This window comes from Thermobia domestica, chromosome 1 (genome assembly GCF_964235325.1).
Source record: "Thermobia domestica chromosome 1, izTheDome1.hap1.1, whole genome shotgun sequence".
In the NCBI taxonomy this organism is placed as follows: domain Eukaryota; kingdom Metazoa; phylum Arthropoda; class Insecta; order Zygentoma; family Lepismatidae; genus Thermobia; species Thermobia domestica.
Genome location: NC_137454.1, coordinates 164447758 through 164591936, shown reverse-complemented (window position 1 = coordinate 164591936; position 144179 = coordinate 164447758). Strand labels below are relative to the sequence as shown.

At 36.0% G+C, this 144179-nt stretch overlaps 1 protein-coding gene across 2 annotated transcripts; it reads left to right on the top strand.

Moving 5' to 3' along the window:
• The first annotated feature begins 38131 nt into the window (after nucleotides 1-38131).
• eRF1 (eukaryotic release factor 1) lies at nucleotides 38132-119611 on the top strand. Of its 2 annotated transcripts, XM_081765728.1 has the most exons (10): nucleotides 38132-38576; nucleotides 67123-67298; nucleotides 69141-69268; nucleotides 87706-87856; nucleotides 88316-88506; nucleotides 91148-91277; nucleotides 96108-96328; nucleotides 99650-99797; nucleotides 103564-103679; nucleotides 117737-119611. In XM_081765728.1, the coding sequence occupies exons 1-9, from the start codon at nucleotides 38476-38478 to the stop codon at nucleotides 103641-103643; spliced, it is 1326 nt and encodes a 441-aa protein (XP_081621854.1). In that variant the 5' UTR covers nucleotides 38132-38475; the 3' UTR covers nucleotides 103644-103679; nucleotides 117737-119611. The 2 variants fall into 2 exon arrangements, with proteins under 2 accessions (XP_081621854.1, XP_081621845.1); XM_081765719.1 differs by lacking the exon at nucleotides 103564-103679 and having other exon boundaries at nucleotides 38134-38576.
• Nucleotides 119612-144179: the final 24568 nt, after the last annotated feature.

The window sequence follows — 144179 nt, the reverse complement described above, 5'->3', positions numbered from 1 at the left end:
TACCACTAAACAGGGGTATGCATTTACTTGAATTTTATCGCTCCAAGCTACATCAGAATCTGTCTTTGAATAGGAACGACACTTTTTTTCTCTCTTTCCCGGCGCAGCCTCAGGTTCACTTGAAACAGAGTTACTATCTTGTTCACTCCCGAATACGCCACTGAGCACAGAATAATCAATGTCATTACTATTCATTACTAACTCATAACCGTCTGAGTCGGAGTCATTCATCAGTTCTGCAATTTCATTATCCCTAAAAATTTTGTCTCTTCTTTTTGTAATACCACCGCTCGTAAAGGAATATCCATATATATATATAATCAAAAGCCACGACATATACTAAGGAAAATATAAATGCCTATTCGTCCGTCTCATTGCAATGAACCCATATGGTGTGAGTGCATGTCTAAGTTTTTGACGCCTACGAACCGAAGGGAAGTGTTGAAGACGTAATCAGTGCAACGTGATTAGACCCAAATACAGCCCTCGTCACCTACTCATTGCTTTGGTTTTTTTTTTTTTTTCGTTGAAAGAAAACAAAGGACCCATTCTGTGTTATTGTACATTCGGCAGGGGAATTGATCGCAGAACTTAAGTGAACGCCTGATTGCCAAGGATACATTTCTTTTTAACCTTTAACATGTTCGTAAGCTGGAAAGTGTGTATACTGATACAGGATCTTGAGGTAGAAATGGAGCCATTGTTAATAAGTATACAGAAAGATAACAGGAGCAGCGATGAGTCAACAAACCCATTACGAAAGTGAATGAAGTAAATAGATGAGTTTTCGGATGTTTTACTTCAACGTTTTATTTCGATTAAATTGAGATGTGTAATGCATTATTATTATTTTTATGATGTTGTGAAAGGTTATAATAAATACTTTTTCCTATTACATTCTTATGAAGTAAGCTTCGCGCTACAAACTTCCTGAACGCGACAACACTGCACGACAGCGTTGCCGCACTTCCACTTACTGTATGCTGTTTCTTCAAATAAGCGCGGGGAATTTAAAGATTGGGCTGCAACATGGCTCACCGCTTAACGCAGAGAAAATGTTGAAGTAAAAAAAAATTAAAAAAAATAAATACTCTACCAACTAAACCTTTTTATGTTAATAGTTTCAAATATTTGGAACACTAGACTTCCAAATTTTCGAACAGTGTTTTGTACGTTTCCCTAACTACCATGGTAAAGGAGATCAGAGCGTCGTACATTTGTTTTAATTACACAAAAAGTATCAAGTGATGAAAATTGAACATTTCACAACTTACAGTTAATGGATGCATCTACATGTTGTGCATAGGAAATTATTTCACGTGATCTCTTTTCTGAGATATAGTCCTCTAAACATTGATCTACCAAAAAAGTACGAAAAAATACGCACTTTTTCATTAATTTTTATTTTTTTCTCACTACATAGTACAGAGAAAATTTTTATGTCTTAAGTATTGAAAAGACAACATTTCAGCAATTCCAACGAGGTACGACAATGCAATATAAGTTTTGACTGAACGTTACGGCAGCACCACGAAGTCAGGGGCCTATCTTTATGAAATGGATAGTAGTACAAGTTTTAGCAGTATAGCAGGGTCGACTAAAGTTCTTACGTGTGGTGCTAGAAAAAAAAAGTAAAAAGAAAAAAATATACGTGCAGTTAAAAGGCCCAGTCTTAAGTTGACCACTTTTTCGCATGATTTGGCCGAATAACTGCGGAACTGAAATACAGATGACGTCATTTTTTCGAGACCTCCGATGGAAGTTTACTTTTTTTTCCAAGGCTGAAGACATGTCTTTTCATCAGTTGTCGAAATCAAAAGCAAGAAATTTAAGATTTATAACATTAGAATATTGCATAAAATCGTAGAAGAAATTCAGCGTATGTTATACTTTTCTCAAAGTGTAAAAGGTATTAACTCTCTAGTTATACTTTCGTAACTGTTCCAATGAGGGTACCGAAATATTTCTGGGACTAATCAGTACTCATGTGTGATCATTGAAGAAAATGAAATGGTGTTGACAATGTTGCGTTGACTAATCTCTGATCATTATTATAGTTTATTAATTTATTTTGTTCTTCTGTTTTCCTGTTAGTTGTGTCATTGTATAGTGTATCCGAAAAGCAATGTGTCACAATACAGAAATCTCCAAAAGTGTTTTTATACATATTTTGTGTTTGGAAGACGGGAATGTAAAGAGTATGTACCTAGGTAATGTCTTATTCCCATCAAGAGAATGATCAAATATCAAAGGACTATTGACTGTTACCAATCATCGATAATCAGCGGCAGTGATGTGGAAAGTATTTATTTTTGTTTTTATAGTGCATTGTTTATAAACAATAATTAATCTTCATTTATTAGTCGGTTATCAATTAAATCGGATAAGACTAAAAACATTCAACCTGTTCTCATTATTCTACTCTGTATATTTGTTATTCTCTTCATAAACATTAATGCATCAACACTTTTTCTTCGCATGAGAGATGTAACTGACTAAAATAAATAATGCTGATTAATAATTTTTTCTTTCATATAGCATGCTGTACTACTATTTTATAATTTTTAATAAAGATTTAAAAAAAAAAAACTCCCATAAACTCCATCTACTCTACCCAAATTATCTTCTCATCTAGGCTACTTTTCAACGACAACGGCTGTCCATCGAGTCTAAATACCCTCTTCTATTTTCAAACTTCATTGGTTAGCAGATGATTAAGATCTGTTAAGTCGTGCGTAAAACTGAAAGCAAACAATGAAACATTACGAGCTAAGTCAAGACTAAGCACACGATCTTAGCAACTGGAGCAAAAGGTACATGTACCGTAATCCTCCGATGATAAAGCTTAAGTCCTAACAAATACACTCATTAGCATAGAGTTATAAAATAACACTAGAGGCACAATTGGCGCTGCAAGCTCGTTTCTCTTTTAACCACACTGGTGTATGGCAAAAGCGCGTTTGTATCGCATTGTTTGTTACGAATGAATGACGTTTGTTTGAAGGAAGAAAATTTCTGTTTCTTGTGCACTTTATCGCTGTATAGGCCTATAGTAATTTAAAAGAAAAAGTTGTACATTATTTCACGCTTAAGTTACACTTATCTTTACGTGTCGCAAAATTATTTATCTGCAAAAGTATTTTAATGTGTCGTGGTCCACTTACTCTTTTTCGAAATGCAGAGACCTTGCTCAATTGCCTCAAAAGTTAAAGTTCGTATGACTTTAATCATATATGAGAGAGATTTTTAATTTTCTAAAAATTTCAAAGCAATTAGTGATACCTATTTACTGAAAATTAGTAACAGCCAAAGACATATACAGGGGTAAATCCTGTGAGCTTGGACTCCCGAAATCCCATTTCTTTTCATTTTTGATTTTTCTTTTGTTCTTCTTTTTTGTAAATTTAGTCTAATTTCAGAGGTAATTTTACAAATTTTAATATAAGTTATTTTTATATCGAATTTGGACCTCCCGAAAAGCTTTGGACTTCCTCAAATAAATTCCTGTGTACTATCCTGGTAACAGTAGCCACATTAGACAAGAAGTGTAAGAAATGCCACAAGTTGAATGTATGGTTACAGAAAGGAATAAATATGTTTAAAACAATTATCATTGTTTATTATTAATTAAAGCATTGAGTGCATTTTTTTCATATTCACACATTACAAAGAAATTGAAACCATTATATGACACACTTTTATGCTACATTTTAATCTTTGTTGTCATTTTCAATTTTTCTGCAGTTGATCTAGTTAAAATCAAGAATTAACACAAGGTTTTATTAAAGTAATACAAGAATATAATATGCCTACGCATTAATCATGCTGCATAAAATAATAGGCAATAAAATATGCATTAAACAGCGTATTTTATGCATGCATTTTCAATTAATTGATTGATTAGACTTCAACTTTCTTTTCAGCTCCGAGGCCATATGAGACGGGATCACGTTACAGTGGAATCTAAACAACTCCTTGGATTTGTACTTTAGACAAGCACTCCACCAGGGATCAAAGTCGCATCCAAACGCAGAGCTACCTCGTGGCTTTTTAGCATAAACGTCTTTGGCGCGGGAGACTCGGATTAGATTTCTGGTAAGAGCTCATGGTTCGAATCCCACGTTAAACTGTAGATCTACGTTTCATACAGTTTGCTACTGACTCAGACGCTATACTCAATACATTATCCACCTGACCTCAAAGTTAAATATATCAAAGTGTCATGAGTGTCTTAATGCATTGTTATATCTTATGAAACGTTTTCAGTGCATTAATTCTTGATTTTACTAAAGTAACCTGTCACTGGAGACAAAAGTGTATTTATAGATTAGTTTGATGTCTGTCAACAATAATGATCTCGACATTAATCTCTTTCAAGTGAAAATGTAACTGTGGAACCTTATGTAACAAATTTGAGCCAAGTCTGTGAATTGTTACTCTGCTTTTAAATGCGTTTCCGCCGCTTTAGTTCTATAGTAATCATATATTTTTATTATATTTGAGTTACTGAAATCCTAACTTTGTGTAAGCATCTTATGGCTATTCTCTTGTCATTTGATTAGAAATTTCGAATATTTGTTTTTTTTTTCTTCTTCGCCTACGTTCTTCAAAAACACAATAAATTAAGTATATTATTTTTTTTTCATTCTTCACTTTGCTGTGTTTTTTAATTTATCTCTTAGTATTGAAATTTTTTGACATTATCAATTACTTCATTTTCTTATTTTTAATGTCCAAACTGTACAATTTATTCTTTGTGTCATTCAATTCATCAATGTGTGTGTGTGTGTTTTTTTTCTTTTTCATCTGTCTCAAGCTGCATTTCGATCATTAAAGACTCATTTCCATCCTTAGTAGTTTTCGCTTGCTACCTTCCTATTTTCATCGGATTTGCCTCTACATTCTCCATAAGATTCCTCTTGCAATCCCCATATCTTTGTCGATTTCCCTCTTCAATTTGCGGTTCAACTTCCTATATACGTGTATTACAGTGCAATTATGTTCCCTTACTTTCCCTTCTCTAATTTTCCAAAATTCCTTCAATAACTCATGCTTTTTAGTTGTGCTCGCTCCCATTACTATAGTTACTAGTAGTTCAGTACTTTTTCCGCATAAGTACTTTCAGTCTTCATCAATTTCCTCTCCTGCACGATTTTTTTGGGGGGGATGCGTCCACCCTGTGCCCCCACCAGAGTCGCTTGTGGCCAGAGACGACAGTAGCAAAATTTCCTGGACGGGGTGGGTGGGTTGATAACTGGAATAAACTCTTTTCGTTCTATTGGTTGGTGAAATCAGTAGATCTAGGTCAAGCTTCATAACTCATTCTTTACTGACACTCATGCTTTGCTCACAGTAAATAAACTCTGGAAAACCTACAAGACCACATGTGTACTATAGCTGTAACGAAGAATGCTGCAATGGAAACTGTGATGTCCGTGCAATGGTTCATACCAGCACGGACACAACCACGAGAAGGGTCCATCGGGTCCAGATTCCCCCCAAACGTCTAATTTGGTATAGATTTGTATATTTTTATTTAAAAAAAGTAGCAGAGAAATGATTGATATAGCCTAAAGATTTGATGTTTCACGTCATTTCTACTCTTCCTTTTCTTATAAAAGCAATCTACTTAACAATTATTGACTTCTCATCTTTGCGGGTGCAGAATAACACCCCACTTCAATACTATTTAGACGTAGTGTCTTGTAGTATTGGACTTCTACAAATTTCGATCCTTTCCAACAAGAAATTCTGGGTGCACGCCTCATACCAGTAGCCACCACCTCGAATATGATCAATGATGGCGGAGTGTAATCGCTTAGGTAAGCAACAGCTTCAGGCTGTTCGGATGGAAACAGATCAACTTCCGTAGGCTAACTTCTTGATTTCTAGGGCTGCCTACGATATAAAAGTTCGAGCTGTATCGTCTCAAAAAAGTGACGTGAAAGTGATGTATTGTCTCGAAACGTTTATGTATTTCTATTAGAACAGTCTGCCTCTTCTATTTGTCGCAAGAAAAGTCTGTCTCGTCTCATCTCGTGGGCTACCTTAGTGTTCTGTAGGTCAGACATAAGATTAAATTAAACGTACAGCTAAATTACGAGGGATGACCATTTAAGACGTTCTACTACATACAATATACAAGTGAATGACGATCACTGGCGGCCCTAGAGTTCTACAAGAAGGAAGTCATTTCAGCAATGACGGTGAGACTGGTTTTTCACCTCCCTCGTCCACCCGCCGCAAAATTATCTTCTGGCTTTGGGATCTCCAGTCATATTTTACTTTGAATATATTAAATTCTGATATTAGATACAAATATTGCAGGAAAAAATTGTCGTTCCATAAACATATGTCTAATGTATATGTCTTACATACAGAGTTATTTAACTTAACTTTACACACTTTATTAATCACAAAGAATTCAAGTTATTCAAGAAGTAAAAAAAGCAAACTGATGTTATCAACATTACTCAACCTATTTCTTCAATTGAATTTTGTCAATCGATTCTGTAAATGAAATAAAATTTATAGTTTCACATCCCATGGTACTACTACCCTTTAAGGTGAAGGAGACAGATGAATTAACGAAAGTAAATTATTAAATAATCAGTAATATGAGAATGTAGGAGGAAACTGGAGAGCCTTGAGAAAACCCACGGACACGATATTGTCCGTCACAAACTAGCGTGGGCGGGGATTAAAATAGGGGCTCCTTGTACCAGAGATGAGTGCTTTACCACTCAGGGCTTTACCGGCTCATCCATATAGATAATCTAGGCGGCTGCCTAGGGTGGAAACATTTAGGGGTGGAATGACAGGATTTTTTTTTTTAACGTGTGGCTTATCAACATTAGCCAAAACGTACGTGCGACATCGCTCTATACATTTAGAAAGAGGGAGATAATAAAAAGTGGAATCACTCGAACTCGATTACTGCTCACCTATATGAAGCGAGGGAATATCTATCTGGCTATAGTATGTTTCCGTATTCCCACTGTTCATTCTATGACTAAAGAAGATCTGCTTTATCTGAATATCCAGACTCCGGATGCTCGCAGAAATGTCACTTACCTAAAATTTCTACATAAGGTATTCAATGGCGAAATTAAACTACAGCTAATTTTAGAGCTTTTCTGTAATATCTTCAAAATTGATAAAAACATTCGAAAAGCAGAAACGTAGTGAACCAGACAATATGATTTTGCATGTGATACCGTTATCACAACTCATCTGTCTGCTTTCGGTATGCCGCTATTAACAGAACCCGCAAAAAATGCTTAATCTATCGACAGTTGCAAATCGAAAACAGACAAATGAGTTGTGATAACGGTATCACATGCAAAATCATATTGTCTAGTTCACTACGTTTCTGCTCTTCGGATATTTTTGTTTTGAGGATATTACAGAAAAACTAAAATTAGCGGTAGTTTAATTTCGCTGTAGTGAAGAGAAGACCTTTGAGATTTAGAGACCCTTTCAGAAACAATGTTCCGGGGGCCATACTTAGTATTCCGGGGTACACTGCTGGTATTATTATATTATAGACGTATTATTTTGGTGTCCTCCGGGGGTGCACTCTCAGAGTTCCGGGGGAGCAGTGCCCCCCAAGAGAATTGGCGTGGGTCAATCAAAACTTGACCCACGACCCACCGTGACCCACTCTGACCCACCACCCACGGTGACCCTCTCTTACCCACCACCCACCATGAACCACTCTCATCTACTGTGACCTATTCTGACTCACCAAAATCCATGGTCATCAACTCTGAACACGATCCATGGCCTCTTCTGTACTGACTAAAGAGTTTACACTTGTAATAAAACATGACTGTGAAATTGTCACTAATCGGAGTTTGAATTTCTAGTTATAGTCCAGTCCCTGTTCATAAGACCCGTAGGAATTTTGAGGTGGACTAAGTTTCTCTTCAGATCCAAGTAAGACACGTCTCAGTGATGGAAAAAATCTTGGGTGATAATCTGGCAACCCGGGCATAAGTTGGCAAATTGGATATTCAATATGGCGGCCATGCGAAAATGCCATATTTACCTAAAACATGAATATCTCATCATTAAATGAAGCTAGAAACTTCATTCTTGTACCGAATTCAAGATAATGAACACTGTAATCAAGAAACATTCGTAACGTCGAAACATAGTGCCGCCATTCTTAAATATGGCGGCAGGTTTTTCGAAATTTCGATTTTTTCGTACACTATTATCATTTATTCAAAGATAACTACGAAACTATAAGAGATACCATAAACATACCTGAAATAAACGGGATAGAGCATAATAAGAGCTTTCCAACGGTACCAATATATTTTCTCTATTTTTAAATTTGACGGAGTTATTGAAATTTTAGTAGCTCAAGGTGTTTGGCTTCAGATTAAGTTAAGAAAGGTTAAGCGCTAAAGCAAAACTATCCATGATTTTTGTGCACAAGTTTTAATGCTGATAAATTACTCTAAGATCTTACAGTGAGATTTCTAGGTAAAAGTGCAAATGGTTAATAATAATAATAATAATAATAATAATAATAATAATAATAATAATAATAATAATAATAATAATAATAATAATAATAATCAGTGGCGTATTTAGGGGGGTGGCTTACGGGCTTAAGCCCCCCCCAAAAATCCTACTTAGTATAGTAAAGTAAATGAAATATCTTGCAGAATTTTCACATTTCCAGGCAAAGCCCCCCCTGAAAGTTAGCAAAGCCCCTCCCGAAACAAAATCGTAAATACGCCACTGATAATAATAATAAATCGTGGTTGCTAAAATAATAATTCAACCATTTCAGTAGAAAAAAGCAATATTAAAAGTGATATGAAGTTAGTACACTAATACAAATAATAATAAAAGCACCATATTTATAATATAACAAAGCTTTATGAAATTACTTGGTTTTGGTTTTCTTACAATCCTGTGATGAAATATTTTGATCGGTCTTGTTGAGGGCAACTAATTAAATGTTATTAATAAGTTCGTTGCATATTTTGTCTACATGGATTGAGTTACAGTTCGTAACGTTACCGATTATTACAAATCATTTTGCACTTACAGAAGGTCGTACACTCTGTAAAGAAAAAATAGCGACACTTCCTCGGAAATGGTTTTTGCAACATACTTTAATCAATATTTTTTTTTACATGAATTCCTGATAATATTATAATGCATATTCCTAATGAGCAGTTCATTCTTAATACTTGCGCTAGAGTTTCAGGTTTTTGACATGAATTTAATTAATTTATATGCATATATAAGTAGCTATGTGTGTTTTGAGCAAAATCGTTTATAGGAAGAGTTATACATAAAACTGAAAAAGATCAACAACAACAGCAGAAAACAAGAAATGGAATTTCTTAAGGGTAAGACATATTGTGTGCAAACATCTGGAAGTACGATACACCGAACTAGTATTTTGTATGTGCACCATGGGCTTTCCGCACTGCAGCGAAACATCGGAGCCCTTTGGTAACAAAGCTACTCCAAAATGTAACCTCGATATCAGGAAATAACACCCGGATTATCTGTTCCTTGAATTCCATTCTATTTGAGATACTTGTCTATTGAATCTTCCACTCATATTCATCCACAAATTTTCAACTGGATTCGTGTCGGGTGAGTTTGTAGGTCACATGAGTCTCTAAATAGTCATATTCTTGAACTACGTATTAACGGTCTTCGCTCGGTGACATGAAGCATTATCGTCCTGGGAAGGAAGTAGTCCAAATTTTCTTCAGAAAAGTCATCTTTAGCTGTTGTAAGAACTTTACGTACCAGAATTTGAAGATATTTTCGTGCATCAAACGATCCTTCACATATATCCGTCGTTCTGACGTCTTTAACGGTGAACCATGTCCATACCATCACTCAGTAACTGAATATTTGCATCTCTTAAACAAAATCCTTGTCAAGTTCCTTGCTTGTTCGTATCCACAGCTTCACACCACCATCGTTTCCCAGTATTCTAAACTTATTTTCAACGAAGAAAACAAAGTGCTTTCAGTAGTCATAAGTCCAAGTTGCATATCGACTCATAAAACTAAATGTTGAAGTCCTCTGTGTTTTTTTGTAGTTTCGACTTTCTACGCGGTTTCTTCTTTGTAATATCCTCTTCGTACAGTCAAGACAATACTGTTGTTTGAGTAACTGCACTTCCAAGATCATGTCAAACTACAGAAGCGATTTGTGGGGAAATCACTCCTTAAATCTGCGGTGCTATTGATTTCATTTGGCAATCTGCTCTGGGTGATGCTTTCTTTTTTCTTTCACACTGTTGACGAAGGGACGATTTGTTATTCTGTTTCCACTTGTGAATTACTCTTCCTGCCGTAGAATGATGGATTTTCAGTATTCCATCTATTTCTTTAGAGATTTGCCTTAGCTGCGCAAAGCAAGAATTATTTCTTGTTCACATGGCATCAAGTCACATTTCTCACCCATCTTCTTTGTTTACAATCCACATGTAGCAACAATATCACACACAAACAACGATGCACAACAACAATTTTGCCACTTGACACTGTCCAAACAATGAGAAAGCAAAGAACAATCATAAAATGCTATTTACCTCAGCCTACACATCACAAATGGAATGCAGAATTCTCACTACAATAATTTACGAGACGCACTCAGTGCCATCTATCGAAAATATTATTGATCCAAAAACAATTGGCAAGCGATGTCGTATACCACAGGTGTCACACATAACGCAAATGAACTATCCCACTCTTCATTTCCTTTTATTCCTCTTCTAACGGGCTGCAACTATGGTTTTCTGTGTAAGTTAGCTTGAGAGTTGAGGTGTCGCTATTTTTTCTTTACAACTAACATTTTTTTTAGGCATTTGCATCGTCTTGTAGAACAGCTCTTGCAAGAACATGTTCGAATAACATCTTCTGGTAGCTCATTAATGCTGTATCCGGTGTGAGCGATGAATCATCTGCATTGTATGTCCATCCAAAATCCGTTGGATCTAATGGTTCTTCTGCGCTTAACACTGTAGAATACGAATATACTATGTAAAAGGATCTTTTCAGATGACTCTGTAATGACGAACTGGTGCAAGGTAATTCCTGTAAGCTATGAAGACTACTTTGATTCATAATTTCAAATCGGAGAGTGTCAAATGTCTTAGATCTTGAGCCTGATTTTACAACCGTGACCAAATATTCTTCAGCAAGTTTCAAGCACTCAGCACTTGGAGGAAGACTTCGTCCAAATTTGCACAGATACTTTTCCGGTTCTGCTTAAGAGCGGATATTTTGTTATCTATCTTACTGGTAACATCAGACCCTGTAAGAAAGTGTGCTGCAAGAAGGGCATCTGTTGCTGCACCTATTTCGTTGACAAGTGTGTGAATTGGTATAATATCGGATCTCGATTTTCGCATCCATAATTCTGAAAGTCCATTTTCAAGTAGGATCTTGTAAAAATGAATCAGTAAAACAAACACATCTGTGTCATTTGAGAGCACTACAACGCGTTGCATCCCATGCTTAACCGCATGGAAAACGTGAGGGATAATGCGTATGTCAGCCTCCTCAACAGCTACTTTGAGAGTTCCTGATATTTCCGTGAATCTCTTATCTTTGATTGATACAGCTGGAGTAGGACCACCGTCAAGCAAGACGCCACTGAGAATAGTTTCCCAATCTCGATTTATTGTAACTGTCTTCAAAAGTTCAGCCAGAGCAGCCTGAATCAAAACTTTGTTCTCAGATGATGCCCAAAATCTGTCCATCTGTACAGGAAGTGTTGTGGTAGTACTTATTGATGTCAATGGTAGTGGCTGTACAGAAGATCTTCTTTCCCTCTCAGCACTTTTGATTGATGTTGGAAGATAGCTATCAAACACATAGTCGACACGGCTGAATTTGCAGGCATTATTTACAATGGTGTCAAGTGATGTGAACAAGTCTTTAAATGTGACATTTCCTTTAACTTTCAGTCTTCGAAACTGGTTCATTACATCAACTACAACACAAGTTTCGAGAGGATCATTTTTCTGGAAATTTATGGCCGTGGTATCTAATCTTTTTATCAAAATATTCATAAGCTGAGACTTTGAGGGTTTCGTAGTGGCGCCGTTCTCATCTAGTAAGGGTGAAGGTGAAATATCATAACTAAGAATTTCTGCCATCGACAATCCTCTCTCCTTGGCAATTTCTACTTTTCTTTGAACCAGTAATTGATCCTTAATAACGCTTCTCACAGTTTTCTTTTTCATCTGCATGCTAGGTTGTGTTATACTTCGAAATGTGGGAAGATTTTGTCTGTGAATGAGTGCCATCAGTGATTTCGAGCAAGATATAAACCTTTCCTGTCGGAATGTGGCAAAAGCTTCTTCGGCAGTCATCAAAAATTGTAAAAGTTTCTTAGCACTCGATTCCGGGACACACTCATTGCTTAGAAGGTTGTGAAGCTTCACTTCGCCATTCACAATATATGGATTTTTCTGCTCTCAATGTACTGGAACATGTTTTGGATGCTTTCTTCCATTTTATTTCTGAGCCTTCCCGTTAATTCATGATGCTTTTTTTTAACTCATAATCACACGGTATAACATTAAGAACAGACTGAAATGTTTTTCGTATGAGCAGTACTTTATGATAAGCGAGCTCCCATTCTGCAATATATTCCTTTCTTTTTGTTTGGCCAATAATCCCTCCAACTGATTTTTGAGAACGATTTATTGTCTGTTCGAGAGCCATGTCAATATCCACAGCGTTAAATTTTCCACTTGTCCTTCGTACAACAAAATGTCCTTGTTTGAACTTGTTATATATTTCAGGATGGCGTGTTTCAAGATTCAGCATTTGCTCAAAGAATAGTGAACCCCATCTCAAATGGTTTATTCTGTCAAATACCTGAAAAACTGGAAGGATATCTTTTAGTGTTTGAAGATAGAGACTCCAATTACCTTCTCTGTCAGCTCTTATGAGGTTCTTTAAAAGACTTATTAGATGTAAGAAAACCTCAAGGAATTGACACTGCTCAGACATCCTCATCTGCTCTTCAGTGAAAACATTTAAGGCTTCCAAAACTTCCTGTGATGCTGCAATCAGCTCTTTAAACTTTGCTTGCGCATCTTCTGTTGTTGAGTGATTCATAGCAGTAAGAACTTCTGCAACTCTTGTAGATAACTGATAATCATCGTCAGAAGTATGCAAAAATGCTTTCCACTTTAATCTCTCCACAACTTCTGCTAACATTAACATTCCTTTGAGTGACCTTACATAATTACTCCCTTGAAGAACACTTTCAGCAACTTTAACACCAAACACGTGATTTTCGATGAGAACATTTTCTAATCCACTCCCATTTATGTACTTACCAATACAAGAAAGTAAAATTTTGGTCATATGGAAAGATCCCAAGAGCAGCACTAAGTTTGGAAATTCATTTGAAACTAACTGAATTTCTGCTGCAATATGAAAAACGCCGTCATCACATGAAATTGGCAGAGTTGGTAGATCGAGAACTGAAAGCAAGCTTTGAAAGTTTTTCATACATGAATATACAGTATCATAAGATGTTACTGGATAAGGCAAAATAGGGAGAAAACCAACTTGTTGTAGTGGAACATCAGCTTCTGAAATAGCATGAATTCCAGACCATGTCAATGTTTTTTTTGTTTGTCAATCCTCCAACAGCTTGCAACATACTTGTCACTACCTCTTCTTTCTTGATCTCATCACACGGCAAAGTGTAAGCATCTTCAATGATTTTAAGATCCTGTGGAATGTTCAGCGGTGTTGATGGTTTCTTGTCATCTCTAATTTGTTGGCATGGTAAAAGGACACCAGTTCGTTTTCTGAGTTTGTTAAGAGCTACTTCAGATAGTGGTGGCTTACTTGGATTTACACTTGGAGTTTTCTGGAATAATACCATAACAGTATCATGCGTACCCTGTAGACCGGAAAGGTTTGCCTCTTCGTGGTCAAAGTTATCCATAGCACCTACAGTAAAGTTACTACTAAGAAAATTACTTGGAAGTGCAAGGTTCTGTGAGCATGCCATCATAGTGTATTGTGCAAGATTATGACGAGATTCCATAACTTCATTATAGCTGACTGATAACCCAGCTTTATTGAATAATGTTATCAGCTGTTTGCTCTTACATTTTTCATGAATTGAATGGCCAGTCATTAAATGCAAAGGGGTTTTCCTTTTTCCCTTATGAACATTATAAAACATTATCTGGAAAAGGACTTTAACTCAATTTGTTATAGGAGTTTCTCTTCTATCGTTGTTGTCTTCAATTTCACTGCATTCTGCTTCTTCTTCGTCTGAGCTCATAAATGCTTGACTGTTATCATTGATGTGAGAAAACAGTGTCAATTTATCCACGTTGAATACATGAGAGAAAAAGTCAATTAGCGGTTGGGGAATAGGTGTTGTCTTCCATGATTTTTCTAGTTGATTCGCATCTCCAAATTCATTGTCTAGGTTGAAGTCTGTTTCCAGAAGTGATTTTCTAATTAGCTTTCCAGCCTCTCCGACAGAAGAAACAGAACGTAGTTTGTCAGCTATTTCATCAATAGTGAGGTTTGATGAATAAACAAGTTGGGACTGGTTTCTTTGTGGTGGTTGGCAAAATTGAATAGTATCGCCAAATATATTTTTCATGTATAGTTTGACCTCTTTGTTAGTAATTAAATTCTCTCCAGCCTGCTTGTTGACATAATCACGAATCTCAGAAAGGGTTAGGCCATAGCCATTATTTAGAATGTTCTGAAAAAGTAGTCGACTATCCTCTATTAACTGACTTTTTTTGGGGAGGATTGATTCTCTTTTTGTTGACTTTGCTTTTTATATTTTTGAAGGTACGCTTCCAAACAAAGTTTGTGGTAGTATAAATCTGCTCCAAATACAGCGGATTGATCTTCAAGATCACAAGTTCTCGTGTACACGTCATCTTGGAAGTACAAAGTTGCTGCAAGGAATAATTTAGCACGATTCGTTTCACTTATTCGATATTTTTCTTTGATATTATTGTGTTTCAAATTTCCACAAATAATACATGGAAGACTGGCAGAAACCACCTTAGGAGATGGAGGGTTACGAGACAGTATGTCCCTTCTTAATCTTTTATATCTTGATGTTGACGAATCTTCCATGACGTCTTCCTTTGGTTCTACTTGCAGATTGGCTTCGTTCTCTCGCTTCTTCTTCAGCAAACGATTTTTATGAGTATAGTTTTTGTAACACTCATTTGAACAACGATATTTGAACTCAAAATCTCGTCCAAGGACACTGATTCGCTGGAAGGTCTCATCTTGCCATATTTCAGCTCCATCCAAGACTTTTTGTCTTTCTTCTATTGTAGTTGTGGTTTTCTCTTTATTCTTATGATTTTGGCATATGATGCATTTGGAACCATCCACTTCTGTTCGGCTTCCGCTTCCACGGCCTAATTGTAGGCCAACATGATGTTCATCATCATTCATTTCAATAAATGGGTCAGCTGAGTACTGAAAAAAAAAAGAAACAAAATGTCAATGCCTACATTTAACGTGTAGGTGGGTTAAACACTTCAATATTACACCAAAATCACGCGTTTAAAAATTATTTTGGTAGGTGAAAATTCAAGGAATATTTTAATTAAGATGCGGATTTAATTTCAATAATGTCCCGTATTGAATAGTGATAAAATTATTAAAGAAGTTCCTTAGTTAGTAATATAAACCAAGATTTTGCAACACTGCTTGTTGCAAACATTGAGACAAAGGCTTTGGAGTAAGAACAACAATCGTCCATGTAATCAAAACGAAACTTGATTAGGGCCTACTTTCATTTGAAAAACTTATTTCTTTTACAACACGCAGAAAATATATCAAAAAAGCCATTCCACTGACTTAAATAAACTACCTGTTCCACTCGAAATTTATAGATTTAAACCCACTATTTACACACATTTAGCAGATAAACACTCTTTGCACTATCATCCTCGTGTAAACATTACTCACCAATGTTTGCAACCCTAAGGACAAAATGTTACTAACTTTTACACAGCATCATTTTGTGAGAGTTCATAATATTACGAACCTTCGCCCCCCCACACACACACACAGATTCGAAACCACAGGAGGGTTGAAATGGATTTTTCCCCCACTTGAGGTCACGAAAAGTAAAATTTACTTAAATTCCCTTTACTTCCATTTGAAAAGTAACTTTTTCCCCTCATTTCTCCGCACATTTCGCACCCTGCACACACACACACACCTTAAAATGTTATATACTAACGTAAACCCCATTCATTACTACCAAACCAGTGTTACTTCCAACGAAACCATAAATTTTAAAAGGGCGTGTCAAAAAAAAAACGAACAATGTTCTTACCTTTTTGAGGTGATTTTAGTTTAGCATCCCTTTTCAGCAGCGAGGCTATATGAGACGTGGACCTACTGATCAATGTGGAATCCGAACCACATGAGCTCCCGCCGGAATCGAACCCGGATCTCCCACGCCAAAGGCGCGTACGCTAACCGCTTAGCCACGAGGGAGCTCTCTTACATTTTTGAATCTGAACTACAAAAATGGTGTCTCGCAATGTATATGGAGGTTACAGTAGATCTTAGTCGTACTTTTCTGGCACAGTCTACATAAAAATAAGGCGATGCCTATTTTTAATTATTACTTTGGATGAAAATCATGAGGAGATTGGCTTCACCTTACTAAATTTAATCTGAAGCCAAACACCTTGAGCTACTAAAATTTCAATAACTCCGTCAAATTTAAAGATAGAGAAAATATATTGGTACCGTTGGAAAGCTCTCATTATGCTCTATCCCGTTTATTTCAGGTATGTTTATGGTATCTCTTATAGTTTCGTAGTTATCTTTGAATAAATGATAATAGTGTACGAAAAAAATCGAAATTTCGAAAAACCTGCCGCCATATTTAAAAATGGCGGCACTATGTTTCGACGTTACGAATATTTCTTGATTACAGTGTTCATTATCTTGAATTCGGTACAAGAATGAAGTTTCTAGCTTCATTTAATGATGAGATATTCATGTTTTAGGTAAATATGGCATTTTCGCATGGCCGCCATATTGAATATCCAATTTGCCAACTTATGCCCGGGTTGCCAGATTATCACCCAAGATTTTTTCCATCACTGAGACGTGTCTTACTTGGATCTGAAGAGAAACTTAGTCCACCTCAAAATTCCTACGGGTCTTATGGACAGGGTCTGTATTATTAATCGCTCAAGCACCGCTCTGTCAGAATAACGGTGGATCTGATCTTTATGATATAAAATGGTAAAGTGTTTGTCAGTGAGGAAATTGAAACAGTTCGAGGTGAGGGGAAATTAGTGTGTGCGTAAAATATACTTGCACTAAGAGAGTATTCTTGTAAGTGTTAATTTCTCAACGCATTCCAAAAGAAACTTCTATTCGTAGGAAAATACCCTTGTACAATATGGAAAAGGTTATGGTTTCTCAGTTCACAGTATTTTTCTCACAAAAGACTTGAAAAATCAGTTTTTTTTATAGTATATAAAGGTGCTCGGGTACCCTATGTGAGAGCATCTCCATAAAGTTTGCTCATAGTTGTAATTTGTGTAATCACTAAACACCACGTTAAATTTAAGTTACAAATATGCATAATTGCAATTATTATGAATATTTATTCAAAATAGTTTATCTAAAGCAAAGAAGAGACTTACTAAAAAATAGGTACAAAGTTGAATAGCACAAATAAGCCATTAGTAATACAAGTAGGCCTATACATTTTCTATATCTCGTAATTTTCCACTTTAAAACAAACCTGAAATCGGGTTTATTTCCTGTTGGTAACTTTTTCGTGGTAAATCATCCGCAGCGGAATGATGTCCATCCTTCAGCCAAGAAATAAATAGCTCGTCTACTTTGAGCTTGTCTAGCGGTGGGCCTTTAACATTGATGAACAACAAGTTAGACAATGTTTGAGCATTTAGTCTATTTCTAATATCAGTCATCTGTAAATTCATAAGGGGAAATCCCCGTTCGCACTCTGTCGTGGAAATTGATAATACTTCTACCCGATTTCTGCAACTCCTCATCGGCAATCTGCTTGTTAGACTTAAGTCTGATAATGATTTTTCTTGGTCAGTTTTGAAATACTCAGCAAGAAGTATCATCTCTCTATCAGCATACAACATCTTTTCCATATCAACCATGTCAGTTGGCAATGCCGACTCATGGAGAACAGAAACTTCATCTACCACGCCTTCGATAGGGAATCTTGTGAATAAATTATCAATTAAAGCGTGATAAACTGAAGATTTCTTATTTGTTTATAAATTTAATTTTTGTAATTACACATGAAGGTTTGATGCCATTACGAAGTTCCCTCTCCCGTATAGAAAGCGAAAGAGAACGTGGTTCCTGGAAAGTGTTCAGAGGTGAATGGGAATTTCTCTCCTTCTTCTCCTTCAATTACCACACTGCTGTTTGCCATGTGCCAAATTACGATGAATTTCAATTAAATTATCATAGTATAATTATTTCCTTATCAATACTTTTCAGTGGAAAAAAGAATGAAATTTGAAAGTTCCAAATCAAGGTAAGTAGACCAACGTAAAGGGAAAAAAGTGTAAAATTTTCCATATAATTATGCGTACAATCCAAACTTAAAATTTCCGTGTAATTAAGCTTACAGTACAAATTTTATGCCTATTTTAGTCACAAGTTTTTAGGTTGATTACCCTGTGCTGTAAGCGCTCCATATAATAGACATAGCTTCAGCAATTATTATAGTAGAAAGCAATGGATATATGAAGCCAAGCACTGTAATTTTTTGTTTCTGATTTTTCTGTAATTTTTTGTTTCTGATTTTTTTTCTTAAATAACATCGATCGTTTTCGATCATTTTTACGAACCAACTCACTACCAATTTTCTATATATAGAAAGTGTCCCCCTCCATAAAGGAGAATTTAAAAATATGCTAGGACACATTCTGTTTATTTTCGATCAAGAGTTAATACACTGAATTTCAGCTCAGTAAGTATAACGGCTTGCGAGGTACTAATTTTTTTTTTCGCAAAAATTCGGATCCTCACTACCTCCTTAGGATATTATGCATTATAATAAAAGCAATACAACATCCTAATTTGGATTAAGGCCTAACTACATACCAAAAGTATTTTAGTTTGACTTTGCAATTTGACCGTGATGATCAGGCACACATAGTTACATTCAATTTTTTATATAATAATTTATATATTACAGTGATTCAAAAATGTGTTTTTTCCAGTGGTTAGCTCCTCTAAAAACTCACAGATCTCGAAAGCCAAGTAGTAGTATAAGTCTTATTGTTATTATTACAATTAAAAATATCAATATCCAAAAGTCCTGAAGTTCTTTTTTCACTTGGTTAGATATACTCACCTCAGGTAAGTAGACAGAAACAAGTAGAAAAGGAAGGGAAATGAAGGTCTTGAAAGTAAAACGAAGACAAATTTACCAGTCTTCAGAAGATACTGTCTACAATGCAGTGAGCAGAGATGGTCAGTAGATCATACTGAGTCGGTGGGTCGCAATGGGTCATGGTGGGTGGTGGATCGCAGTGGGTAACGGTGGGTGGTGGGTCGCAGTGGGTCACGGTGGGTGGTGGGTCACATGTCGTTGACCCACGACCCACTGACCCACTCAGAAAACTTGACCCACTCCATCTCTGCCCCCAAAAAACAGTCTGAAAGAAACACTGATCTGAAGCCGTACTTCAAGAATTATCGCTTCACATTCCTGCCCGTATAGCACCAAATACCCACCTCTTCTGCCCTAGACTGTCGATTATTCAAAGGTCTTTGTTTCACAAAGCACCATTTATATAATTAGATAACAACTGAAGTGGACATTTTTAAAGCTACTCAGCTTTTGAGAGAATAATTATACAAATTTAAAATAACTACAAATGAATTAAGAAACTTCATCTTTCCTTTGTCTTAACCACTTTTGTTTTATATTTACAATTGACATCGACGTGGTTTATAATGCATTACAATAAAACTTTAATTTCCTGTTGCCCTGTGGTTATATCAGTAAAATTTGATTCCAAATGACATAAAATAAATGCAATAAAAGTATATATTTTTTAAATAATTGACTTATAGCTTACTTATTAATACCATAGAGAAAGACATTGGGAGTAAGTTTTATTTTATTTTATGCTTAAACAAATGGTTAATGTGATGATGTGGGGAAAATGTCAGGGGTGACAAGGCTTCACTTTGGTTTGGGTTGGGGCGAGAAGGAGATTATGGGAGCGCAGACATGTTTTTGCCTAGGTTATAAAATATCCTAGAGCCTCCCCTGTTACCACTGAGCCACTGTGCCCTCCATCTCATTCGGTTACATATCCATTAACATACCATGCCTAAGTATGTAATTTGAAACAGATATAAAAACTAAAGTGAAAAATTAACTAGTTTCGTTTATAGAGACGAATGCATAATTCATTCAACATTCATTCTCAGTACTAAGACATAGACCGACTGTTTACGTAGACTCTGAAAGACACATTTTCCTGTCGAGAATCGAACCTAGTATCCTATGTGGAAGACGTGTTTACAAGCCATATACGCACAAGGAAGTTTCAAAATATGCATGAAATTCTGCAAATGTACCGGGTAAAGAATTTACGGACGTCCCGTGAGTGTTGTTTACCTTAAACCTATCCTACATGAGGTGGCAAAGTGTAACTCTTACATATTTACGTGTAACTTCGGATATGTGCTTTCATAGTAAGATTTTAAAGGAAAATCAACTTAAAATGTAGTTAAAGAATATTCATTCGTTTTCTAAACGCTTGCAAAAAAAAAAGTTACGTAAATATATATCAAATATTATTAAATTAGTAATTGTAAAATACACTAAGAAAGTATTCTTATTTTTTCCTTCATAATTTGAATATGGGCGTTGCAAATATACAATAATTCGAAATTACAGCGGCGGCTGGTACTATATGTTGCATGGTTGTGCAACCGGATATATTTTTTTAATATTAAAGATATTTTTAAGCATTAAAGTAGTGTATCAGTAAAAAATAAATATTTGCTTTTGAGCGCAAAACAGTATTGATGCATTTCTTTTAAAAAAATCAATTAAAAAACTGAAAGAAAAAGAGAGATACATTTCCAGTTGCAGCGAACGTTGCAACTGGAAGCAGTCACATTGAGCGTATGGCAGCGAGCTCTTCCATCGCTGCTATCCTCCCGCATTGCCCTCTTCTAGTTGCTCCTTCGTCCGCAATTGGTATATAGTCAGCTTCTGTAGTAGTTACGAATTCCTCCGCTTGGCAGCGCTTGACTCAATTGATAGAGTGAGTGAGATATAGACGCTTGGAAGCAGTATTTCTTCCAGACATGTTTTTGGGGAGCACTGCCAACCCGGAACTCTGGGAGTGTCCCCGGAGGAGACCAAAATAATATATATATGATATAATAATAAATAGAATAGTACCAGCAGTGCCCCCCGGATTTTTTTTCTGAAAGAACGATTGCTTGGAAGAGAGAAGTTATTCACAAAACAGAAACTCGCAAAGAACAAATACGTGTCGGGTGGTAGCAGGGGCGGATCCAGGCTGAATGTTTGGGGGAAACGGTCGTTCGAAGTAAATAGATTTAATTTTACATTTGTAATACGAAGGTGAAAATTATTGGGATAGATTTCATTTTTAAAATAAAAAAATATCCTATTCTGTGGTGGTGGGGGGGAGCATCAAGTCTCGAAGAAGAAAATGTCTTACCACTGGTCTAATTCCTACCTCTGTGTCTTTTGTGCACATGATCCCATGTTCGATTTTCGGTGGAGAGCATAAAAATTAATCTCAAATCATTCACTTTCAATACTCATTTGTCTTCTTTAGCGTAAATTGATGGAATGTTAAACTATTATTATTATTATTATTATTATTATTATTATTATTATTATTATTATTATTATTATTATTATTATTATTAATTTTCGAAGGAAACAATCTTAGATTTCACGCTTGTTTATAGAACAGCAGACAAAACTACGTAGTTACTGAAAATTGACTTTTTGTCCCTTATATTCATACAAAGAGGTCTTATCAAACTCTTGCAGTGACTTGGATTTAGAAGTAAATGCAGAGAAAACTAAATACATAGAAGTGCGTCGGAACTGTATTACGGCAAATAATGGATGCGTTAATATATTAAATAACACTTTTGATAAAGTGGATAGTTTCAAATATCTTGGATCAATATTAACAGACAAAAATCATATTCACGAAGAAATTAAATGTCGATTAAAAGCAGGGAATTAGTGTTATTAATCAGTTCAAAATCTCGTGTCGTCGCGAATTCTGTCGAGGAATTTGAAGCTTAAAATATATAAAACGATAATCATGCCTGCTGTGCTGTATGGTTGCGAAACATGGTCGCTTACTCTGAGACTGAAAGTATTTGAGAACAAGATCCTAATATTCGGACCCAAGAGGAAGGGAATGGGAAATGGCTAGTGATGAGCAAATGCAAGACCAAGACCCTTGTACTGGAACCCTTGGTCTTGGTCTTGGTCTTGGTCTTGCACACCCAGTCTTGGTCTTGGTCTTGGTCTTGCATGCAAGAGTCTTGCAAGTCTTGCATTTAAGAAATCTCAAACTTTTCATAGGTAAATTTTACTATGCATATAAGGGATAATAAACTCTACAATGCGCCAGTAGTAACGGAAATACAATGCATGTTTCTAAATGTAATATAGTTTAACTTTGTATGACCTTTCCTTTTTTAATGGGTGCCCACGCTTCACTACTTCTAAGATATGCCTAAATCACAACGTTTCGTAATCTGTTTATATTTTTAACAGATTCAACACTCCACTGGTTCCCAAACTGGGGAGGCTACCCCTGAGACGCATGAAAGAAAATCAAGACGGCACAGATTATTGAAATACCTTGAATTGCAAAATTATTTTTACACTCTAAAGGAGTCAGATTTTTCTTTTCAACCACGATCAGCTCATCCTTATATTAATCAAACTTCCAATTAAATATTGAGATTTTGTTTTATTGATTCCAATGGGGCAGAAACATTGAGATTACGCAAAAGTGATTAAAAAATTGCAGGCTTTCGATACATGGGCATGAAGAAAAAAGGAGAGAATTAGCTGTGTTGAACGGACAACGAGAAGGTGTTAAAAAATTAGCTGTAGAGAAAAAAGAAGAATTTTAGATATTGTTAAGAGGAGGAAGAGGAACTAGTTAGGATATTGGCTGAGGAGGAACTGTATACTGAGGGACGTGGTAGAGGGTATTGTGGAAGGAAAGAGAGGGAGGGAGCGAATGAGACAAGTTGAAGGAAGGTATTAAAACAGAAAATTGCTACCTCAAGACGAAGAGACTAGCTGAGGACCACCGAATGTCGAAGCTTCTCAGTAGCTGCAAGTAACCTGCCAATAAGGCAGAATAGCTATTATGAAGATGATGATATATTTAGCAATATTGACTAAAAAAGAGAGAGAGAGAAAATGAAAATAATAATTATTATAATCAAACCTCTTAATATTTTAGAATAATTTCAGTGAAAACTGAAAACGATTCAACTGTCTATGTCTTTTGTGTAAATTCAATCTATATAAATACTTTTGACCTGTATTGGAAATACAAATAACGGCATCAAACTCCAAGTTATTTGAAGTATCACTTGTTAATATTGATTACTAGCATCAATTACCCACTTCGTTGAGTTAAACTTAATAATAATAATAATAATAATAATAATAATAATAATAATAATAATAATAATAATAATAATAATAATAATAATAATAATAATAATAATAATAATATAGTTCGTTAATCAGTCACTTGTTATATTAGTAAAGCGCTCTCTGATATCGGTCATTTTCGATTACTTTTATATTTCTCTCTCCTCCTCCTCCCCAAGTTGCGGAGGTGAATTTGAATTTAAACCGCATCAGAAGTGTCACTGTTCGTCTCACAGACCCCAAAAACTAAGGATTCATCACTAATATCAGACATTTTCAATAAACTTATATATCTCCTTCACCCCCATGTTGCGAGGTACGGCATCGGAAGTGTCATTGTTCATCTCAATGACCTCGAAAACTATTGATAATGGTACTTTTGATAATTTTATATATCTTGTTCCTCCCCCAAGTTGTGGTGCTGAATTTGCATTTAAACGGGATCGGAAGTATCACTGTTCACCTTAGCGACACCGAAAACTATGGATTCGACACTAATATTTGGTCATTTTTGATCATTAGTATGTATCTCCCTCTCCGCAAGTTACGAGACTGAATTTGGTTACTGAAACGCTATCGGAAGTGTCAGTATTCAACTCAGCGAACTGTAAAACTATGGATTCAACAATAATATTTATCATTTTCGATCGTTTTTATAAATATCTTCTCTTCCTTCCGCCAAGCTACAGGGCTGAACTTGGATTTAAATAGCATCGGAAGTGTCACTGTTTATCTCAGCGACCCCTAAAACTATAGACTCCATTTTAATATCGGTCATTTTCGATCATTTTTAAATATCTTTCATTCCCCCTCCTCTAAACTTCACCATCAAAGTGATATGACAGAAACCACCTCAGGTCCGATCCTCATCTATGTTGAAAATGAAATCGAGTTCGGTCGGGTGGTTCAAGAGTTATTAAATTTTATTTATTTTTGTATATTTTCCATCCCCATCTCCTACCGTCAAAGTTATTTGATAAAAAAACACCCCAAGTCAGAACCTCATCTATGTTGAAAATTTGATCAAGATTGGTCAGGTGTTTCAAAAGTTATTAAGTTTCATTTATTTTATATATATATATATATATATATATATATATATATATATATATATATATATATATATATATATATATATATATATATATATATATCCCCCTCCCTTCCTCCTCCCCTAGGTTCTACCATCAAAGTGAAACAAACTAAAAAAAAAACTTTCCAGGACCGAACCTCATACATGTTAAAAATTTGATTGAGATCGGTTCAAGAATTATTAAGTCACAAACTTTATTTTTATTCATATTGATTTTTGTACATCTCCTCTCCTCCTCCTCCCCTGCATTGCTCCGTCAAAGTGAACTGACAGATAACATTCCAAGCTTGAACCTCATCTATGTTAAAAATTTGATTGAGATTGGTCGTTTGGTTCAAGAGTTATTAAGTTTTATTTATTATTTGATAACTCCCTCTTTTCCCTCCCCTAAGTTTTACCGTCAAAGTGAAATGATGTAAACACTCCCAGGCCCAAACCTCATCTATGTTGAAAATTTGATCGAGGTCGGTCGGCTGGTTCAAGAGATTAGGATTCACAAAAATAGTCACTTTCAATTTTATAATATAGGTAAATTTATTGTAATATAATGTTATATTGTTCAATCCTCGGTGTGCCGTATACTTAAGGAGGCTAAAAGTTATATTAACAAACAATTATTCAATGTATAAGCATCCGTCCATGAAATCAAACTTGCGGTCACATGCACTAAGTTTTTTGTCAATGTCATGAAAATGTTATTTCGATGTTAGTTTTAAGAGCACGCATTAAAAATTTCCAACGAATGCTTGAGTCTCGGAGCCAAGGCCATACCAATGTAGTTGATACCTATGGTGTACGGTATTACCGATGTTCAATACTACATTTCTCTTTAGTTTTGGAAGAAGAACACCACTAATACGCTTTGAAATGAAATGAAGTATCTACTTTAACGTTCCACGATTGTGCACCAAGGGTAAGGGAGACAGTGATAATGAGAAATGACTGAAATGGTGGAATATAGAAAGTAGGAGGGAACGAAAAAATACCGAGAAAACCCACGCAGACTGTGTTTGTCCACCAAACAAGCTCACATGGTGCGAGATGACACCTGTGTGGCTTGAAAACGAGTAATATCTACAGAAAACGCGAACAACCAATTGAGAAAACGACATACTGTTGCTATAAGCTACAGGATCAGATCGACTCACACGGTTTGCATAAACTACTGGGAACACATTCACTCCAGCAGCATTTTTACCAAAGCCAAGAAATCCATCCCCTTCTTTTTTATATTATATATATATATATATATATATATATATATATATATATATATATATATATATATATATATATATAATAAAGTAGTGCCGGCACTTGTGCAAGACTCTTGCGCAAGTCTTGGTCTTGGTCTTGGTGTTGCAGGTATCGTCTTGGTCTTGGTCTTGCACCCCTTTGTCTTGGTCTTGGTCTTGCATCGGGATTCCTGGTCTTGGTCTTGGTCTTGGTCTTGCATGCAAGACTCTTGCAAAAACTGAAAGACCAAGAGGAACTACATAATTTATACGGTTTACCAAACATTGCTAGGGTCACCAAGTTTAGGAGGCTTAGGTGGGCAGGTCATGTAGCTAGGATGGAAGAAAGTAGAAATGCTTTCAAAGTCTTGACTGGAAAACCAAACGGAAGACGACCATTAGTTAGACCTAGGTGCAGATGGGAGGACAATATTAAGATGGATCTCACAGAAATAGGAATACAAAGTAGAAACTGGGCCCAGTTGGCTAAGGGTAGAAGTCAGTGAAGAGTTTTTGTGAACGCGGCATTGAACCTCCGGGTTCCATAGGCCATAGAGTTAGTTAAGTTAAATTCATACAAAGAAATGCTAACAAAATGCATATTGTCGGAGGAGATAGGTGTTTCTGTACCCTAAAGAAAATAAAGCGGAAAATGTTTGCAGCAGTGATGCTTTCTGTTTAGAAAAATTTGGCGAGCAGCATTTCAGATTTCAATGAAGTCATAGAAAAATTTGAAGTTCGAAAAGGACGAAGAAAGACCTTCCATTTTAAAATAATGCATAGTTTACTTAATTAAATAATTTTGTTTAACTGCGTGCATGAATATATGCAATTTTCTTGCTTATTTTCTTCTTTTTGGGTTAACGATATAATTCATGATTTACAGCACATGCTATATATTCGATTTATCTCTTGTTCAATAGCACGAACGTAGAAGTTTTGTATATAAATAGTGTTTAAACGTACATTAATAGTGGTTGTTTGAAAAGAAGGAAGTACCTTATATATTAAATAAATGTTAGAAAATACACTTTAATCAATAAATATACAAATAGAGCTTAAAAGACTTTCCTCTTCATATTTCGTGAATATTTTTTGGATAAGACCCAAGAATGCTGGGGTAGGGGAACACTAGCTCGTAACCACATACCTGTGATATTGCAACATTGCAACCGGTGCTTCTACAGTTCACGAACCGCTACTGCGAAATTCTACTGTGGATTCTTCTCGTCTTTAATACGAATCATTCTTTTTTCTTGTGTGTGTGCATGTGTGTACGAGAAGTGGAACAAATCCATCCCACATCACTCAGGTTGAGTGTATCAGCACAGCCACAGAGTTTACGCTTCGTCCATTTCCTCTTCTTCCGTGGTCCTATATGTTGGCAAAAACGGACTTATTTTCTCAGCCACGAAAAATATTTGATTATGTTGTAGGTTCTACGTAAGGGCAGGCGTTTAAAGGATTAGTCGATCGCTAGAAAGAGACAAGCCAGAACACGAGAATAGAGAGTAGCATTAAGCATCGCGACTAACACAATGTTCTCAAATCTCTTATAGATATCAATTAGTGTTACATATTCCATACTAAAATAACTATTTCTTCTTCGGCCGTTCTTCACTCCTATACATGAATAAATGCCCAATTTTTTTCATAATTGGGAAGGCACGTGACTTTGTGATTACATTATAGATCCGCCTCTGATGACGATTATAAATTGACAAAATGACAGACAAACAAAAGAGTAGTTCTGTAATAAAACTAATGGAAAAACTACATGAAGCATGACCATAATTAGAACACAGTCGTATGCGAGAAGGAAGTTCTATATCTGAACCCTGTTTGCAAATTTTATTTAAAAGACAAATACAATTAAATATTAAAATTCCTAGATTATATCCTTTATAAGTCAGCGAAAGCGATAATTTGTAGACAGAAACTAGTTCTAAAATATTGGCTGGTTTAAAAGTTTGCAAGAAACTGTAATTGGATAGTGCACGCATATGTCGAGTGGAAAATACTGAATGATCATTGTGGGTGGGGAAAAGGATATGAACAACTTTGAGTAACCATCGCGCTTTCCCGACCTCACATGAGTAGACTTTTGCCTGTGGGATTACCGGAAGGCCAGTAGTTCCTAAATGGTGTTTCGCGATACACCGATGTGTCCACGAAGACCTATAAAGTGCCGAGCTGTGATCGAGGGTACACGGCGGTACACGGCGTATACCCTTTGCTTAATCGTAGTTATTAGAATGTACCTCCTGCTTCAAAGCGTATACTACTTTCTACTTTTGTTTCATATATATTTATTTATTTAATTGGGCCATGACTCTAATGATAACCCGGCGTCGGGATGTGGCGCCTCCATTACCCACTTTTTCGAAACTGCAGTCAGCCTGGTTTTCCAGGTTGGGGGTTGTGCCGGGCCGATCACCCGGCATATAAAAACATGGGATCGAGAACAGTAGAAAGATAAGCCTCGTATGTGGACCGCTCCTTTTGGATGCCAACCTTGCTATGGCCTGTTTATGATAAATGGATTTGTTGTTTAGGCCGCATGGACGCATTTAAGAGCCATGGGACGGAGGAGTGAAGCGAATGGAATGGATCGAATGGTGTCGTGACTGGTTGGTGGGAGTCTTTGGAAGTGGTGATTTAAGTAAGAAGTATCATCAAGAAGATAGCATGAAATGCTTTCAGACTATAAAACAATCATGCATCCTTTATATTTTAATTGAATTAATACATGCGTTTTCATTTTTAAAAAATGCCTTCTATGTATTTTATGACAATGATAGGTGATCACTAGACTTCGGATTTTTGCATATTCGCATGTTTTTTTTTTTCCTGATGTGATATCGATATGCTCTTTAAACAGAAACCCGTTTCAGGTGTTTTGGGGTAAAACAGCAGAGTTTTATAGTGCATATATTTGCATATTTCGGAGGTTAGTGCATGTTTATGTCGTTACTGCATATAAATGCATATCTAAAGGAACGATCAAATTGATAATTTTTAACGTCTAACAACTTTCCTCATAAATAGAATTTCAAGTTTCTAATATAAATTAGACTCAAGATCTTAAAATTGTTGATTGTTGTCGGTTTGAATATCATCCAAGGTCATGTGAAAGGGGAATAACAAAAGCGTAAGTAATTCATCCTCTCGGCAATGATGTATGACTGTCACATTTTTGGAAGAAGATATAAATAACGGTGTCAAATCCCTACAACAAAATTTCCATGTCATCATTCATCTCAGAAGTTAAAGTTGCTACTGTTGCGTGTGTGTGTGTGTGAGAGAGGATTTGAAATTGTGTGGTCTTTTGGCAGTATAAGAATGCCAAAAGAAAAATCTGGGTCCATGTAGTTGTAGTGCGACATCTTCAAATTCGAACTTTAACTAGCTCAGAATTTTGTCCAATTTTTGTTCACCCAAGAAAGAAATTTGCACCATTCAAATAAACGAGAGAGGATCATTTCAAAATTGGTCCTCATCGATTACCTGTAGTATGGCATCTTAAAACTTGAATTTTAACTATCTCAGAATTTTGTCCAATTTTTTGTCCACCTAAGAAAAAATTTGTACCATCCAAATAAACGAGGGAAGACCGTTTCAAAATTTCGGCCACACGATCCTGTAAATTTGGTCTATACTTTTCGTCTTATTTTGGTGTCAAAATTACCTCCCAAACGTTGTCGATGTTGTTTTGAAACACCCTGTATACACTAGCGGATCCAGAAGGATCGTTTGGGGGGGGGCGGTTTGCTTCCTGAAAGATGATCGTACCCTCATGGTGATCAGAATTTTTCTTTTGCAAGAATCGGATGCTTATGAATGCGGGACTGGAGGGGGGGGGGGGTGCAAACCTGATTCCCAGTTTCCATTTTGGTACCCGAATTTGTAAGTTTTCTTAAATGAAAGTATATTCTGTCTCTAGATTTAAATTAAATACGCACTTTCGTTTCGGAGGCATGGCGGTGTCATGATTCACTAGTCACCGAACTGTATCAATGCGCTGTCTTGCACAGTACTTGCACAAAAGAAAATACTGTATTGACGATGGGATTCATTTTAACGAAAGAGTGTACAATTTGCTCTAATCATTTATATTTTGAATAACAATTGTGGGACAACAGATGAAAAAAAAAGAGACTCGGTCTGCGCAAATATAGATAACAAAAATATACATGAATAAAGAATAATACAAAATGTCAACAAATAACAAAAGACATGATGATATTTCTATGTAAATTTCTTGGTATAAAATACTACAATAATTAATTATAAAGTGATGTTTAAAAGTATATGGCACACATTGTTCCAACTGGGCAAAAATATAGGGGAGCAATCTTTACATATTGCTTTCATTTATGTTTATGTTAGATATAATTCAGCAAATTAAAAATTGAAAAAAAAAAAAATCAAACTGAACTCCAAGGATGCTTAGTGGTTCCGTGATTATTACCCATGGTAGTGATTGCCGAAACGTGAATTTCGTGGCTTTCTCCGGAAATAAGAATGTTATGGGGTTTTGCCTTAAAAGAACTAGCCTGCATACTTAAGGGCACAAATCGAATACAGGAAAATGAAATGGATACACTTCCTAATACGTAATACTAATCTTCAATGCATTTAAACCTTGTACTGTACTACTAACAGTAACTCAGAGCGACGGCTTGAAGTTAAACTACAGCAGTAACATATAAAGAAATGAATTTTGGATATAATCCTATATAAATATAAAATATTGAAGGTACTCCTTAACCATATAAATCACTACGAAGGCAAATGCACAATTTATTCAATAAAATATTGCAAATAATGTAATAACAAAAATATCAATGCTAAACTTTCTCTTACGCGAACTCAACAGAAATTTTGTCAGATCATCTAGCACGAAATGTGTATAAATTTCACATGAATTAAAATATGAATTACAATTATATAGAATCACAATATAAGCCATTATAATGATAAATAGTAAAAAAAAAAAAAAAAAAAAAAAGAGTGAACGAAACAAGATCTGAAATGTAAAACCAAAGTGATGTTTTCGTTCATTACTGCACACAAACTATATTTCCTTTAACATTCCGACTGGCGATATTATTTGACAATATCAGATATTTGAAAAAAAATCAAATTCAAATTTAATTTTGAAAAATTCTCACCTTTAAACGAAATCATTAATGGAGAATAAAGTACAAAAACAAACTTGTTGTTTTTCTTTAATCTCAGATATAATAAGGTTTGATCTAATGGCTAACTTGCTTGCCTTTGGTGCGAGTGATCCCGGGTTCGATTCCCGGTGAGTTTACAGTTGAACGAAAAAAGTGGTTCGGATTCCACTATAATCAGTAGGTCCACGTCTCTATTAGCCGTTCTGGCACAACCGTGGGACGTTAAACAAACAAATATCATATGTATTGTTTATTAAAAATATAATATAGTCTATATACTGGTACACATTTTTTACGATTGTTGTTGTGCCCTTTTGTTTCAGTTAAATATTTTAAAAAATACAATTTCAAAAACTTTTTCGAGTTCGTTCATTTTTCTTGATTTTGTTTGCGATTCAGATACATAGGAGGAGTTCAACGTTATAGATTCATACTCATGATTTTTGGGAAATACTCACGAATTGAAAATAATTACGGGCCAAAACCACAGCCTTAGTCACCTTGCAATCCATCTCTGTGAAAGTTACAACACAAACTCAAATCTACGTCCTTTCTTGTTCCTGGCAAATCTGTCGATGACACGAACGTAATCTACGTTTGTCTCGGTGCGTATATAGTAGTGCCAGGCCGCTAAGTCGATCTGCATCCATCCGGGATCGTAGCCATGTCTTTAGCCTTTTTAGTGTTGAAAATGTTCTTTCGGATGATGCTCTGTATACGGTATTTTGCCCGAATACACCACTATTGCAGTAGTATAATTGAGTATGTAAAGAAAAAAAGCATTAGACCAGGCTAGGACTAGGAAATTTGCTCTATTAGGTAATTTCTTAAATGCAGTTCTTAGAAACATAGTATAATATAATCTATGCTTACAACAACAATAAAATTATATTATACTAACCTTCGCCTAGGTAGAGCTTCGCTCACAGATAATTTGCTCTACATACGGCCTCGCACGATATGTATAGCAAATGCCCCTGCGTGCTATTGTGACACAATATTGCGTTGTTCCTTTCGTCTCATTTAGAATATAGAATTGAACTATCATATAGAATATAGATTTCAGCTATCATTTCAATAATGTAGAATTGGATTGAGCTAAAACTCTATTACGAAATCCAAACACCTCGAAAGGCATTTTAGTGAATTACCCGCACCTCTTTTTCTTCCCTTCTACGTTAAGTGGCTAAAACGCTCAAATACATGTTTAATTATTTTAAATGAAAAATTAAACTACCTACTTTCATGTCTCTACTGTAAGGGATCACGAGATATGGGCATTTAATAATAATAATAATAATAATAATAATAATAATAATAATAATAATAATAATAATAATAATAATAATAATAATAATAATAATAATAATAATAATTTTCATCCCTTTTCTTTCCTTCTAGGTAAAATATCAAAAACGCTGAAATACGTATTGGATTATTTTGAGTGAGAAGTCTATACACCTAATTTCATGTTTCTAGCTTTTAAAGATTCTTAGATATTGATATATTATTATAATAATTGCAATCCCCGTAACCTTTTCTTTTCACCTCTTTTTCTCCAATTTTACTAAAGTATTAAAAAACGTTGAAACGGGTGTCAAATTATTTAAATTGTGAAATCCAAATACCAAATTTCAAGTCTCCATCCTTAAGGGATTCGGAGAGATGGCCACTCCCTTCCTTTCTTCGAATTTCCAAGAAATCCTTCCTTAGTAATACTCTACATCACAAATCTTATCTACTGTCCGAATTCCAAGTTTCTAGCTTGAGCGGTTTGGCTTGTGCGATCAGTTATTCATTCAGGACTTCGTCTTTTATATAACAGTTTGTAGTTTGTATTATTTCCCAAGGAAAGAAGAAATGCCATTAAAAGTTACAATGAATCCCTGGTTCCTTCCGAATGTTTTCGTGTTGAACCTCAAAAGTCACGGCTCTCTTTGTTGATCTAGTAGCTAGCGAACGTATCTTTGATCTTTGATGCATGAGGTTGTGTGGTTTGATTCCCGGTGAGTAAGCATCGAACGTACTACAGAGGTTAAGATCCAACTTTAAACTCTAGTTCTCGTTCTGTAAAGCATCGCATTTGACAAACAACGTAAATACATATCAATAAATCAACCAACCGAAAAGTCTCAGATTCAGAGAGCTTTTCGGTAAGGAGCGCTGAAGATTCTATATTTCTCTTTATTCAAGGTAAAGATACTTGAAGTTTCAGGGCCCGAATTCCATTTACATATCCTTATTCTAGGACACAATTTTAAAATATAGCTTTTTAGTTCAAAGAGTGAGCCGTCACCGTCTTTCCTAAAGCTGTTCGTCCAATGAATGAATCATATTCTCGCTCCTTTGGGGCTTATAGTGACCACCTCAAGGAACTTGGGATAAAATTATTCACACTTCAAATACCACACATTTTGATTAGACTCTGCTAGGCTTGACACAGATTGAATCTGTCGGGAAAAGACCATATTTGTATTTTACAACGATAAATGCTGGAATAAAAACCAGACCTTTGGGGGGGGGGTGGTCGCCCCCTTCGCCCCCCCTTGGATCCGCCAGTGCCTGTATAAGTAGATGTATTTTAATTTCACATACTGACTGTGAGCTGTTTGAACCCAAAGAAACCAAATTTATTTAAGAAGCCTTGGACGCTTGCGGAGCTGAACATATTAAAAGCGACCTTGCGTTTATCAATACTCATTTCAGTTCAATTTCAAAGATCATAACGAGATTATAAGGGCGATGATTAGGACTTTGCAGTGCATTTGAGCTGTTTGATTCAATAACGAAGCAGACGCCCCCAAGACCATTCGGACAAGCGTTTCTTCGAAACGCACATTCAATAGACGCGAAAAATTCTGGCATAAAATTCTTGTCTAATGTGAATAAAGTGTTCCTGCGAACAACGACGCACAAACTTCAGATTTAACAAGTGACATTGCTTCTTTGAAATACTGTCCCTTAACGAACCATGACACAGAAGGAACATTTTCGATGTACAGTAATGTTTTAAATGATAAATGCAAGTTTTCGCCAGAAACACCGAAAATTACATAGTTGTATATTGTAGCATGAATGCATCATAGCTATACACATATATATGTAGTTCAAGTAATACAGCTTTTTTTTCTCTAAAGATAAAATCCCTCATTTACCTTTAGCATTTGACTGCTGCATATTTACAATTTTTAGTGCATATTTACATATTTTCAGTGCATATTTTCGTGATTTTTAGCGCATATTTGCATGCATATTTTGCCGTTTTTTAGTGCATATCGATCCGAAGTCTAGTGATCACAAAACAACGTATACCCTCTGAAAATTTTAGGACTACAGCATTGATAGAGTGTATAGCGAAATTTTAGTAATTAGTTAAATTTAATTTTGAGACAGGTTGTGCTAGTCAATGGTTCCAGCGACTGTAACAATGTTCAGTAATTCATAGAAACTTACAGTTTTACACTATTATAATTTATATTATTATTAACAATATATATAACAAGTATGTTGTGATATCGTGGGGGTTCTGTAGTGTGTCGTCAGACAAAAAAGGTTGGTAGCCAAGGGTTTATGCTGTAAAAAGTCCTGGTTGTTCATCATTTAGGGTAGCGCATTCCCGAAGTGTGTGGTGACTAGAGTGGACCTTATGTTCTCCTTCGGATGAGAGAAAGTGCAAAGCACAAATACTCACTCATGACGAGGAACATTTTAACACATTTTGTACGAGTCGTTACCTCTAAAGGTTTACCGGTATCCAGAAAACATTGATCATCAACCACGCCATTGTATTCAGGTAAGATTTAATGCCACCATCATTTCACTGAGCTTTTGCTAGTACCAAGTGTTATATGGCGTAACTTCCTTCCATTTAAAGAATGGACTTGGATGGGCGAACTTGCAAGATGACAACCAACTTGATCATATGACCAAAAGCTCTTTTCCCACTCAATATTTTATGATTTGTCCAGTCAACATAGTCCTATACATATACCATCCTCTTACGGCATTTGTTTCAGACTTTGGACCACCCTGTATTTTTTTATGTCTATATGACTAAATCTTCCAGGCGGATCTTCCGGGATTTGGAATATTCCTCAGTCGAGTGGAGGGTCCGGGAGGTTTCCTGCGGGAAATTATTAAGATAAAAACTCGGTTTTTGAGTATTTTCGTGCATAATTCTCTCTAATACAAAATAAGGGTATATATATATATATAATGTAATTTTTTTCCAAAGTAACTGTAACGGTAACGCGTTACAAATTTTTAAGTAACGTACCTAGTTTGCGTTACTTTTTTCGCGTTACATTTCGGATGAGTAACTACAATATGTATTTTTTTTTTTTCGAAAACAAATGTTTCTTTTCTGTAAGTGAATTTCTCAGAATGAAACAATCGAGCATGAACTACGTATGTCAGTGACCGACAGTCACAGACACACAGAGAAACAGATAAGTTCGTAGTGCCACTTGCTGTTTTTGGAAGATGAGGACAGCTTAGGGAAATCACATGTACTGATTGCAAGCACCTGAAAGATTTTGTCGTAGCTTTTGACAGCTCCAAATCAATACATTCAGTGAGTGAACTGTGATTGCAATGATACCGGTAGTCTATTTTACTTTGATTGGTGTTGTTTTTATAAAGATGGAGAACGAAAATATTTTACCGTTCGAACATTTGAAAGAATACTTTTTTTCTTAAGAGCTGAGGATGATGGTAGACAGAATTTAAAAGTAAAGTGTCTGAAGTGCCCCGTCGGAAAATATTTATCAACAACTAGCGTGCCATAATTAACGATTTACAGTAAGAGGTTAATATGAATAAACTGCGTTTTGATGAGCAGGCTTACTTTATTCCTAGAAAATAGTTCGTTGATGGATGTAATATTGGAATTCTTTCAGATCAGTTTGCTTATCCTAGAGTCCCGTTGATTATAGAGTAGTGTAATGTTTCTCTATATTCTTTATTTTTAATTTTACATCACAACATTGTTATTGTTATATAATTAGTTTAGCAGAATAATAATAAGCAATCATTTTTTCTAACGCGTAGGGATGAACACGAATCAAGCTAAAACTCGACTCGACTCGAATTCAAGTCGAGTTTCGAGTCAAGTCAAGGATAATATTCTCGAGTCGAGTACCGAGCTGATTCAGTTTTTCGCGTCGAGTTTCGAGTTCAGTCGAGTTTGATAAATGGCTCGTTCGTTTTAAGTCGTCTTGAAATCATGGCCTGATTACACTGGAAAACAAAGCCATGGAATACTTTTAGTGTTGCTCACGAGAGGGGACACTGCTCGCATCTCATCTCGTCTCGATAACAAGACCACAAGAGATTTTTATAACAAGCTCAGCTCGGCTCGGCTCAACTGAGAAGATGGCTCAAGCTGGCTTACTTGGGGTGAACCATCGGCTCGAGCTGGCTTGGTAGGGATGAGCCATTTGCTCGGTTCGGCTCAACTAAGCCGAGGGCTCTAGCCGAGCCGGTTGGGGGAGCTGTTGGCTTGGCTCACTTTTCGGTTCGGGTCGATAGTGAATGAACTGTGAGCCGAGCTGCTTGAGTCGTTGACAATTCTAAACCCGGGCAAAGCAGTTTTGAAGATGTTTGGCCAGTGCCCTATAACTTTTAACAATATTTGGCTCGAGCCCGAATATTCAACCTAGACTCTCAACCCAAATTCAGAAGCTCGTGAACAATGTCCTTGACTCCTAGACTTCACGACTACCGAGGTTGGCAATCAACTAGTTTTTTAGTATTCAAATACAAACCGCCTATCTTTCTTTTTATATACAGTGTTGTTATAAATAATAATAATAATAATAATAATAATAATAATAATAATAATAATAATAATAATAATAATAATAATAATAATAATAATATAAGTTGTAGTAGTAGTAGTGTCATTGATAATAATTATACTGTCTATGTAATATACTTGAAGAATGTACTCGAAACTACACACCGGATTTGGCTCAAATCGACTCGGAACTCGACCCCAATTCGAGTCGAGTTGGAGGAAATTTTTCGAGTCGAGTTTTCGGGTCGAGCTCAAAGATGTCTGTTTCTAGTCAAATCGATTGTCAAAGAAAACTCGCTCGAACTCGTTCGTGTCCATCCCTACGAGTAACGCAGTATGGCATTTTATCAATGTTACGTTATATGAAAATGTTCATATATCAAGTAAAAATTTGTCCTTGCATTTACATAAAGCGATTCAGAACGTGCAATAATAATAATAATAATAATAATAATAATAATAATAATAATAATAATAATAATAATAATAATAATAATAATAATAATAATAATAATAATAGCGGTAGTAATAGTAGTACGGAAAATTTAAGTCATATTTTTTTTCCACATTTTTAAAGTTTCGGACCCAAAAGTAACGCGTTGGTAACGCGTTACTTTCGAAGTAAAGTAAAAGTTACTTTTTGGGGGCAAGTAACGCGTTACATTTTAAGAGAAAGTAAAGTAACTTGTAACGCGTTACATTTTTACAAGTAACTTACCCAACACTGCTTTAAACATACGTGAAATAATATGTTTCATCGTGTTAGAAACGAATCCACACTAAACAATACTAATTGTAATGGGAAGTTTTAATTGAAATAATCATGACCAGTATTCAATAGCAATATTGAAATGCTTTTCATGCTGAAAGTCTTTAATGCTCTTCAATTGAAACTAGGAATCAAATTAGGGATTTTGATACCGAATAGGCGTCTATCGTGTCCTTTATCTTCTTACCACCATCATTATTAGTCATTTTCAGTATCGATGCTAAAATTCTTGCTGATTTTCTCTTCAAGGTATCGTAATTTTACGGTTTCCTGGAACACAAACCTCGATATCTATTGGTCCGTGGTTTATACTGACGTTGCAGGCGCATGACGTCGACCATAGTAGAGGAACATTCACCCCCACACATGGTACGATTGGATGGTGATGTGAAGGGTTTTGGGGATTTTAAAATTTTGTGGGGAAATAAGGTGTATTTTGTCGCAGATGTAAGCTGTCGTGCAAACTACACACTTTAGAACAGCTTGGAATTGATATTCTCGTGAGATTAGTGCGACATCTGAAATACTTGTAACACATTTGGTGACTCAGACTGCAGCACGGAGACGGGTTGAGCCGCGCCATTTTGCTGGTGGATTGTTTAGAATTATTACATAGAGTTATTAGGTGTTCTTTGATTTGAAGGACTTATTATAGAAGTAAAACAATGTCGTCAACGACATATAACTCGGAAGAAAATTCAGCGGACCGAAACGTAGAAATATGGAAAATTAAGAAACTAATCAAGAGCCTTGAAATGGCACGAGGGTAAGCTTTTTTTCTTTTCTAAAATTTCAGTTTGATGGTGGAAAAATAATTAAAAGGAATAAACAGTGCTTGCGAGTCAAATAAGACATATATATCAGTCTTCTATCTTTGTGCCGTAATGGTTTTTCAAAGCCAATAGAGGCGATAGGGTGTTGATGTTATACAGCAAGGGTTCCAGATGTGACTTTAAAAAATAATGTTTTGAGATATTTTAAGGTCTTTCAAATGATGTGTTTCTACTACTAATCAAAAAACCAAAGGTGAAATATATACTTGGTCAGTGTTATTTGTTTTTTCGTTACACGAAACAGCGCAGTACTGATTATTTTTATAGATAGTAATTATCCAGTATACAATTACTTTATACACATGTGCAGTTTTGTAAACGGTTTTAATAAGTTTATAATTGTAAATTACATATTTGAACAAACTTTATAGGGTTAATATATACATTCCGCTTGATATTGCCCTTGTACATACATGTTTACATATTGAAGCTAACGGCAGGTAGTTTTTACTGGTAACATATGCAACCTAACATAACACTCGGGTTAGAACGAAATAATATTGGATGATTGTTTTATTTTAGGCATTCTCTCGAATGATTATGCCACCTTCTCCTAAGTATAAAATAGCATTTACATGGTAATTAAAAAAAAAAAAAAAAAAAAAGTTGGGTAGTCAAGCAGTCTATTTGCGAATGTGGACGTTCGGTTCAGGAGAAGGTTATAGTTAAGGAGCCGTACTTCCCATTTGGGGAAGGACGAGAAACGCCATACTTTCAGGCATTATTCATTGACTATCTAGGATGTTAAAAAGTAGGTAATAGACTGAGTTCTTGCCCTTGTACTTGGGGTGTTTAGGTAGTGCAACAGTAAGATGTATCCTCGTGCACGGGAGATGAGAAGTAGCTGTTCTTAACTATTACCGCCTTTTGAATGAAACTGACTTTTAGTATTTTTGACACTTTATATGCAACGTTCTGTTCCTCAGTGCAGATTTACCGGTAATTTAGCAGGGTGTCTACTGGTCATGAAAGTCATGAAAAAGTCATATTTTGCTTAGTGGTCATGAAATCCATGAAAATGTCCTTTATTTACCCGACTGGTCATGAAAATCTGAAATCTCAGAGTATATTTTTATACTTCATACTTTTATACCTCATACTGCATGTGCTGAAACAGTTGTATCAGGTCAGTAATTGTGAGAATTTCCCCCACCAGTTAGTGCTGGCTAACTGGTACTTTACTGCCTTCCTATAGCACGGCCAACAAGAGATGGTCTCTGACGTTTCTTACCACATGCGGTGGGACATTGCAGCCCCTACTTTGATACCAGTGTTACCAGCCACGATCACTCTGTCTTATACCATTAATTAAATTGCCACTAAGTTGCACCGAAAAAAAACTTGATACGTGAGTACTGGCAATATCACTGCGAGCTGTCAGAGACGTTCTCTTACTGGACGCACTATAGCTGCTCCCCATTTCATCTTCTAGTCTCTGTAATATAGTAACAACTTTTTACTGTCCAACTTTCTGATCTGCTATTTCTTTACTTCTAAGAAATGTAAATTGTGTATTTTTGGGCCTTTAGACGTATGCAAATAATATTATTCGTTTGAGTTTGCAGATTTTAAATTTGATGATCTATTTTTTTTAAAACTAATTTCTTTTATAATTTGTTTTGTCTTTTTAAACCGCATTAAAAATTTGTTTACTGCCTTTTAAATTGCTCTTGCATTTTAAAATTAGTTGTCAGCTAATCGACATTATGTACATTAGACAAATAAGAACATAACGTGATCTTCATCTTAACCGATGCACCACTGATGGTAGGGGTTTATTATTACTAATGATAAATTTTTATCGCCATGGTCATGAAAATTTGAACAAAAAGGTCATGAAAAGTCATGAAAAAGTCATGAATTTACTTTCTGGTATTCCAGTAGACACCCTGTTTAGGATGACAAGCAGCTATTTAAACAGCATTTTCTGCACAAGAACCACCCTAAACTAGTTACCAGTTAAGAATAGTCTTATTAAAATGATGCTTAAAGTGAGCGAGTGAGTGCATATGGAAGAGGATTATCTAGGACAGCGGTTTTCAATATTGGCATTCTCGTTTCCAAAGGGGACTGAAACAAAAAGGGCGACAGGCTATTTAGAGACGTTTGAGATTTCATGACCTGTTAACAGTGGTTTTATTATTAGATGAAAGTACGCATTTTACAACTATTATTATTACTAGCTGAAATACCGGTTCTTTGCACAGGGAGAATAAGTGTATGGGAAATATTAAATCCCCTTTCCCCGTAGGATACTCATCCTCAGTAAAAATGTAATGATAATAATAAGATACTTTGGCATAAAGTTTGAAGCATCCTACCCCATAGAATACATACTTAATCGGAGTGATATAAAACCCACCGTGGCGTAAATACTATACCATGTCCCAAAAGTTACTCCAAACGGGTCAGCCGTTTTCGTGACTCGATTTGACACTATTCGCAGTCATTTTGAATATTTTCAGCTCTTATATCATGCCGATGAGGAGTAAACGTTACCTTAAAATGTATCAGGAGTGTCAAATCAGTATCCATTTTAACTATTCCGAAAACTATGTATTCGACATTTAATATGTGTCGTTTTTAATTACCTGTACATAACAGCCAACTCCGACCTCACCTTGGGATGCTAGGATATCTTACCTACACACGGGGCTGAGTTTGGGCAAGGTTTGAGAATACAGGTCCCCCTTCCTATTTAGCTGTAATAATGACCGAAAACAACGTGCCCTGCGAAGCTCTAACCCGCCTTCACTCGCTAACGCTCATTCGGCAATACCATGTGAATTAAAGATTGAACTTGGTAAATGTTTAGCAGACGGGGTCCAGAAGTACGTAAAATATACAAAATTTACGGGAGAAATGGAAGATACAAATACTTAGACCTAATATACCCTAACCAAATCTAACCTAATATTGACAGAAATATGCGAAATTCTATAATTTTTTTCTGAAATTATGCTCTACTCCTACGCTAATATTATCTCACATAAATTAACCTAACCTAATGTGCACAGAAACTACCGAAATTGTAACTTTTTAGAAAAAATAGTTGCACCCCGTCTGCTAAACATTGTCCTTAAACTGGTAGAGAAAAGAACCAGCCTAGCTACTGTACTAATCTAATGGGGGGGGGGGGAACCTGTGTTCTAGAACCTTCCCCTGAGCTTGTCTTAACAGCATCGCGAGTGTCAATATTCATAACATTGGCTCCGAAAACAATGCATTCGACCTTAATATCTGTCGTTTTCGATTATTTTTAAGTCTTCTCTATCTATGGCCACTCCTAGTAGAGATGGGAATGTCTTACTCCATAGCAGTTTTTCTCAGATTGTAAATCATAGGTGTACCAAATTTGATTGAAATAACTGGATGCGTTTCAGAGTTACGGTGGAATACACCCTCCATTCCAAAAGAAACCGAACGTTTTAAAAAAACAAAAAAGCAATGTACATTTTGGAACAAATCATTTTTATTAATCAATGTATTCCTCTTCTGCATCGATACACATATTTGCACGCTCCAACAAGTTGTCAAACGACTTCTCCATGTCCTTTATTGGAATGGTCTTTAGGACGGCGGTCGTCGCCTTCTCAATGGCATCAATCGATGCGTGCCACTTTCCTTTCATCGCCAAATGCAGTTTCGGGAACAGATAGAAATCGCACGGAGCGAGATCTGGTGAATAGGGCGGATGATGGAACCGAATAATGTGATTTTTGACCAAAAATTCATTTACAAGTCGCGAACGATGTGATGGTGCATTATCGTCCAAAAGAGTCCAACTGCCGATTTCGCGATATTCGGACCGAATACGACGAATTCTTGCCAGTAAACGCTTCATGACGCCCAAGTAAAACTCTCCAGTGACTGTCTGGCCGGGCTGAACAAATTCTTTGTGGATAATTCCTTTCGAATCGTAAAATCAAATCAGCATCACCTTAACTTTTGACTTCACCAAGCGAACTTTTTGGGGTGTTCCTTCATCCGGCGCTCTCCATTCAGCACTTTGCCGCTTTGTTTCGGACTCATATTCAAAACACTACGTCTCGTCACCAGTTACAATCGATTTCAAGAAGTTTCGATCCTGCCGAGCACTTTTAACGATGTCTTTGCAATGCGCAATTCGATCTACTTTTTGGTCTTCGGTGAGTTTGTGTGGTACAAACCGCGAATTAACCTTCTTAAGGCCCAAAACTTCGGTCAAAATGCGGTATGCGGTTGTTTGAGGAATGCCTAATTCCATTTTAATAACTTTCACCGACGATTTTTTGTTATGTTTGATGAATTCACGCACTTTTTCGATGTTTTCTTCCGATAATCCGGTTCTGGGACGGCCTGATCTTTCGTCATCATCCAGCGCCTCTCTACCCGATTTGAATCGCCTGAACCACTCGTAAACTTACGTACGGGATAGACACTCATCACCATATGCATTTTGTAGCATTTGGTGCGTTTCAGTAAAAGTTTTACCCAGTTTAACACAAAACTCAATTGCAGCTCGTTGTTTGAAACTCATTTTCCGACTGATGTACACAACACACTGACAGTTGAAACGCAATAACTTTGTTGCCGTGCATCCAAATGTCATGACATTTATACCAGTTGTCAATGAGGGACTACGCCATCTACCGGTAAAATATTACAACAGATGGCACTAGTGGTACTATTTGTTTTCAAAAGTTCGGTTTCTTTTGGAATGGAGGGTGTATACACATATGCATAGATCTTTATATATGCAGATGTATGAGTAACGCCTAATCAATAACGAGATGCAACCTGGCGTTACCTCTGTAAGTTACCGAGCGGTAAGAGTGCACTTTGTGCAGAAGGAACTGATACAATAAATAGCAATACGAGAAATTACACTATTAATTTTAACAGAATGGGCCCAAACTTCCCTGACCCTAAGCTAACCCGACCCTACCCTACTTATTCCTACCTTGCGTCATGTCAACAACATGATAAAATCACTTGTGCTGCATAAAGTGCACTCCTGCCTACCGAGCCAGCTGACATACCCATTCGTGCCTAAGCTTGGGCTTAAATGCAACCGGAATTAGCACCCAGCAGCAAGCGACCCGTAAACACTCTAATCGACGATGGACCCCGATGATTTCTATAATAATATCGGTCAACGTAGACATTTTGTGTTTCACCCCTTCTCAGCCCCCGCCATGCTAACGGGAACTGAACTTGGGCTTCAGTGATATCTGAAGTGTGGCTGTTCATTTCAGCGACCTGGAAAACTGTGTATTTGACACTAATAGCAATCATTTTTGCATATCACTCAGTTCTCTCCCCTAGCAGGGCTAATGGGGGCTAAATGTGAATTTGAACGGCATTAGAAATGTTACTGTTTATCTGAGCGACCCCGAAAACTAAGAATTAAACACGAATGTTGGTTATTTTTACACAGCCCCCCTTCCCACCAGGGTGGAAAAAAATCATGATTTTTTTAATAAAAATCATTTTTGTTGATTTTTTTGATTTAAATCGATTTTTTTGATTTAAATCAAATCTTTCTCCTCGTATAATACAAGTCGCGAACTGGAGAAAAAACATTAGAAATTAATATTAAATGACAATTATGCCATTTAAGTGTGAAAGTATTTTGGTTTAATTTCGAATTAATCCTCAATCGTTAACCTATTTCAATCCGAAACAATATTTCTTAAGCATTAAGAAAAAAACGTACAGCAACGTTTATCAACATGACACTTTTCTTTTCACGAAAGTTCCTGATATTTGGCAGGAGTATATTTTTTAAAAATTCGAAACTACCCAGCGCAACGGCACGAAATACATCTAAAGTACATAAATTTCGCCCAAAATTAACTGTTTAACTCTATGGCCTATGGAACCCGGAGGTTCATTGCCGCGTTCACGGAAACTCTCCACTGACTTCTATCCTTAGCCAACTGGATCCAGTTTCTATTTTGTATTCCTATTTCTGCGAGATTCATCTTAATATTGTCATCCCACCTACGCCTAGATCTTCCTAATGGTCGTTTTCCGATTGGTCTTCCAGTTAAGAATTTGAAAGTGTTCTTATTTTCTTCCATCCTGGCTACATGACCTGCCCACCTGAATCTCCTAGACTTGATGACCCTAGCAATGTTTGGTAAACCGTATAAATTATGTAGTTCCTCGTTATGAAATTTCCCCCATTCCCCTCCTCTTGGGTCTGAATATTCGGCTCAGGATCTTGTTCTCAAATACTTTCAGTCTACGTTCTTCCCTGATAGTAAGCGACCATGTTTCGCAACCATATAGAAGCAGGGTGTCTACCAGTCAGGGAAAGTCAGGAAATTTGCAGGGTCAGGGAAAATGTCAGGGAATTTCATTGTGTGTCAGGGAAAAATCTTTCCCAGGCTGTGAGGGATGAAGGAATGCCACTAAAATAGTCATAAATTACAGGTAAATGAATTGGTTCGTTTGTACGTTTGTAGAATATTGTATAAGCATATAAACAATGGTGAAAACTTACAGTTCACTTTAAATATAAGTTAGGGGCGCGGTGGCTCACTGGTAGAGCGTTCACCTCCAGTGCTTGGGTTCCCTGGTTCGATCCCAGCTTGCACCGTGTGAACTTTGTGGTGGACAAACACCGTGGTCGTGGGTTTTCTCGGGGTTCTCCCACTTTCTTCATTTCATTCATTACTCATCATCACCGTCTCCTTTAGCCTAACCGACATAATCGTGGGACGTAAAACTGAAAGATTTCATTTTCATGATTTAAATATAAGTTACTTTTCATGAGTTACTAAGAAAAATAGAATGACAGAGTCAGGGAAAATTATAATTTTGTCAGGGAAAGTCAGGGAATTTGATTATGCTTGCTTGCTAGACACCCTGAGAACAACAAGCATATATATTTTAATCTTCAAATTTCTGGACAGAATTCGTGACAACAAGAGATTTTGAACTGAATAATAACACGAATTCCCTGCTTTTAGTCGACATTTAATTTCTTCGTAGATATCGTTTTCATCTGTTAATATTGATCCTAGATATTTGAAAGGATCCACTTTATCAAAAGTATTATTCGATATTTTAACGCATCCAAAATTTGCCGTATTACGATCCCGAGGAACTTCGTTCTATGTATTTAGTACATAAATTTCGCCTAAAGTTTTATTTATTTATTTTTTGTTTCGGAAAGGGGATCGGGCCCCTCTAAATACGCCCCTATTATCTGGAAACAAACAAATAGACGTGGACATAAAAGAATTTTTGTCTTAAATGTCGATGGTGATTTCTCCGTTGGAATAGTTAACGATTTAAAAACCCTATGTTACGAAGACAAGAAAGCAGGATTCTCCCGTTACCCGTTCAAAACGGGAATTTTCCTAATCATCCTCTGCATGATACTCGTTTTCATACTGTGTTGTACATACATTTGAGTCTCATTGTATTATGATTATTATCTTCCATAATCGAAATAACAGAACAGAAACGGGATTTTACTTATTTTCACTTTAAATTAATTTATTTCGAAATTTGATTTAAATCAACGATTTTTATTTAAAAAATCAAGTGATTTAAATCTTGATTAAAATCGTGATTTAAATCAGACTGATTTAAATCAATCCACCCTGCTTCCCACACCCCCTTAGAGGCGCTGCAGGGTCTTAACTACACTGTGAGCTAAGCTTGAAATTAAACGGTAACGGGACTGTCAATAATTAACTTATTGATCTGAAAGCTATTGATTCGACATTAATATCCTTTTTCGATTATTTTACGTCTCCCTCTCGCCCCCCCCCCCCTTCTAAAGTGCTGTTGGATGCTGAACTTGGACGCAGCATTGAGAGTATCACGATACACCTCAGCTACCCCGAAAACCATGGATTTCACATTAATACCGATTATTTTAATTAGTGTTATAAGATACCCTCTCACTCCTCGCTAGAAGTGTTAGAGGGTCTTACATTCACAGGGCACTAAAACTCACCAATTAACTTAGGGACCTCGAAATTTATAAAGATCATAATTTCAACTGCCATAAAAATTCGATTATTGTAACTTTGGTCAGTCAGAAAAATGTCAGTTAGACCGTTCCTGTTGGAAAGTGAGCAGGGCAAGCGCTTGTTTAAAATAAAAAAAATGCTTTTTCGAGGTCAAATTACAAAAAACAAAATTTTCTTCCAGAGCTTGCTTTTGGCTGGTTCTTAGACTACTTTGTCCAAATCACATTCAACATAACACATGAATTGATTAGTTAACCCTGGAATACACAGAGGGGTGCTGGAGCACCCCAGACGTTATACTCATCTTCATTGTGGCTCTGTTCTCAGGCACATTGGTTGGTGCTTCCGTGTATTCTCATTTTGGAGCATGACATTGACGGTGGTGGGTGTGAAGCAAATTGTCTCGTTTTAAAAGAGAATATATTCAAGGAGTGGGGTTCTCCAGCATCCCATCTGTGTATTTACCAGGGTTGGTAAAAACCATGGTTTTTATTGAAAAAACAAAAAAACAGTTTTTTTTTGGTTTAAATAATTTGCTCTATGTATTTATATCACATATGGACAGAAGTAAGCTTGTTTCGCCTTAGTGTTAGTTTGCAACAACCGGGTTACGCTGGAAGGGGTCACATAAGCTTAAAGCGGAATCCAAAACGCTTCTCGGCTTACATCCAAGAGAAATTGTTCTCCATTTGAACTCGAAACCGGGGCTAATTGGCTACAAATGCAATACGTCTGCCGACTCACTCACGAAGGACTCCTGATAAAAATACGTTGACTGATCTTTACATATTTGTTAATATAATCGTCAAGAGTCATTAGTACAGAAGGACAAAAAGATAAACAATTGCACAAGTGGATCCATTATACAGAATTACATATGGACAATTTCGAAGTACGACAGAGTACAGAAGAATTAATTTAGTCCAAGTCAGTTCACTACGACTTTTATTATTCCAAGTTAAAGAAATAAAACGACTTACTTTGCCTATCAGTAAGAAAAATGAATAAAGATACGCATTATTTGAGTCCACTTTGACTCTGACCCATTTATACATAAATAGTTACCAAAGATTCTTGTTATTTCAATAATTGCCTCTCGTGGGGTTTGTATGACCCCCTCCCCAAAAAAGTACGGCATTTCGATGTATTTTATCAATAGTAAACATTATTAAAACGAAACAATGTTTATAATTTTCCTTTGGTTGCATAACAATAATAATAAACTGTAAACAAATCACAAAAGAAACATCCATAAAGTTACATAAAAAAAAAGTTGCTTTAGTAATATAATCTCTTTGAGTAAAGAATGGGGAATTTAGGGAATTTGAATAAAGAATGGGAGTGAAGCGTGATAACCCACAAACGTGTGTTCATCAAGATTTTACGAATAGTTACACTTTTACGGACATTTTTCGTTTTTTGGTTTAAACCAGTTGGTTTTTTTGAAAAAACCAGCTGGTTTAAACCACCTTGGTTTAAACCAGCCAACCCTGGTATTTACGTATGTAAAATTTAAATTTTGACGAAATTCGTTTTAGATACTTTGCATGTATATTTGTTTAATTGCATGATGGCGAAAGTGTGTGTAGGTTCAAGCAAGTTTACAGATTGTACTGAACACATTAGAAGAAGATTATGGTTCTGAAGGTAATTTCAGAGAGTCCGATGACAATATTGAAGTAAAATCGGAAGTCGATGATGAAATTAGTGGGCAAGGTTCTAGATTACTGGTGCCCCCCTTCCCTGGATCCGGGTCAGTGATATAGATGATCCACAACAGCCGAAAAACTGTATTATCAGATGACCATAAGAAAATAATGCACTTTTTCGGAGCTTCCGGGTCACCTACACCACTGACCCGCATCTCCCTCCCCCTGACAACAATATTTTCTATAAAAGTATAGCAGGACAACCGACTATTAAAAAAAAAAAAAAAAACTGGAGTATTATTATTTTACAAAAAGTTAAATACTTCTTCAAAGCATAGAGGGGGGGGGGGACAGGCCCCCGACAACAATAAAAAATTCTATACACGTATGACGCAAAACCCTCTAACCCAAAAAAAATTTGCATATTGTTATTTTAAAAGCGTATTATATCTAAAATCATTATCGCAAGCATAAAGAAGAAGGAACATGTATCAGGTAAGCAAATACTTCTATTTATGAAAATATAGGGGGACCAGTAATCTAGAACCTTCCCAAATTAGTGGAAGTGACACGAGTGACACTGAGGGTAACATCGAATATGATCCAGCTATAAGAGGAGCCTCTATATTAGGAACAAACGGTCATAAATGGAATTCTCAACCATCCGTTCGGAGTTTCTAAAGAAACTTGGGTTGCAGTTAGCTAGACCCTGCATGCTGGAGCGCCTCAAGAAGAATCATCCGACTAATTTGTCTATTGGTATCAGAAATATCCTTGAAATTCAAAAAGAACTGTCGCCTGTAATTCGTTCAACATCTAGTCTTCTAGAGCAAGCACGATATCGAATGTGCCCTAGGAATAAGGACAGAAAAATTAAATCTTTTTGTTTCAGATGCAAAAAGGCTGTTTGTACTGAGCACAGAAAGGAAATCTGCATTTCGTGCAATAAGGAATAGCTGTGTCTGTTCAAAAATACATACAAACTCCTGTTGTGTATTCTTGTAACTGATAAAGTAAAATAAATATATTTAAGTTCGTTTATTATAATTTTAGTAGCGTTTAATTATATGGGGTGCGCTGGCACCCCACCTGTGTATTCACGTAAGCTTTTTTCATCTGTGTATTCCAGGGTTAACATAATGGGGGGGGGGGGAGCGGCACAGGACGATCGCACTCACCAAAAGGTTGAGAACTGTTGGTTTAGCATATTAATTTCCACTCTTGGGGGCACTTCTGCGCAATGTAGGACACCAGTATTTTATGTTTACAAATATATTATTAGTATCAGACAATTACAAGGGTTATAGTAGTGTTAAATAAGTGAGTGCGGTATCAAGTGCTAATGCACTATCCCAGTTCATGCTCATAACCAACATCACTGACACGCCTGCTGCATACGGACGTACCCCTTTGCTTCCGCACGGGCCTCTCTCCTCCGGTCATGCCCGAACTCTAGTAGATAGCATTCTCACGTTAGTGGCCGCCTAGCACAAGTTGATTCGTGTTTTTGCCGTCATTTTTATGGATACGTCCTGACTTTTATTTATACTCCTAAGAGAAAGTCCTCATAAAGTAAACCTGCACCCATTAATACAACCCGTATCAAGCTGTCTGCAGTTGTTTGGGAATACGCCGGAGTAATAACAGACCAGAGGGAATCATTTAAAGGAGAAAAAAAGTTCAGGCATTAAAAAAAAACCTGCACCCCAAAAGATTATCCACTTCTACTAGGATGATTGTACCGAACGAAGGATTGTGGAATGCAGGAGCCTGCGATATTAGAGACGGGCTAGTTTCACAGAAGGTTAGTGTGTTATTTACAGTCAATATTATTTTTAATTTATTAGGTTACATTAAGACGTTTCCATACTTCATTACTCATCTTCTTGCTTTTCATAATTATTCTTTTATTGCACCTTTTCTAGATTCATTCCTTACTCTTTATATTGTGAATTCTACAGTATCACTGTAGCATTAAGCAGTACACTTGAACATTAGGTATACAACTTTGCTTCCGCCGTTTTTGTTCCGACATTCGAGGCTTTATTGTAAAAAGCTGGTTGTACATTTACGATTCAATATATTGTGCTTCGCTGGCCACTACTTTCTTTTATATTTCGGGTAGCGTACGAATCCCGCGTCGAAAAAAAACTGCTGATACTTTTACTTCACAAGAACATGTGTTGGTCAGCCCGGCTTTGTGCCATTGATCGAAACAAGTGATATATCAGAGGGAGCAATGTCTGCAGAATACGGCAGGTAAAGCAGGAATTCACATTTCAACGTTTCCAAGTATGTTTTCACCGACTTTGCGATATGGGGTCAAGCATTGTCATGTTGCACAATCACGCTGTCTTGTCTCTCGTTGTATTGAGGCCTTGTCTCAAACGCATTAATTGCTGTCGGTACAGATCGCTTGTGTGTTTCAGTTGGTTTTAGGAGCTCATAATGCACTACACCTAGCTGGTCCCCCAAATACAGAGCATGACTTGAATCTGAATATTCGGTTTGGCCGTCGACGTGGAAGCATGGCCGAAAAGTCCCCTTGATCTTCTGCACTTGGGGTTATCGTAATGAAACCATTTTTCGTCTCCAATCACAATGCTATGCAGAAATCCCTTCCGCCTTTGCCTTTCAAGCAGTTGTTCACAAGCAAATTAACTCCGTTCAACATCTCTCGGCTTCCGCTCGTACGGCACCCAATTTCCATTTCTGTATCATTCCCTTGGCTTTGAGGCGTTTTGAAATGGCTTTTTTAGTCACTCCTAATGATCCTGCCAATTCTTGCGTTTGACACGAGTCTTCAAGAAGTGATGGCTCCAGTTCTTCTCTTTGAAAACCACCTTCTCTCTTCCATTGCCATGCCGGTCTTCCGATTTCAAATCCACTATTCTTGAAACCACACAGGACAGGCCCCCCAGGCTCGTTCACTATTAGCAGTCTCCGGCCCAGATTTCTTCATACTGAAGCAGAAAATTAAAACTTCCCGCAAATGACGAGGAATTGGCTCGTAAACTGACATTTTCAATCGATAATAATTTTACGATGCGGACACAAATCGATTAATGTTGAGAAATGCCCAGCCTTTTTGCATGACGTCTACAGCTGTTTATTTCCATCACCACTTACCGCTAAATCTATCTGTTGGAAAACGACGGAAGCAAAGTTGTACACCTCATGAATAAACAGTTCTATTACAACATGGGACATGGACTTGCCATCATGAAACACGCTTTCATATTGTTGGCGAATCATTACTCAAGGATCCAATACCACGAATTTTATTTGAGTGAGCAGTGGTTAAATACAGTGCTCAATCCTATGAATATCATCTGATTTTCCTCCAGGTGTTCATGCTACGTGTTTGGTTTGATAGCATTGTCATTAATGTTTTTCGTATTTTTCTTTTTTCTCCTGCTTTTCAATAATTCACTCGCACTTTTTTTTCTGTATCATTTATCTATAGTTTTAGTTACGTATTAACTTGAGTTACTTTAAACTATTTTCTGCTTACGAAACATAGGTGCTTATAAAGTTCTCGTTTATTGTGAAAAACTCTTAGTTTCTTTGAATTTATTTTTAGTTCACTGAGAAAGAACATTAAACGTAACTGATGAAAACAAAGAAACCACAAATTTCTAGTAGCAGAGGATGTTCGACTCTTTCAGTACCCATATTTATTAGTGGAACAATTGAATTAGATTGGCATTGTTTATAACTCTCAAGGTGATAACCATATAGTACATTGCACTATTCAGGACAATTTTACGTAATATTAAGATAATTGCTGAATGGCTCTGTGAAAATTCAATTTTTAAAACTAACTTATGTTACTCTTAATATCAGGTATTTGTTTATATACGACAGCAATGGATTCCAGATGATGTGATTGGTTTACTGCAAGTGCGGACGAAATTTTTTTTTTTTTTTTTTTTTTTTTTTTTTTTTTTACCAGCAGACGGGTTTTTGTGTTTTTCTAACTTGCTTAAGTTATTTTTATCTGAAAGACATGTCTGAAAACTACAAAACTTAATGTAAAAATGTAAAGATGAAAGGTGACTATGAACGTTAGTTCTGCGTGGGACAGAGATCGCCACTCGTCAAGTCACTGATTCTGTGGCCCATGTGTCTACCTATTAGTGTTGTAAAATCTCCGGAAATTTTGAACCGGCTGGTAAAAAAGTTTTTTTTTTCCAGTTTCTTTCCGAAAAAATTGGGAAAATAACAAAAATCTTATTAGGTTAGTTTTACTAGTAATGGAAACGTTTTTTTTTTCTTCGAACGCGTGGAAGATGTAAATTGAGAAATTTCAATATTGTGAATATTTAAAAAAGAAGCATTCGAAAATAAAACTGTTGTAATTATTCTTGAAAATTAATAGTCTCTTCTCATTTCCTTTCTGTGCCTTTTAGTCGTTTACTCCTGGTTGTGCATTAATTACAGAACTTTTATAATTGCATACGCATCTACCATCATGAAGCGTTTCTGTTGCAACAAATAGAGCTCTTGAATGAAACTGCGTTCTTAATGTGCTCTTTGATCTGGTAAAATTTTGTTAATTTTATCCAAATTACTTCTTAAAGGAAAGAGCAATAGGCAAATTTCACTAATACTAATGCAGTAAGACATAGGCCTATAATTACTATTATTTAATATTGAAATACAGACTTTAATATAAACTTTATGTACAAGATTTTGTATGTAAATAAATATCTGTTTTCTAGTGCGACAAATTATATACATACATAAAAATGAAAGTGACTATATTTGTAACTTAACAACTCTTGAATTACCAAACTGCTCTCGATAAAAATTTTCAACATAGGTGAGGTCCGGGCCTGGAATGAATTTTACCATTTAACTCTGAAAGTGCAACTTGGAGGAAGGAAGTGCGGATTTTATATTGAAAATTACCGATCTTAGTGTCGAACACATAGTTTTGGGAGCTACTGAGATGAACAGTGACATACCCGATGAAGCTTAAATTCAGCACTGCAACTTGGGAGAAGAGGAGGGGAGATACATAAAATGATCAAAAATGACCAATGTTAGTGTCAAATCCATAGTTTTTCTGGTTGCTGAGATGAACAGTGACACTTCCGATACTGTTTAAACAAAAATTCAGGCCCGCAACTTAGGGGAGGGGGAAGGGGATATATATATATATATATATATATATATATATATATATATATATATATATATATATATATATATATATATATATATATATATATATATACATGGATCGAAAATGACTGATAGTAGTGTCCAATCCAAAGTTTTCGGGGTCGCTGAGATGAAGAGTGACACTTCTAATGTCCTTTAAATCAAATTCAATGCCGTGACCTGGGAGCGGGGAGAGAGGAGATATACAGTAAAACCTGTGAACTTGGCCACCTGCTTATCTTGGCCTGGTTCGTCTTGAACCTGCATTTTCCCATAAGACATTCGTTACCTATTATTCTGTAAGTTGACCACTTGTCTATCTTCGAAATTGGCCGCATTGAAGCAATGTTTACCCTATTATGATAATAATAAATTTACCTGCGTATCTTGGCCACGCAAAAATACCGTTTTGTTACTTTTCTTATTTTGTATTCCCATATGAGAGGCAGATGTTCTGTATTTGTGACTGGAGACAAGAAGCATGGATTCTCACGATTTGTTCTTGGAGGTCAATGGCCAGGACACTACCCTGATAAAGGGGTGGTGAAGGAAGATGTGAATAAGAAAAAGCACATATAGGAATTCAGGAAATGGTTGTACGTATTTGTTTACCCATCGGCTTCTTTCATCAATGGAGAGCTTTAGTAATTCCGGAAAATTCTCAAGGGTAAAGCTAACTATGTCAATTGTCAACTATTGGCACTTGACGGCTTGTCGATCGGTAGCGGAGGTTTTGAGATATAAATTTCCTTAATATGCTTCCCAAAACATCTTTTGCTCCGAAGAAAACACTTATAGCTCATTAACAAGAGGTAGTTAACTACATAATTAGAATGTGTATATGTGCTAAAAAGCATAAAAGAAATACGTTTAAAATGGACCACTATGAATAAATTTGTATAATAAATGATTTGCTATTTTTTTTCGAAAGGTATCTACAGAAAATATTTGTCACTGTCGAAAAAAAAGGTCATATAAACTGCATATAAATTGTTCAATTTATAATTTTGCATTTCTTATTTTCACTCTGAATAACTGTGTGCTACAATATCAATTTCAATAAACTGCCTACTGTTTCTATTTTATGTTTGTTTGTGTTAATGTGTTTTCAATACGAATAATTCAGTGTACCAGACTAGTACATATATTAAACATACTGTAGTAAATTTTGTAGTACTGTATATTATCATATATATATATATATATATATAATATTATTTAAAAGTAGCTGTTGTGCCATTGTTTATTAAAGTTTTACAATCAAATATTACTAGAAATCCTGTTCTAAAAATATAACAATCACTTATTTTCTGTAAGTTGGCCACTTGACAGCGGAATCGATGGTGGCCAACATAGACAGGTTTCACTGTACAAATAATCGAAAATGACCGATATTAGTGTCGAATCCATAGTTATGGGGGTTGGTGTGGTGAACAGTAACACTCTAGATGCCGTTTAAATCCAATTTCAGGCCCGCAACTTGGGTAGGAAGAGATATATATATAAAAATGACTGAAAATGGCCGATATTAGTGTCAAATCCATAGTTTCCGGGGCCGCTGAGATGAACAGTGACATTTCTTCCGATAGTTTAAATCCAAATTCATCCACGCTACTTGGGGGGTGGGGAGATATATAAATATGATCGAAAATGACCGATATTAGTTTCTAATCCATGTTTTTTGGGTCCTGAGATGAACATTAATACTTCCGATGCTGTTTAAATCCAAATTTAGCCCCCATTAGTTACTCCTAAAGGGGAAACATGACATGTAAAAGTAATTGAAAATGACTGGTAGGGTCTACTAGTGTCGAATTCATAGATTTTGGGTTCCCTGAGTTCATTGGTGACAGTTTTGGTGCCCTGTATACCCAGAATGAAACGTATTCTCCCCGTGCAAAAAACAGGTATTCTGTTAGTCTTTAATAATAACGAACGGAAATTTCACATATTAAATTCTTTAATACATTTGTGACTGCTCAAATTTACGCACTTGGGTGGTGTATGTTTGTGTATATGTAAATAAGATCATCTCTCTCTTTGAGTTGTTCGAAAAGTATAATTACAAATAATAAAGAGGGATTTTTATCAGAAAACTAAAAAGTAAAATTAAAAGCTGTTGCTTTAAGTATTTTTCCTCCTAGCGAAATACGTTGTATACATATATACTGCAGACACGTAACAGCAAATAAGATTAGTGTCAGGCAAAGAAATAATTTTTAAATTATATTTTCTGGGTTTTGCCAGTATTTCCGAACGAAAGATTTCTCTAATGGGTTCAAAATTTTCGGAAATTTTACACACTACAAGGACAATACGTATATATTTGATTTTAATATACTGGTATTTACTAAAATAATTCTGGCCCTGTTATTTAACTGCCATAAAATGTTAACTTTATAAGATTGCTTAAGATAATTTAAATGCGTCTATATTAATTAATCCCACTAGGATTATATTTTAGGATCTTTTGCAGCCATAACTCCATTTTATCACGGTGCTAACTTTAAAGGAGTGGTACAAATATATTTGTTGCCGCAAAATTTCCGTATTCTAATACAAGAAACTTAACTACTCAATGGTCTTAACTGTAAACTAGTAAATATAAAATAGCTTTTATTTTAAGAGCATAATGTAGTAAAATATTCGAAAATTTCAATTTTTCAGTTTTTTTTTCAGAGCTCGGGAAAAAAACGGTATTTTTTTTAAATTTTCTTTTTTTTTCAGGCCTTTACAACACTACTTCCTAGAGATGCAAGGGCTCGAAAAAAAAACCGGCTTTTTTGGAAAAAACTCGGTTTTTTCTGCTTCGCTTTTTTGCTTGGGAAATTTTGGGCTTTTTTGAAAATTTTGCTTTAAACTGATAAAGCAGACTTTGTTTCGCTTCTCTACAACAAAAAGAACTTGTTTAAATAGTGGCTGATGCAGATAATAATATGAAACCTCGAAGATAAACCATGAATTTCAAAAAGTTTTTTTTTTTTAATTCTTAACATATTTACATTATGAATTCTAAAGGAATAACCAATATATGTAATAATATTTTAACCTCTTATATACAATAAGTACTTTAAAAAATGATATACAAATAACTAGCAAAATTGTATGTAGTATTTTTACTTCAAAATATCACACACCCTCTTTTTGAAGTAAAGTAAAGAAAAACATGAGAGAAATCTGCACATCAAGAGCTTCGTTTCGGGCGGTTCTGTACATTCTTGAAATTTTTCAGTTAAGTTTTAATTTTCATATACATTGTATGAATATTTCGAACAAATTTTTCACTGATTGATCACATACGTAATAATCTGTTACCACCTATCAGTTGCTTCGGATCTGCAAAATCGGTAATGCTCCAAATTCTGTAATGCACTGACTGCTCCTTAAGCTTGTTTAGAATCGGGAAAGTATCGAATTTTCTGTTCATGGATCATATACGTAATAGACGGTTCATCTGAGCGTATGGTTTCCTAGGCTGTAGAATATATGACCACCATCACGGTTTACCCAATGCTGAAGGTTTCTAAATTTTTAACAAGAAAATTCAACATATAGTTAGGAAATTTTTTTTTCTACAAAAATGAAAAACTATGGAATACATTTAAAAAGAGTGGAAGAGTCAATCACTGTTCCAATTCACAAGGAAGACGACAAAATTGATTGTAATAATTATCGAGGCTTTTCTCTATTAATAAGATTGACCCCATACGCAGATGAAATTATTGGAGATTATCAGTGTTAATTTAGTCGAAATCGACCAGATATTTACCATTCGACAAATACTCGAAAAGAAATAAGCATATATTATCCAGTACATCAACTGTTTATTGATTTTAGAAAGGCTTACAACTCGGTAAGGAGGGAAACATTGTCCAACATTCTTACAGAATTTGAAATAACCGAAAAAGCTAGATTTATTAAGTGTTTAAATGAATTCCAGAGTAAAGTCCGAGTAGAAAAATTCGAGCTTCCACGTCGAAATTGGCCTGAAACAAGGATATGCGTTATCGCCGTTATTATTCAGCTTTGTTCCGGAGTATGCCATAAGAAATAGGAACCAGGGCCTTGAGTTGAATGGTATTCACCAGGTTATGGTGTATGCTGATGATGTAAATCTGATATGAGAACAATCGAAAGAAATACAGAGGCCTTATTAAACACTTGCAGGGACATAAGTAAATGTAGAGAAATCTAAATACAGAAAGTTCACAAGGATCGTAATACGGCAAATTATGAATGCGTTAAAATATCAATTAATACTTTCGACACAGTGGATACTTTCAAATATCGTGAATCAGTATTACCAGACCAAAATCATACACACAAAGAAATTAAATGTCGACTAAAATCAGGAAATTCTTGTTATTCAGTTCAAAATATTTTGTCGTCGCGAATTTTGTCAAGGAATTAAAAGCTTAAAATATATAAAACGATAATCATGCCTGTTATGCTTTATGGTTGTGAAACATGGGCGTTTACGCTGAGGGAAGAACGCAGACTGAAATTATTTGAGAATAAAATTCTAAGACGAATATTTGGATCCAAGAGGAAGGGGAAGGGGGAATGGCGGAAACTTCATAAGAAGGAACTACGTAATTTATACGGTTTACTAAACATCGTTAGAGTCATCAAGTCTAGGAGGCTCAGATGAGCAGGTCATGTAGCCAGAATGGAAGAAAGTAGGAACGCTTTGAAAGTTTTAACTGGAAATCCAATCGGGAAACGTCCATAGGAAAATCTAGGCCCAGATGGGAGGACAATATTAAGATGGATCTAGCAGAAATAGGAATACAGAGTAGAAACTGGATTGAATTGGATAAGGATAGAAGTCAATGGAGAGCTTTTGTGGCCATAGGGAAAGAGAGAGAGAGAGAATACATTTAAGTTAAGCACAACTGCACAACAAACATGAGTGAGTGGTTAGCTTTCGCGCTTCTATCGTGAAATCCGGGATTCAACCCCGCATTCGACCATTTTGACAAAAGTTTTTCTTAATTCCATCTGTGAATGTAGAGATAGTGCGTGTACTGTGAGTCCTGGCCGACTTACTTTCTAATCGTTTTTAAATCTTTGTTATTATTAATTACCAGCAGTGATGGATTTGCGAAGAGGGTTAGAGTGGGGATGTTTTCCGGATTGAAGCCTCTACCCCGAAATTAAGGAATTTCTAAAACAAACTAAATATTTGTTTTCCCTTTACTCATAAACCTCAAACTGTCCTCATATAAAGGAATTTTTAGAAAAACTAAGCATTAATAAGAAAAGCCCCCCCCGAAAATTCTTTTCTAAATCCGCCACTGATTATCGGTATAAAATGGTCTTCAAGGTTGCATCTGGAAGATTATAGCTGAATATACAAACGAAGCGAAAGATTTGTTATGCCTGTACTCATAAACTTAAGCTCCTCTTAAATAAAAGTTAGAAATTTTTAGAAAAACCAAACATTATTCAGAAAAAAAACCCTCCCAAATATTTTTCTAAATCCGATACTGATTATTTCTATCAAATGGTATTCAAGGTTGTGTCTGGAAGATAATTGTTAAATCGTTGCACAGCTACAGTATAACGGAAATGTGGAAGTACTCTGTGACAGATATATTGAAAAACGTACGCTCTGATGGATATATTGAAAAACATAAATTTAATTATGTGCTAGAAGCTAGAGTACTAAGCTCTAAGAAGTGAAACACGGATGACTAAAAAGCAATGATCTAGAGAAGAAAAAATGTCGATAATTCAGAAGTTAAAATCAAGTTAAATAGCTCCTAAAATTGCCCTCAAATACTACGTACTTTATGTTTACTTTAATTCATAAACCATGTGCTCCCTGCATCATGATGGTGAATTCCAAAGCGAAATATGACATTCAGGTCATGGAATCTTATTTAACTTTAGAGTATACTATAAGAAAGCTATTTAAACAGAAAAATCATGAAAATGAAAAAAGCCAAAATTTCCAAAATTCTCGTTTTTTTCCCAAAAAAGCCGGCTTTTTATGTGCAAAAAACCATCAATTCAAAAAAGCCGGCTTTTTTGCATCTCTACTACTTCCTATTATGAAAATTAAAATACTAACGTGTGTGTTCACTAAGGACCATGTTGTTATACATACCCATATTTGAGAGTTCCCTTTTGGCTAGATAGTTAGTATATGCATTTTCAGCGCGAAGGATCCAAATTTGATTCGTAGTGGCAGCATGCGTGGTTTGTATCCATCGTTAAGCCATCGATTCCCGTCTCGACATAGCCTTACTGCTGGGAAGGAACGGTAAATTCCAAAGCAATGAACTTTCACCTTTTAAGTAGATTTACAGTTGAACAGTTTACAGGTCAAAGTCTCGGAACTTCATTATTTTTAATATTGTTCTTAATAGTTTGACTCTTCTAACTCCACAGTCATTATTAAAAATGATAAGTGGAAACATTCATTTCGGTAATTCCGTCCGTAAGATTTTTACTGGACGATTTCGGCCACTTAATTTTATCACGAAAGCTACTTACATTTGTTAAACTAAAATATCTTTGAGACAGGGACCATTTTTTTACTACTGAAATACCAACACCAATAATTAAGGTACTAACATCAACACTTCAAAATAATTGTAATTACTTTTACTTTTATATTTTATGTTCTTTTTAATTTTTACCTCTATCACGTAATCACCCTATATGGAGGGTTTTCTGACCCCACGTCAATGACTAATTAACTTTCCTTTTCATAAACTTCACATACATAACAAAATCAACAACAAAAGTAACTATCAATTGTTTTTAAAAATTAAATTCGTTTCTTTTTTCTTCTTCCTTGCAACATATTTTCCTGAGGTTCTTTTTTCCTGCTTCACTACAACAACATTAAGTTCGAATCACTTCATCAACACAATCGGTACTTCTAGTGCAAGGATTACTATGTTCTATGCGACTGTGTTCCGAATGGAGTCGTTCTTTTCCCATTACTATCAACCTGTACACACGGTCATTTCGCTATTCCAGCCTTGGAGTTGTCCCGAGAGGGAGCGTTTGCGTCAATCGATTCTTACCAACAGAGAAGTGTTCTGTGGAGTAGCAGAGATGCTGATTATTACGATCGATTAAAGAACAATTATAATAAAGAACATTAAATCAAACAGTAAACGAGATCCACTGTACGCGGCAAAAATAATAGTTTTTGGAAACTACTTTTGAAAAGTGGTTAATAGGAATTGACCTGTGTTCAAACTGTACCTTTAATTTCTGATGTGTCTAATGAGTATACATTCAGAAACTACTTTTGAACATACTTAAGATACTTCACAGATTACTGACACTAAGCAATCCCGGATGACGCTTATTAACCCATTCTAGACATTTTGGACATCTGATCAGACGTACACTTTTTTTTTTGGGCGGGGGGAGGGCCAATTTTCTCAAAACTCAATATTTACATAATGCAGGTACCCATTGAAAAGTAATTAAAAAATAAAAATGGCTGGGACTGAAACCGAACCAGGGACCCCATGCACAAGAGCACGCTGTACTGTTGAACTACCGGTGTTTGTCGACTTTACACTTTCTGACCTATTTTCGTCACAAAATTGTTCTAAAAACAAACATTTTTATTTTTTAAAGTGTAATTGAGTCTTTTCGCAAACACATTTCATCCACCACTGTCATGTGTTGGGGTTCTTTTGTGATAAATAAGAATGTATCTAGCAGCAACGAACTCCACAGAGGAAGACATCGTGTCTACTGAGCTATGAAAATACTCTGTAAATTAGTGGTTCCTAAACTTTCCGATAACGCGGACCCCATCTGCATTCGGAAAGTGATCCGCGGACCCCCTTGGAATGCTATCTGAAATTTCACATGGTATTAAAAACTATACTGATTAGAATTATCACTGATAAGAAAAATATTGCAATAAGTAATTTATTCTAAAGATACATGATTGTTTCCTAGTGAACGAAATTTCAATTGAAAATACAGTAACTTTCAAGACTGAAAATCAATGTACTTTTTTTAAAAAAGGAAATTCATTTGATAAACAGTGTTCTCAAATGTGGGGTCACTAATATGAGGAATGAAATTCTGTCTGGTTTTCCATAATTGCGCTCAAATCCGGAATAAGTTTTGTCACCATTAATCTTAGGTCTGATTCCACATTAAGACTATTTCGCTATCAGGCTTTAATACTGCAAAGAGCAGAAAAGGTCTGTTCTCATAAGTAAGTGGTAGGGAAAGGCATCAAATGTTGCAATGCCCTTTTAGACAACTCTTTATATTCATAGGCAGAAATTTAGTAAAGTAGGAAAACATTTAAATTTACAAACGTAAGTATAATTTCTAATTGCTTTCTTTTTAGTAACTAAAAAAAAAAAAAAATACTTCTTGCATAACAGCTGAGAGTTCCATTTTATTATAACACATTTCAAATTTTAGGCGTCGCGGACCCCCTGGCTACGTCCCACGGACCCCCAGGGGTCAGCATACCCCATTTTAAGAACTACTGCTGTAAATAATACGTTACATGTTACAGTACAGGCTGACTGTTTACGCTTTTCTTAATACCTGTTACATTACCAGAAGATAGTAATATCATGCCGCACATGTTCCAAGCCTGGACGGAGCTTACGCAGACAGCTTTGATAGTAATGATAATTAGTCCGCAATGCATAATGTGATTCTTCAAGCCACATATTATTTCTTAAAGAAGTCTTATTGAAGAAAGCGACAAGGCTGTCGCTGAAATGTATGCAATAAAGAGTAACGAAACGGTGCTTAAATGAATACAAACCTTAAGTGAAATGATTAGTTTTTATTTCATTTTTTTTTAGTTCAGTGTTTAGTACTTTGTTGGCTAAATGTATGGCATAAATGGTTAACTGGTATATTTATATATTAATAGCACAGAAGACGTTGTGTCCAGTAAGCAGTTTCGTATCTTGTAGGACATAGAACGATCATTCACCTTCCGTCGTTGAAATTTGAGACACATATGTATACAAAAAATTTCATAAGTCATTCAGCGAGGCTTCCCAATTAGGCCTATTGTTTAATTCAAATAGCGTTGATATTGCTAAAAAGATATGAGTAAATGAAACACGTAAAATCGTGCTGGAAAGCTGCATGCGAGATATTTACTGCAAGAGCACAATCAAGGTCACTACAACCCGACAAACAAAAAAATGTCTTGGTTGGGAATTCCAACATCCTCCCTACTCGCTTGACCTGGCATCTTATGATAAGTCTTTCCCGAATTGAAGAAACTTTTGCTTGGTGAGAGTTTCCAGAATTTAAATGAGATGCGAAAAGGGCTGTAAATGGCAGTGAATAAGTGGATAAAAGACCCCCTCCAAAAAAAAAATCCTTTGAGGAAGGCCTTAAAAAGATAGTTGCACGCTGGAAAAAAATGTATACAATTAAATGGACATTATATTGAAAAAAAAAGATGAAAACTACTAGATAAAAAGAAAGAAAAATTCTGTCTTGAAAATATCTTTGTACCTGATAACTAAAGTGATAGATGACATTCGTAAATAATAAATACAGCAGGATTTTTTTTTAAAAAGTAATGAAAGAAAAACTCACTTTAGATGCAAAAAGGTTATCTGAATACGTTTGTTGACCTTGAATTGCATATCGTTAATAGCAGAAACGCAAAAGTATCTGTGTTTTGTCACTTTGGCATTTATCCATTATTCGGTACTAATGAATTTCTTGTTATGGTCGTAAACTGCTGTTAGGAAAAGCAAAAAATCAAGTTGCTCTTAACATTGTTCTGTTAAATATATCTTCATCATTACTTGAAAAGTCAAGAATGTTAGTGATCAAGATAGTTTTAGAAACTTGAATTTTCTCTTATTTTGTTTTAGTTTGGTTGGATGTCTTACCAATTACAAAGAGGATTTAGTAAAACATATTGTTATCATGGAATAACGTAGATAAACCTTTGCGTTGGACTGGCAGGGACTCGAATCCTGATTTCTTGTTTCCCTGTTTTTTACATACACTTCTGTTGGTAACTGCCTTCTACTGATGAAGCGTCTCTATTGCTTTCCCTTTCCTTATAAATATTCCTAGGAAATGCTCTCACGTGGTACAGTTGCGTTCCTATTACATTCACACGAAATTTCAATACTTCGCATGGGCGTCTTAGTGAACCACCTCAACCCGTTTTCAGCCCTTCTAGGTCCTGTATCAAAAGCTGAAACATGTGTTTAATATGAAAAGTCCAAATATCAAATTTCATGTCTGTAAGGGATTCTGAAATCGAAATCTTACTGCTACCCTATTTCACCGCTCTAGTTTGCATTTTTAGCCTCGTTTCCTTCCCTTGAACGTGAAATATGAAGAAATGCCGAACACATTTATTTTAAACTAGCAGAATGCCTGTTTTTCGCACGGGAGAATAAGTTTCATTTTGCGGCATCGGAAGTAATACTGTTCGTTTCAGCGACCCCGAAAACTATGAATTCGACACTAAGGTCGAATATAGGGGCCTATATATATATATATATATATATATATATATATATATATATATATATATATATATATATATATATATATATATATATATATAGAGAGAGAGAGAGAGAGAGAGAGAGAGAGAGAGAGAGAACGACAGACACAGACATCCCACCTTCCAAGTTGCGGGCCTGAATTTGGATTTAAACGGCTTCGAAAGTGTCACTGTTCATCTCAGCTACACCGAAAACTTGATACAAGGTCTTGCTCGAATTTCAAGTTTCTACCTCGAGCATTATGGAAACATCTGGAAAAAAAGTTTAGCTTACCAGATTAATAGGGCGTTGAATTACATTTTGGGCTCACAACAGCTTTGATGCAACGTACAATGAATTCTTTTGTGGGTGTGAATTGTAGCAAATGGAATATTATACAGTATCGCGTGCAGGCATCACTCATTTCCTTAAGAGTAAATTAAAGCGGAAATTGCGACAGTTCTTGTGCCAAAAGCGAACCCCAGATGGTTGTGTTCAGGTCTGGCGATTGGGCGCGCCTGGGAAGGTGATTAACTTCATTCCGTTGGTCGTCCAACCACCCTTCGGCTGAGTGAATTTGCGTATTGTCATCTGGAATATGGTGTCATTGTCCGGAAGCTTTGGACTATGCAATGCACATCGTTTTCTAAATTGGCGTCATAATGGGCAGTAACGCGACAGGTAAGCGTTGGCACAGGATCAGAAAATCAGGATATTGCGGCCCATAGTATTACAGTGGCGAAACTCTTTCACGGTTGAGAGAAGACACTGCGGATGATACTTTTCTTTGGGCGTCCGCCTTACATAAACACGGTTCGTGGTTTAAATTAAGGTGAACGATGTCTCATCCGACCATACCGCACAATTCAGTGATTAGCTGTCTATGCTGCATGTTGTCTGTACCATTTGCGTCGTACTGAAGTTTATAGTTTAGCCCGTGCAAATCGACCCCGTACGTCCATATCATGTATCTCGGCACAGGTTATGCGAGGTGCTACTTGAGCTCCTACGTCTCTTGCACCGCAGTCAAACGACTATTCTCTGAGTGACGTTTCCTTTAATGCACAGCGGGATGTAGCTGAATGTTTTCTTCCGACCACTTGCTCCTCTTTTTTTTTTTTTTTTTTTTTTTTTTCGTGAATTTTGTAGACCGTAACCGTGGACACTGTCCCTCGCGATACACTTCCCATTTTTGTCTCTCTCACACCACATAACCGAGCGCCAATAATCTGCCCTCTTTGAAAATCAGATAGCTTGCGTATTTTACAGTGTTGCTGTGTGTTCAATTAACTGCATACTGTTATTCTACTGCTCCTCGTGTACTACGGAATTCACGCTAACATACTATACACAACAGCCAGACACTGCGATCACCACCTGACCGTTGGTAACCCAAGATATATGGCGTGTGTGCAACTTCAGATGTATTTATTAAATAGATAATCAGCCATAAACAATCATTCGTGAATGAAGATGTCTCGAACTCTTCCACAGCCATCTATTTTAGGCAGTTCTCTTCCGCGTTACACTTGAATCCTTCAATTCAGTACAAAACATGTATGAGGATGTTTCGTAGGTCACATCTTGTGTGTCGGAATCCAGTTAAGAATAGCTTTTGCCTGTAAGTCTTTTCGATTCTCCTATCCCTCCATTCTTCAGTGTTTAGTCTGTAACTGGTGAATGTCTGATTTAGTTAGTGTTAACTTTTTCGATCCAAATGTTAAAACAGGGGCAGAAGACATTCATGGGAAATTTTGCGGTTTTGACATTAGCATAAAGATATTTCTTCCGAATGTAGTCCAGTTAAGCTTAGTACGTCAGTTAATTTCTTTTTTAATATTGCTGTCAATGAATATCTTTTGTTGTAGTTCTGAGCGGTAGTCTGCAAAGTGACGGAAAGATGTTATCAACAAACCAAAGAGGGGTCAGATGTCCCACATACTGTGATTTCCCAAAAGTTGATTCAATTCCTGCAATAGTTTAGGAATAGTTCATACCAGCTGAGATGGTTTTGCCCAGTAAAAGATTAGTGAAAAGTATTTTGAAACATGACTTTAGGGAACTCGTTCGTGAAAATTAAGTAATCGAAAGAAACTAAGTTGATTAATATTTGATATTTCCTTACGATATCACCTTTTGCACTATTGCTCAGGTACTCTTTATAACTAGTATAAGAAATCGATGAAGTCGAGTAGTCCCTTTAGTCAATTATACAAATCGTGTAAGTCTTTTATATATATATATATATATATACTAGCAGCGTTCACCCCGCTTCGCTGCGGTCACCCCGGAACGCAATAAACTTTGTTACTTAGATAATTTTTACTTTTTCGCTTTCAAGTGATTTATAGCGCCTGTCAGTTATGTTAACCCGCCGAGTCACAGGGTCATGCGGGTTGCATATAAATACGTTTATTTTTATACCTATGATGAACTAATAACAAAGAATTTGTACGTATGGACACCTGAATGGTCAATTATCTCCAGACACTGGTAATTGAAAATTAAAGTGATATGATAAAAACCATCTAGGGTCCACATCCTAACAACCCCCCAAAAATAAAAGAAATCGGTTCAGCCGTATTAGCGTGATGAGCGGACAAAGGATTTTTTGTACGTATTTACACCTGATTGGTCAATTATCTCAAGACACTGGTAATTGAAAATTAAAGTGATATGATAAAAACCATCTAGGGTCCAAATCCTAACAACCCCCCAAAAATGAAAGAAATCGGTTCAGCCGTATTAGCGTGATGAGCGGACAAAGGATTTTGTGCGTTCTCTTTTATATATATAGATATATATATATATATATAAAAGTAGTAATAGCGAAAATATATTGTATGGTTGAGCTGTGTAAGGCATTAGGCTGGAGATTGCAAAAGATATGTATTCGGTGTACGAATCTCGTTCGGGGCATGAGTGTCATTTTTTTTTTCTTAATACCATTAATGAGACTGAATCAAAGAAATGATGGATTCAAGAGTGGCATCATTTCTTTCCATATTAAAAACGTTCTGTAAAAACATCATATCTTTGTTGTTCATTTTGTCGTATTTCCAGGTAGTAAAAGTAAGAAAAGTTGAATCTTTCAACATCAGCTTATATTTAAAACCTAATTTGTTCATGAGTGTGATCTGTTATCACGTTCGGAGAAATAATGGTATTCACGAGTTTTTTTTTTTTTTTTTTTTTTTCCTCTTTCAGGAATGGAACAAGTATGATATCACTTATCATTCCACCAAAGGACCAGATTTCTAGAGTTAGCAAGATGTTAGCTGATGAATTTGGCACAGCGTCTAACATAAAATCCAGAGTAAACAGACTGTCAGTATTAGGTGCCATAACTTCTGTGCAACATCGACTAAAATTATACACAAAAGGTATGCATAATAAAAGCTGTAAAGTTGCTGTAGTATATTTCTGTATCAGATAGGACTTGTAGTAGTGGTAAAATATAATATTGATACTCTGGGTATATATTGTAGTTAAAAGAAAACTTGACCGAATTAATAGTGTCTAATATAGTTTTTTTCTTTAAAGTATGTCATCTGTTAAACTATTTAAGTTTTAGCCTCTCTTTGCGTTTAATGACAAGTGTATTATTAATTTTTGAAGTAGATGGGAAATATGGAGGCCATTTTTGGAAAATTACAGGTAAAATGTCTTAATTCACAAAAAACGAATAATATTTAACCTTTATCCTCTCGCGTACTGCCAATTCACGTTTCCGCTCGCATCGACGGCAATTTTGACGTCATCGATTATTCACGTTTTCCAACATTGTGTATGATGCAAAGTGTATGTTTTGTAGTAATTAGGTTCAGTAAATTAAAACATCAACAGATCATTGTTGACCAAAATATATATTTATATTAAATTACGACACGCCAAAATATGAATGAATATACAGTGAACAAAACATGAAAGAACCTAACTTAATCAACAGAATCTAAGCTAATCAACATCCATGTGAGTGCTTTCTGCAGAAGTTTTTTTTTTTTTTTTTTCCACAGTCTTTTTATTCAAGGCGAGTTCTGTTTTTTTCCTTGTTCCGCAGATGTACAAATACCTCTATGGATTGGTCGGACGGTTCATCATCGGTAGTTTGCTTTCTATTGTGCCAAGAGCACCAGCAAGTCTTTTGGCAAAGTTGAGATTTTAGAACCAGCTTTCAGGTTCTATCATTAGGTCGAATGATACAAGAGGACTCGTATAGATACGGTCCTCTTGTATTAGTTTTTAATGTTAGGGTAGTTAAAAATCAAACAATCAATGAAAAATGATCAAACTTTTAGTTACATTTTTATGTAGTTGCACAAAAAAAAAAAAAATCACGTTTTCGCTCGCACTCACGGCAGATTGGCCGCCCACCCTCCACCACCAACTTTGGGATTGTACTGAGCCGGAAGTAGGAGCTGATTAGACTGCAGCTGCTCAGAATCTAGAAGCCGGGAGTGTAGAGAATACACACCCCTCCGGCCATAATTTTAGCACTCTGGGAAGAAGGGTACTCTAAAAGTAAAAATGACGGCCAAATTGCCGCGGACGCGAGCGGATGAACGTTAAGAACGTTAGGTACGTAGGCGACCAACCTGTAACTCAAATATTAACGTAGGAACAGCAGTGCAAAGTTAGCTTTATTGTCATCATATTGTACTATGTAGGCAATGCATACAACGTACGTATTCAGCATTTGTTAAAGAATTTTTTTCCAACCTGAGGAAATAACGAATGACTTTGGAGTAATAGTGATTAACATTGTATGATAACGTATCACTCATTCGAGGCCCCCTCTGCAGCGAACTAGCTATATTCGTGCCTTTTAGTGGCAACCTGGCACAAGTTCGTGTTCTTTGCACATTTTTAATTTGTCATTCTGAAAATCAGGAAGAGGTTAACGGAATGAATGATTTTTTTCTCATTTCATGAACAACCGTTTTCTTCGCATATCAGTTTGCCGGCATATTATCAATCTGTACGCAGTTATTTGCGCATGCGCCTGGAAAGTAATACTCTAGAATACATTAGGGCATTATTTAAAGTAAAATTTATAAAGTGGCTCTTATATTCCCTGTCTGCATGTAATTTTGCAGCTGTGTTTGTTACTGAGTTTTATCAGTAGCAGGGTGCTAGATGTGGAATGCTAAATTTAACGAAATCCCTATTCGTATGGCGTACGTCTCAATCAAAATAATTCATAATACACTTTTTTTCTTTTACAGTACCTCCAAATGGCTTAGTTATTTATTGTGGGACAATAGTCACAGAGGAAGGCAAGGAGAAGAAAGTGAATATAGATTTTGAACCATTTAAGCCTATAAATACATCATTGTATCTATGTGATAATAAGGTTTGTAACTTTCGTAATGTTTTGGATATACTGGTCAATATATATAGGACTAATTATAGACTTTACAATGTATTTACTTTATTATAACTCAAATCTAAATACGATTACGACAGTTAACACGATAGCGCAGGTGGCGAGATCTATTAGTTTATTATTAGGAATTAGCATGACGCACTGAAATGTTTGCCTTTTATTGATTGTGTTGAATTGGGATATCAGCATTGTGTTTTTTCTAGATGTCAAAAAAATAATTATTTGTAATTATAAAATAATATTAAAATTATCAACATTCGTAAACACAGGCTTAATTCTAACAAGATTTATGAAACATTGCAATTATATTCTTACAGAGACGCTGCACAGTGGGCCAGAATCAGAATCTGACTGGAAAAAAGTAGTTTTGGCAACTACGTCTAATCTACATTCGAACAGCACAGTTGTGTTAAGTAATAAATAAAGTTTCTTGCTGCGTATCAGCAAACACGGATAACAGCATATAGTGGCGGCAGCAGCACTTCAAAATTGATAGTTCATTATCTGTTTTATAGCGCGCTGAATTGGGGTAGAATGAACGTAAGGTTTGCGGTTTAATTGCGCATGTGAAAAGGCAGCGAACGATCTCAAAATAAGCTATGAGTAAAGGTATGTATATGTACTTGCTGTTTGACTAAAGTTTTGATTGATTTGTTTACGTTGCTGTTCTGTAGAAGCATTTCTAGAGAGTCGAAGTATTCACGTATTGAAGAACTGCTATTGGAAATTGAAATTGAGATTTAAAAATGTACGTTCATGTCTGTATTGAGATCTTTCGTCATGGTGTAGTTTGATATATGTATTTCGAAATCCAGTTGTGATCTACTGCCCGTTCTTGCCCGATTTTTATATTTATCGTCTTTTCAAAGTTAGGTGTAGCGAGCCGGATACGCTCTTCGTGACGTGAAGAACCTGTACGAGGTATTGTGTTCTAAACCATCAAACGAAGCACTTTATAATTATGATACGAACAGTTATGGAATGTAAATTCTTTCTGTGGATTTTCTTCGCAGTGTGAGAGTGACTTTAAGTGCCTTCAAAGTGATTTCGAGAACCGTTGGAAGCTGTGTAATAGAATGACTGATAAATTTTTATCCAAATATAATGATTAGTTGGAAGGACATATTAAGTTCTCTGATAAAGTATTTACTGGTTTCAAAACGATCTCTTGAAGCCAAGAGCATAGGCCTTTGACAAGCGAATCAGGCACACCTAGTAAACTCTTCGAAGATCCGGAAACAAAGTCGAAGAAAAAACTTGTACAACCACTCTTTACAAAGCATTCTGAGTAAGAGCTGGTGTTGGCTACCCAATGTTGATTGAGAGGTGCTGGAAAAAGAGATGCCGCGGTTGTATTAGGAGAAATCAGTTAAACGACACCTAAGGGAGCAACGAAAATCAAAAAGGCTTATCATTCGCCAAAATTCTCTCAAACACTTATTCTCGGGTTGAAGTCGTGGCACTTATTATAGATAACAACTTAACAAAAAGACAGTATGCACATTTGAGACTAAGTGCAAAGGAAAAACATTGTAACATATATCTGTCTTATAAAGTGCTGTCGGAAGCAAAATTAAAGCGTTATCCCAGAGAAAAGAATATTATAGTAACTGACACGTCAGCCGAAGATAATTTACAAGCAATAGTAAATCAGACAATTGAGCGCATCGTGATTTTACATGAAGATTATATTAAACAGTGCATCAAAGATGGAGACATAATAAAATTAGTGTGTGAGTGAGGTTGCGATGGAAGCAGTTGTCATAATGCATATAAGCAGAAAGTTGAAACGGAAGATAAATTGAACTAGTGGCTCAGATATTTTTGCTATCTCCTTCGTTCCCTTACAGTTGTATTCAACATCAGGTGGGGAGGTTGACAAAGCAATTTTGTAGCAAAATCCCAAACCATCGTCGCCTAGATTTTGTCGACCCATTAAATTATTGTACCAGAAAAGAGAACTGAACTGTCGAGAAAAGAGGTATGTTCAATGGAAACGCGAATACGTAATTTAAAGCCTACTAATGTACCAATTCAGGAGAAGGAAGTAAATGATATCCCTAAACTTGTGTTCACAATTGTGAATGGGAAGATGTGAAACTGTGTTACAGAAACTTCCTCCTCAAACGTACTCCTTGAAGGCACTTAAAGTCACTCTCACACTGCGAAGAACATCTACAGAAAGAATTTACATTCCATAACTGTTCGTATAATAATTACAATGTGCTTCGTTTGATGGTTTAGAACACAATACCTCGTACAGGTTCTTCACGTCACGAAGAGCGTATCCGGCTCGCTACACCTAACTTTGAAAAGACGATAAATATAAAAATCGGGCAAGAACGGGCAGTAGATCACAACTGTATTTCGAAATACATATATCAAACTACACCATGACGAAAGATCTCAATACAGACATGAACGTACATTTTTAAATCTCAATTTCAATTTCCAATAGCAGTTCTTCAATACGTGAATACTTCGACTCTCTAGAAATGCTTCTACAGAACAGCAACGTAAACCAATCAATCAAAACTTTAGTCAAACAGCAAGTACATATACATACCTTTACTCATAGCTTATTTTGAGATCGTTCATTGCCTTTTTTACATGCGCAATTAAATCGCAAACCTTACGTTCATTCTACCCCAATTCAGCGCGCTATAAAACAGGTAATGAACTATCAATTTTGAAGTGCTGCTGCCGCCACTATATGCTGTTATCCGTGTTTACTGATACACAGCAAAAAACCTTATTTATTACTTAACACAACTGAGCTGTTCAAATGTAGATTAGACGTAGTTGCCAAAACTACTTTTTTCCAGTCAGATTCTGATTCTGGCCCACTGTGCGCTGATTAATAAGCTAGTCATACAGTAATGGTACATTATCATTTGGCTAATAGGGCACATGATATTGTAAATGCTAGACGGCATAGTATTTGCTAAACTTGCATTATTATTCATTGTTATTCCGTTATTTCAACAAATTAAATCTTTCAAACGCAAATAAATTATGTACAATTTTAAATTAATGTTGTATATGGACATTGTTCCCGTAGCAGCTTTAATTAGGTACAGGAATAAATTAAAACAAGAGAATAAAAAGAAAAAAGGTAGTACAAATTTTCACGAGGGTTTTACATTAAATATTCCGAAATGGGCTTCGTCCTTCCGACTATTTTATTTGGTATTAAGACTTTTTTGCCTTACATTACACCTGAGTTTAATCGTCGGTGGTAGTGTGTGTGTGTATGCAGATTTTACGATAAGTGTAGATCTATATATTATATAGGCCCGATATTGTAAAGAGACATTACGCGCAAAATAAACGAGTAGGTAAGATTGTCGTGTTAATTCGGCAGCTGTAGTGTTGTGATTAGTGAAATAGGTGATAGCTTTATTATTATTATTATTATTATTATTATTATTATTATTATTATTATTATTATTATTATTATTATTATTATTATTATTATTATTATTATTTAGAAATCAAAAGATTGAAGTCCACAGAAAGTCACGAGATTTTGTAAATTATGTTTTGAAAAAAAGTTTTTGGATTCGTTGATAGTTCCCTTGTGGCTATGTGGTTAGCGTGTGCGTCTTCGGCGCGGGAGATTGGTGTCGGATTGTGAAATTGCTCTTACCGATTCTCAAGTCTCTGTTGCTAGTTTCTCTGAGTTATAGGAAAACTTAACGTTCACCCTTTGTTCTATGTAAAACTTCATGACAATGAGAATCAGGGTCTTTCATGACCCTGTGTTTAAAACATATGCTTTCTTCACCAAATCATCGCAAGTCCTGGAAAAAAAAAATCCTAGCGTTAATCTCACACGGTAGTTCATTTTCTGTCGTGAGTAGTTACAGAGTATCATAATTAGTCCTGGAAATGTATTGTCAAACCTTATGAAAACAGGCGATACAGGGTAATTCATAAACTGCAACTTTCTCGTAAATATGTAATAGTCAGAGGTAAATTACTACACATAAAGTTCAGAGTTATTCACACTTTCACTCGTGAGCTTATATAGTAAATTCCAGCTTACGGTCAGCTTAGTTCAGTTTTAAAATATGTGTGTGTCAGGTAGTAGGAAGAGAGAGACTGTCAGATACATGGTTCACAAATCTAAATATTCTGTTTTAAGATGAATACACCATTTGTTCGTATTATTGAGTGGAATTGCTGCGATATTACCGAGCAAGACACGGGCATTATCCATTTGCATTAATATGTTACGCGGAGTTGTGCTCGCACTTAGGACCGAAAATGTTAGAGATTAATAATGCTAATATTGCGATTATTGGATAGTGACTTGCCCTAATAAACAATAATCGATATGTAGCGTGAAGTTGTATAGCAGATTGTCGGAAAGGTATTGAGTCTTTGGAGGTCAAAATTGAAAATTCATTTATTGTGATTTGAAAATAACATTATGAAACCACATATGCAACATTATGTTCGATGACCTGCCATTTTCCCGGTAACATCATAATCCCGTCACTATGTAATTTCTGTGATTTCTAGTCAAAAAATTGACACGTGGGTTTCGCAAACTCCTTTTGAAATTAACTAAACGCGTTTGGGGAGTTCTGCAGAGACTGTAACAGATAATCTGATAGTGTCATGTCCGATTCGTACAGTGGATGCATTAAAATCTCCCAGCCAAGCTCTTAATTTCTGACTGGTCGTTCAAGAGGTATGATGTGGCGTTCTAGCGTGGTATACGATACCCTTTCTGCTGACCAGTTGTTACCTTATACATCGTATAATGTAACATGGCCCGGAAGTTTTGGGCAACCAGTGTATATATGAATTTAATATTTATTAAAATTTTATTTTTAATATATAATTAATCAATGACTTGATTTGAAGTAGACCGCAAAATTTGCGTTAAGTTCCTTGAACTAATGATTTTAGTATATTTAGAGGGAAATATATAGTAATATCTTTACATTGAACAATTATTTGTATATTTAGCTAAAATATAATATTATTTTAGGAAATAAGGTAATTTCTGGTCGTTTTTAATCCTTTCCAGTCAATTTTCTTTCATATTTTTGGCTTTGGGGATCTTCGAAAGAATTCAAAATTTTTATTTCAAAAATCTTCTTTAAAATTTTATATTTGTAAAGTCAGCCATAGTAGCTTCTTGGAGCATCCCTTTGTTTAATCTAAATTATCTGTGATTGGATCTTCCGCAATCACAGGTGTGGTTGAGATTTTTCGGCTTCTTTGATCTTGATAGATACACCTATCATCGTATAGTTACGTCACAATGAACCTCCAATTAGGGATCTTCTTCCCATTGTCATTGTCTTTTACCGGAAGCAGTGTTAAGTTATGGACGTACGATAATCTCCGTCCATAAAAAAACGTGAAAACAGAAGTATTTAAAGGTTACGACACAAAATAATTGATACCTTTGATGTCTTTGGGCAGTCTGTGTATACAGAGAGTGTTTTGCTGTGCTCAATGGACGATGAAGCTACAGTTGTGAGAGCAAAATTCATACGTCAGGGTGTGAGTGGTTGACGTAAGCCATCTTGGTGGTGCAGCTCAGTCGCCCGGATTCGAAGGAGGATTCCCATACTTTTTTGAACACCGAGAAACCGCTCAGTTATAGCGGTGGTGTAATTTATTTCTTCAAAATTACCAAAACCGGACTAATCAGGTAGGAGAGGAACTAGTATTCTATTTTCCATGGAGGGAACTGACCAATAAGTGTGTAAGCAGAAAATCCAAGTAGTTGTTTTCGGACGTACTAACCTGCAAAATTTCTATATTATCGGATTTCGTCATGGCTTATTCTTTTAGTGTTGTGATGTTTTATATTATGTGCTAAACGCTGCGTAGTTTTCCCTAAGTTGTACAATATACAGACTCTGCGATGTAACATAAATCACTCGTTCAATGGAGGGGGGGAGGATTGTTCTTTTGGAGTTTCAGTGTGGATGTTTGTTACCAACAGTCCATGAAATGTGTATACTTTCGAGTATATACATTTCACCCCAAAATTATGTTTTGGATATGTAATTTCGTATATTCTTTTTTCTGTTATTTATTATTTTCCGTACTGCTATATTACAAAATTAATCCATTCTCTGGTTTGTGCTTACCTTCACTGTAGTTTGAATACGATGAGACAAAATGTATACAAAGTTTCGGCTCACATTGATAACAAGGGTGCTTGGATAACTATTGGTAATGGGAGATACTCGTCAGTGACAACACGTTCGTTATGTATTTTGAATTCCTTTCACCAGAAACCGGAAATTCGAAATTTTAAGCACATAGTTTAAGACTTTTTTTTATTTTTATTTTAACAATATTCAAAAGTAGAGCTGAATGGTCGACGTCCCATACGTCCTCGGTAAGAAGCAGGGTGTGTGCTATATTATTAATCTGTTGAATAAAGTGATGTTATATGTTTTAGTTTAAGTTAGTTAGATAGTTAGGCTAGGGACTAGGTTAAGTGTACTTTCTTTTCATGTAGATGTATCTAGTGTATGTGTTATCTCAAAGGAAAATGTTTTTGTTGTGGGAATCAAAGTGGATTAGGTCTGAGCTCATACAAGGGAGGTCACCTTGTCGGTATAAATCCTCCGCGCTGACCCCACCTCCACAACGGTATCTGAAGAGAGAATACTAAGAAAAGAAAGTAAAGCATGTAGCACACAGCCGTAATAAGTGATACCTGTGTAGTACAAGGCTCATGTGGTTATAGTAGTAAATGTCTTTATTTTCAAATTGTTTTTGACTAAACTAAACGTATGTAGAATTGTTCATGATATGTGCAGAGAGTATGTAATGCAATGATGGACTTACCCATTCAGCTATGTCTAGAATTTTCCTCAATTTCCAACCTTTACGACATTTTTTTTTTTTTAAATGTATTCTCCTGTTATCTCTTATCATACAGAAAGTTAGTGTAAATAAAGCGTGCGAGTCGAAACAAAATCTTTCATTGTCCAGTGCAGAGCTAATTATTTTAAAAAAACGATGTAGTATAGTAACTTCAATAGTATTGTTGGTACTCAGAAAGTGAAGTGTTTAAAGCAGTACGTAACGAAAGTAAATATAGCGTCTTGAAAACTCACAGAATCGATTTCACTTAGTGTGACCGGGGTTGGAATCACAGACCTGCCAGAAAATTTCACTTCGTTAATAAGATCAGCTAAATTCACTTTGGCATTCAGTTTTTTTTTCCGAAATTCCATCCCGTTGCGCGATTTAGATTTGATTCGAGAATTTTTTTTTTATCTGGGTTAGTAAACACAAACATTTAGATTTTCGAAGCATTCACCGTCAGTTTCACTCTTGGGTCAGTGTCTTGTTCTGTCGGGTTGTGGTTTGTAATCTTATCTCTTGATGGGATGCAGGCTATGACCTGCGGATCGGGATGCTGGACTGCGAGTGAGAATGAGGGAGGCTTAGAAATCTTCACATTTTGGGACGATTTGAGTTCTACTTTCCGGAGATGATTGGTGTAGTGGATGGGTCAGTGAGTGTTGACAGCTTGCCCGTCTGGGCCCGGTGGGTTCGCGTTCAGCAATCAGTGACACATTCACGCAATCATAGTCTTAAGGAAAGTGAACGTCATACAGAAACACAATATCAGTATCATCATCATTATTTTATTTTATTTATTTACATTTTTATTTTTTTTACATTTTTATTTTACATTTTTATTTACTTTTATATGACTTTTTTTTTTTTTTTGTAAAATTGGCGTTCCACAGCCAGGATCTGTTATTTCAACCTTTCGCGAGTGCTAAGTGAATCATATTGAAAGAGCAGTGTAATGTAATGGGGACTGTTGTGACAAACGACTCCTTGAACGATGTGTAGTCACTCTTGAGTTTGTATATGTGTAACTTGGGGAAAACAATTTATATGAAATGGAGATGTCTGCTGGTAGCAGGTCAAGTACTGAATCCCGTAGTCCGGATGAATATGTATGTTGTAGTGAAGAAATACAGGGCTTTAGTGTTTATTGTGACGGTTGCTCTGGATGGGTGCATGCACAGTGCTATGGTATAACCGACGAGCAGGTAGAAGAATTGAATAAGTGTAGTGAGCCCTGGTTTTGTAAAACATGTGTGGCCAAACAGCTGACTGTGCAATCGCTTTCCAAGTCACAGGAAAGTGGAAGTGAACGGAACACCGCGACGCACGACACGGGAGAGAAACTCTTACACAACGGTGGAGAGAGTGTCGGAACTGCAGGTTCCCCTGCATCCGTGACAGACCTTGCAAAAATGTTAGAACGTTTTAGTCAAACTTTAACTTTAACTTTGGACCAAAAATTTGAAAAGGTTGACAGTATTATGGACCAAAAATTTGAAAAGGTTGACAGTATTATGAACCAAAGATTTGAAAAGGTAGATAATAATTTGTACGCGATGAATCAAAAATTTGATTTGTTAAAGTCGGAAATGATGCAAATTGTAAACGAAAAAGTCGATAATGTAAACAAGGACGTATCGGACCTCCGTAACGAAGTTCGCGATTTATACACTTCGGTGGGGGAATTTCAGGATACGATAACAACGCGGGTAGACACCGTTGAGGAGAATCTCCGGTTGTCAGTAGAAAAGCAAAATCGCAGATGTGATCAGCTCGCAAAAGAACTATCGCATCTCGAGTCGAGCACCCAGAAATCTTATGACGTACTCGAGGCTAAGATCCAAACTTTGGTGAAGGATCAGGAGCAAAGTAAACCAGGTCGTGTCGGTCGCAAGCGGTCACGTGACTTTGTTGGTTGTGAGGGGGTTGACTCTGACGGAACAGACTCTGACACCCGAGTGGATGTACCAGTCTCTTCGGTTGGGGAGACTCGTACGGTCCCAACGGTGACAGTCTCTGTCTGTCAGCCGACCAGAGTTCACACTAAGAATGTCTGGCCGTTTGACTTAAATTCGCATTCGTTGGTCACGAACAATTCCAGTCCCACCTGTGGGGATATCATGAGTGGTCAGGTTGCCTCTAGGACTTTAAACCCATTATTGACGTGGTCTCAGGCTTCGGTCTCGACTTCCAATGTATGTAGCTTAAGTCATGTAGTGTCCAGTAGTGCCGCAGACAGGACTCCTTCGTTTGTTGGAATTCCGGAGGGAGTATGTAGTCACACAGTGGTATCGATGCCAGGCAACTTACCTTTTGGCCCAAATTATACCTCTTATTCGAATTTTGGACAAAATTATAATAATGCAAAGAGCCCTGTGATTGGCTGCAACTCTCCCCCGAATCCCAGCAGATATGAGGGATGTTCTGGAAATAGAGCGTTAAATTTAAGGCTGTCGGAACTAAATCACTTACCAAACTTCACTGGAGAATATGGTTTGGCCAGGTCTTTTCTTGAAAGTTTAGAACAGGCGTTTAAGATAATCTCTGCGTCGGAATACGAACGCATGGTTTTGGTACCGTGTTGTTTGTCGGCTGGGGCCAAGACTTGGTACCAAACGGTCTGCAAAGACATCAGCAGTTATGCGGACTTTGTGCGTCTATTTAAGGAGCACTATTTCTCGGCCAGGATGGAACGCCTGCAGAAGAAATTTATCCAAGGAATGAAATTTGACCGGTCCAAGTATAACCGGCTAACTGACTTTGCCTGGAAGGTCATAGCCGAATACTATGCTGTGGCACAACATCCAGATGAGACAGAACTCATTGAAATAGTCCTAGATTGTCTGCCAGCTGGAGATGCAAAATTGTTGCGAGCCGTGGAGCCCAAGAATATTCAGCATCTGATTGTTAAGATAGCCGAAATAGAAGGTCATCCGGAACCTATGGAACCAGTAACAGATAAGAAATTAAAGCGTCTGCACATTCGGCAGGCGAAGATAGGAAAAAACACCGAAAAGAACGGAAAGTCTCAACAGACAAAAGACACTTCGTCGCAGACGGAGGAGGACGAAGGAAAGAAGAATGGTGATGCCAAGGGAAATGGAAATGGCAATCAATTCTTGGGGAACCGAGGTCGAAGAAGAAATTTTCAGGCCAGAAGACCCTGGTTCAACAACCGAAGGCAAAACTGGGGGAACGGAAACCAGAATGCTCCATATGTTTCCAACCCTAACTACCAATCGGGAGCAATGAACTTTGGATGTCATCGAGGTGCATCCCAACAGTGCGCGCCGAGTTCGAACCACATACCGGGAGCGCAAGCCTATCCGGGATACATGCCGAATTTGCCTCCTGGAGGAGGAGTGGCAACTCCCACATCCGCTCCTTCCCCAGCGGTGAACATGGCTATGTCCACTGGTTGGCCTCCGCCGTATACGTCGTTCATGCCGCCGATGGCGCAGTCATCTGAAGCGAATGGGAATAGTTCGGGAAATGCATGTCGCAGCCCTCATTAGGGGAGACTGTGGACTGCGATATGAGTTCCTCGACTCCCCAAAAAGAAGAAAGTCCGATAACGGAACATCAAAATTTTTGTTTGGCATCAACCTGTCCAGAAGTTAATTTCGAACCTCAAAATTCAAAATTAGATGTTTTGGTAACTTCCGGAATTCGGGGAAACAAATCGAGCACGCCTCTGTTCTCGGTTCGTTTCGTGATAGACGAGAGGGAGTGTGACTCCAGTGCGGAAAAAGGTGTTCTTTTATCCTATCCCTCACCCACTCTAACTTGTTCGGTAGGAGAGTTATCTTTGGTTTGTATCCTAGATTCTGGAGCGGATACGAATTTGCTCTCGGGAGATGCTTGGAGGCGAATAAAAGAGATCTATCCTTCTGCCAAACTTCGACCGAAAACTAATATCTCCTTAAAAGGTTTTGCAGGAGACGAATCATTCCAAGTTAAAGGTTTCCAGATCTTAAACTTCACTATCCAAGGTTGTGTGTTTGAAGTCCCAGTCTATGTTGTCCAGAAATTAAAAGCACACTGTATTTTAGGATTCCCATTTTTCGTTCGGTATAACCTTTCTCTAAATTGCAAGTCTAAAGAAATTTTGCTTCAGTCAGACTCGGGACAGACCATCTCTATTGACATGGAACAGCAGCATTGTTGCCAGGTTACTGTCGCCGAATTAACTTCAGATAAGGAGGACGACTCTTTGTTTCAGCCATCGGTCACGAAGGAGGAACTTCGGAACTTTGTTTCTCAGAGAACCGATCTCGATTCGGATTCTCAGGAGAGGTTATTTTCTTTATTATTTCGATTCAGGTGTCTCTTCACAGAGAATCCCCGTATCATAAAGGTCGAGCCGTATAGAATACAGCTTTCCGACGACCTCCCGGTGGTAGGAAAGTTGTATCCTGTACCCATTCATCTTCAAAAAGAGTTTGAGGAAGTCTTAGATAAGTGGGTAAAACTTGGGATTATCGTTGAAGGTCCTTCACCATACAGATGCCCTGTACATATTGTGCGTAAGGCGTCTGGAGAGCTAAGGCCCGTGATTGATTTGCGTGGTATCAATGAGCGTGTGATTGCACCAAAGATTCAGGTCGAGCCGATCTCCGATCTAATCGCGCGAGTCAGTGGTGCAACCATTTTCACCTCGTTGGACTGTACGCAGTCATATCATAGTGTCCCGATCCATCCAGACTCTTACAAATATGTTAGTTTTGTTTACAAAGGACGTCAGTATCAAATGACTCGTTTAACAATGGGTTTGAAATCATCACCAGCGGTTTTCCAGTCTGTCATGCACACCTTTTTTGGATTAGAAACCTTCAAAAATTTTCTTATAGTTTACCTGGACGACGTACTTTGTTTTTCATCTTCCATAGACGAACATTTCCAGCATTTAGAAAAGGTCTTCAACACTCTTCGTTCGGCTAATCTTTCTCTCAATTTTCGGAAATGCAACTTCTTCAAATTCGAAATTCCTTTTCTTGGTCATCTTGTTTCAGGATCTTCTGTAAAAATAAATCCTAAAAGTAATGAGGCCATCCGTCACTTTCCCCTTCCACGAACTAAGAAGGCTCTACGGAGATTTCTTGGCCTCGTGGGATGGCGAAAGCGACATTTTCCAAACTTCGCAGGTTTAACTGCTCCGTTTTACGATCTTCTTAAGAAGGACCGGAAGATAGAATACTCTTCGGAGTTATTAGAAAAGTTCGATCATCTAAAAGAACTTCTAAGTAGTCCTCCTGCTCTTGCTCAACCTGATTTCAATTTGGATTTTCATTTGTTCAGTGATGCCTCTGCGGAGTCATTGGCTGGCTACGTGGCTCAATTTCCCCCGGGACAGGATGACCCGGAGGTTATTGCGTACGCGAGTCGGCGAATAAAACCGCATGAGGCCTCCTTGTCAGTTTTCCAGTTAGAGTTGGCAGCTGTTCTTTTCCTCTGCGAGAAGTTCTCCTACTTCATTTTGGGTCGACGGACTACGGTCCACTGTGACAATGCTGCAGTCACATATGCTTTCAGTTTGAGAAATCTTGATGCTCGAACTACTCGTCTTTTGCTCAAGCTGCAACGTTTCGATTTACAATTTGTTCACATCAAAGGCTCTGACAATGAAATCGCTGACCTATTGAGCCGTTATCCTCCAGAAATTCCTGAGGCAGAAGAGGATCATTTTATAAATTTCTTGACCGCGGAGGACGCTGACCTCTTGGATGTCACGGAACTGAGGCGAGAACAGCGGAAAGATCCGTATTGTAGAAAGCTACACGCCATTTGGAAGGATTCTCGAGACAATGACAGGATACGTGTGGAGAAACATTTAGTTTATATTAGAAATTCTCAAAATTCTGTCTGGCTGCTGGTCATTCCTGCCAGCTTGGTGGAAAATATTGTTTCGGCGATTCACAACAAAGGCCATTTTGGTGTGAAGCGATGTTTGTCGTTCGCTAAGGCCATGTTTCACTGGAAAAGTATGCGTGCGACTTTTACGAAGTATATTCAAGAATGCCTTCCTTGTGCACGAACTAAGTACTCGTACAGGGTGATCAGAAAGGAACCCTGCCATGTTGAGGCCTCTGCTTCCTTCGAGAAACAATGCCTCGACCTGGTCGGGCCCCTTCCTAGGAGTCAGGGTTATAAGTATATCTTGTCTATCCTGGACGTCTACAGTCGCTTCGTGTGTTTCTTCCCCCTTAGGACGGCTCACACGAGGGAGATTGTGGCTGTCCTCGAGAAAAGATATTACTATCAACTACCTTATCCTAAGTATTTGGTGAGTGACCAAGGTCCGCAATTCTTGTCGCGCGTCTGGCGAGAGTTTTGTCAAAAACACCGAATCAAACACATACTTACCACGCCATACCATCCTTCCTCCCATGGCATTATCGAACGCAGACATCGTGACCTCCACCGCATTCTCCGCCTCTATTGTAGCGAGAATCAATCCAAATGGAGTACCTTTCTAAAAGCCGCCCAAGATTTGTGTAACCATTCCTGGTGTGATGCACTTGGATGCACACCGGCAGAGCGTTTCCTATGCTACTCTGCGTCCAAGAGCTTCAAGGAGAATTTTATCTGGCCAAAAGAGTCACTTCCTGTCAGTGAAGACAAGAAACTCGTCATATCTAGTCCAACGACGGTGCCCAAGAAAGAACGTAAACAGCAGAAACATCAGGATACCATTACTGAAGGCTCATTGGTAATGGTTAAAACACATCACGTGTCATCCATACCAAAGAAAATATTTGCCAAGTTTATGGATACCTATGTGGGACCATACATTGTTTCCGCTATAACTAGAAATTCAGCGAGATTACAAAGTTTAAAAGGAGAGAATATTGGTACGCAGAGTTTCGACAACTTAAAATTATTTCGATGCTCTGAAGAAAAGAGGAGAGAGCTGTTGGGAGGTTGAACAAAAACAAAACATAGTCGAGAAAAAAAAAGAAAGAGAATCGTAGGTTAAATTTTGATTAAGGTAATTTTTGTTTGTTTTGAGTCTATTTTTGTGTCCAATTTTCTTTTCGTTCGCTTAATGTAGTTATAAATTCTCTGTTAGGATTAAGGTCTCTGAAAAAAAAAATTTCAAAACATTTCCTATATTGATTGCATTGCATTAGTGTATTTTATGAATAAAATGTTAGGTTAGAAAAAAAAAAGGAGCTTAACTTAGGACTTCTAAGTTAGATTTTTTTTTTCCGAAGCTCCCGGAGGATGTTACCTTATACATCGTATAATGTAACATGGCCCGGAAGTTTTGGGCAACCAGTGTATATATGAATTTAATATTTATTAAAATTTTATTTTTAATATATAATTAATCAATGACTTGATTTGAAGTAGACCGCAAAATTTGCGTTAAGTTCCTTGAACTAATGATTTTAGTATATTTAGAGGGAAATATATAGTAATATCTTTACATTGAACAATTATTTGTATATTTAGCTAAAATATAATATTATTTTAGGAAATAAGGTAATTTCTGGTCGTTTTTAATCCTTTCCAGTCAATTTTCTTTCATATTTTTGGCTTTGGGGATCTTCGAAAGAATTCAAAATTTTTATTTCAAAAATCTTCTTTAAAATTTTATATTTGTAAAGTCAGCCATAGTAGCTTCTTGGAGCATCCCTTTGTTTAATCTAAATTATCTGTGATTGGATCTTCCGCAATCACAGGTGTGGTTGAGATTTTTCGGCTTCTTTGATCTTGATAGATACACCTATCATCGTATAGTTACGTCACAATGAACCTCCAATTAGGGATCTTCTTCCCATTGTCATTGTCTTTTACCGGAAGCAGTGTTAAGTTATGGACGTACGATAATCTCCGTCCATAAAAAAACGTGAAAACAGAAGTATTTAAAGGTTACGACACAAAATAATTGATACCTTTGATGTCTTTGGGCAGTCTGTGTATACAGAGAGTGTTTTGCTGTGCTCAATGGACGATGAAGCTACAGTTGTGAGAGCAAAATTCATACGTCAGGGTGTGAGTGGTTGACGTAAGCCATCTTGGTGGTGCAGCTCAGTCGCCCGGATTCGAAGGAGGATTCCCATACTTTTTTGAACACCGAGAAACCGCTCAGTTATAGCGGTGGTGTAATTTATTTCTTCAAAATTACCAAAACCGGACTAATCAGGTAGGAGAGGAACTAGTATTCTATTTTCCATGGAGGGAACTGACCAATAAGTGTGTAAGCAGAAAATCCAAGTAGTTGTTTTCGGACGTACTAACCTGCAAAATTTCTATATTATCGGATTTCGTCATGGCTTATTCTTTTAGTGTTGTGATGTTTTATATTATGTGCTAAACGCTGCGTAGTTTTCCCTAAGTTGTACAATATACAGACTCTGCGATGTAACATAAATCACTCGTTCAATGGAGGGGGGGAGGATTGTTCTTTTGGAGTTTCAGTGTGGATGTTTGTTACCAACAGTCCATGAAATGTGTATACTTTCGAGTATATACATTTCACCCCAAAATTATGTTTTGGATATGTAATTTCGTATATTCTTTTTTCTGTTATTTATTATTTTCCGTACTGCTATATTACAAAATTAATCCATTCTCTGGTTTGTGCTTACCTTCACTGTAGTTTGAATACGATGAGACAAAATGTATACAAAGTTTCGGCTCACATTGATAACAAGGGTGCTTGGATAACTATTGGTAATGGGAGATACTCGTCAGTGACAACACGTTCGTTATGTATTTTGAATTCCTTTCACCAGAAACCGGAAATTCGAAATTTTAAGCACATAGTTTAAGACTTTTTTTTATTTTTATTTTAACAATATTCAAAAGTAGAGCTGAATGGTCGACGTCCCATACGTCCTCGGTAAGAAGCAGGGTGTGTGCTATATTATTAATCTGTTGAATAAAGTGATGTTATATGTTTTAGTTTAAGTTAGTTAGATAGTTAGGCTAGGGACTAGGTTAAGTGTACTTTCTTTTCATGTAGATGTATCTAGTGTATGTGTTATCTCAAAGGAAAATGTTTTTGTTGTGGGAATCAAAGTGGATTAGGTCTGAGCTCATACAAGGGAGGTCACCTTGTCGGTATAAATCCTCCGCGCTGACCCCACCTCCACAACGGTATCTGAAGAGAGAATACTAAGAAAAGAAAGTAAAGCATGTAGCACACAGCCGTAATAAGTGATACCTGTGTAGTACAAGGCTCATGTGGTTATAGTAGTAAATGTCTTTATTTTCAAATTGTTTTTGACTAAACTAAACGTATGTAGAATTGTTCATGATATGTGCAGAGAGTATGTAATGCAATGATGGACTTACCCATTCAGCTATGTCTAGAATTTTCCTCAATTTCCAACCTTTACGACATTTTTTTTTTTTTAAATGTATTCTCCTGTTATCTCTTATCATACAGAAAGTTAGTGTAAATAAAGCGTGCGAGTCGAAACAAAATCTTTCATTGTCCAGTGCAGAGCTAATTATTTTAAAAAAACGATGTAGTATAGTAACTTCAATAGTATTGTTGGTACTCAGAAAGTGAAGTGTTTAAAGCAGTACGTAACGAAAGTAAATATAGCGTCTTGAAAACTCACAGAATCGATTTCACTTAGTGTGACCGGGGTTGGAATCACAGACCTGCCAGAAAATTTCACTTCGTTAATAAGATCAGCTAAATTCACTTTGGCATTCAGTTTTTTTTTCCGAAATTCCATCCCGTTGCGCGATTTAGATTTGATTCGAGAATTTTTTTTTTATCTGGGTTAGTAAACACAAACATTTAGATTTTCGAAGCATTCACCGTCAGTTTCACTCTTGGGTCAGTGTCTTGTTCTGTCGGGTTGTGGTTTGTAATCTTATCTCTTGATGGGATGCAGGCTATGACCTGCGGATCGGGATGCTGGACTGCGAGTGAGAATGAGGGAGGCTTAGAAATCTTCACATTTTGGGACGATTTGAGTTCTACTTTCCGGAGATGATTGGTGTAGTGGATGGGTCAGTGAGTGTTGACAGCTTGCCCGTCTGGGCCCGGTGGGTTCGCGTTCAGCAATCAGTGACACATTCACGCAATCATAGTCTTAAGGAAAGTGAACGTCATACAGAAACACAATATCAGTATCATCATCATTATTTTATTTTATTTATTTACATTTTTATTTTTTTTACATTTTTATTTTACATTTTTATTTACTTTTATATGACTTTTTTTTTTTTTTTGTAAAACAGTTGCGGCCTTTTCTTTTGAATTGCTAAGTGTACTCGCGCTAATTGTTGACAGTACAGGTCCAAGTCTATCGTTCTGTCCTGCGGCATCAGCTTGTGATGCACGATACTCTTCCAATCTCACCAAACGCACAGCAAGCCTGCCTAAACAGTCATTATGGGCTTTGCCACAGACGGTGGAGATTCTCTTCGCTCTTCAACTACGGTTTTTTGGAAATTATTGTTGTAGGGTAACCGCTTGTCATCACTTGTGATCAACCGGTTCAGAAATGGCTTGAGTGCATTACATTTTAGTAGAAATTCACAGATAGCAATTCAATCAAGAAGATATTTGAGAGTCAGATCATGTAGGTGTTTAGATCTCCAAATGGTTTAACACTGTCTTCTGATAGATGTTTAGATATTGATGATATAACTGGTTACATGCCGGTTTTCCTCGACTTTTGCCATCTACTTTTGTTAGAATATCATTCACTCTTGCTTAATTGGCCACCCACTGCGAGGAACATCTTGAACATCGAAATTTTCAGAACGAAAGCGATTCAAACATCTTTTTCGCTGTTGTTTTTGATAGAATATTGCCTATAAGCAGCACGAATATCTTCACGTGCCTGCGCAGCATTTGCGTCTTTATGAAGATAATTTTACGGAAAATTTATGATGCAGTACCTTACGTCTGACCATAAAAATTCCAAAACTTCTTGCACATCTGCTAGCTTGAAGTGTCAGCTGTCGAATGACGATAGCCCTTAACCGGCGCGACTCATATCCTGCTATTTGGGACACTGTCATCTCGGGCGCAAAAGAAAAATGATATCTTTAAGTTTTACGTCCCACGATTATGAGAAATGAATGAAAATGGTTGAATGAAGAAAGTGGGACAAAACGGGAGAACTCCGAGAAAACGCACGAGCACGGTGTTTGTCCACCACCAAGTCCACACGGCGCGAGCTAGGATCGAATCAGGGACCCCAAGCACCGGAGGTGAACGCTCTACCAGTGAGCCACCGCGCACGAACGCAAGACTTAGTACTTTGTAGACTACCTGATATAATTAAAGCTTTTGTATGAACATTAAATATTATCTTGCATGGTGTCATTCTTATCCCACGGTTGAAGTAACAAGAAAATAGTCTGATAAGTGTTTTTAATAATATAGTAAACTAATAAAGCGATATGCAGAATCACAAATCACTGTTTTAAACTTCTTTATATTGAGTGTCAAAATTATGATTTGAAAGTCACCAGAGATTGAGGAAAGATTAATGGTATTTCATGCTATATGTGTCTGGCATAAATGACTTGATCTGTTAAAAAACGTCTGCTTATAACTCTCTTTTGCAAATTTTCAGTTCCACACAGAAGCCTTAACTGCATTGCTTGCAGATGATAACAAGTTTGGATTTATAGTGATGGATGGCAACGGTGCTCTATTTGGTACACTTCAGGGCAATACTAGGGAAGTTCTTCATAAATTTACGGTGGATCTGCCGAAAAAGCACGGTATGCTAATAGTTGATTAGTATTATTAAAGATAATAAGTTAATACAAATTTTTAAACTGTAGCTGAACAAATATTCGAGTTCACGAAACCTTAGAAGGTCCTGCATCTTCTTACACTTGTTTTCCCGGTAAGCTCGTATCGTAGTCTAAGAGAAACCGATGCACTGATTCATTCTGTCAGCAGCTACTAGTACAAAAGTTTTTAAATAAAGTATCTATCGATTGCAAATTCATGGAATTAATGTGTCAATTTAATATTTTCTCATGTCGCGAATAAACAAAGGGAAACACATGAACTTGACACTGGGAATCGAAAATTTTTTTCACATTGGAATCGTTTTACTATAACCTTTCAACAGGAGTGTATTTTTCCAAGTGTATGAGTTTATGTGTGTCCAGTTATTAGTAAATATTTCTTATTATGAATTAATACTTAAATTTTTATGCTTCTTGTTTTAGGAAGAGGAGGTCAGTCTGCTCTTCGATTTGCCAGATTGAGAATGGAGAAGAGGCACAATTATGTGCGAAAAGTAGCAGAAGTAGCAACACAGTTGTTCATTACGAATGATAAGCCAAACATTGCTGGTCTTATTTTGGCGGGAAGTGCAGATTTCAAGACAGAGCTTAGTCAGTCCGATATGTTTGATCCTGTAAGTACACTGATAGCTTTTGTATAATTTATATATATAGTATGTAGAAAGAAATTATAAACTTTGATTTAAATTATGCAGGAATTCTATGTAGACAAGATGGTAATGGCGTATGAGTGTGGAAAATATTTCAAACGCAGCTATTTTACGTATGACTTTATTGCACTAGTTGTTGGCGGGTTTACCTGGGGTGCCTATTAACCCTTTGGAGTATGGTGGTTTCTAAGCAAGTTTTTGAGATCTTTGTTTAATTAGCTGTGCTTCAACAGTATTCATCCTAATTACATGATTAGTACGTTATTCTCTTCAGAATAAAGTAGCAGGGTTGGCTGGTTTAAACCTTGGTTTAAACAAACAAAACAAAACAAAACAAAAAAAAAAAAAAAAAAAACTAAGAATGCTTTAAATCATGTGAACTTCATGGTGACGTCTCCACATATCAAACCATCAGCATTACGTTTATCTGCTTTTCACCTTTTAATCAAGGGGTCCCGTGTTCAATTCTCGGTCGAACCACAACCCATCTTTCAAGCGTAAACCAAGTAGCGATTCGAGGTGTCCCTTTAAGCGAAAGTCTTCTCCGTGATAACCTTAGTATTTCATAAGGATGTTAAGCCTAAACATACGAAACGAAACCAAATTATATATTTCTACTTGAATGAATGCCTGTTTTATAAAGAAACCAAGGTTGCTTAAATATATTGATAGAAATTGGCAAAAATTTATCAGCTGCCTGCGTAGCTTCCAACATCATCTTGGATTCGACTTTGTTTTAATTTTACTGAATGATACCTACATAGCAAATTTCTAATTTTTATCATGAGTCCGTGAGTGAGTTGGCAATCGCATTTGTGACCAATTAGTCCCGGTTTCGTGTCGAAATTGACAATTTCTCTTGGATGTAAGCCGAGAAGCGGTTTGGATTCCGCTTTAAACTTATGTGACCCCTTCCATCATAACCCCTTCCATCTTGCATAATAACACCAAGGTGAAACAAACTAATTTTTGTCCATATCTAATATAAATACATAGAGTAAATTATTTAAACCAAAAAACCGGGTTTTTTGGCTTTTCAATTAAAACCATGGTTTTTGCCAACCCTGTAAAGTAGGCATTCAAATGAACAGGACTCACGAAAAACGGTAAAGTAGCTCAAAAATCTGTCTTTGCAAGTTGGACGTCGCCTGAAGCAGCCCCGGGTGAAAGTACGCACCCTAATGTACCCTGAAAAAAATGTTCGGATATTGGTAATATTTCCCAGCACAATGTAGAGTAAAACAAACAAAAATATGTCTAACAGAAAACAAAAATAACTTTTATCAGGTGCAATCAACATGCCTTCCCCTTTGCGTATGACCTTTAGCTTTTTAGTATCTGCTTCAAAACAGTTACGGTATACGCAGCAACCTTTCAAAGAATATATAGTTAAAAAAAATAAAAATTAGTGAATGATAGCTTCTACCGTATATCCGATCAATAAAATACAAATGAATGGAGGGAGGGAGAGGGGAGGAAGGGATTGGTGAAGCCAAGTAAATTTTTGTGTTTTTTGCAGTGCATCATAACCATCACAAAGCAATCAACTTGAGTCACATGGAAGCAACATACATGTTCGCCCTTTACCTACGTGACGTCATAGCCCCTAGTTTTCATACCCAGGCTACGCAAAGACTTGTGATGTATTTCAGTACAGCTTCCTAAAAGAGGAAGTAAGAAAATGGTGAATGAATAGTTTCTGTTGTCAGTGAATATAAGACAATTGGAGGGAAGAAGAGGAAATGGTTGGAGGGGGAGGCCATGTAGGATTCATTTCCATATCGGACAATCCTTCATACATCCTTACCAACAATGGGCTCCACACTGATAAAGCGCCGTATGTTCAATGAAAAAATCAGGTTTCCATCTCAGCAAACTGTTTGAAGAGAACGTAAGGCAACGCAAAAATGATAAGATGAACGTGCATATTTTTGTGCAAGAAAACCTAGACCATTTTAAATCCGTTTTTCAACAAGGTTGTATTTATTGGTATAGTGAGGGCACAAGGGAACAACCTGCTGAACATTGCTTTTAATTTAACATAAGGCGCTTTACCAGTTTGAAGCTTAAACGACTGGTGCAATTGGAAAAATTCCGCCATTTTAGATTGGAAACCATCTGTTTCTAACAGCTTTTCTCTCGATTTTTTTTCATACATTTACTCATAACTTAGTACACCTATGGCTCCCGACTTGATACACATGGTATATATTCCTTAATTTGTTACAATATTTTTTTTTTTTTTTTTTCTGAGATAGTATGTATTTTTGGCTACTAGAAGAAAGTGTGGTGAAATCCTAGAAAGCAAACTAACTATAAAAGCAATATATTTGTATTCAGCAGTTTGTAAGAGGAGATGCAACATTTTGTTAACGACTGCTATGATATTTTTAATTTTTCTTAAACTGTATTTCAAAATCGAGTTTCCATGGGTACCAAACTTTTTTAACTAAACTTACGCTTTTAGCCCTCTTTCATGTTCCCATGTCAAGTTGCTTCGGCTTTTAGTAGTCAGTTCAGTAATTGTAGATTTTCTTATTTTCAATTCGTTAATAGTAGTTTGGGCGTTAATAGTGGTATTAATAGTGGTATTTCAAATTTTCAGAGATTACAAGCCAAAGTAATCAAGCTCGTAGATGTATCGTATGGAGGAGAAAATGGTTTCAATCAAGCCATTGAGTTAGCAGCTGAGTCATTGCAGAATGTAAAATTTATCCAAGAAAAGAAACTTATAGGTAAGCATAACGTGCGATTGCCACCTTGATGAATCAGATATAGATGGAGGTGATCGGGCGAATTCTGGTATTCTGTGTGCTGCCACTCTAAAGTATTTATTTTTTCATTTACAATGATGGTTCTTTGAATTTATTTATCTATTTACTTGTTGAATTTGATAATCTTGTTATATTGTCAGAAATAACTTACGCAGCACAAAATGATGTATTCAGGAAATTTTGACCGGACATGCGTTTCCATACCGGACAAGGTGTTTCAAGAGAAAAGGGCAGTACTTTTGGAAATGGTAGCGTTGGCGATTCTAAAATAAAATAAAATTAAATTAAAAAAAAAAAAAAAAAATTGATATGAACATGTGGCCTATTCTCTACGGTTTCAGAGCTACAGGAGGTTGTAAACCATATTTGACACACTGCTACCATATATTGCATACCGTTGGACAGACCATTCCATCGCCTTCAAAGTGCGCTGTCTGACCTTTGTAGAGTAACTAGAGGGGGAACAATGGACAGTGTAAGGTCAAAAAATGATTCATATCCTGTAGCTCTCAAATTGTTGAGAGTAAGACCCATGTTCATAAGAACAATTTTGCTTAAAATCATCCATATTAACTTTCCTAAATTATTACCCTTTCCCCCTGGGTGACAAGGGTAACTAGTAATTCGACCTATTCCTTGAACGGGATTCTTCTACAACTAATTTGGAACAAATTTGTCTATGAACCGGGGATCGGAAATCAGTGATTTCGGAACAGTTTGCAGACTTGATTGTTTTTAATTTGCCGACAATCAGAAACAGTAAATCGTGAACAAACTACTCCACTCTGATCACTAAATTAATACGTTCGTTTAAGGAAAGAAAAAAAAATCGGAAGGTACACTTTGTTTCGACGTAAACAAAATGTGTAAACAATGTCCCCTGTTATAATTTATGATAAAAATTATAACTGAAAAGTCTGTATATAACCAGAAGGCTTCATAATTCTATTAGCAAAGGGGTAGAACATATACATCACTAAGAATTAAAATTTTCATTTTTAATCGTTTCTCATACTTAAGTTGTGGGAATACAGTTGATGCTTAACATGTATATATTATTAAAATTATGTATCACAGAGGTATTGCCAGGCGAGACTATGCGGAAAAAAAATACAATCTGAAAATTATTGGGATTTTTATTCGAATGAACATTTTGCTCATTAAATAGTGGTATCGTATTAGAATACCCTTGATAATTAAAACTTATCGTTACCAGATGGCGTGGAACGGCTTAGGCCCACAAATCGGGCCATTGTGCCAAGTCGTTTGATTATATCTTACCAGACTAAACTTGTCTACTTCGTGCGGTTAATCATGCATGTATGCAGGAAATAAAGCTGTAAAGAAAAACCGAACCGAAACATCAGAAGCGAATGATTAAGGCTTCTCAAAACTAATATATCTGCGTCGAATTACGCACTTTTGGAATAGAACTTTTTTTGTTTATTTAACTGTGATAATGGAAGTAATGAGGGAGAGCTCACCATTTGCGATTAGATGTGTCCCAGCAACGAAACTTAAGATTCTTAGTGAAGAGGCCTGACAAGTTACTTATTATCTAGAATGACTTAGGAGCCTTCAGAGAGGGAAGCTGCGGTTTTCATGTAACTTCACCTGTAACACTAAGTAACAGTAACACTAATTAGACATTAGTATCCGGAAGGCCAGTGATAAGCAATATGGTGCCTGTGTCATGGAATCTATTATACTTCTTACGTTGATTTGATATTAGCGTAGAATCACTGAGAGTGAAATGCCATCCTAAGTTTGAAATTGAACCTTGTTGTTGTTGGGTGTTTTTTTTTTTTTTTTGTCAGTCTATTTGGAGTAATATGTATTGTGTGACAACGATCAGCGTCACATGTCTTAAATATATCAAGGAAGTCTTTACTAATTGCAGTCCCTCTAGTAAATTCTCCAAATATGAGTAAATGAATAGATGACTTCCTTTTTAATTTGCCGATTGAGAAATGTATTTTTTTATTGTGTTGCTAGCACACACCAATTTTTCTTTTGGTGTGTGATACATATTCCGGGATGTTAATATGTTGATTTCCTCTCGGTGTAGTATTATACTCCTTCGCCTACTTTCCTATGTAGAGAACTAACTCCCAGTATAACTGTTAAATTCATATATGAATCTCGAGTAAAATAGTGCAACTGTTATAGGTGCTAGGCTCATTTGCTCAAATCTTTGAACATCTAAGATTGTTGTTGCTAAGAAAGAACTGGTCTGTCATGATTGATATAAGAATTGTTCCTAAATAGTTGTTTGCATTTGAAGTGTCACGCTTGTTTATTATGCTCTCATTATAAGATTAATGCTAATGTGATTTCCTTCTGGCTCTCTATTGTTTCTCATTTATGTAGTTGGTGGTAATAGTAGTAGTGTATTAGTATGTTGTTACCTTAAAAGTGAAAAATATGATTTGATTTCTGCTTAAATGAAACTGTCATAATAAGGAAGTCTAAATAACAAACGGTGGTAGAATATATTCCCGCATGTCTTCATATTAAAGAAGTTTATTATGAAGTTTATAATTGGATAATATTGACATAAAGCGGTATAAATACATTGTCATAGCATAGCATAGCTGTCACAGCATATTAACAGTAGGGATGGCGTTCTTAGTCTGTGTAGGGAGAGAGAGAGAGAGTAGTTAGCGTAATATAATTCGTATGGATAACATAAATAGGGAACAAATCCATTTGAAGTATGATCTATTTAAACGTACATTTATTTCTTTCCTTGGCCATTTTTTTTTTCAGATTGATGTATTTAGTTTTTTTTTTTTTTCTGGCAGATAATTGATGTGTTCAAAGGCTTTTTCTTTCTTTCTTTCTTTCATAATCTTAGGTGAAGGTAGTGAGATCTCATGTAAAGAATAAAGAAAAAAAAGGATTTTTTCTCAAATATGATTTATTTGTGAACAATAAATATGAAAACTTTTTTTTGTACAGTTTTTTTTCCCTCAACATTTTTTATGGATCGTACTAAAACAATTCTAACCCGGATAAACATGAGAATACATATATTGATATTTAAAACTTTCGTCCAATTTCGGTTGTCATATATATATATATATATATATATATATATATATATATATATATATATAAAATATAATTAATTTGTTCCAATATCTGAATATCATAAAACTCTTTTTGTCATTAAACACTTCAAATTTTATATTATTGTTTCTTTAGTATATAATTTAAGATAGGAAATGGGAATAAGATAATTGAATGAGAAAGTTTCGTGATTGGAGTGTAACTTTGGCAAGAGCCTAGAGCTTCTGATTTACAAAAAATCTGTTGTGAAATGCGAAGATAAAGTTTTGAATCAGATTATTTGTAGGGCTTCATTATAAAATAAGTAATTCAAAGGGTTTTGTGTATATATATATATATATATATATATATATATATATATATATATATATATATATATATTGTTGAATATTGGTAAATTGTATGTCTCATCCAGTGATATCACGTAGTTCATCTTGCCATCTGCTAAATTTCGTTCATACAGCTTCCGGCAGTTGGTCTTTCATTCAGCAAGGTCAGAGATAATGTAAGAAAGCCTTAAAAGTTGATGAATGGTTCTGTAGACACGTGAAATCCCCGGGCCGTCTCGCTTTGTTGGCAGTCTATTTTCTTGCAAACTATCGCAGTACTTCATTCGTTACTTTCACTGGAATTCTTGGAGATATCTTTTGTGAATTAATGTTTCCCCTCAGACCCTTATTAGATGCCACTGATAATTGTCATGAGCACGCGTTTTTGGAAGTCAAACTACTGTTTCACAGTTCTTATGGGTGAACTTTTTCTCGAAGTATCATAAAATGTGTGTTGAAGAAGAAAGCTTATTGAACAGTGGAAACGTAGCAGCTTACTTTCTATGGCACTACTACACACACTCTCACTCCTAGAGAGGAAGTCTCAGATTAGTAAGTAAGGAATAGTTCTTCGCTGCCGCTCACGCCTAGAAGTGGCAGTTACACCGAGAATGTATCCAGAACTACCTTCTGTACCTCTTATTTCAAGATGTGTAATTTTTCATGTGTTTCGCAGGGTTTAAGTACATGTGGCTCGTTGGGCGCTAGACTATTTTTTTTTTTTGGGGGGGGGGGTTGTATCACTTATCATTTTAATTTGAGCACCAGGGTGCAGTATTTTTACTTATTTAATCTGGCACATTTCTGTTAAGATTAACAGCCATTTATTTGATATATACTCATTCTCCAAGATCACATATAAAAATGTTAGGGTTATTGAGGATTTTGTAGACCGCGATGGCAGTGGTAGAGCGCACACCTCTGGCGCGTGGGGTTCCTGAATGGATCCAGCTCTCGCCCAGTGGGCTTCGTGGTGGACAAATACAGTGTTCCTTTTTTTTCTCGGAGTTATCCATTTTATTTCAGTTCCTTCATTCCACCATTATTATCCACTTCAATTCCATCATTATTATCCATCTCATCATCACCGTCCATTAGCCTTGATGCATAATCATGGAACGTTAAACTTTAAAAAAAAAGGCAGCACTGTGCTTCTCATACATTAAAAAAAGTAGAACGTATAGTTTTATTTTTTTTTTAATTGTAATTTTTTGAACAATCGTTTTTCTGGCACATGCATTCTGCCTGTATTGTAATTATATTAGACTAACAACATACACGATAAAACCTAGCTATCTTACAGTTGATTTTGTCATGTAGTGTAATATAATGTGATCAGTATTTAATTAAACACAACACTCGCTATCAATTTTTAAATCTTTATATTTAGGCCGATATTTCGATGAAATCAGTCAAGATACAGGGAAATATTGTTTTGGAGTGGAAGACACTTTGCGAGCACTGGAGCTAGGATCTGTAGAAACGTTGATATGTTGGGAAAATTTAGATATTCAAAGATATGTATTGAAGAACCATACAACTGGAGAAGAGAAAATACTTCATTTGACTCCGGAGCAAGAAAAAGACAAGACACATTTCACAGATAAGGAGGTAAGTGTTAGTGTAATGTAATTAGCGCACAGAGCATTTGAAGGTTTATTTATTTATTATGCTGCTGCTGTTTTTGTATTTTAGTGTCCGTTTTACACATTGATAATGTTAACGTAGTTTAAAACTTAAAAGGTTATGTCTATGTCCTTGATCGGAGTCGAAGTGCTCCGTTGATAGTGGTTACGACATTACATTGATAGTGATCACAGTGTAGAAAGTTACAATTGGTCATAACATTAGAAAATAGAAGATTCCTTTTGATCAAATTAGTCCGCAACCTTTTTTTTGAACAATACTATAAAGGAGCAAGCAAGAGAAGGTCTGACAACTCGCAGCGCCGTTGCCACTACTCACGTGTCAAAATTTTTTTCGGTCCATCTATAATGGGATTTAATTAATGGTGTAAGACAGAGTGACTGGGGTTGATAACACTAACACCAAGGTAGAGGTTGCATTTTTCCTCTCCATGTGGAAGAAGGGTCCAGACTATCTCCTGTTGGCCCTGCTATAAGTTTGCACTATGTTAAGATATGCTAGATTCGGTCACAAAGTCGAATGTTGAATGCCAGATCTTTGTCCTTTATTTGGGACAGTGTTTGGTATATAAGAATTTCAAAATCTCAATTAAAATTAAACGATGGATATCTCTATAAAATATGGGAGTAAACTGTAAGCTTGTTGACGAAAAGACTACAACAAAAGTGGACTGATTCCTGTGATGAAAATTCAAGTTGTTTATAACGTTCATTCTTCTACTTAAAATGTGCCCATTGAATAATGGATACTTCCGCAAGGCGTTAACAGTTACTGGTCTAACTTAAATTTTTCTAAGCTTTTAATTTGATTTGGAACGATAAAAAAAAAAAAAAATCTTGAACGTGCCACGATTATGCCCTTTAGGCTGAGAGAGACGGACGGTTAAGACAAGCGAATGATGCTGGAAGAATGGTGGAATGAGTATGTGGGAGGAGACGGGAGTACCTCGAGAAAACCTACTGACTACGTTGTCGGGACGATGAGGAGAACTGTTTTCTTTATGGAAGTTAACAACTATACATTCATTTAAAGATACGTGAACTTTCAAAAGAGTTTTCTTTATGTCCCGTAACAGTAAAATAATTGCGGAATTGTCGAGCGAATTCTCCGATGACTCAAACCTCCATCACACTACGTATATGAAATAGATAAGTAACTAGATCAGTTTCCTAATTCATACTTTTAGAAGAATAGCTTCTATATGTAAAAAGATTATGAAGCACATCTGGATTCGAGAAGTAATGGTATTGCAACGTTCATTTTGGTCAATTTGAACACACGCATAAATTGGGTTAAAATTTTACAAACCAAGAACCAAGACCGAGATTTCACTTTCGAACCTTTCCTCTTCGAGCAAAAGTAATGATAGTAGCAAACTGATAATTTAGATGACAGTAATTTCCTAAAATTGCCATCACGTATTATTTTTCACGAAAAGCTTCAGCAATTATGATCTGGTTACTTTCTGTGTAAGTATGCATGGTGTGCTGTAGTTGAATCATCGTAGTTCGTTGTTCAGTAATTTGGCAGCAGTTTCAGACACTTTACAATTTACTGATAAAAATAATCTAATCTTAATGCGCTTATTTTTTAATTCCTTACCTCCTTTTTGATCCAAAAGAAAGTCGCAAGGAGCAACTGAATGGAGTCACAAGGAGTTCTTTTATTGAGTTTAAATAACAGCATTGTTGAATTCCTTACCGAAAGAAAGTGAAAGGAATCATCCATACTCAAAAATACATTATGAGCTCCCTCGTGGCTAAGTGGTTAGCATACGTGATGGATCCGAGTTTAGCGTGATGGATCAGAGTTCGATTCCCGGCGAGAGCTCATGTAGTTCGGATCCCATGTTACGCTGTAGGTCCAGGCGAAATTCGGTTAATTACAATTAAACTGTTGGGCATTATGCATCTAAACTACATACATAGACAGAGCTTCAAAAAATCCACTCTCCTGCTCGCTAGTGTCGAGTACTTTTTACATTTGGCGAGTAAAGTCCGATCAATCAAAAACGTGAGTTCATGAGTAAATAGCAGATGTTACTTTTTTTTTTTTATTTGTAAGAGACATGATGATAAACAATATAAAATGTATTGATATGTTTACAGTGTAGCAAAGTGCTTTTTGTTTGTATAAATACTGTAACTGCAAAATGGTCTGGCTTGTAGGTTTTTGACTGGCGAGTACTTACAAGCAAGATTTTTCAAACCCAGTACATAAGTATTAAAACATGTAGTTCAGTTTAATTGTGTGTGTTGTTTTATTGTAATATTAACTGGGATAAATTAACAGGTTGACTGCCATGAGCATCATATGTGGTGCTCACCTTATTTTTTTCTGGGGCCATGAGCACCATATATGATGCTCATGCTTATCACAAATTACTAAGTTATCCAGTTCTTGAGCATCATATATAATGCTCATTGTCACAAATTACTGAGAGACAATGAGAATCACATAAGGTGCTCGGCTCCCATTGGTACATTTTCGGGAGAAACAAAATATCGCGACAAAAATGTGATATAATTATCCATAATCGAGCCAAAGGTAAGATGAAATTTATGGCCTCCTGGGACACTACCCTCAAATCACCTTGGCAGTCAACCTGTTAATAGTTCATTCCATTTTGAAGAAAGTGATTATTATAAAATAAACAGTGTTTTGTTATACGTAGATTTTAAACTTGTGCAGTTCACAGAGTAGTCAAGACCACTTGATTAATACGAGGTCTGTTGTAGTTTACATAATAACCAAAATGCAAAAGATTACATACAGAAAATGCTTTCTTTAAAGTCAAGTTTTCATTGGTAGAATCCTGCGACAACGTTACATCCTTATATGTTATAGAAAAAATGATACGATTTGGTGCAAGAGTGTGTGTTCAGTGACAGCTTGGACCACAGTACTGCTGCTATACGTACACACTTTTTAAAAATACCAATTGAAGTCAAGTAGCATCAACAGTTAAAATAAAATCTGGTCACAGGAACTTAGAATACCTTCGAGAGACTAAGTCTAAAATATTAAACTAGATGTTTCCGTCCTCCGGATCTGTGTGCCGTGGACTTGCGCTCACCATTTCACCGTTTTATTTCGGCGATTTTCAAAGTTTTCTTGTCCTTACTTTCGCTCCCTATGGTCCATAGCAGCTTAAGTTTTGGTAATCTCCATTTCTTTTCAGGGTCAATCAGATGTCGTATGTTTGCAAGTGTTAACTCTTCAAACTTTGAGGTATTTGTTGTTCTTGTTATTAGCATTAATAAAGGAATTATATTTCATTTTCAGACCGGAGTTGAATTAGAGTTAGTAGAATGCCAGCCCCTTCTGGAATGGTTAGCAAACAACTACAAGAGCTTCGGTGCTACGTTAGAAATTATTACTGATAAGTCTCAGGAAGGATCCCAGTTTGTAAGAGGGTTTGGTGGAATAGGAGGTCAGTATATAAAAATGACTTACGTTGTGTGTATAAGTGTTCGTGTTAAAATGCATGTGATTTGACTTAACTGTAAGCAGCTGGACTAATGAGTGTGATGACTTGTTACCTACTGCTAGAGACTTGGATAGTAATTAGTAATGAAATATAAATCATATATTTGGACACATGTCGTAATACGTGACAAGAAATGATAAATTTGGAATTACTGTAGGTTTTTTCCACTTAATATTAGCTTCGGTGACAATAAGTGGCATTTAAAGCATTTGGAAATTTATCATTTTATATGATTGATAACATCTTCCAGTATTTTCTATTGTTATTATTGGATAAAACGGAAGATCAATGTGTTTGCTGCTCAAAAAAGAAATTAAATATCATGTGAGCGGTTTAAATACTAGATAAACATTTAGATGATATTGTGGATCCAGAGTTTGGAGAGAAAAGCTTATGTTTGGTAAAATGATAGACATGAGGTTGTTGGATAACCTTACCAACCTTTCTGTAAAGAAACTCATGCGTCGTTAACCAGACAGTTCAAAAATTTAAAATAAATAAAACATCTATTGGCTATAAACTTAAAAAAAACTAACTTCACGAACGTTGTTCAGTTAGAACATACCTAATCAATTTTCGTTCCATTTGATGTCAGAGATATTCGAACTGTAGCCAAATGTGGCCCTGCGCTTTGTAGAAAGGTACCTAACTTTCGTTTTCTCGGTTTAGTAATATGTGAAGTTACTATCTTTTGAATACGTTGTTAAATCTTACCCTTCGAGCTTTTTTAAGTGAATTAAAATTTCATCCCTTGGAAGGCACAAGTTTTATTAGATAAAACTAAAAAGTAAGTGATTAGTATCAAAATTCCTTGAAATGAGACTAAACAAAACTTAATAAAAGCCTGTTATCCTATTCAATAATGTAAGCTTGTTTGTGGTGATCATTTAGTATATAGTCGTAAAGAGTAGTAAGTATTAAAACAAGTCGGTTCTTTCCTTTTATAGCAAATAGTAAATATTGCAGATGATAAATCAAGGTGAACAATACACCCTAGTTAAGGTGTCGTAATTAGCAGACTGAAGCTTCGAAATTCACATTGTGTGAGACAGATTAAATGGGTACTACAAAAATCATGTTGCTTTTATATCTTCCCATAAAGAAGGAATGTCGACGGACTGTATTTTCAACATTCATTAGCAGTCGCCAAAAGAGGTTTGTGTACAGTCCGCAGCAAAAAACCTGCAACATGAGCATGTAAGTTTATTGTGAAACGACGAAGTCTTTTGCTTCAGAATAAGTGTGCAGGGAAGAACGCCGAGGTTTCTCCGGCGTGATTCATGACACTTAGACGTTATGTTGATTTCCTGCGCTGTTAGGCGTAGTTTCACAATAAACTTACATGCTCATGTTGCAGGTTTTTTGCTGTGGACTGTACAATACAATCGGAGTTCACCGAAGCAGAAAAAGTGAAAGAGAGACGCCCAGAGGGGCGGCAGTGCACCGTATGGACATCTCAAATTGTGTAAGGTATTAAGGAGCATATTCACAGAAATCGAATACGGAAACAATTTTTGCTGGCAGGGGAAAGCAATAAAACTCCGTAAGCGTTCTGCCGACAATTGTCATAGTATAATTGAATGTATGAAAACTTTTTTCGTTGATGAGTCCGTAAATGAGAGGCTACTGAGAAATCTCCAAGGGAAAGGAGGCCATCATTCTGATTTCCTCACGGTACTGTGCTGCATTTTGAAGAAAGTAGTAGAGAGCTCTATTTCTTCGAGAGTTGTGTAAGAACAACGACCACTATAAAAAAAAGTGTTGGGAGACAGTGGTAAAGGATCAACAATACTATCTTTCTTGTCAAGACTGGAGCTTCTATCATGCTATCATAAGGCTCGAACAACTGAGTATTGGCTTCAACGACATGATCTAGAATAGATTTCTCAATCTGATTTATCCCTTTCCAGTTCGGAGCATCCAAGCCTTCTGGAATATAGTGTCGTTTGTGCTTCAGTACGTAGCTTGCAAAACAAGATGATACCCTACTGTTTCCTCCCTGAAGCACTTTTCTCAAGGTTTTGGCAGAGTTTCGTCCTATTGACGAATAGCTACATAGACTTCCAACCTGTTTGAGAGCCAAAGGTGGCTATTTGTAATGTGTATTACTGCAGTGTATATGAGTATCACAAACTGCTAAAATGTTTAAATACTTGCCAGCGTAGAAGTTTGTTACAATCCCAGTGATAATTTGATACTATATACATATACCTATAAATATAGACATTCCCAGAATGTTTATCAGTGTATAGTAATTATAGGCAGATACGCTTTGAGATATTGAGCTCATTCGTGGCTAAGCAGTTAGCGTACTCGCCGTTGGCGTGGGAATCCAGGTTCGAGTTTCGGTGTCGGAACATCGTGTGGTTCTATTCTCACGTTAAGCTCTAGGTTGACCTATCATGTAACCTCTGTGCTGAAACTCAAAATCAAATCAAGTTTTGGAATGTTAAATATTTCAGTTGACGAGAATAGAAATACTAGATTTGGAAAGTCAGAAAAGTCTTGTCAGTCAAGCAGCCAGAAGTTACTTTTAAACTGATAGAAACCATACCACATCAAATCTTCATACATGGGATGACATACGTGTCAATGACGTTGAGTATAACTTTTTTTTAGAGCATTATTATTATTATTATTATTATTTTTAAAAAAAGGGAAAAGAAAAGAGGAAAAACTCTTACTCAGGAGAAATGAAAGAAGATACAGAACTGTTTTTAGCATTGGTCTTGTTGACTCTTTGTAGTTCATTTTGTGATAAATAAATTTCCTGTGTTCATGTAGAACGAGATACAGTAATGTGTCATCTTTAGCGTGGTTCCCTTCCCGGTGGACCTCTTCTGATTTGGATCCTGTGTTAAGTTGTAGATCTACGTCTCATATAACCGCGCTGCTGTAAGGAACTCTAATCCAACCAAGTAATGTGTCATATTGAAATGAAACGAATGAAAAATGTAATCATTTTTTTTTTTTTTTAATAAAGAAACTTAAAACTTCATTTTTGGAAGTAATGTGATATTAACAGATTATAGATAAAAAGAAAAATTCAAATAAATTTGATAATTACGTTATTTGCATTATTTTGTATCATCTTGAAGTTCGTGTTGTTGATATTTCCTCCCATGAAACTCGTTGAAATTTACCCCCTTGAAACCGAGAATGTATACTTTAGGTTAACTTTTGTGGCTCAAGGGTAAAATAACCTAATTAATTTTATTGAAAGGATAAAATTTTGTTTATTACTGCAACTTTTCTACAGAATTTTTTGGAGTGTGCTTTGTATTGTAATGTAATGCATTTTTCGTTGTTTGTGAGTCTAAGATTGAACAACGCAACGTTTTATATAGAGTTGTTGAGAATTTAAGAATTTCAATCAAGTCGTGTCTAATTGGTACTACTTATTGGTAAGCAGTGGTAATAAATACTTCTGTGCATGGTATCTTGAGTGCTTTTTAAATTAACAACAGAGCTTCTGTTTGCGCGCTGTCTCTCGTACAAACAGATGATATTCTTATTGACAGTTTTTAGTACTAACAATATTTGTCATGTTATTACAGGGGTAAAATAACTTGTGCATGCAATGAAGAAATTGTTGAAACATAGAAGTCTTTTATTCTTGATAATTGGACAGTTGGTTGTTATTTGATTCCTTGATAAAATCTCTTAATTCCTGTTGAGTAACATTTGTCTGTTCTTTGCCCTGACTTAGGCATTCTTCGCTACAAGGTCGACTTCCAGTCGCTCCAGGCGGATGAGCCCCTGGACGATGTTGACCTTGACGATTACTAAAAGCCAGAAGGTTGGGATGATTTCCCGCCTCACCAGGTAGACAAAGGCTATGGCTTGTTTTCATCCTTCTGTTTTGATTAACAATCTCATTTTTATGATTTTGATCTATTCTCAAGTAGATCTGATTTTTATTTTCTGGATTTTTTTTGTTTGTTTTCCATTTTGTGCACCTGCATTCAGATTGCTTTTTTCTTATTGTTTCTTACGTCAAATTACAATAAGGATCAAATTTTCTTTTTATTGCATTTTGAATGCATGTTCTGTTCTAGTATGTAGCTATTACAATGATTGAATTAAAGGTATTGATCATCCATTAATGCATGAAAATTACAGTGCGATGTTAGCATTTAAATGCACTTTATTTCTGTTGCAAAGAAACAAATGGTTCCTAGTTTCATCAGTGCAGTCTTTCTGGTTATAAGTGTTTTCTGCAATAATTTGTAGAATTTCATAACAGTACAGAGACATGATACAAACCTTTACAAAAGCTTTATTCTGAATCTAGTTACACTCTTCAGTGTTCCCATGTCTTTTTACTATAACGTTTTGCAAAATATATTGAGTTATTTTAAGTGAATTGTTACATATGAAATTATCTATCGGCTTCTGTTGACTACAGTGTCTATTCGTATCAGGTGATAAAAAATAGTCTTTTGAAAGTGATTGGTAGAAATATGCATCCAATTGTCGTATTTCATGAGACACGTGCATTTCTAGGATTGTCATAATAGCACAGAGGGGTTGAGTGAATTCAGAGCTACTAGACTAGCCGTTAACTACGAGATAAAGCAAGTAGTTTTGGTAGTAGTCTGTCCTTTTTGTATAGAATTTCTTCTTACCGATGAATTCGAACCAGATAGTTTTCTAATAGATTACAAGTTAATTAGGTTAGGAAATAACATTTAACACACTTTCGTTAGAAAAGGCATAAAACAATCATTGAGACTGAAAATTAGAACAAGCATAAGTCTTGCATTTGAAAGGGTCGTTTATACAGATTGTCCAATATACAATGAAACCCGGAGTTTGGGATAGTAGAGCTTTTGAACCTGAAGCGATACATACATAATGGTTATACCAAAATGAAGCCTTGTTCATGCATATATACTTTAAACTAGGAAGCAACGATTGAAGTACACTAGGAATCACACAGTGTTGCCAGATGTAACCGAAGGTGTAAATCAATTTTTTTGCAAAACTTGTAAATTGACTCAACTCACACGTATGGATGTTCTGTTGTTAATCTTCAGTTTGTTTAGTTGGATTGGCTTGGGAACTATGGAGCAGAGAAAAGAGTTTCTCATTTCCACCGATAAGTAATTGGATGAGGCCTCTGTAAGGAGGAACTAGGGAAATCTTAGTTTTCATAAATTAACACTGAATTGGCAACATTGCTGATGTTTCAGTGCATCAAAAGATGTGTTAAGGATCTGTCTACATTATGCAATTCCTGAAAACAACGAAAAAGAAACGTTGAAATCATCATAATAAAAGTCTTACTTACATGCACCCGGCAACACTGCTATTCACTTCTATGGTGCTATTTAAAGCAGGAGGTATACAAGAACAATTCTCGAACTGTACAAAACTTGGAAACGAATATTCGCAATGCCATTGAGAACATTAACATTTCTACTCTTCGTAAAGTTGCTGCCAACCTGGTGAAACGTGTGAACCAGTGTTTGAATCAAACCAGGGGACATTTCCAGCATCTGCTGTAGATCTGGTAACTCATTTCTGATAACAGTGTTGCCGGGTGCATGTAAGTAAAACTTTTATCATGATAATTTCAAAGTTTGCTTTTCATTGTTTTCAGGAATTGCATAATGTAGACAGATCCTTTACACATTTTTTGATGCACTGAAACGTCAGCAATGTTGCCAATGCAGAGTGTTAATTTATGGAAACTAGGATTTCCCTAGTTTCTCCTTACAGAGGTCTCATCCGATTACTTATCGGTGGAAATGAAAAATTCTTTTCTCTGCTCCATAGTTCTCAAGCTAATCCAACTAAACAGACTGAAAATTAATGACAGAACATGGATACGTATGAGTTATGAGTCAATTTACATGTTTTGCAAAAAAATTGATTTACACCTTCGGTTACATCTGCCAACACTGTGTGGTTCCTAGTGTACTTTCATCGTTGCTTTCTAGTTTAAAAATATGTGCATGAACAAGGCTTCATTTTGTTATAGCCGTTATTTCTGTATCGCTTCAGGTTCAAAAGTTCTACTATTCCATACCAAACTCCGGGTTGCAATAAATATATATACTTTCTGGCAAAAATGAGATACTCTTCAATTTTAACGTCTATAAATGGATGTTTTCGTATACAAGAAGAGCAAATGTCAACACGAAATAGTTTGGAATATATATACACCATTCATATTAACATGTGCTTTTCTTGCAAAAGAAAATATCTATTTATAGGTGTTAAAATTTGACGAACTCTCATTTTTGCCAAAAAGTGACATTAGCCCTTTTAGAACCAAGCTATAGATTATATGCAGCAATAAATGAATAAAATAGAATAGAAAAGATATTTAAAAAGTGTCTGAATTCTTCGTTATTAGATTTTTGTAAAATTCGGATTTAAACTTTGAAACTGCTATTTTGTCGCAGTTTACGTGTATTTAGAAATTTAGTTCGAAACTCAGTTTTGACAAGCATGTACTGTTTCTCCTACGTATCGTAAGGGCTTGTCTGAAAGGAGGCAGTATGAAACTGAAATGTTCCTCTGTGAAGTTACCACTCAAAGAACGTACAGTTGATCACAGTTTTGTGTAGTCACTTTTATTGATACAATAAATATTCTATAAAGGGTGGATGTTTCCATATTCAAATATGTTGAATTTAATTTTGAAATTTGATAAGCACCTTTGTGTGTGTCAGATTTGTGAGTTTCGTTTACGGACTGCACCGCTTAAGAATGCATGTAGTAAGTAAATAATTTATATGTACATACGTTGTTGTTTGCATGATACTTTTAGATTGATAAGACTTAAACAGTATTCAGGTAGCAAATTCAGATGTATTTAGCTGTGTATTTTTGTGTGGTGCGTGTGCATTCATATTTGTTACGTGACTCAGATGGTATTGTATGATTATCTATACTATAGAGAAACACACACACTGAAAGCCTATAAGTTAAGCTTTCGATACAATTTACGCTGTCGAAGCATACAGAAAAAAACTTGAAAACGATTCTTTTATAAAATGCTCTAAAAAAGAAAATAATTATTTGGTGAAGCATTGCAGTGTTATTGCCGTATTGACAAAAGTTTGGAAAAATACATTGACAAAGGTTTTTTTTTTTTTTTTTTTTTGGTGGGGGGAAGAAGAAGAATGGGGTTAAGAGCATTAGGCACTGGTCCTAATGTTGGTGGCGAATGTTCTTATGGATGTTAGGGAAGTTTGCTGTCGTACAATATTTTTCCCATTTCTTCATTTTACCCGTCAAAAATGTTCTCATTTCTAATACATTTTTTTAAACTTTTCTTAGTAAGACAGTAATACTGAATTTTTACACCTAGAAATTTTCCTCCATTTTAGTGCATCTTTATAAAAGTATTGCTTTTGAAGTATTTTTGACTTTTTACTCCATATTTTTCATTGCATTGTGGAAGGTAATAGTCGATTTCCTCATACTATGGAAAGAAAAATTCTCAAACTTGTTGATATGAAGTCAACAGCACGTGTAGTCATCTGCAACCAAATTTTCCTGAGGGGTTGAGTTCTATAAGCATCTTTTTTTCATAGTGTATTCGAGTAGCGCGGTAGCATTATCCCAGATTCAATCATTGATTAGACTATATGTAGAACGGATTTCACATTAAACCGTAAGTCTTTATTTACACAGATTCAGTATGATATGTTACATATGTTGTAACGTACGTGCATTAGTCGTGTGTAACCATGCATGCTGAAAGGGGATTAAAACTTCATACTTTATTTTATAACGCTCTTGCCGTTGATGCGAGCAGACCCGGGTTCGATTCCCGGTGGAGACAGTCGAAAAGGTGTAACAGCTTTTTCAGGCCAGCCATCCTGAATAACGGTTTTCTTAAGTTTTCCTCATTCACACCAGGCAAATGTCGGGATAGTACCTAACATATAGATCCAGGGCATTTCCTTCTTTGCTCGGATAATGTGCTCGCCGAGAAACGTTATTCCTCATACGTGACGGGCTTGAGGTTATTGATGTCGGTAATTCGACGACCAGTCATGTTTTAATCGTTGCACTCTCTCAGTTCTACAAGTATTCTGCTGGCCGGACTTTCTCATGTTAGTGTTTATCGTGAAACACTGACCAATCCATCATATCATCCATATAGCTAGAAAATGACATACGACTGAACGCTGTATGCTGTTTATATAAAATGTACATATTGTCGGAATTATGTGAACGTTATAACAGACTGCATCAAATAAGAAGTGGGAAGAAAAACATTGTGCAAAATAGTGGAATCTCAACTTTTGCTCTTTTGTGTAATATTTCTTTCCATTCGTAATGTGCAAATACGCAATACGGTCTGATGAAAACTTTTTTACCTTATTTCCAACAATTTACTTCAACGTGTTGATGATTGTGTGATATGACTACCAAGGGGTCTTCTGTGTGTACAGTGTTAACGGTTTCCGGCCGGAGCTCATGTGTTTAGATTCCATGTTAAAACTGTAGGTGCACGTCTCATATAGCCTCGCTACTAAAAGGCTAAGCTCCAAATCAATAGTGCTCCACAAGGAGCTACAGTGAATGCATACTAGTACTAGTACTACGTCAGGTACCTTCGTGACCATTTGCAACTTGCTCTTAGGCACAAAAGACTACGTTTCTCGCAGTCAGGACCCATCATTCTCCTCGATAACACAAGATGTGCAGCACAATTAGTGAAGAACTTAACTGCAATGATGGGGTTGGGAGATGTTACAGCACCAATCTTATTCGCCTGGCATGAGTCCCTGCGACTATGCTTTGTTTGCCGAGATGAAGAAACCACTAAGTGGGGGACGTCCCGAATATTATTTTGGTCAGTGCTGTCCCTACGTGGACAGGCATAGAAGGAAGCTATCACTGGCATCCAGCCTCTGCCAGATGTGTGAAAACTTGGACACACAGCACCCAGAAAATTATATCGAAGGATTGCCGTTTTACTTTGTCAGTCATATTACCAGACTAAAAGATGGTCCTCCTATTTGTGTGAAAGTAGAAACTTAGGGTTATTTTTTTTCATGAAAATCCCAATAGAAAGAAATAATCGCGAATAATATTACATATTATCAAACGCCTCAGTTCTATTATCTAGACGAATTAACAGTCACAGCTGCTTCTTCGTCCAGAGGAACATGCACACCAATTACGTTTTTACAGTTGTGAGGTTGGATTAAACTCTGTAACCATCTTCCTTCATAGTTACATTGTTATCTTTCTACGTTCCTACCTTCTATTCATTTTCCAGGGCTGACTACAATGATGCTATTCACTTTTCATTTATTTATTCCAAACTCGATATTTATTATTATTATTATTATTATTATTATTATTATTATTAAATTTTACGTCCTAATCTGCTTCCCCATTACTTTTGTTTTTTCCTCACATTATTCCTGTAATCTACGCATTATTCTACAATTTTTACAGCTTATTTTGCATTTTTTTTTTTTTTTTTTTTTTTTGCTTTGCAAATTGTACGTCGTCTTTTTCTAGCGTTTCTTTTCTTTTTCTTTCTTTCTTTCTTCTCTCTCTAACCTACTTAAAACTTTGATTTGGCCACACACTTTTAAAACATTCAAACGAACATTCAGTAACTCGGACGAAGATAAACGACCAAACTTCTGTCCCTTAATCTTTTCCTTCGTTTCTTTGTACGTAAGATCAACTTATCTATATTTAGTTTCCTCATTGTGTATATTCATCACTGTAATGTAAACACCTTTCTATTTATACTTATATACATTTACTGTTTATCGAACGAGCAGTTGTCTAATTCAATTTATTATGATTTCAGTGTGTGTGCATGTAATATTATTTTTATGTATTTAATTTATTAGAATATGTAGACAGTAATATTACATTAGGAATTAAGGTCTAGTATACATTATTTTTAGTTTTAGTGATAATACACAGAAAAATGTAAGAAATTGAAGTTGAAGAATAGAATGGGAATAAAGAGTTCATTAATTCTCTTTTGTACAATAATTGTATTAATCATATAGGAAAGTGCAATATTAAAACAGTACGACATTAGGTAACAGTATTTAAAAATATCGAATTTCGACAGAAGGAATAGTCAGCAATTGATTTTACTTGCAACATCATAGAATCATTTTCTTCTAACATTGTAAGGACTGGGTTTGGATCAAGCATAAATAACACACTCATTTCTGAGAAAAAATGCTAAAAATTCTCTTGCCTTTAATGCGGGATCAGGGTGCGATTTTTAGTGCAGTAGTATGGATTTTACGTTGAGCTTTGGGGCTGCATTCTTGTTGTCTTGATGCTGAGAAACGTTAAATTTTATACAAAGAATCTGAGGAGACAGAACGGAATGTCATTTGTTGCAGTCTGTTCTGTAAACAAAATTGACCACTCAAAATTTACTTTGTTAATGCTATTTTGTTTTTCGAGTTTAACGACCTAGATTATATTTCAAGTTTAAGGGAGACTGTGATGAAGATTATGAAAGAAATGGTCGGATGAAGAAAATGGGAGATCCCGAAAAAAAATCCATGCACACTGTGTTTGGTCATCACAATGCGCACTTGGCGCAAGCTGATACCAAACCATGAAATTTCACTAATAAAACTCCAACTGACCAAAGCAGTAATATATTTTAAGATTATAGATTTGTGTTACATAGCCGAAACTGTAACACAAATGTATAATCTTAAAATACATTACTGCTTTGATGAGTTGGAGTTTTATTAGTAATCTTGAATTTTCCACAGCTACAATGAATAATTTGTAGAGACACGATTTTCTGTTAAATAAGAATTCGTAATTTCGTTAGAAAAATAGACGTAATGCGGGATAAAATCGGTGAATAGAAATGCAATGTAAGAACACTATTTTGCTTTTATTCCACCTTTTATTCCACCTTAATTTCCACTCATCAATCATCATACATGACTATATTAAACAATATTTGAGTTTTAAAAAAATAACATTAAGCTTATGTCATAAATATCATTGAATAAGAATATAATTTAAAGAAAAAAAAACACACACAGAGAACATTAATAGGAAAAAAAAAGAACAACTTTAGTGTCCAGTTTACTTATGCAAATAACACGTAAGCATTGTTGGTTTCTGGTGTAAAATTTGTTGCTCACGAACCAGCTTTCTTTTCTTTGTAACACAAAACAACTTCTTTTTGTGATTTTCGCTTTCATTCTCGACATAACGAATCGTGTCGCTTCCAGGCTAGTCTAACATTACAAAATTTACACCATTATTTTTTGACGTGCATAAAAAACGTAGTAACCATAATCTTTAAAAACTTGTGCTCTATCGAAACATGTGATTTTCGGCATTGTACCGGTTGCATTGCCGTTCAGAAGTACACGAGGCAAATCTGGAACCACACTCGTTGCAGCCAAGAAAACAGAAAGTGAGGGAGGACCGGCACCAGACATCCGGCAGTCCCATATTTCATTGTGGTAGTAAAATTGTGGCCCTGGTTTCATAAGGTTCTAACTAACATTTTATTTAAAATTGAGTTATATACAGTACGTAACCTAGAAATTGAACTTTATTCAAATATATTACTCTTGTTGTTGTAACTTGAAAAATAGACGGTCTACTAATTTGACAAGGTTCTAACTGCAGCTAAGTTACAAAAGTTTTATATATATATATATATATATATATATATATATATAATTTGTGTGTGTACATTCTATGTTCCTTGCCTTACATTAAAAAGATGATTTATTCTATTAATTTACCTTGAGAAGTAAAGAATGATATTTTTCTTCCATTATTTTTTGTTTTTGGCACACCAATTCTGAGCACACAATTTTGTTCTACTTCCTAAACCGTGCTGTATAAAAATAACTAAATTGGTAAATCGCAGATGTTAAACCGGATTAATGAAAATTTAATGTAAAATTACTTGTAGCAGAGCTCTAAACTATTAGGCAAGAAATATGTGAGCAAGAGGGGGGAAAGGTAGTGCATTGTAAAGAAGAAAGACTAAAAAGAAAAAATGTCAGGTTAGTTGTAGGTACGAATGTAGCAAGAAAATCAGTGCTGATGAAAGATTTGACATTCACATTTCATTCTGAGATATAACAGAAAAGAGAGAGACTAAAAAAAAATACGACCAGTTGAACTATAACGAAGCGACCTGAAGTAATATGCGTTCAGGATAATGAAGAATCAAGCGAAAATGGAGACGAAACTAAAAATCCAAAAACAAAGAAAGCCAAATCTCGTAGGAAGTACTCTTTTCATTACTACTTCAATGTTAAAGGAGAAAAGGTTCAAGTGTGCAAAACATTTTATTTGTACACAAAACCAATACTATGAATACAAACACATCTACTATAGATCAAAGAGGAAAAAGCAGTCGTCGCAAGCCAGAAGGTGAAACAGATTTTGCAAAGGAACACAAAAATCTTTCCCAACAGTGGAATCCCACCACTGCCGAGCTGACACCAGTAGATTGTATCTAAGAAGTCATCTGAACATTGCAAAAATGTGTGATCTCCACACTGAAAAGCGCCAGAATGAAAACAAAGCACCAATTAAGAAATCAATGTACTACCGAATATTTGGAACGGAGTTCAATTTAGGTTTTCATTTGCCAAAAAGTGACAGATGCGATGTGTGCGAGGCGTATAAGGTAGCGAAAGAGACCAAAACCTTAAGTGGTGAGCAAAAGGACAATTATGAGACCCATATTTTGTGGAAGGTCAAATGAGAGAAAACAGAAAAAGAAAACAAAGATCTTCCAGTCCTTGTCTTCGATTTGGAAAACGTTATAACATGTTGCCACGCAGATATCGGTAGCTTATATCGATATAATAGAAAGTTAAATGTTTACAACTTGACCGCGTACTTTATTCTAACAAAAAGTGTATTGTGATATCTGGAACGAAACAATGGTAGGACGTACAGGGAATAACATTGTTAGTGTTTTCAGGAGAATATTGGAATCAGTGGTTGTAAAAAATGAGATCATGGAACTCATTTTTTGGTCCGATTCCTGTGTGCCACAAATCCGTAATTTCCATATATCATATGCAGTTTTGGAATTTGAGAGAAAATCCGAACTTCAATTATGTTTCAATGAAATACTCTCTTCCAGGACATTCCTGTGTTCAGGAAGTTGATCGCGTACACAGTGCAATTAAAAAATCAGTGAACAAGACGGACCTTTATTCTCCTTTCGGTCTCGTAAGAATATTGAGGAGTGTAGACCATCACAACCCATACCGTGTTATTCAGATGAGGCCGAGTGATTTTAATGACTTTGGGACGACAGCAAAACTTCCAAATTACTAAACGATTCCATTCACTCAAGTAGCTAACTTGACTTTTACTCAAGAATTCACTACCGTTTTGTTCAAATCAAGCTAAGAGAGTTACGAGTCTGTTAATGTAGCAAACATCAAATTTCTAGAATCTTCAAAACGACAGGCTAAAGGGTCATGTTTCAGTTTTTTTTTTTTTTTTTTTTTTTTTTTTTTTTTTTTTTTTTTTTTTTAAGAAAGAAGACTTCGTTGTCCCTTTTATTCATGCCCTTGGGAAACAGGGAGTATTATACTGCACTATTAAACCTGTAACTAGTATTCGACACATATTTCATGTAAATAAAATATGAATAATTAATTTATTCAATTGCAGTTACACCCTTATCGTCCTAAGTCATGCCTTTTTGTCATTTTAATTTGACAAGGTTCTAAGTGCAGTTAGAACCTTGTGCCTCAGAAAATGGTTGTTTCAGTAAGACAAGGTTCTAACTGCATTTTACTGATTATCCAAAACGAAAAAAGTAAAGTCCCATTTCCAACATCAGTTATTTAAATGTAAACCTTCTAGGCAGTTAATCATTGTGTAAAAACATCATAATGATTAGTTTATAAATAAAACAACTATAGCGTAATCAAACTTCAAACGCGTTTTTCTCAACATGCAGTCACGTGCAGTTAGAACCTTGTCAAACTACCGCGAAACGACGAACTATTAGCGTTTACTCATGGTCAAGTATGCAGAAGGGAGAAATAATGGTAATGAATAAATCGTAAAAGCGTCGAAAAATAGTCACTTTCGCGTAAATTTCGTGGAATATCGAGACTCGTTGCAAATTTCGCTAATTCGACAGAATTTCGCGTTTAATCGCGAGCGTTATATGGCCTAACAAATAATGAAAAAAATATATGTATTTTAGATATACAGCACTTTCATACAAAACTGGTACATTTCGCGTTTCCGCGTGTCACCAAAAAATCGTGTCTCTAATAATTTACAACATGAAATTTCCCTCAATAATCCAGTACTTAATATACGGGTTACCTAGTGACTTGCGAAACAGCATTTCCCTTTATACTGAACGTAATTATGCTTGGAATGTTCTCGATTACAGATAATAGTGCATATCTTAATTATCAGTAATATAGTGCACAATTACACCATGAAACATTAAATAAATAAATACAAATGAATATGACAACATGATGTGTTGGGAGGGGAGGTTGGACAGTCGCCTTCAGCTTACAACTAAATAAACTAGCCAGTAGTGAATGTATGTATGAGTAGAAGACTTAAAATTAATGTCTTATTTGCTATTTCATAACTTAAAATCCTGAAGAAGTAGCAAGTACGTTTTCAAAGCTTAAAAAAAAAGTATACAAATTACGTACGTGCATTAATGATGATCATGAAATAATTTTGGTGTATAAACTAGCAGAGTATGATTTTAATAGTCTTCGAACGTATACAGAACGTAGACATGAGCTGATCAGTGTTTGTCAGTAAGGATGCGGAAGCGAGGCACATTTACAAATATGATACTAGAAATAAAAATATTAATGTCAAAAATAGAACTGCTTATGTTTGCTTAGGTTGTGTTTTTTAAAATTTTCAGCAAGAAAATTAGTCATTTTAAGACTTACTTGACACACTAGACATATTTTAAATTAGATAAGTTTGGTGAAATGAAGATCTTATCAAACACACGATAGAAAGAATCTCAACTTTAATAAATTAGTATAAAAGCCTTAAGTAACCACGTAACACTTTTACGATAAAGATGTAACCAGGGATAAAATTTCCACTTCAAAGGTATTCCAGTGTTACTTTTTGTAGAGATTTCTGTAACTGGAATATGTTCCATAATAGAATTGAATTTTTCTAAGAGAAATGATGAAAATTGAAGATTGAAAGGATTTATTTTTCAAAGTTTCACTTTCTTCACCAGCACAAGAAGTAAAAAAATAGTTCTATATTGTGGCAAGTGACAAGATTCTACAAACTGGAAAAGCAGAGAATGTTGAGATATAGAAGTATGATCCTAGATAACAAGAATAAAATTTCTCAAACGAGAAATAATTCCAAATCGAGACACGTAGAAACTCCATAGAAGGCAGGAATAATCCTTTTACAAAATTCAAGCTTGATGTAATATAATAGCTCGGTTTTGTTTGCGGAGCTTTCAAACTCCAAAAATAATTACCCAATACGTATTTGATTCTGTATGAAACCTGATACGAAACGACACGTATTACTAATTACGAAACTAATAATTTGATTTTTGAAACAGTCTAAAGTGGAGAGCTCCAAAATTATTGAAATTAATATGACAAAACAGATTTTTATTCATAGAAAAACACTGACATTGGATTTGCCTTCAGACCTTAGCTAAAATCAAGAAGCAACAAACTTAAATCGTTACGTGATACCTTTGCATTCTAATTTCTTTGGTTTCAAAACTTGAGAAAGAATTTCAGTAAAGAACAGAACAGTAAGAATTCCAAAGGTTAGACTCCTATAATTCAGTACTTACTCCAAGGTTTTGCCGTCTTCTGGACTACCTTTGTTCATATTTCTCACATGTTTGACGAAAAGTCTGTTGTAAATAAATACAAATAAATAATAATAAGTGGGCACTAAAAATACTTCCATTGTTATGATCAAATTATACTTCATTGTTCTTACAACAGATTTCTTGAGGACAGTGAAAAATATAACTACCTGGTTCATGTTAGCTTTGCTTTAGTAATTCAACATTAAAAAGCACAATCTCTGAGCAAAGGATTGATGTATAGAAAAGGGAAGGAAGAGATTATTTGAATATGGGAGAAGAAAGAAGTGGCAAGATGAGTTGATGAAAATGAATGATGGATGGGGTTATTTTAAGGGATAAGTCTAAAGAATGTGACAGTTGTTACGAGGTCTAACAATTAAATTTGCGAACACGTTCCTTAAACTGTGCTGCATACCTGTGTAATTACTTTCAGTGTACTTCTCTTGGGAAGCTATATATTGATGCCAGCGCCTAGTCCACCCTTCGAAGCATTGTCGTAACTCTCATAGCTACCATCGTATTAGAATTAATGTTACCAAAATACTTTCCTTTCAACATTGTTTTGATCCTGAGGTAATGAAAAAAAAAAGTCATTGAAAATTATATCAAATGAGCACGGCAAATGATCTATCACAGTTGTTTTTTGGTCAAAAACTTTCGAGTGGACAGTGTCGTGTAGGCAGGTACATTATGAAGCCATGAGTTTCTCGCGAAAAATTCTGGTTATTTGTGTCACCTTTTCACAATCTTTGCAGTACTCCCAATTTCTATACTTGGTTGACTATTTGACTTCGTGGTACAAACTCATGGTTATAATTCCATGAATATCGAAAAATATTGTCAACATAGTTTTGATTGCTGCAACTCCTTCGGTTATGGGGAGTGAGTTGGGCACGTTGTCGCTTTGTTTCAGGGTCCTACATGAAGACCCAATTGTCAGCACGTGTAATTATTCGGCCCAGAACTTCGTCCTGTCTCTCCAATAAGTATGTGCACATTTTCACCCTCCTTTGCTTTTGTTCATTGACGAGCTCTTTTCTTGGGACTATTCTGGCACACACTTTGCGCATGCCAAAGTTTTAAAGTAAAATTTTCTGCACAGTTTCTCTACCAATTTTCACTTCGTTTGCTTGACAGTTAGTTGCCGATTTGCACGCACAATTTCACAGACGTTGGTGGGTGATGTTTTCGTCTTCTCGACTCGTTACAGGCCTCTCCATCCTCTCGTCATCAGTCACTTGTTCTTTCCAAAGATGGTTTGACTCATTTGTACATTGCTGTTTTCTACATGGCATTCTTGCCGTGTGCCTGCTCTTCGTTGCTCCAGTTCCAGCTCAGATTTTTTTTACGACGCAACACACGCGCGAGCACAAACAAAAATATACGCCACTCAGCACCAACTAAGAACTTTATTGATAGCACAAGTGGCTGTGTTGAGTTCCTTACCAAGATCCCTGAGATAGCCATCGCTACTCGATTTTCCATTTACTCTCCATAGGTTTTATAGGAATATATCTTTAAAGTTACCATTGCAGTAATACAGAATGGGTTTAGTTTTAAAGATCCGACTAAGCAGAAACATTTTTTGGAAATTTTCATGATAGCAAGGACAGTTACTTATCATTCCATCCTCTGATCATGACATGGATTTTCGTAGGACGGATTCTTAATTTGGATTAGTGTTTAACATGTCGATCCCAGAGGAGGCTAAAATGTATTAAAGCTTAAATAGTACTTCAGATTTCCAATTCATATGACTGGTATCTAAAAAGGATGTTAAACTTCAATTAATAATTCGTATTATTTAACGTATTCGGAGAACGTTACTTAAACATTTTTATTAAATAAAAGAAAAGTAATGTGTATAGATATTAAAGATTATATATATATATATATATATATATATATATATATATATATATATATATGATGAATATATCGTGGTATAGAAGTTCTGTACATTGAACTTGTTCGAGGTCTTAGATCATGAGTATTGGTCGAACTGTAGTTTCACTATTTTAAGAAGTTTTATTTGATTGTAACACAATGTGCTCTATTTTAGGCCTATTGCGCTACAAGGTGGACTTCCAGAGTATGCAGTGTGACGAGCTAAATGATGATCTGTATGAAATAGACGATTACTAAGGAACTTCGCGTCAGAAACAGAATTTAAGGATTCGCCTGGTGAGGAGAATTGGCGTGTGACCGTGTTCCCTATGCAGACAGCTGACGAAAGAAGCTGGGGCATGTTCCGTTGTCAATATTTAATAATTTTTCATACTCTGAAGAGAAAAATGCCTTTGCAAAATTTGTAAAATAGTTACTTGTTTATAAACAAATGGGGGGAAACAAGAAAATGCAAGTTATTTATGCAAATCGTTTTTTGTTTTTCAAGTTATGTTTTTAAGGAAAAGAGCTGAAGAGACGTGTACAGTTTTGTTCTTAACATTGCCATTTGCTATCCAAAAGCATTTTTTTTTTTTTTCGTGGTTAAAGGTTATCATGGAAAAATGTAAAAGATACTATTTTTATTGTTGACAAAAAATTCAAAAGGATTGGGTTCTTTCTTAATCTCAGGCATATTTATGAAAAAAAAAAAAAGCAAAAGAAAGAAATGCAGTTTTGATTTAAATTTGCGTTATGTCTTATCATCTCCAATCCCAGGGGCATTTCTAAAAAAAATACAAAAAAAATCACAACAGACATTTTACAAATGTCTTTTACTATATATATATAAATATATATATAAAATGCATATAGCAGCAATCTGTTGCTTTGTATTATTGTATGTTAATAGAAATGACTGAACTTTACCTAGAACTATTGAATATTATTGTACAGTTTTAGTCATCAAAGTGATGACGTCATTATTTTTAAAAAAAGAAAAACACATTTTCATTGGAAGGCCACAAGAACGAAACTCCCACTACCGAAGTAAGCAGATGTTAGTTAATTAATGCAAATTATTTTTTTTAATCATTTAATCCATTCCTATTTACGTGTATAGTTAAAATCCGACAGATAACTATGGAAACAAAAGTATATTTAATTTGTTTAGATACAGAGTATATATATGTACGTGTTAAAAAAAAAAGTAATCATGGGTCATTGCAACCCATGACTTGTATAAGGACGAATTAATGTCACACATTATTGCCTCTAATAAGGTATTTTAAATATCTTTCCTGAGGAAAGCCTACAGTCCATTGGACGTAATTTTTCCTTAAGTGTGTGAACATATGTTTTTGCTCAATATATGTAACATACATTAGATATATATATATATTTAAAAATATATATATAAAGTGAGGTTGTGTTTACAATATCATACAAACAGGAATTTTTCTTCTACGTTTGATGCTTAATTTTTTGTACTGATTGCATTTTTGAATGAGGAGAGTTGCTTGTTTGTGATGAATGTTGTGTTCAGGGTCCTATTGAAAACTGCATTGTTACTGCTGGTCGAGAAGATAGTGTTATTGTACATACGTATATATATAAATCAAAGAAGTGACTTATTTTTCACTATTCATTGTCTTAAAAACGAAAAATCGCCACGTATTGATATAATTCTCATGCTATATACCATTAATAGACATCACGAAAAGAAAAAATACTTTCCTTGTTTATATGGTTTAAATTTCTATCTCAGAGTAGTATCTATTAATAAAATTTATATATATACCGGATTGTCACGAAATCAGCCCTAGATGTCACAGAATTATTTCTTAAAGAGTATTACCAATTCTCCATTTAAAGCTCGTAAGTAAAGCCATCCTTAAAACATAAAAGCTGCCACCTTTATCCATTGTTATTTGATTTAATGCCTTGAAATTTTTGGTGAAGAAATTAAACATTTAGTTAAAAAAAGAAGTCCAGATTTGACAGAGAAGTATTTAGAGTCTATAATAATAAGTAAGTTGGGAAAAAAAAGAAATTAACGCAAAACACCAAATATTATGGCAGAATGTGTCTTTCCTTTTTATTTTCATGTTTTTAAAAGGAAAATCTTAAGACAGTGTTTTACCGTCAGTCCTGAAAGTTCGTTTAACAAAAACGTTTAAGTTTGTGTATTTGTCAAGAAAAAGGCATTTCACATAATTAATTTTCATTATTCGTGTTTGTACAAAGGGAATTGAGTAATATCAAGCCTGTGTAATAAAAACCAGGTATTCCTGCTTAAGGATATACTCTTATCAATCCAGTAGGGTGGGTTAATGTGGGAGCTTTCTGAGTGGCGATTTTGAAATTCCGAAACTTTATTTCTTTCGGAACCTTATTTTGAATTGTGAAGAAATTATTCAGTAGCGTCCAAAGGCAGGATTTGCGTGATCATCCTATGTATTTAATATTACGTTTGTTTAGAAATGAGTGATAATGTATTTCGGGGGGAAAGAAGTATCAATTTGTTAAGCACTATGCAACGCGATGAAGCCTTAACGAAGGACATATTTTGCTAGCACGAAAATTTTAAAACTTTGTTTTCTTGCTTTTTGCCAAGGAATGGAAAGGGGGAGAAATCTTTTCTTGGTGGCCAATTGCCCCACGGGAGATGCTAAATGTGTTCTTACCATAGTACTAAGGATTATGGTAAGTAATGGTGGAGATGATGAGAAATGAAATTTTTGTATTATGTAAATAACAGAACAGTTACTTAAGAACAATATTGTGTGTGCGTGTGTGTATACAGTATGTATGTAATATGCATCCATCATCTTATGATGCATATCATAAGACGAAAACCGTGTTCCTGCGGTAAGGCGAAAGCTTTTCTTTTGGCTGTGAAAGTCACTAGAAAAAAAACACTGTTACGCAAAGTTGTTGACGATAAACACACATTGCAAAGAAAAATATCTTTTTGGGAAAAATTCGGAATAAATTTGTAAATGAAGTGAAAAGTATGGTCTTAAATATTGCATAATGCTACTTCACAGAAGCAAAAAGAATTGGACACTGCAAATTTTTACTGTATGCCTAGTGCCTGATGTGTCGAAAAAAAAAATAGGTTAATACTTTCAAATAAAAATGAATGAATGCAATTTTTATGGATCTAATGTGTATAATTGCTTCCTATCAAACCAAACAAGATCGACAAATTAACTATCTGTTCGTGTTAAATAAATAATGGTTTAGGAAAGTCGAAGAGTCGTTATCATAGAAACAGAAGCCCATCTATTAGTCCCATGTGTGCCAAATCATCGAATCATGATTATTACTACCTAAAATCCAAGTTGCTATTACCTTTCAATTTCAAGGTGCCCAAATGTGTTTCATAGAGGCTTGCCAATCAACACTACATGTTTCCTGCGTTATTTCCCGTTCTAAAGATGTGTGTGCCCATCTTAAATGTCTATTTCATTATACGCATCGTATTAGTTGAATAGTATTTTGCTGAAACATCAATGTGTATGCGTATTAGCTTCCCTGCGCATTAGCGCTCAGCTTTCACATCTATGCACGAGTAGCACAATAGAAAGAATTATTATTTTTTAAAATTAAGTTTCATTTCTTAAATAATCCGAATAGGATAATTGCTGTAACAGCAAAAATGAAACATTGATACTACTCGAACCTATCAGCCCTCCGAAACCCCGTAGAAAATTTTACTTAAGCTCAAGGATACAAACGGAACAAGTGTTCCTATAGTTCGATTATTATACTTCGCTTAACGCTTAGAAGTGAATGTGGTGGTAGAACGTAATACCAAATCCAACCATGAACAAAATCATTCTAGGCTGTCTCTTGCAAGCAATGACAGGTTTATTGCCAGAAGATTGTGATAAATGAAAAGGAAGGATAATATACAAATAGAATCGCTGACTAGGAAGAATGACTTGAGAAAAACGCATATAAACGTGAAGTGTTCAGCAGACAGAGGAAAATGACCAGGGCAAGAAAACTAGTTGATAGTTTTCACACAAGAGTACTGTTTTCATCATAATAACCACCACGAGCTTTGATCACTGCCTAACACGCTAAACATCAAAAACACTTTAATCAAGGGAGTTCAATAAGTTTTGCACAGATTGTTATAATATTGTTATTGGTTGCAATATGATGAAATTTTAAGTGAACATACTTTGATTCTTTGGCTACAAGGCCATGTCACTCAATGTAGCCTCCATCTGCTGATACGCATCTCGTCCAACGTACTTTCCATGCCTCGAATGCTCTTTGGTAAAATTCAGACTGACTTTTACACCATTGTTTCACACAAGAAATTAGGGCTTTGTCACTGTTGAATGTTTTTCCTCACAGGTGAGCCTTCAGACGACCAAACAAAAGAAATTCAAAGGAACCAAGTCCGGACTATAGGGAAGCTGAGGGACAACTTCCCATCTCATTGTCATATGGAATTCGATGATCTTACCTTACAGGTTCGGTCTCTTGGTCTGGGGAGCATGTCGTATCTTATCCAGTGACAAAACGCTTCTTGTTAATTGTGAGCCATGTTCTAAAAAGTCTATGAAAATGAAACCGCGCTGATCCTAGCAAAAGGAGGGTATAGTTTCCTGGCCTGATCTGGAAAATCTCAGCTGTTTTCCCCCCCCTCTGCAACAACATTAGATACTGGCGCGATCCAATGTGATTCCCATAAATCAGAAGCAACTTCGTATGACTTGATGTGACTGATTCATCACTAGTTTTCAACAGGAAGTACATTACCGACGGTTGTTGCGTCCTGAAGTCTACTTGAGTGTCTAATTGTGGTTTACCTGTGAACAATAGGAAAATAATCATTACCATTTTGAAGCCAAAGGATCAAAGTATGTTGACCTACAATATCATCATATTGTAATTAATGAAAACATTATACTGTGCATCATTTGTGTAAAACTTATGGAACATCCTTTGTAAATAGCATGCGCACAGCACCGATGTCATTGATTTACACTAACAGGTGTTTATATATATATATATAGATAGATAGATAGATCAGTCAATCAGTTGGTTATGAGAAGAAGCTCCCCCCTCACCGTAAAGAAATACACTAGGAATACAAAAATTTGAACACTGATAGGTTGGCATCTCATTAATATCTATGTGAATTGGTCTGAACAAATCCTGTTGAATTGATATTACGGCCAGAAAACAAGGCGCTGTCATGTTGGACAAAATCGAATACCGAGCTCTGATTACGTTTCTATTTCTGTTCCTAATCTTCAAGGAAAATCGACACAGTCGATATAGGAAGAGATTGGAGCTGTGTATGGTAAACGATGCCCACGTAATGACACAGTAAAGTGCTGGAAGAGAAAATTCGAATGTCTCAAGTCTAGAAGATGACTTCCCATTCAGGAAAAAAAAAAAAAAGAAAAAGAAAAACTATCCTCAGTGGCCACAGACCTAAGCGTGAGTCCAATGTTCAGCAGCTAGTGCTTGAAGATAAACTTGTGGCTATTGATTGTTTAGTTAGGGAGATAAACATTAGTATGGGGCCCTCTTCACATCATACTACATGACATTCCACATATGAGCAAAGTGGCAGGAAGGCGAGTTCTCCAACTGGCGCAGTTTTAAAAACCACAACAGGTGTAATGTGCACAAAACTTTTTGGATCTATATCATACGGACAAGCAATGTTAACAGATAAGTGACAGTGGATGAATGCTGGTTGTATCCATTTGACCCTGAAATCAAAGAAATGAGTAAAACATGAAAACACACCTGGTATCGTTCCCCTAAAAGGCTAAACTGCAGCATTCGTCCACCAAGATTGTGTTCTTGCTCTGGGAACATAAGGTGTGGTTACAATAACAGAAATGTTAGTAATCCTTGTGTAAAAGTTACGGGATGTTATTAAAGCAGAGACCCAGTTTGCTCTCGAAAGGTATGTTGCTGCTAGTGAACAATGCACCTCACGTCGAATACCAAGAACAGTGATTGTCGTGCGTGGCAACGAACATTTGTCCCTCACTCATCATATTCATCCGATCCAACTCTTAATTACCTTCTCTTTCCAAATATGAAACATTTACGGGGTAGATGTTTTGCAGTGATGCAGTTGTCATTAATGCGGTCGCAATCTGATTTGCATAAAAGCCTGCCGCAGACTTTTATGTGGATAGTGGTAACGGACTGAACCATATACGTGAGCAACGTAAGGCAATACGAGGTGAATACGTAGAGAAGGACGCTCTGTGAACCAAACTGCATACTCTTAATCATGATGAGGGTAAGAATATCCCGTATCAATTTTGAAGCCCCGTATTCTATCAGTGGATCTTAGGGAGATACAGCAGCGAAAGACCAAGATCAAGAAACAGACAATGGCAAAAGTGATTAATACAGTAACCCACAATATGCTTCTGATTTTTAATCCCTCCCAGCTGGTCTAGTGCTTAACGCCTCTGCCTTTGGTGGTGCATGTGTTTCCGGGTGGGGGATAAAAAATAATTTTAATATTCACTTCCATTAATCATCAAACATTTTAGCTTAAATGGCAGATCGTGGGACGTTAAACTATTTTTTTTTCAGTAACCTTATATATAATTGTGCTTTATCTTTTCGGAAATTCTCCTTTATTTTATTATTTTTTTAAACATAATAGAATGAAAATTTTATACTCAAAAAAGCCACACTCATTCTGTTCATCTGTACTACTATGAAGAGGTTGGTTAATTGCAGATTTTAGACGAGCCTCAAGATTTTCTTGTCAGGAATATCTTTTAGAATTTAAAATCTAGAAAAGCGTACTGAGCGTAGGAGAGATTTTCTCTTAAGCAGATGATGAAAATGATGTGAAATCTTTGTTTTACGACCCACGGCTATGCCGTATAGGATAAAGGAGATTATACACTGGCCGGCGAACGATGATTTCTGACAGCTCAGCTCGCGAAGACGACTGAGGAGTGCGGTGTTGCCATGTGCTTCTCGCGCAAGGAAAGAATCGTCCGGTTCCTCGTTGAAGGTGAGATGGGGTGAGTGAAAGTTTGGCAATGTGCGGCGGTTACCATGGAGACGCGACAGGTTCTGAGCCTAAGGTTGGTTGACCTGCTGTCTTCTGCTCGCTCGCTGTGGCCTTGTGCAAAGCTGTCAGAAATTATCGTTCACCAGCCAGGGTATATAATGGTAAGGAAATGGAGTGAAGAAAGTGTGAGGAAACTGAAGACCCATGGACACGGTGTTCGTTCACCACAAAGCCCATTTGGCGCGAGATTGGACCGAATCAGTGATTCCACGTACCAGAGGCAAACTTTAGTACTCCCCGTTATGGACATTTGGCAGAAAAAAAAAAAAAAAAAAAAATGGTGGCTTCTGTCTCAGGGCCAGTGTCAAAGACCTAGGGTACATAAAGGAGACCGTAGACTAGGGTGACCAAATCGTCAACTAGAAAAAACAGGACACTTTTTATTTCTGAATAGGTTGCTCCCATAAATATATTTTTTTAGCCTCTCCTCTCTCTCTCTCTCTCTCTTTGTATCTCACAAAAAAGGGTAAATTTACACTTTTCACTATTGAAAAGGTTTTGAAATTAATTAGATAACAAGTAACTATCAGCAGCTAACAAAAAATGAAATATTTGAAAACATTACTAAAAATATATGAGCACTCAAATCTGTCACCGACAGGATTTATAATTATCTCTCAGCATCGGATTCCAACTCCCTTTATTTGCATTTTCTTACTTTTAAACATTATTTCATTTACAACTAGTTTTCTTTTTATTTTCACTTTTATAGTTCTGTACCTTTGTTCCCCTTTCGTAGTGTGTTACAACTAAGTCAAATCACGGAAATACTGTACTGTACTGATGACAGTGCCTCAATCTTCCACCACCCGAAACAAAGAGTAAAAACAGATTACATTTGTTCTTCATAAAACTTTCAGCCCCTTGCACTGTTGTCTGCAGAATGGGGAGGCCTGAGGGAAAAACAGTGCAGCCACCACATTCAATATCGCAAACGTCGTAATAACGTTACTCAGTAATTAGACGTTACTCCAATATAATTACATAGCTTAGAAAATAATATAAATTAGGAAATTTTAGAGATTCGAAAGATTTTTTGTGCCCAATACGTAAATACGGGACATTTTGGCGTCCCGAGAGAATTTTTCGGGACACCGGGAATGGTAGTGAAAAAACGGGACAATCCCGTTTTTACGGGACGGTTGGTCACCCTACCGTAGACTCACAGTTGCATGACCACCTTGTGTGAAAGATTTGTATCATAATGCATGTTGCGCATGTTGGAAGAAGTTTTTGGCCACACACGTACCAACTTGCTATCTAACTTTCTAGAAGAACGAATCTGATTTTAGTTTGAAAAATGTGGAGGAAAAGGGAACACATGTTTTTACTTTCTGCAACTGCACTAGCGTTGTGCAATAAGAAAAAATTGAAAAGCAAGCGATCTAAATGGACCAAAGATTGGCTACAGAAGAAAGACATTCTGTCACACACCGTACTTCAAAAATTAAGAAATGAAAGTGATGATATAGTGAACTACAGGATCAGTCCTTAAAGTAGTAGGACTGAGTCAATTAAAAATAAGATATTGACACAAATAACACTTACGCTTAATATTCTTCGAAATATGATCCTCCTACATCCACACACCGCTGCCAGCGGGATTCCCAGTTTTCATACGCTTCGTTTTGGAGCTCGAAGGTCGTCCTGACCGTGCAGCGTCTTCAACTTCTTCTCTCCCCTCCCTAAATAGCCTGTGCCATTCAAACACACTCGATCTTCCAATGGCGTTATCACCGTACGCCGTCTTGATCATTTCATGAGTTTCTTTCCCAGTTTTGCCGAGCTTCACGCAAAATTTGATGGCGTAACGATGTTCCAAAAGATTGGCCACGACGCAGCATGACGAGGGTCACTCGCAGAGGTTACGATGACGAGCGATCTTTACCCTGCTATGGCTGGCAGCCGACTGGCGCTGCTTCCTGTCTTTCCTTAGATTCACCTCAACCAACAACAGGTGGAGTAACCGCCGTCAGTCTGTAAAAAGAAAAGAAAGAAATCAGTCCTACTACTTTAAGGACTGACCCTGTATTTACGAATGGACAGTAAAACGTACAACGAGCTTCTAATCAGAAGTGATACAGTGATGAGAAAGGGTATAGCCCCACACGAATGTTTGTGTGCCACCCTTCAGTTTTTAATTACCAGTAGATCATACGAGGACTTGAAGTTCAGTTGTGCAATTTCGGCTCAAAGTGTCACGTAATTTCTTCCGCTGTCGTGATTGGGAGGACCTACATATAAAACAACCAACTTGCATGAACGAGCACACACGATAAAATTGCATGAAGAACGGCAAAACTATAATGCAAGTTTACAGAAGATTTTTAAAACTTTCGACATGTATGAACGAGGCCACACGCGATCAACTTGCCTGTAGTTTTGTCATATTTCATGCAAGTTGGACAGTTTCTTCATGTATGTGTATGCGTGTATGGGCCCCTTAAGACTACCTTTTCTTAATTTTGACAGAGGTTTCTTGGCTCACTCGTTAAATTTTGGGAAGGGTACAAAGGACCACCCCTTAAATTTTGGAAATTCGGTAAGGTTGATAGTATAAGACCGGAGTATGTATACTTATGTCCAAAATTACTGTCGCATGTCTATAAATATGTTGAACCTTATTCAGAGTCGTTTTGACGAAAGATTAGTGTCATACTAAAGGCCGGACTACTGCAGGAAACATGTTAGTCGAAATCTTTAGTACGACACTAATCACGCGTCAGAACGACTATGCATAAGGCCCGTTGTTGTAGGAATATAATTTGATAATGAATTCGCCCGGTATTCCTTATAATGTTAGTATGTGTATAATCGGCAAAGACATGTATGTGGAAAATTTGTCAAAAGAGCAGTAAATAAAAACAATAAAACGAAAATAAAACTTTCTTGTCCATTTAGCAAAAGTTTGTTTTACTCGCTCTAATTTTCATATTTATAATTCTTTTCCTATGAAATTTACCTCAAATTTACATTTCCTGATTATACACATAGTATCAGTATTAAAAGTACCCTGCAAAATCATTATCAAATTATATGCTTACAAGAAGACAGTTATAGATATGCGACAATCATTTTGGACATAAGTGTACCTCTGTAAGTTTGGGCAGTCCATCTCGTTCTTCTTTATGGATAAGAATTGCCAAAAATGTAAATTTTGGAGATTGTTGAACCTATTTTATCCCCTATTAACTTCTATGGTTATATGGATGAGTATAGGGATCCATTCGCTTTCGTAACTCATGAGTACATTGAGAAACCCCTTTCAAAATTTGAGTGGGATACATAGGACCTCGTCTTAAATTCGGGAATTGTCAAAAAATAAAATTTGACCAACGTTCTTGAGGATACTAATATATATACCACTGCAAATTTGGTTGGTCTAGATTGTTTCCTTCTATGAGTAAAAGGTTGCCAAAAAATATGTGTAAGCAATATGTCGTACTGTATGTTAGGTTATTAATCTTATTTATACTCTTTGATAATACTTTATTAAGAGAGAGTACATCGTATGGTTATTGGATGAATTTAGGGATTCGTTCTGTTGTATACGACCACCACTTAAATTTGAGAATTCTTGAAAAAAAAATAATTGGTAAATGCTTGATACCTCTGTAAATTTCGTTAGTTCAATTTATTTGCTTCCATGATAAAAAAAAATTGTCAAAAATAAGTCTGTACCTATGTATGTAGCACGTGGTATTTTGGTGGGAAATTTTTAATTAATCACGCTTTCTATGTGTGAATTTTTAATGCTGCACCCTAGATTCATGATCAGGTCCTGATTCTTTTGGACTTATTACCTAAAATCGTTAAATTTCAAATTTGCATAAGACAGTGGTATAATAATTCACACCTTTTTGTTTAGGAGAAAGTATGTTGCCATTCGTCATCGGACATCCATACCAGTACGTTAATCCAATCTCTCAGCACCATATCAGTATCTAGTACCTTTAGCTGCAATGATGTCCGCAACCCTTCGAGGAAGATTAACCACCAATTTGCGATACGTGTCGACGGAAATGTTAGTCCATTCATTCCTGCAAATCAGCAAACAGCCCAGTGTATTTTTTTTGGGGGGGGGGGTATGGCACTCCAACCCGTCCCAAAGGTATTCAATGGGGTTGAGATCTGAACTTTGAGCTGAGCCAATCAAGTTTCTCCACACCCATGTCCTCGAACCACGTGTTTATAATGCCTGCCGCATGACATGGAACATTGTCATTCTGAACCAGGTATGGCTAATACCGAATTCTGCCCATAATGTCGGTAAGCGCAGAATGATCTAGAATTGTTTGATATGCTTCGGCATTCATGTTTCCCGAACTAAAATAAAAGGACCACACTATAATGCCACTTCCACCGAATTTTATGGTGGGCATGATACAGTAAATAGCGTTCTCTGGGCATACGTCACACTCTTCATACGTTCAGAATTGCCACATCTGGTAGCGCGATTCATAACTTCATAGGATAGATTTCCATTGTTCGAAAGTCCGATGGCGGTGTTCCTTGCACCACTAAACGGCGAGTCGCATTTCGGGTTGTGATAACGTGGCTTGTGAACTTCTGCTCGACTATGAAAATCAAGTGCGGCGATCTTCCGGTGGACGGTACGATCAGTTGCAGCACTATTGCAAACCGATCAAAACTCTTGTGTCACTATTTCTAAGACGCTTTCTGGTTTAACTTCACATGTTTCAAGCATCGATGATCACGATTTATTAATATTTTCGTTTTAGTGAGCCTGGGTCGGCATGTCAGAACCCGTTTCGCTTCCATTAACGTAAACATACATTGTCGATATGGGTATCAGAAATTTGTTAGAAATCTCACGAGCCGAACGTCCAAACTTGTGGGCTCCAATGATCATTCTTTTTTCTGCCTCACTCAGTTCGTATCGTCTATCCATATGGATTACTGTAGCTAATATGCATGTATTCTCAACCAGCAACGCTTCAACTAGAACTCATACTACATAGTATGTCGGAAAAGTAACGGACCGTTTAAATCTTTACAGATAACCACTAGGTCCATCTATTGAAGGTATATATCTTCGGAAAGCCTGATATCTGCTCAACAAAACGATATCACAATCATGAGAACAGATTAACGGAGTGTCAAGTTATAGAAAGAAACGTGAATGTATCTGGTGTCACCTCGTCACAAAAACTCGACGGAGCAAAGAGCCAGTATTAAATTTTGTTTCAAGCTAGGTAAAATATTTACACAAATATTGGAAATTATGAAACAAGTGTATGGTGATGAGTGCTTGTCTCGTACATATATGTTAGAGTGGAATACACGATTCCGGGATGGTTGTGAATCCTTGGAATACGATCCAAAGCCAGGCAGACCGAAAAACAAAAATCGTAATGAGTTGATGGAACAAGTGCGTGATCGATGCGAATTCGACTGTGAGATGGATGGTGGAGGAATTAAATACGACGAAAAACATGATTCACGAAATTTTGACAAAGGATTTAAAGAAATGGGAAGTCTGTACTCGCTTTGTACGCACCCCTTAACTGACGACCAAAATCTTGCTTGCGTTGAACATTGCAAGAACCTGACTAAAATAGCCAGACGGAACAGAACATTCCTGAAATCGACTGTAGATGGTGATGAGACTTGGTGCTTCAAGTAAAACACGAAAAAAAACTGCCAACGTGCTACGTGGAGGTTCCCAGGTTCTCCGAAAGCGAAAAAATTGCGTTTTCAAAAAGCACGTGAGAAGACACTGTTCATTTGTTTTTGCGATTCCAAAGATATTCGGAAATTTGTCCCACAGGGTCAAACTGTTGATGGATAATATTATCTGAGTGTTATGGAGCGTTTGTGAAAGCGTATCGTTCGCATAAGGCTCGAGTATCGAGCGCCAGGCAGTTGGTCTTTATTACACAATAATAATGCACCATGTCACACAACCGTCGCAGTTTGAGACTTTTTTTGCTAAAAACAAGTCTGTGTGCTTTCACATCCTTCGCATTCACATGATTTATCGCCTTGTGACTATCTCTTATTCTTAGAATTAAAATTGGCCATGAAAGGAACATTTTATGACACTGTTACACAGGTTCAATCTGCCGTAATGAGGGTCATTGAGGAGATTCCGATACCCAGCGGTGTACTGATGCGCAAGGGATGTATTTTGAATAAAAAGAACTACGATTGGTGAAATACCTAATTCGTTTTGTATAATTTAAAAAGTTATTTTTCCGACATACTGTGTATTACGACGCCTATCATTCGAGAAGAATTTTACGTTGTATCAAAATTCAAATTGAGAAAGAGACTATAAAGCTTTGTTAGATTTTGACAACCAATTTCGATTTGTACTAGAGAAATTCTTCTCAATGTCCGTCTTATTAACAAACGAACTCGTGGAGCCGCCGGCAATAGTCTTGAAACAAGTACTTTAGCGGTATTAAAATACAAAATTGAAGGACGCTATTTCATTCTTTCTTTCCGAGTTGTACAGGCGTGCAGGCCGGTAGCCAACCCAAAAATGTAGGGGGTGGCCGGTTGAAGTTCGGGGGGCCCGATCCAAAAATATTATATTTCATCACCATATTATAGTTCATTTGCAAACCTACTGTGAAAATTTTAGGGGGGCGGCCCTAGACCCCCCTGGATACGGGCCTGCAGGCGCGTGCAGCTTCTGCTCATCTAGGAAATGAGTGGTTATTGCCACAACATGTTACTATTAATCACGATATTCATGTTCAAGTAGGTTAGGTTTGAGAAACCTACTGGATTTTCATTACCCTAGAGTCATGCAATTTATAGTGTTAGACGAAATTGCGAACTTCATGCAAGTTTATTTTATTACGGCGAAATCTGTCACTGCTGCCGAAATCAAGTAGTTTTGTTCCTGCTTGCAAATTTAATGATTTAGTTGGTTGGCATAAAAAATGCTCTGCAACCCAACGAGAAAGTATTTTCTAAAGCTGAAATTTTTCTTACTGAAACTAGAGTGGATCCTGCCAATCCGGTCATTAAAATTGTCAGCCTTGCTGACAAAAATTTGGTTGAAAAGAAATCTTTATCGTGATACGGCTATTGATCTTAGACCGGATGTAAAATCGCTCAAATGATAGAGTTACACAAAAATGGTTTGGTAAGTACTTTCTTGATTTCCCTGCAGGTTATGACTAAAAACGTTTTGACATTAACCCACAACTGACTGACAGAAAGAACAGTTGTCAGAGGTCCGACAATGTACTTTGGTACTTTAATGTTTGTAATTTTTTATATATTTTTATGTTTATATATTTTTTGGGTTGTAATTTTTCTATATGTACCTATAACAGCACTTGCCCCCCCCAAACACACATCCTGGCTACGCTACTGACAGTTGTATTCTCTCATAGAGGAATATCGAGATTGTTTTCCATGGTCTGGTCTTGGTCTTTTCATGGTTTTAGTTTAGCGAAGGGTTACGAACCTGAGATTACAATGACAGGTAACATATCCCTGTTTCAAAAACCCAATATCCTATTCCATGTAATTTACAAGGTGAGGTCAAAAAACAGGTTGAAACTTGGCTCAAACAAAATGTGATTAACAGATGTGTATCAACTTACAATTCCCCGTTTTCCCGTGAAAAAGTCTTTCAGATTTAATTTGGGTGCTACGTACATCGGCCGAAGGATAGCGCCCGACAGCTTCCCGATATCGTCTATTCTGTCACGTAAAAATGGGTGCCGCTACCTCAATGTGTCCTATTTTTGTGAATAGGTACTTTTAAATTCGGATGTCTGTCGAGGACTCAGCACGTTACCGCATTTCCATTCCTGCCTTAGGATCTTTTCGTTTCCAAGTTTTACCTCAAGGTTTATTTATGAGCGCCGCAGGAATAGGTTGGTGAAAATGACTGAAGGTTTTTGAATCTGATAAAGTATTTGGTTATGTTGACGATTTTTACTGGGGAGGAAACTATTTTCAGTATTTAATCAGACTTACGTTGTTTGAAACTTTCTCCAGAAAAAAAAATAAATTAGCTTATTCTTCATTGACTACTTGGTCATGATTTATCAAGACATACGCAGTTCTATTTTTTTAAAAAAAAAAGCGAGTCTGTACGCAATTATGAGCGTTCGAAATGGCTAGCTTTGTTAGGCGTTTTTCGCCTAACTTTTCTGAATCTTTACTTTCTCTTGAAAAAAGATGCTTCATATCGATGGACTTAAAACCAGCAAGATAGTTTGAAAAAATCAAAGCGATTGTGTCTGCTTCATGTTTGATGCACTACAATCCGAAATATTCTATATACTTCTGACATGATTCTATCCGAAGCCTGGCTGCTGTCAATAAACATCTTAATAGCGTTCCCTGATGATCCAAAGCTAGCACCAATAGCTTACTGCAGCCAGTTTGAATAAAAGCGAACAATCTCGCCATCCATACGAACTTGAATTACTTAGTATATTTTACGCATGTAGATCATTTCGATATTTTCTTTTGGGTCGTCATTTTTACCTGAAAACTGACTAATAGTCTTATCTTTTTAAGGCAAACGAAGAACGTAGGAAAATTTGCGAAACACATGTTTCAGGTTTGAGCTCCTTCGTGGTTAAGCGGTTAAGGAGATCTGGGCTCGATTCCCGGGGGGAGCTCGTGGTTCGGATTCTACGTTAATCAGTAGGTCCCTGTCATATAACCTCGCTGCTGAAAGGGATGTTAAACTCAAAATCAACTCACGTTTGAGGTTTATCCAGTGTAGAAGCCGATGTCCTCTCGAGAATTTCTTTCATTTCGAGATATTTCCGATGGTCAGAAAAATGAAGATCAACGTGTATTTGCTATCAATTTTAGACGGCCAGGATAGCCGTGTGGTCTAGAAGGCTAGACAACCGACATGTTAGGCATCACGGGTTCCAATCCCACCTCGGACATGTTTTTGTTGTAGTTTTCGCCTTGCATTTCATTGTAATCTTTTTCATAGTGATTCGGATCCCCCTTTACACTCCTATATAGATTCGAAGCTGACAGGTAAAAATGGCAACACTGATTTTCGTTTTTCAAATGCATCTACATTTTGTGACATTGCTGACATTTTGCTATGTAATACTATCTGTGTTATGCATTTAAACTAAATTGATAGTATAGGCCCAGATTCCTTTATTACCATCTGTTGCCACATACCAAAGTTCTCCATTGTACATTTTCAGCACACGTAGTTGCAATAGCGTACAATATTACCACTACACTTCACTGTTATTTTTAGTGATAATAGTGCATTTTAAATTTGTGCACATTTGTATATGGTGCTATTTCAAATAAAATATTTTTATGCTGAGTTGGCAACACTGCTTCACCTATGGCAACACTTTATGGGTTTCGATAGGGCATTTTGTTCTCATTGCATTGTGCAATTATTGTTTTGATTGCTTTAACGGTTTTCAAGTTATTTACTTTAAACCTAAATAATTCTATGATATAATATTTTGGATATTCAAATTTTGAAGCCCCCTAACTCCTGTCCTTCTGGTCCATAGCACCTTAAATTTTGCTAATGTTCATTTCACATGATACTCTATCAGATGTGCTATGTGCAATCAGATTTTAGCGATAATTTGTGGGACCCTTCCATGTTAGAAAAGAACAACTAAAAGACCAATTTTACGAAGATATTTTTGACTGGTTGACGTGTTGTCCGACGAGTACCATACATCAGTGACACAACTCGTTTTGAATATGTTTCATGCATACTGTATGTGAGAGTGAAAAAAACAATGAGAATGCTCCAAGAGCATTGTCAGAACGAACTTCAAAAGAGTGGAGAGATGGAGCGGGAAGGATAACTGTCATTGTTCCACGGGCGTCTCTGGCGGGGGGACGAGGGAGACGCGTCCCTCCAATATTTTGAAGTACAAAATATTCCATATTTTATTCTAATTTAATTTATTTACTAACGACAGAATAACATATAAATAATAATAATAATTACATTTGTTTCGAATAAGGTCAAGGTGGCGAATATCGGATAGTTTCCTGATATCGGATACCGAGAAATATTCCGTGTGAGGTGCTGCAGCCTAAGGCTGTTATCGTAACTGCACAACAATAGGTGGGCCATTACACACTCGTTATGATATCTCTCGCAACATGTTTATTTGTGAGTTTTGTGATTTAGACATTATGAAATATTTCCAGTGCTACAGTTGATTGCGTTATGTCGTCCATAAAGATAATCTAATCATATTCATGCCACACTTATAATATAGGCTAAGAAGAATGATGTTTTGGTAGTTCGTTCTGTTTACGTAATGTATATAGTTGAAAGTTGCCACACGACCTACGTTGCCAGATATCTGATAGTACAGAGGTTCCAAATATCGGATATTAGATATTAGGGAACGGTGTTGCTGATGTCATTCTTCGGTTACTACAGTTGACAGAAATCGCTCGGAGGAAGAAGTGGGATTCTGAGGCTTTGTTTCAGACTGTTACTGCCGTCAAGGGAAAGAAAATGGGGTTCCTCAAAGCATCCAAAATCTTCAATGTTTTGTTCACAGCCGTATAAACTTGACAAAGGTGGTGAAATATGGATATGATGTATGCGATGTCTTAAATGGGCACACGAGCTATATGCAGGCACTGATCCAAAAACGGGCAATCCCCTTTGTTTGTGATTATTGCCAGTAATTTAACTGCTTGGTAGATCCTACTACAGATGAGTAGAACAACGTTTAGTTACAAATAAATCTACATCATTAGTAGTAGAAAATGGATCGATCTGGCCATATGAGGCCAACATAGGCCAACTCAGGAGCCCCTGGGAAATCGAGCACCCTGAATCGTCAACCCACGGTCTTTTTGACCTCCATTTTAGGGGTGAATTTGTTCCCTTTTATGAGCACTTTTTAGGGGGTGTATTCGTTCTTTTACGACCTCCATTTTAGGGGTGAACTCGTTTCCTTTTATGAGCATATTTTTCAACCCCTATTTGAACATAGCAGATAACACATAAGATTACGAACACATAGAAGAACAGATAACACATAGCAGAGACTACGTAACATAGCAAGGGTGTATTCGTTCTCTTTTACGACCTCCATTTTAGGGGTGAACTCGTTTCCTTTTATGAGCATATTTTTCAACCCCCATTTGGACTTAGCAGAGAATACATAAAACTACTCCAACCCTTATTTTAACATAGCACTGATTTCGTTTAGCGCATCAGACAGAAACTACGAAACATACCAGGGCTAGTAAAAGAGTATGGCTCATTTTTCAACCTCTATCGGGGTGTACTCGTTCCAACCCCTATTTGAACATAACAGATATTACATTCGAACCCTATAGCAAAGATTCTTTTAAGGAGTGAACTTGTTCCCTTTTATGAGCACTTTTTAGGGGGTGTACTCGTTCTCTTTTATGACCACTTTTTAAGTGGTGAACTCGTTCCCTTTTATGAGCATATTTTCCAACCCCTACGTAACATCAGACTACGTAACAATATAACAGATAAGAATATGGGGTGTATTCATTCTCTTTTATGAGCATTTTTTCCAACCCCTACGAACACAGAAGAGCAGATAACACATAAGAGTACGTAACATAACAAGGGTGAACTCGTTCCCTTTTATGAGCATATTTTCCAACCCTTATTTTAACATAGCAGAACTAGTAAAAGAGTTTAGGGGTGAATTTGTTCCCTTTTATGAGCACTTTTTAGGGGTGTATTCATTCTCTTTTATGATCATATTTTCCAACCCTTACGAGCATCAGACTACGTAACATAACAAGGGTGTACTCGTTCTCTTTTATGAACACATTTTAAGGGGTGAACTCTTTCCCTTTTATGAGCATATTTTTCAACCCCTATTTTAACATAGCAGAAATATAGCGAAGATTAAACATAGTCCATTTTAAAGGGTGTACTCATTATCTTTTATGATCACTTTTTCCAACCCCTATTTTAATGTAATAGCAGTTGGATTATTTTTCCACCCCTATTTGTACTTGTTCTCTTTTCCAACCCAAAACTACTCCAACCCTTATTTTAACACATAAGAGCAGAAATTACATAAGACTATGTAACATAGCAGCGGTGTACTTATTCCAACGTCTATTTTAACATAACAGAAATAGGAGGCAATGAGCAAAGATTACAATCGAACACCCACGGTCTACAGATAGTCATTTTAGAGGGTGTATTCATTCTGCTTGATGACCATTTTTTCCACCCCTAATTGAAATTACATAGCAGAGCAGATAATACATAAGACTACGTAACATAGCAGGGATGTATTTGTTTAGGGTGTACTCGTTCTCTTTTATGATTACTTTTTCAACTCCTTATGCACACATTTTCCACCCCTATTTTAACGTAGCACTGATTTCGTTCCCAACCCCTAATTTAACATAGCAGAAATGACACAAGCATGTCCTCAAACTACTGACCATCGTGAACAAAGGTGGAGCCAAATCTAGTAATAGGTCTTCAACTAGTACATGTTAAAAAAGTACTGACCATCGAGGTCAAAGGTCAACATACTTAAAACCTAATAATTCGAAAACTGAGCCAAATATTGAGGTGGTATTTCCACATTTAGTAATCGGTCACCAAAGACCACATGTCTCAAAAGTGTCAACCATCGAGGTCAAACTCGAAAACGGAGCCAAATATTGAGGTGGTGTTTCCACATTTAGTAATAGTTCATCAATCACTGCAAGTTCCAAAATAATGACCATCGAGAGCTTGTAAACGGAGCAACGGATAAATTTTGTACAAAGCAGAAAAAGTGAAGGAGGGATAAATTTGAGTGGCCTATTGAATTTTGTACCAACGAGAAATCTAATTTGTAACTAGCTCAGAATTTCTGTAACGAAAAAAAAAATAATTTGGATGGACTAACGAAAGAAAGCAAATATATGCCATTTTAACTAGTTGAGAATTATGTCTTCTTGTACTAATTAAATAAAGGAAGGAATATTGTACCAATGAGAAATGCCATTTTTCTAAACCATGTTGTAATATTTAAACAAACGAAGGGGTGAATTTGAGTGACCTATTCAATTTTGCACCAACGAGAAATAATTGCGTATTTTAAATCATTTTGTACTATTTAAATAAACAATCGGATAAATTTAACCGGCTCAGAAATTCAATGCTATTTTGTACTCTTGAGTGAGCTTTCCAATTTTGTAGCAAGAAGGACCATTTTTTTGAAAAAACTAACTCAGGATTTCATTTCATTTTGTAATAGTCAAATTTGGATGGAGTGTTTAGTTTTGTACGAACCAGAAAATTTGATTGGATTATTTCCTTATGTACCAACTGGAAAAAGTGAATGGCCATTATTCAAATAAACGAAGGAATAGAGTATTTAGTTTTGTACCATCTAGAAAAAAGAAGTGAAGTATGGATAAAATTTAGGTGGACTATTTTCCTTTGTACCAACTGGAAAAGAGAAGAAGAGCTACTTTAACTAGCTCATTATGTAGTTTAAAGAAACGAAAATTGACTATTTTAGCTTTTGAACTACTGGAATGTTCTATTTTTGTATCAAATCAGAAAAAACGAAGAAGAGTCATTTTAACAAGTTCATAATTTCTGTAACGAAAGAATAATTTCGATGTTCTACTTTTTATACCAACGAGAAAAAATGAACTAGCTGAATATTTAAATATACGAAAGAATTAATTTAAGTGACCTACTCAATTTTGTACCAATGAGAAATGCCGTTTTAACTGGCTCAGAATTTGAGTGGTCTAAAAAAGGCGAAGAAGAACTATTTTATATAATTTTACTACTCAAATAAACAACGGAATATTTAGTTTTGCACCACCGAGAAAAACAAAGAAATATCATTTTACCAAACTAAGAATATTTTACCATTTTGGAGTATTCAAATAAACAAAATCGATTAAACGAAGTAATGCATTTGAGTGAGCTATTTAATTTTGTAACAACCAGAGAAAAACCGAGGCTGAGTATTATAGACCATTTTGTATTTTTTCAACAAACAAAGGAATAAATTTATATTAACCAGAAAAGGACCATTTTAACTAGCACCGAATTTTATATCATTTTAAACTAGTCTAATAAACGAAGGCATAAATATGAGTGAGACCAGAGAAAAAACCGAAGAAGGCCCATTTTAACTAGTTCAACATTTCTGTACAATTTTGTACTACCCAAATTTGGATAATCTATTTTATTTTTGTGCCAATCAGAAGAAAATCAAAGAAGGGCAATTTTATACTTTTTGTACCATTAAAAAACTGAGGATAACTTGAGTAGTCTAAGTTTTTGTACTCATTCGAAGAAAAGCAAAGAAGAACCATTTCATACGTAATGGTGTCATGCCTAAAAGGAAAGGAATAAATAAATATGGGTGTCCTAACCATTTATATCAGGCTTAGATTTTTATGCCTTTTTGTATTATTTGTACCAAACAGAAAAAAGCTACACAAATAAACAAAGGAATAAATTTGTAATAACTACAAAAAGCGAAGCTCAGCTCGATATATGATTTGAGTGGCCTATTGAATTTTGTACCAACGAGAAATCCAGGTCATGTTTTACTTTTTAAACAAACAAAGGAATAAATTTGTACTAACCAGACTCAAAATTTTATATCATTTTGTAATACTCAAATGGACGAAGGAATAAATTTGAGTGGCTTAAGCAAATAAGGTCAATTTATATCCTTTCGTACTAATAAAATAAACGAAGGAAGCAAACAGAAAAAGCCCCTTTTAGTTTTGTACCAACCACAAAAAAGAAGGCCCATTATAACAAGCTCGGTATTTTTATACCATTTTGTATTACTCTAATAAATTTGGGTGGTCTATTTCATTTTTGTAACAATCAGAAAAAAGTAAAGATGATACATTTTATACCTTTGTGAAGGATTAAAAAAACGAGTGATTCATTTAGTTGTGGTGCTACATTTTGTATATTTTTGTGTCATCCAGATAACAATTTAAAATGCCTCTCCCGCCACTATATGGGTATTGACGTGTGTAGCTCACTCAAGAGTACAAAATAGCATTGAACTTCTGAGCCGGTTAAATTTATCCGATTGTTTATTTAAATAGTACAAAATGATTTAAAATACGCAATTATTTCTCGTTGGTGCAAAATTGAATAGGTCACTCAAATTCACCCCTTCGTTTGTTTAAATATTACAACATGGTTTAGAAAAATGGCTTTTTTCATTGGTACAATATTCCTTCCTTTATTTAATTAGTACAAGAAGACATAATTCTCAGCTAGTTAAAATGGCATATAGTTGCTTTCCTTCGTTAGTCCATCCAAATTATATTTTTTCGTTACAGAAATTCTGAGCTAGTTACAAATTAGATTTCTCGTTGGTACAAAATTCAATAGGCCACTCAAATTTATTCCTCCTTCACTTTTTCTGCTTTGTACAAAATTTATCCGTTGCTCCGTTTACAAGCTCTCGATGGTCATTATTTTGGAACTTGCAGTGATTGATGAACTATTACTAAATGTGGAAACACCACCTCAATATTTGGCTCCGTTTTCGAGTTTGACCTCGATGGTTGACACTTTTGAGACATGTGGTCTTTGGTGACCGATTACTAAATGTGGAAACACCACCTCAATATTTGGCTCAGTTTTCGAGTTATTAGGTTTTAAGTATGTTGACCTTTGACCTCGATGGTCAGTACTTTTTTAACATGTACTAGTTGATGACCTATTAATAGATTTGGTAACAGCACCTCAATACGTTGCTACGTTTCCGAGTTATTAGGTTTTAAGTGTTTTGACCTTTAACCTCGATGGCCAACACTTTTGGGACATGTGGTCTTTGATGACCTATTACAAAATGTGGAAACACCATCTCAATACGTTGCTTCGTTTCCGAGTTATTAGGTTTTAGGTATTTTGACCTTTGACCTCGATGGTCAGTACTTTTTTAACATGTACTAGTTGAAGACCTATTACTAGATTTGGCTCCACCTTTGTTCACGATGGTCAGTAGTTTGAGGACATGCTTGTGTCATTTCTGCTATGTTAAATTAGGGGTTGGGAACGAAATCAGTGCTACGTTAAAATAGGGGTGGAAAATGTGTGCATAAGGAGTTGAAAAAGTAATCATAAAAGAGAACGAATACACCCTAAACAAATACATCCCTGCTATGTTACGTAGTCTTATGTATTATCTGCTCTGCTATGTAATTTCAATTAGGGGTGGAAAAAATGGTCATCAAACAGAATGAATACACCCTCTAAAATGACTATCTGTAGACCGTGGGTGTTCGATTGTAATCTTTGCTCATTGCCTCCTATTTCTGTTATGTTAAAATATGGGTTGGAATGAGTACACCGCTGCTATGTTACATAGTCTTATGTAATTTCTGCTCTTATGTGTTAAAATAAGGGTTGGAGTAGTTTTGGGTTGGAAAAGAGAACAAGTACAAATAGAGGTGGAAAAATAATCCAACTGCTATGTTACATTAAAATAGGGTTTGGAAAAAGTGATCATAAAAGGGAACGAGTTCACCCTTGTTATGTTACGTAGTCTGATGCTCGTAAGGGATGGAAAATATGCTCATAAAAGAGAATGAATACACCCCTAAAAAGTGCTCATAAAAGGGAACAAATTCACCCCTAAACTCTTTTACTAGTTCTGCCATGTTAAAATAAGGGTTGGAAAATATGCTCATAAAAGGGAACGAGTTCACCCTTGTTATGTTACGTACTCTTATGTGTTATCTGCTCTTCTATGTGTTCGTATGGGTTGGAAAAAATGCTCATAAAAGAGAATGAATACACCCCATATTCTTATCTGTTATCTTGTTACGTAGTCTGATGTTACGTAGGGGTTGGAAAATATGCTCATAAAAGGGAACGAGTTCACCCCTTAAAAAGTGGTCATAAAAGAGAACAAGTACACCCCCTAAAAAGTGCTCATAAAAGGGAACAAATTCACCCCTAAAATGGAGGTCATAAAAGACCGTGGGTTCACGGTGTAAGGTGCTCAATTTCCCAGGGGCTCCTGAGTTGTTCTATGTTGGCCTCATATGGCCCAGATCGATCCATTTTCTACTACTATCATTAGAAAGTAGCTTCTTTTGTTGAACAATGTTTAAGTACCAGAAAATCTGCATATTTAGAAAGCTCTGTTTGATAGAACGTTTATTTCAAAGTAAATCTACATGTTGAAAATGTCTACAATTTTGTGGAACAATGTTTAGTTAACATAAATTTACATATGCACATATTTAGAAAGTACTTTCTTTTATAGAACAACGTTTAGTTACATCTACATGTTTTGCAACTTTACGTTTTGTATATATCTACACCATGTAATATAATTAAAATAATGCACAGTCTTCTCCAGTTGTTGTTTACCTTAAATCCTTCTCATTTAATTTCCGTTCGATATTGAGACTCCTTACTATCCGATATTCGGCAACCTTTTTCAGAACTGCGACTTTGTACCAACGTGTATATATCTTTTAATTATTTCGTTTTGCTTCGAAACTTTCAAATAATAATCTACAAAGATATCAGAACATTTAGAATAGGTTATATCAATTAAATATCTGTTGGTAAAGATTTTATTGCTTTTTTTCAAACAGTATCCGATATTCGGCACCTTTCCTATATAATATTCAGACTGTGAAACGATTATAACAGAGTTCTTGATATATTTTAGGGGATCCGTGAAGGTAAGCAAAAAGGTAACAAATGGAATCAAAGATAATAAACAGGTTGGGCTAGGTGGTACCATTTATATCACTTTCTTTGATGTCCCCCCTAAATTTCACATGCCAGAGACGCTAGTGCATTGTTCCTAGTGGCTACCGGTTACTATTTGGTACCAAAGTATTTACCATCCTCTTAGGTATTGATCAAAATCATCTCTTTACAACTTATGGTTCCCAAGCTATGGCTCCTTAAGTATCTAGAAATTGGTCATTTTTTGGTCAATATCACCGGAACGGTAAGAGTGACGCGAAATATTTAATCACTTTCTCTGGTAGTTTTTGATGCTCTATTATCGAATGCAGGGTGCAAAATTGAAAAAAAAAATCTCAAATAACAGACAGACAGACACACAGACATAGAGAATTCATTAACGAACATTTTAAGTTCGTTGAAAACAATGATCATACAGAAGTTAGAAAATGATTGAGACTAACCGAAAATATCAAATCTGAATATTTGAAGGAAATAGGTTTGTAAACCTTTTCTCCGTTCATGAACCTACTTCAGTTCCCTGTCGTTCTCATATGTTTCCTTCTCCATAGGAGATTTTGCTTATCATACTGAGTTTCATACTGAGTTTGTATAACATATTGAAATTGCAGCATGTTTAAAATTTCGGACCTGCAGGGATTCGAATCCGGGTTTCCTGGGCTGGGTGGAAGTGCAATGATAACCACGAATCTTCACCGATCATTGATGCTGAACAAAAACTGTTAGTTGGTTGAAAGCCTTTCATATAAGACTAGTCCAGGTGTTAAAAAATATAAGAAGAGACGAGCATTAATTGATTATTTATAATTTCCTCCTTCAACTCAGAAACAAATTAAGTGGACCTTAGTCAATGAGCAAAATGTCTCGAAACATTCCTCAACTTCAGATTGAGGTTTTTAATGTCTGTCTCGCAGCCTAAAAAGAAGAGATTTTGACAGATCTTATTTTGCAATTCCTTGAGTTGTATCAAGACATTGAGGAATATTAGTAAGGTTTTTGATATTTTAAAGTAAAATATGGTTAGCAAATGTTTGTCCGAACTAGTAGTTTAATTCGTCAACTTCACATCAAGTATTTGTAGCGCAGTGATATCGTACGAATTGCCGAGCGGCAGATCCGGATTCAAGTCTCGTCGTGTCACCTGTCTACATCAATTTTTATTGTAAGGTAATAGTTATGCTAAATTGTATTATTGGTTCATTATTAACGATCATTCCACCTCAACCTTTCACGAATTTAAACTGTTTCACATTAGTTATTGTGATGTAAAATAAAATGTGACTTGTGCGAAAACTTCGTTTATATGTTGCAAGAGTTGTACCTCCCAGTTATTTGCCGCAAGCCCAGTCGTGTCTGACTGTAAACAAAACCTAGTGTGAAGCATGTAGGCACTTTGCACAAGTCAAAACAGTGGCGGAACAACAAGTTGGCGTGGGCAGCGTGTCCCTACTCAAGAAAAATGTAACTCTTTTTGTTATTAATTTTCTGCGAATATAGAAATTGTTGTCGTGTGTTGACGAAGTTAGCGCAACAAGTTATATCAATAAAAATATTGAAAGTAATTTTGCAATGGTGAATTCTGAAATTTCCATTTTTAAAAAACAACTAAATGTAATTAGTTACATTTCTTCGTCCAAAGGGCAGTGAAAATACATATTTGTCAGCGTAGAGGAGTAGAGAATCCAGACTTCAATGGAGACAGAACATTTCTGTACATAAGGTAGAAACGGTAGAAATAATAACAGTGTAAAAAGTTAAAGTAATGCAAATTAAGATTAATTTTATATTGGATTAAATTAACAAAATAATTAATTCTTTTCAACGTATAATTGAAGGCTGTTCAAA

Excerpts from the sequence above, each read along its gene's own strand:
- eRF1 (XM_081765719.1), top strand. The coding sequence starts at position 38,476 with ATGTCGTCAACGACATATAACTCGGAAGAAAATTCAGCGGACCGAAAC. Across the intron at positions 38,577-67,122 it reads AGCCTTGAAATGGCACGAGG|GAATGGAACAAGTATGATAT; the intron begins GTAAGCTTTTTT and ends TTCCTCTTTCAG. Across the intron at positions 69,269-87,705 it reads TGTATCTATGTGATAATAAG|TTCCACACAGAAGCCTTAAC; the intron begins GTTTGTAACTTT and ends GCAAATTTTCAG.